Source organism: Canis lupus, chromosome 19, assembly GCF_011100685.1.
Source record: "Canis lupus familiaris isolate Mischka breed German Shepherd chromosome 19, alternate assembly UU_Cfam_GSD_1.0, whole genome shotgun sequence".
NCBI classification, from domain to species: domain Eukaryota; kingdom Metazoa; phylum Chordata; class Mammalia; order Carnivora; family Canidae; genus Canis; species Canis lupus.
The window spans coordinates 48,636,558-48,780,736 of NC_049240.1; the positions used below are offsets into that span (position 1 = coordinate 48,636,558).

Below are 144,179 nucleotides of genomic sequence, written 5' to 3' on the forward strand. Positions count from 1 at the left end.
CATGTCACAACTTATGATAGGCAAGACATAGTTAATACTCAATAAGTAATATAGCTCAATCTAGTCAAAATTCAACATTCTGAAAAAGTAAAGTGTCTGGTCAGATAAGATAAAATGATACTTACCTGCAAAGAACAGTGTCTGTTATCAGGATTCCTGTGATAAATCCAAATCACAATGAATTTCTTCCCTATATCTGAATTATATACTTAAAACTTAGACTTTGAAAAGGTAACCTAGACATTGACAAGGTAAGGCAACAAGTCATGATGATAAACCTACTATACTACAAATTGTGGTATTTTGCTACTGTTCCGGGCATTCTCGTTGACTTTGGTGTGCCAGGGAACCTCTGCAGGCCTTCCTCTTCTTCCTCTGATTTTTTTTTTTTTTTTAAGATTTTGTCCATTATTTGAGAGAGAGAGAAAGAGAGAGCGCGATAGCATAGGTAGGGTGGAGAGGGAGAAGCAGGCTCCCCACTGAGCATGGAGACTGAATGCCAGACTCGATCCCAGGATCCTGAGTCATGAGCTGAGCCAAAGGCAAATGCTTAATCAACTGAGCCACCCAGGTGCCCCTCTTCCTCTGACTGAACGAGAGAATGTATCAGCACTACTTCCAGTACGTCTTTCTGTTCAAACACTATGAATCACCTTGTTTCAGAAAATAAGTCACTCAAATTTATTTGGTAAATTCAGTTAAAATATTACTGACCTTCACATTCATGGAAGGGGGAGATGATTGTGGTTCTCCTAACAACACCCCACATTTTTATTTCTCTATCATAGCACTCATGTTAATTGATAATTGTTTTGTATGTCCTGTCCTCCATTAAATTCTGATTTCTTCCATTCCTGATGTGACAGTTCCATCATAAGAGATGACTGACCCATGATAATGATCATCTTTGATCACTTTTTTCCTTCAAACTTGAGTAACATATCACACTTTTCATTACTTACCCCCCTTATTTTTCTAATTATCAATCAACAATCACTAGTAATTTTTTCAAAATACTTCTCAATGGTACCTGACCTTGTCACTTGCATCCTACCTTGTTGGAATTAGTTCTCCGCCATTCCTAATATTGCCTGCAGGTACCTCAGCTCACAGTGAACATAAGACTTTGGTGTTTTCTGGGAACTGAGGCTTGGCCTCTTCTCCTCTTTATGCTTTTCCCCAGGCTTCTAATTGATGCATTTGAGTTCCATAACCCTCAAAGAACTTATATTTCCCAAATTATTCCCTGTAGTCAAGTCGTGGTTCCTAAAGTCTACCTGCCTTCTGGTCAAATTTCCTTAGACACTTACTGGCACTTCAGGTTCAATGTGTTCAAACCAGAACCAATGGCGTCTCTTCCCCTCCTTCCCAAATCAGAGATTTGCAAGCTTTCCAGATTCTTTTTTCTGTGTTATCTCCTGAACACAGCGTTAGGCTCTAATCTATCCTAAATTTTAGACCGTACCTTCTCAATCCTCTCCTAGTCCATTGATTTTACTTTAGTTTCAACTTTGAGCACTTCATAGTGGAGCTATTCTATTGGTGTTTTATCAGTTTTCTTTTTATTTTAAACATTTAAAAAATTTTTTTTTAATTAAAAAATTAAAAAAAAATCTGTAATCCTGAGCAGTCACCCTCAATCCCTTCATCCACCTACTCCCCAGTCCCTAGAAACCATTAGTCTACATTCTGTGTCTCTGGATTTGCCTACCTGGACAGTTCATGTAAATAAAAATAAAATCACACTCTCTGTGGCAAAAAAAAAAAAAAAAAAAAAAAAATTTAAAACGCTTTTTTAATAAAAGGCTTTATTTATTTGGGAGAGAAAGAGAAAACAAGAGGGGGTGGGGGCGGCAGACAGAGGGAGTAGAAGAAGCAGGCTCCCTACTGCACAGGGAAACCGACATGGGGCTCGATCCCAGGACCCTGGGATCATGAGCAGCTTAATGGACTGAGCCACCCAGGTATCCTCAGGTTTCTCTGTCCATCTTTTTTTTCTTTTCCATTCATTCACTACATTGCCATCATAGAAATTACTTAAAACTGCAGATACTATTATCACATATTTTACCTACTTAAAAACTTTTAATGTTTGCAATTGCCTTCCAACAAATTAGAATATCAAGGCACGAAAGACCCTTTTTGGAGGTGTCTATTTCTCAAAATTAATCTATTGGATTTCCCCCACCTCCTTTTAGAAGCTTCACTAGCATCATGTGCACTCCTTATAATTCTCTAAACGTGGCAGACTGCTTCATATCTGCCTCTCCACACTGTTTCCTTACCTGGAGTAGCCTTTCCCCATGATCAGCCTGGTAGACTCCTAGCCATCCTGCAACACCCAATTAATGAACTTTTCTATGATACTCTCCTAAGCACAATAAGTTGTTTGTGTCTTTGTGTCTTTAGTGCCCAACCCCTATACTCTGTCCAGACCTCGTTTATTTTCTCTCATTAACTGTGTTTTGTTTATATCTGAATCCCCAGTGCCTAATGCTGTTGCTGATAAATAATAGTTACTTGACATGGACAAGGTACCAAACATCTCAGAAAATAGTTGGGAAGGAGTACTAATAATGCAACAATTTTGCTAAGGGTTTTGTGACCTTTTCTTGTGGCCCTTTCCTCCCCATAAAAAGAATCTGTGAATCAAGTAATTAAAGCAGAGGATGGGTCGGTATTAAAATCCTGAAGGATAACGTGGCTGTCGGTAGGGAAAGATCAAGAGGAGGAAGCTGGAGTATTTTGGGCACTTCTGAAGGGGAGATGGAGACCATCTGGAAAGGAGGATGCTGCAGGAATGAGAGCCAGGACAGAGATAAAAGTGAATGGAAAGGAAATGGTGGCTGAACAACATCAAAGAAGCAACTCTATTGCCGTAAGTTACTTGCATCAGGCAAGTAACTGTGCGCTCACTCTGGCAGAGATACAAGTGGGTGGCATTGGGCGATGGTTAGGACAAGAACTAAGAAATGGGGACATAATTTGTTTTAAGACCACTTCCTCCAGAGTAGCTGGGCTTATGGGCTTAGGACAAAGTAACAGGAAACAACCCGGTACATTCTGATGTTTTCAATTTCTTTTTATGTGCAAATGTATCTAAGTGTGTGTTTTCCACTCTAAATAGCACCAAGTTAAACTATTAATTTAAAGAAGTCCTTATTAACCTACTTAGCTCTTTTTCCTTTTAAAAGAAATCCATCCAACTACTATGAGTACACCAAGAACATTATTTTAGGGAATGTCCCTCCTCTCTGAAAGTAATCGTTTCTGAGTTTTGCCATGGATTTTTCTCAACTGAACTCAGGTAGACCTGTCTGTGGACAGGAAATTCATGGCACTGAAAGAGGATGCTGTATTTCTTTGACTTAGGAAAAAAATCGTAAACATAAACATCCTCTTCCACCATTTGTTTACGATTAATTGCTAATGATAGATAGAAAGCTTTGAGAGTAACAGGAAGTATAAATAATATAGGAAGAAAAAAGAGAAAAGAATAGTGTTAACAATAACAGTTGCAGATGGTTAGCGTTTTCCCTGGAAAGTATTGTTTTAAATTTCTGTTAAATCTTGCCAGATTTCGGGAGATTGTTTGATCTTAAGTAGAACATGTTGCCACTATTTCAGTGATAGTAAATGCTGCTGAAACATTTGCAAAATAAAGATCAATACACTGGAAATTCATGAACTTATATGTTTAGGTAATAAATCCATAAGTGCCATAAAGAAGTTTCTTTTTGTGTGGTTACATTTCTAGAAAATCAAGTGGGATCCTTCAAAGTATTCATACAATGTCCATGATCTGAATTGTGTGATTTTTCTTAGATGGAATTAGAATTTAAACAACAAAAACAGTAACATGCACCTATGCATATGTTTTCTTTCACGTACCTGCAATGAATTCCTTCCTTGTTTTGTAAACAATGAAAACAAAACCGAATAATACTTGAATAATTAATATTGGTAGTAGTTCTAGTAGTAAGAGACTTTAACAGTATAGTTGAAAGGAAATACTTGAGTATGTTCTGTAGATACTTGGCTGACTCATAGCTCAGTGTTTCACGTAACAGTGAAATGGTGAGACATTTACTATTGTGTTATAGTCAGACTTATTTGCCTGTTTGTCTTAGGAATTATAGAAAGAGATGTGATAGCTGTGGCATCTCGGGCTTGAGGAGTCATTAATCAATGAGAATATGGAACAAAAAGCCAATTACTGTTAATGTGCAAGTAGCACAAAATAGCAAAAATGGAAAAATAAAAACACAAGATAAAGAACAACAGAACACTACCCAGTAACGGTATGGCTACTGATGGACTAATTTCCTGTTGATACCAGGATGGCGGGGGGGGGGGGGGTGTATTTTAAGTCACTTTTACATTAAGAGCAATTCCACTTTGGTCTCCTTGCAAATCCAAATAAAAACAATAGGTTAGTATTAGGTGTAACTTCAGACACTGGTTTATTAAAGAATCTGCAGAAGAATCTAAAACATCTCTAAAAACTGTTTTAGAGCATGATGTGTTATTCTAAAGAAATTCTTTAGAAGTTGTCCCTCTTGAATTTACAGTCACAAATTTATATTCCCTTTGTGATACAAGTGGAAATGATCCGTCTTCTGTTCAAATTGCTGGTCAATATGTCAGTCAGATCAAATGCCACTAATAAGATGCTAAAAAGTGCTTCAGAGGAACGGGGGATTTCTTTAACAAGACGTAAAGTGCTTTTTAATCCATTTCTTACTTGTTAAAAGCATTATGACTCTTACAGATTGTTCTATCATGATGTGGTTTTAATCCTTTATGAGAAGTGAAAATGCATTGTGGAATTCTGAAATATAAGTTAAGAATTGAGTCTGGGTAGCCTCCCCAGTAGTGGCCCAACCTAAGTCTCAGGTAATAACATAATCCTGGAAGGACCATATCCAATGAAAGGAGGACGATTTTTAAGGAAGGCTGTAAAATATTTGGGAACTTTTTCATGAATTAGGTTTCTAAAGCTTACTTTTGACTTCTAAAGAATTTGGTTTCTCATATTCTGAATCAAGTCCCCTCCAGAATACCAAACTGATGAGTAATCATGGGAAGCCTATGAAGAAACAAAAATAGTGTTGCCTTGTGGAAGAAAGGGAATGTTTCATTTTTCATGTGAAATGTACTTATCTCTGGGAGTAAGAGCAAAATTACCAACCTTTCCTTGTGTCTAGTTACCTCCTTTATAGTAACCACATCTTTGATTAAATTAAATTAGATTTCTATTGATGGCTAAATGTTCGAGGGACAACAGGGAGTAAAATCCTAAGATCAAGGGGAAAGGATAGAGACCAGGGTAGAAGGTGGTGACAAGTTCATATCAATCTGCCTGCTGCATGCAGAATGAATTGGAGAAGGGCAAGTAGATGAAATGACATATTATTGCAATCGTCTACGTATGGTGTGATGGTGATTTAGAGTATGTTGGAAGAATTGGTTATAGGATTGAGTCAGAAAAATCTCTCATGAGTAAAATTGTAAGACATGGTGATGAGGTGGATATGGGGAAGGAAGAGAGGGTGGGATCAGGAGTGCTGCTTTGTATTACTCAGTAGATGGGAGAGAACATTGGAAGTCGGCCAGGATGGGGGTGGAGAAAATGGGAATGAGAATAGTAATTTGTCTTGAGACATTTGAGACATATTACATTTTGTTCATCTTTCTATTCTAGCCTCAATTTACATAGTTTTGTCTCGGGAAAGGGTAAATCAGTTAATTAGTGAGGGTATGATCTACATATCCTTTCTACATATATATAAAATCACCCATATATATGGCATCATGATAAAAAAAAGCAAAATTTTCTATTTCTCAACATGCCAGGCCTTGTATTTTTTGTTTCATGAAGCTTTTCTCCATTAAGATTTATATAGTTGCTTTTATGACTCTCTTAACAAAGTGAAAAGAATTGAAATTCTTTTTGTTTCTTGTCTTTTTAAGAATACTGTGTTTACTGTCTTTTGATGAATAGTCCATATATGGAGCTTCTTACAGTTGCCAATAATCTAATAGATCATGACAGGCACTTAATTTTGAGTGTTTCAGAGCAAGAAGTTCCAAACATGGTTTTTCTACTCATAATTTTTTAGGATTGCCTTCTCTCTGTCAGGGAACGTGTGTTTTTGCTTCAGGAACTTTAAAAGAGCCTTCTCTGCTTTATCTCCAAGCCCAGGAACTAATCTAAGGATCAGGAAATAGGACAGACACCCCCCTCCCCTTCCAAACACACACATACACTCCTGAATTCTCTTTTAACCAAAAAATGGGTTGAAGAACTAGACCAAACCTATTTGACCAAGTTTGGAAAAGAATGTTGATTCTTTGGTTATGTCTATGCTAGCAAAATGATTGAAATTCTGTGTTAATTTTTTGAATATAACATTAAGAAAACCTGATTTGAAGATCTGAGTTCTCATTTCCTACTGAATTATGTACAAGTTCTTTGGCATAGTGTTTAAAGCGTTCCACAGCACGCCACTGAGCCACTTTTCTATCTTTATCCTCCTCTAATCCTCTCTCCCTAAGCCTGTGCTCCAGACAAACTAGACTGCTTGTCATTCCCTACTTTTCCTAATACTGTTCTCTAGACCTAAAATCTTTTGCTTTCTTACCAGATCACTTCCCTTCTTGCTTTTCATTTCCTGCCCATGTCCTATTCAGAACTCTCAAAATTTTGATTACTTCTCTTTCAACGCCTGTCTCAAATGTTAGCTGTGCCATAGCAGTGCTTGGTGATTTTTTCCTGAAGCATTTTAAATAATTTGCATGCTTCTCTTATGCTTTAACCTTGTAAAGCTCCTACTCATCCTTGTCTATCGTAGTGACTTGTGCATATCATGAAACCAATAAATATTTTCGGAATTAAGTTGAATCATCCCCACTGACAGCCACTATTTACATTAGACATTGGAAAATTATTCAAATCACGAAATCATCTTGTTTGCATAGACAAAGGTACCGTACCAGGCTCTCCCCATTATATTGCCTCATTAGGCCTCATTCACCAAACATGGGTTGAACACCTACTAATTGCAGTGTGCTGTGTTACTCTGTCCTGGAAACAGGACCAAATATAATTACATAATCATGTGTCAGGAAAAATATGTAATTATGTGCATCTCACATATTCAAAATAAATTTCTAAAATAAAATAATTAGACTAACTTGATATCAATTAAATCTTGTCCAAATAAAGACGGAACATTCAGCTTTGTTCAATCTCATGTAAATGCTGATAAAGAGAGTTAATCCTTCCACTTGAGAAAAACAATTAACACATATCTAACCCAGGCACTCATTTATTCAAGAACTTTCTCAGCCAAATTCATAAGTGAAGAACAAATTTTTCTTCTCAGTGCCTTGGTTATTTTTCAAAGGTACTTCCCAGGATTTTGTTTCAGAGTCTGATTTTAGGTATGTGTCTCAGGGTTGGTTATAAACAGAGCAGAAGAAGAGTTGAAGTCCAGCAGCGGCAAACAATTGTGGAAAATCTGTGAAGTAATGTTGTCCTTGCAACATTTTCCGGCCTACTTTTCAGGACCCATGGGCTTTAGATAAGCATTAGGTATGTGTCCAAAATAAACCACTGGGGTTTTTAAGCCACTGTCCATCCTTGGTATAATTTTCTCACAAGTCATCAACTTCATAAAATACACTCTTTTTCCATGATTAAGAAAGTTGGGGGATAGGGGAGCTACCTGGGTATGTGTGATCTGACATTGCACTGTTTTAATTTAAAATTTCTGCCCAACATTGTGTTCATAAAATGACCACACGATGACTTGTAAGCCAAAACGCATGAGAAGTGCATTATGGGTAAGCAGTTTATTTTTGTTATTCTTTTGAAATATTCAGCTGGTATTAAAAACAGATCTTTTGAGCTGGAACAACAGTGGTACAGGTAGACTTCCTACTTTTGGAAAAGATCTGGTCTTTAGCTTATGGGAACCAAGCCGAAGCAGATGTGAAAAGTTCAACTAAAGGAAGAACAGATTAAACGCACTTTTGTGGTTGAAAAACCAAAACAGATGTTATTATTAAACCACAAAAACCTGGGTACATTTAAGTAACACTAGGTGTCTGAATTTTAAATTTGGATTTGAAATAATGAAGGCATTTAAAGTTACACAGGCTGTTGTGTGCCACTAAACTCTTAATCTCAAATCAAGCAGTTTGCATATTAAAAAAAAAAAAACTTTCAAGAACATTGAGTCTCTGTCATTGTGCTTATCATCTGAAAATGAGAAAGCATCTGACGATAAAAAAACAAATCATTTTGGTGATTTTTAAATTATTTTTCCAAAGCATTTTGAAAATGTTTATTATACATATATATTATATATTATATATAATATATATATATATAAAGATATATGTATATAAGGTCTAGAGTACTATTGTTATGTAAATCTTAGAGGGAGAGATCAAGTCACAGAGGAGAATTAAGGTGATGCCAATACATGAATGCACAGACCATTGATCAACTTACTGGATTACTTCCCCATACGTGACAGCTCTACCATGGGATATTAAAATAGTGTGGAAAAGTAAATACAAATTAGAATTGTCCCACAATGCCATGACTACTTTTGGGTATTTAATTTTGGCTTTCTCAGTAACTTTTTGTTCTAATATGCTACCCCGGCAACTTCAATCCAAAGAGGTTAAAAGCCCAAGCTAGCAGGACATAGAGAGCAGGTGTTATCCAGTGAAAACTCCTGTACTAGAGAAGAGCCAGCCAAGAGAGAGGGTGGTAAAGGGAAGGTAGCAGCAATTTGCTCATAGCCTTTGATCATTAATCTAGATATGTTTTACACATTAGGCCAAAAGGGATGTATTTAGCTAAAATGGACATTAAGGATGTAGTCTTTCACCTCTATTTGGAAAAATGAATGTTGTATGATGTGGGATGATTTAGGAGAGGGCTGGGAGGATGCCAAGCTTTCACATCACATGAAATGAATGCAATGAAGAAAGTGAAAAAGTCTTTATTAATTACTTAGTCCCTTTGGAAGATTTCTCTTTTTCACTCTAGTTCTCAAAGTGGGAGAAGAAATGGGGTGATTCCTAAAATGCTTGGGGCATTTTTTCAAATCATGTATGCTTTTTTTCTCCACATGAACATTTCTAAAGATCTTTAAGATGATTCCAACTCACACCCTTCATTCCTTCACTCTGCCCTCACCATCCTAAGATCCAGTTTTGCATATTCTGCGTGGGAATGACCTGTGCTTTAGCTTAACGCCCTAAAAGATTCATGATGCAGCCAGACTGTTGTAACCTCTACATAGCTTACAAAAGCTTATATCATCATAAGGATTAAATGTTGGACTTATAACGCTCAGATATATATTTTATTAAATATACTATTCCAACTTCCTTTTTTCTTTTTAATTTTAAATGTGGTTACTAGAAAATTTAAAATAACTTAAGTGGCTTACATTTGTGGCTTGCATTTTATTCCCATTGGACAGTTCTACTCCATCTAGTAAATAAAAGAGAGAGAGAAAGAGAGCAAAAAGAGAGGAAGAGAGAGAGAGAGAGAGAGAGAGAGAAACATGTGACTACTTTGAGAAAATAATTTCTCTCTTTACTTTAGCTATACTCTGCCCTTAGCACAGTCTTAACTGTGTGTGAATTTCACTTAAAAACATTTTAGGCAGTTAGCAATTCTGAAATGGTGAGTAGTAAGGCGAGATTCCAGAGCAAGCATCTCTTGGGTGGCTAGAACAATAATGACAAAGAGGAGAGATGGCATTTCAGCTGGGATGCATGCAAGAGGATGTCCTTGCCTGGCCTGAGGACTGTGCATAAGGGGTAGTCAGCCCTGGGTGCTGCAAACCACATTCTCCATGAATGTATGTTCTGGGTAAGACCTAGATGTGGATAATCCAGTGTGTGGAATTCTTTGGAAAAACTATGAAAAAGAGAATGTAGGTGGAGAAATAAGAGCACGTGGGAGAGGTGTAGGTCTCTAACAATTGGAAATCACTTATTAAATCATTCTTCAGTTCCATAAATATCCATTGAGCTTCTATTGAGGTCAATTCGTACTTTTTTCTAGAGGGTAAAGAAGGAACCAAAGAAGCAAGCTCTATGTCTCTCTGATGTTTGCATATAACAGGGAATACAAAGATGATAAATGGTTAGTGCATCAGGTTTTCTATGAAGAAAGATAAAGTAGAGCAAGAAGATAAGGAGGGAGAGGATGTTGATTTAGAAAAGATGTTTAAGGAATCCCCTTTTGAGGAGGTGACAGTTATGCAGAGACACGGCTGAAGTGAGAGAGCAAATCAAATGAAGACTGTGGGAAGCCTGTTTCAGGCCACGGTAGTGGATGTTCAGATGTCTGAGGCAGGGCCTATGTGTATGTAGCTGAGGAATAACATGGGGCCAGTGAGGCTAGAGCGGAGTGAGGAACAGGGAGTGCTGTAGGAGGTGAGGCTCCAGGAGGCACTGGTGTCAGATTGTGCTGGATCTTGGAGGGTAAGGTAGGGATTCAAGAATTTATTTTAAGTGATATGGCCAGCTGCCTCACTTTTTGAGCATAGTACTGATGCCATCTGGTTTTATATTTTAAAGGATCCACCTGACTGTAAGTAGAACACAGATTCCAGTGGGCAACAAAGGAGAAAGACCAGTGAGGAAGCTGTTCAAATAGGCTACGTTAAAGCTGGTAATAGTTTATGCTATAAGGCTAAAATGGAGGTGGTTAGAGTGGTTGAATTTTGAATGTATTTTGAAGTTCAACCAAAGGGTTTTCCTGATGGGTTGTATTTGTGGGAGAAAGAAAGAAAAGAATCAAGGACAACTCCAAGAGTTGGGCTTGTGTGGCTATAAAAATGGAATCACCATTTATGAGGACAAGGAAATCTATAATAGACAGTCGTAAGCCAGAGATGCATGCTGTAATCTACACGGAAACCACTAAAGGGAAAGCTAGCAAATACAGAACTAACAAGCTATTAGAAGCTAAAATAAAATGATTAAAAAATAAATAAATAAATAAAATGATTAAAAATATTTGACTAATTAAAAAGAAAAATCAAGAAAAAAGTATAAAACCAGAGGATCAAATAGAAAACAAATACGGTGATGACAGACATAAACCCAAATATCAGTAATTATTTTTTTAAAAAGATTTATTTATTTATTTCAAAGAGAGAGAACGAAAGTGAGAGAGCACGAGCAAGCATGAGTGGGTGGGGCAGAAAGAGAGGGAGAGAGAAACCCAGACTCCATGCTCAGGGTTGAGCCTGCCACTGGCTCTCAGGACCTGAGTGGAAACCAAGAGACCGATGCTTGAACACCTGGGCCACTCAGGCGCCCCCAGTAATCCCTGTATGGTTAACAATATAAACTGAAAAGAAAACACTGCAATAGGAATAGATTGGAAAGAGTGAAAATTGGAATTCATTTTTGGATATGGGAAATGGAAATGGTTAGTTGACACCTGACTATTGAAGTCTGGAGCTCAAGAGACAGATCAAGACTGAATATGTCAATTTGAATTGCTAGAATTTTCGACAGAGTCCATTTTTCAAATTAAATAGTGACTTAATCAGCTACTTGAATACTTTGTGGACATATTTGGAAAGAGATGCAAATACGTTACTGATAATTGTATAAATAAGCTTGTAAGGTTTCTTTCCTTCTGGGATTCCATATACTATCAAAGAAGTATTTCACTGAGAGGGAATTCAGACCAGATGGTTGCTATAGTCCTTCCCAAATCTAAAGTTCTACCATTAGAAGATGAATCCAGGATCATTGCAGGAGAACCATTTAATTTCTCCACGATGAAATGTCCCTTGTTGTGTTTTATCTAAATCATGTGAAACAACTATGAAGGCTACTAGCTCTTAAACTTCTTTTAAGGAGTTCAAAGTCGCCCTGAGACTCACTCATTTACCTTGATAAATGCCATTGGGTAATCACTGGCACAATCTATTTTGCTAAAATTTTATTTTGTTAAAAATTAGAGATTTGGGTGTAATTGATACTGGGAGATTCAGATTTATTTTTTTATTATGCCTTTTCACTACTTTTCAAAATGTATAATTAAACATAAAATCTAAAAAAATGCTTTTCTACTCTGCAGTTGTTTTTTATTAGCCTATACATAATTATTATGTCAACAGTTAGAATTACTATAGCTCTTGATTTGGGGCTCATATTCAACAGATGGTTTTTTTCAAATAGATTTAGGTATTAGTTATACTAATGTTTAGGTATTAGTTATATTAGTATAATATTTGGAACTTAAATCCACAGGTTTATAGTTTGCTGCTAAATGTTACCTTCTTTGGCAATTCTATGGTTATAGAGATCTGTTTGCATATTGACTCTGTATTCCAAAATATTAGCTCTCCTTCAAGATTTATGTTATCATAAAATGAATACACTTCCTTCTGCATCTCCTAATCTAAGGCATTCACCAAAACTTTGAGAAGTGAAACCACAGAAGCCCATGAATACAGTATCAAATATACTTTTTCTCAGCTTGATAATTATGAAAAGCCTATATTTACATTTCATCAGAGACGAATTTAACATAAGTTAATTGCATTATATTTTCTACATGACACCAATAAGGGCAATTTTAGAGAATCGAGAGAGGTAAAGAGAGAGAGAAAACACCACACATAATGGAGGCTCTCCTTCCCTTCATTCTGCTCAAGTGATGTTTGTCTTGTGATTGCAGTTCTCATTGGATTCCAAGTGTCCATAAAGTTCTGAGTTTGATCATTTTGTCAAGCTGAGTGTGATTCTAGTTTTTAAAGATTTTTAGGGATATTCAATATGGTTTGTAAACCTGAGCCAACTACTTCATATAATGCTCAATCACAGAAAAAAATGATTAGTTCCATAGCTGCAGGAAAGACTGACTGTGTTGTTCTTGCCGAGAAAGACATATCAAAAAACAATTTCAAAGACAATTTTGACCACACGGTATTATAATCCTACAAATAAAACGTGAAACCTTCAACAAGATACAACTCCCCTTATTAACTGCACCACGATTGAACTCTAATCTCCATGTTATCACTCAAGATATGACGTATAATTTCCGATGGGAATAAAGATGAATTATTCTTTTGCTTTTCCCTAATCTCCTAAACAAGAAACATTTCTGTAAAATGAAGTTAGGCTATTGAAATGTTACTTATTACCTATGGGTGTTTGCTAACTTCTAGCTGAACTTCCCCCTTTTTTTTTTTTTTTTTTTGATGTTATCACTAATTACGTTTTCTCACACATTTAGCTTTTGATATTTTCTGGACTTTAAAAAAAATTAGGTAGATTCACACACATTCAGTTTTTCTGGCATGAACACAAAGGGCAATATTAGATAGTCAGTGGAAAGTTAGTTTCCTCACCCTGCAAAATACTTTGCACTGGCTTTTTAATCTCTGCTCACACAGTTCTTTTTCATGTACCACATTTCATACTGCCTACGATGCCCAGCAAAGATTCATCACTCTCATCAAATTTTCTCTGAACAATATGTCCTAGGCTAAAACTTTCCTGTCTTAATATATTCATCACTTCTAAAACAATCATTCACTGTTTCAAAATGTTGTCTTGTAATCATTTATATATCACCAACATTTGTAAAAATGTGCTTTGAACATTTACTCTAAATCAGGTGTCACCTTAGGTGTTATGAACACAGAAGTAGCCAATACACTCCCTTACAGTCTAATCTACTTGTAAAGATAGCACATTTAAGAATGTGTCCGCAATCAAGTAGGATATGGTTTAAGAGAAAGAAGTCCTAGATGCCATAAGAGCATGTGAATGGCTCCCTTCCCTGGTTGCACGTTGGATTCACCCAAGGATTTAAAACAAACAACAACAATATTTATGCGTGTGGTCTGATTTACCTAGTGTAGGATAAACTTGAGGCATTAGTAGTTTTAAAGTTCCCTAGGTAATTCCAATGTATAGCCAGGATTGAGAAGCACAAGTCCCCCCTGTCACTGAATGCCTGCTGAGGATCCTTACTTTAGAGATATGGACCCACGTCCCTCTGGCTAAACATTAGCACCTCACTGGGTCTTCAACTTTTCACAAAGAATGGTAATGAAGAATTTTGAAAAAAAAAAATGGGTTTGCTTTTAACATCCATTTTTGTGGTCCCAGTAGCAAACCAGAAGACTGTGGATTCTCTGTGATGCAGCTGCCAGGAATAGCAGCAACCTCTGGAATTCCTTATCTATAACTCATTTAATAAATTGAATAACAGGCATCAGTGATCTTCATCGTCATAGAAAGTGAACAGCATCCATTTTATTTCCTTCACCAGCCCCTTTCTGTGTGTTGCCTTTGCCTTTATGCTTTATCCCCAGCTTTTCTTTAATTTTAAGGATTGTTTTCTGGGCCCAGGCACTTTAATTTTTTTTTTAAGCAAAAAGGAGCAAATTCCATATCTACTATGGATTAAAAAAGACAAATGATCTTACTAGCTAACCACATCTACTTTTATCAAAGAAAGAGATAGAGAGATAGAGAGAATTAATTATTTTAAGTCAGGCTAAATAAAATATTATTTAAGGTATACAGGTAATTGAAGAAATCAGGTTTTCTCTTCACTATATATCTAGATAATTGCCTCATTCCACCCCTTCTTCATCACCCTATCCCCTTCTTTTGCTGCACAAACCACCTGGCTTTCCTTTTTGTGATATTTACTTTTTCTTTAACTAGGTACCCTTCAAAAGTTAAAGAGAAAGAGAGAGAAAGGGACTATCCAGTCTGCATCACTACTTAAAACTATTAGAAGATAGCAATTCACTAGTTGGGACGATGCAATTCAAAACACCAAAAAGATAACAGGTTTTGAGAAATTGGCATATGTTAGTGATTATGCAATCATTCATTTCCCACAGATTTCTTTTTATAGGAAACTTTGGAAAATCCCAAAAGAACTGACCGAGTCATTCAAACCACAACAGGTTTCTTTCAACATCAAAACCATGGGTAGGAGTGGGCGAGGAATCTTTTTCTTTATTTTCTCTCTTTTCTTTTCTTTCTTTTTTTCTTTTATTTTCCTTTTCATTTCCTGTCCTTTCCTGTCCTTTTTGTCTTTCTTTTTTAAGCATGGACAGCCTGGTCCGAGTGTGCAAAGCTGTGGCTTCCCCTCCTGTGGATGCCTTCTGAACAGCAGATCTGACTTCCTCCTCAAACCAAGGCATCCTGAAAACATCCAAGCAGAGGAAGCATTTTTTCACCATGACATGGGAAAGGGCCATAGAGATCCAAATGGAAACGGACATTTCATGTGAGTGACTATTTCTACCCCAGCTTGGCTTCTTGCCTAATTCAACAGACACTTAGGTGGCTGAAGAGGGAAATTTTTGTTAAAGTGAATCCAGCTCTGAGTTGGACACGGAGCCTTTTGACTGGTGGCTGAGTTCCTTGTGCTCGCTGGCAAAATTCACAAATTTTTCTTTTGGTTGTTGTTGTTGGGTTTTGAAAATACTTCATTTCCTGGCAACAGTTTTCTTTCTTTAGTAGATAAAGGGAAAGATCTTTTCCATCTACAACATATAACACTCCTATCATCTTAGAAACTGTTTTCTCAACCAGGCAGGATCCCCTGAAGACTCACTCTCGCTCTCCATGGCCTCTTGACAGCTGGCTTATAACCAAGTGATCTCAGAAAAGTCCTCCCTTCCCCTGATTGTGTATGTCAGCGGGAGTCTGTTTGCTGTCATCAGAAGGTTCATCTTACATGTATGACCACGGGGGCTCTGTGTGTGTGTGTGTGTGTGTGTGTGTAAGGGGTGGGCACAGAGCCCAGTTTTAAGCTTTCAAGAATACTCAAAAACTGTGATTGAGAAAATTAGAGATTAAGATGGCACTCCTTCCCCTATTGCTCCCCAGGAAGCAGCACAAAATCTCTTGTTATGGGCCACCTATCATATTGATACAATACACACTAGTGTGTAAACCAATAATAGACAATCTACTACAGTGGTGGCAGAGTGAATTGACACAACCTTTCTGGGTGGCATGGTAGCAGTCCAAGCCAAAAGCTTTAAAAATCATATATCTGTACTTAGGAACGGATCTTAAGGAAGTATTCATGAGTGTACACTAAGATTTGTTAGCTAGGATTTTGACTGCAAAAGAAAAAATGAAAGCAAATGTCCAACATTTGGGAAATGGTTAATCAGCTGTGATATGTTCATCTAACGGAAGATTCTATGGTTGTATTCTTAAAGAATATACGAAGATAATGAGGTAAGGTCTTTGACATCATGTGAAGTGGTGGAAAAATAAGAATAAAGAACTGACTCCACTTAATGACAGCTTTGTATAAATATGTATGCATCACTGCATAAGTAAATGACTAATAGGAAATACACCAAAAGTTGTAGCAGTGATATTCTCTGTAGCTTGGCATTCCAGCCAGATGGATGGATGGATGGATGGATGGATGGATGGATGGATGGATGGATAATTAGGTAGATACAGGTAAAACTGTTTTTGTAGGATGAAAAATGCACTTTGTTAGACACAGAAGAAGGAAAATGTTTACCTAATTTGTAAGTGATAGAAATTATGAAAATATCCATATCAAAGTAAAAAAAAACTGTATTTCTTAAGTGTACCCATCACAGAAATGGAAATAGGTTAACACAAATAAGAAATTCAAGATAGCGGGCTAAGCAACCACCTAGTTCCTCTCTCTGTTTTCCCAGGAGAGAAACAAGAAGCACAGTGATGTGATACCTCCTCTTATCAAGGTCACAGTAACTTTGTGATCAAGCTAGAACAAGTCTTAGCCCTTAGCTCATTCCAGAATGCAACAGATGGCATTTTATTGTTAATGCTCTTCTTTCTTTCTTTCTTTTTTTTTTTTTTAATGCTCTTCTTTCTTTGTTTACATGTAGGTCATTGATTTTGATGAAGTTTGGGTTATGTGGTTGGCATATTTACCTCCCAAATGGTCACCTGTTTCTTGATACTGTGGGTGGTTTGACATTCTAAATTGGAAAAGGTAGTCGCAGTATTAATCATAGCCTTACATGTTGTGTAGACAATGTCTGCTAAGTGTTGGTATGAAGCAAGAGCTTCTGTCTTTGAATCTGTTGCCATTTATGCATCTGACTTTTAACGTGGATGGCTTTGAATTTGAGACTAACCAAATATGCAAGGGAAATAAACTAAAGTAAGTGATTTCCATCCAGTAACACAAAGTTCTTATAGTAAGGTATTTTTCTTTTCTGCACTAAGTACAGCTTCAATAAATAGTTGTTGGCCAAAACAATAAACACACAATATCTTCAGAAACATTTTCCCAATGACATGGAATTACATGTAGTCAGAATTGGCAGTACTATTTAAAAAATTCACATTAAGTCTTTTCTTAAATAGTATGACAAAATAAGACTTCTCAAAGTACAAGAGTGGCTTCATTTTGGTTTAAACACCTCCCTTTTTCAATGTGTAGATCTTAGGTTGCAAATATTAACTGTGAAAACATCACATAATACCTACCTGGCATTATAACTTTCTTACAATTCAGGCAGCGAGTATTTATAATTTCTAAGCAGAGGTATTTAAGTTAATGAGTTCTGAATAATATTTATTAACTATATTTTAATGACCCATTCTTTTTATTGAAAACATTAAAATCTTTTAGAAATCACTTTATAAATGCGATTTTAATTCTTTTACTGTATTCATAGCCCACTGTTTTTGCAGGAAAAGAAATTAAATGATTCAGGTTTAAAGAAACAAATTACTGTGCTAATCTTCAGGTATTTCTCTTCCTGATATGACCACTCACGTCTAATTGTGGCAGCACAGGCCCCATTGAGGGGCTGGTTCCGCTGGTGCTCCACTGAGTTATTTGTCAGGGACTTGAGATTTGGTGTAAGAAGCACATTGACCTCCAGCTCTTTCTAAGACAGACTGGCCCCTCTAAAATAATTCATAGAGTTGGTCTAATGAAAAGATTGGTGAGTCCACCAGGTAGAAGGACTTTAAATGTAACACAGGAGCTTTTAGTAGTATTTAGACTGATGTTCAGGATTCTTAGAACTAGCCATTCAGTTGTCTATGTCATGGACCATTGAAAAGCCCAGAGCAGGGTTGCTGGAAGTGGCCTGCAGTGGTAAGGTGCTTGGTTTGACCATGGAAGTCTTTTAACAAATTGGACAGTATTACGTAAAAGCCAGGTGTCCAACTTCGTTTGATAAATTGCAGGATCTGGTGACCCTGGGTTCTCCTCCTCTCATGGCACTGATTGGTGTGTATTGGGTAGAGGCACCTGGCTGTTTAGACGAGGTGGTTGCCCTTCACTGGCTGTGCTCACACTCTGACCTAACCTGCTTTACTCAGACATTCATGCGTTTCCAGCTTCGTCAGTATGGACATTTGATTTCTTTGACCCTTGTCAAAGGACTAAAGCATTGTTGTTGCTGCCTTCTGCCCCAGGTATATTTTGGAACTTGACTCAACATTTTACCCCATATTGCATTGGAAAGTATGCTGACATTTCAGTAGGTATTTATCTTTTATAACCTTTTATGTGTAAATTATAGGCTCTCTTTATTCATTTTATATCTTTCTTTTATTTTTAAGGAAATAATACAAGGCTTCCCAACCAACTTTTCTGGGCTACTGAAGACTTTGCTTTTCTCCCCCTTCTCCGAATTCTTAGAATACATTTTGCCTCTCTAAAAATTTGATTCTTAAGATTGGCACTATAATATTGCTCTGGAATTCAATCCAAGTCAAAGTTAGACATTTTTCCCCACGAAGGGCAAGGATAATGCCTTTTACTAATATTACATATAATACTAATATTTTTTTTACCAATATTACTACTAATAAACTACTGCAAATTTACTCATACTCCTAATATTACCGAACCTAGCAGAGTGCTGAGTGCACAGCAGATCTGCAAGTGTACTCGTGGATTGAATCAGTATTTCCACTTCTTTACTATTTAACCTAAAACGTTAATTTCCTTCAGTATGAAAATTATTTATTGAACCATAGCATATCAGCCATAATATATAGTAAATCAAATAACTCTTTCATGTATTTAGGAAGAAAGAACTTCTAACAAATGCATCATACAAAAACAGAAGTTCCTTCCCTGAATTTCTATTGCCTGATACATTTCTTCTTGCCACTGCTGAGCCAATGTTTTCCTCTTTTAATTTCTCTATTAACTTTAATTAGGCTCATGAGTTTGCTGGCCAGGTGGGTTTTCCCTAAATACTCACAACTCCATTTTCCAGGCTAACAGTAGAATTAAGTTAAGCTGCAGATTTGTGGCTGAATCTAACATTATAAGCTATGGAAGTTTCCAAAGCCACCACAACTCATTTTATCCGCTGAGGATTTCGGCAGGCAGCACTTTTAATAAGCCAGGCTCGACATTTTTCAAGGAATACTTTGGGATCCATTTTTGAAAGCAATATTGCTTATGATTCCACAGCTGGAAGATTTCCGAGGAAATAATGTTTTGTCCTCTTGAACACATACTTGGTCCATACGGTGTACAGAACATAATAACTCTAAGCAACCGGTTCTCAGTTTTGCTAACACATATCTCTAATATGCAATTTTCCAATGGCATTGCAGTAGGCACATGACAGGAGAAGAGTAGGATTAGTTCCAGTTCACTCTTTTATTTTACCTCTCTTGATTTTGTCTTTTAGGAAACATAAGTTGCCTACATTATTTGTGTATTTTAGTGCATCAACATAGATTTCATTTGTAATTTTCTTACTAAAACTCTTGAAAAAAGGAACAGAACAGAGCTGAAAATCTTCCTGCGATCATACAGGGCATTAGATCGTCTCAGGTACTGGCTGCTGGTTTAATAAAAGGATAGGATTTCCATTTACTCCAGGCAGGCTTAATGTATTGTTCTCAGAGTGAGACAGTCAGAATGAGTCAGGAGCCAAAGAATACACTTTATAGACACAAATAATCGTAAATTCAGAATGTCACCTTTAGGCAGAGGCATTTTTATTATTGTTAGTGGAGCTGCTGAGTAGGTTTGATGTTTTATTCTCTTGAGGACTCAATGTTCCCGAGTCCTGGAGCCCTGTCTTTATCAGGCTCGCAAGGAGGGAGCCCAGCCAAACTTGCTTCCTATACTTCTCTATGATTGATAGCAGATGGCATGCTTTAAAATAAACCTATCCATTAGCAGTCCTCAGTGTTTTTACTCAAGGCATTTACAACTGTCTCAAGCAGAAAACACATTCACTCCATGAGCTAGTTACAGTCCACGACAGCTGTACAGGTGCAAATCTCTCATTAACTCTTAAATAGTAGTGAAATCAACAATGGCTTTTTCTCTTACTCTGTTTGAGGGAGTATACTTCAAAGCTGCTGTGGAATTACTCTCCTCCACAGCAGAGCTTCAAAGGATGGAGTTTTATTAAAACTGAGTAATCTTATGCAATGATACGCTGGCCCAAAGAATGTATATAGATCATGTGGTGGATGTTATCCTTTTAAAATTCGTTTCTATGCGCACAGATTTAGTGGTAAATTACAGTCTCATAGGAGTGTTTGTGATGAGGCAGAAAAGAAAAAAAGTACTCACAAGAGTCCTTGGCAGCACCGAGGCCCCTGATTACAGGCACCTCTAGGGGATGAGTAGTCTCCTCTCCCCTTACCATCCCCCTCCCTGGGTACAAAGGGAGTGTTCACATGAGTTTTTACCATATGATGAGTTAATGGTTTGTTTTTAGGCAGTTGATTGAATTTCATTACCTATCGGTAGTTGAAGCATTTTAATCAATCAATTAATTAATTAATTAGGAAGGGGAGGGGCAGAGGGAGAGAGAATCCTGAAGCACCACTGAGCACAGAGCCCAATGAATGTGGGGCTTCATCCCAGGACCCAAAGATCCTGGCCTAAGCCAAAATCAAGAGTTGGCTGCCTAGCCTACTGAGCCACGAGGTGCACCCCAAGCAAAGTCATCTTTAAGTTAATCTGTTACCCAATACTGATCACAGGTGAGAAGGTTCATTTGTGCTCAAGGGAAGAAAAAAAAAAAGATTTGTGGTTTAAGAGACTATTAGTATTAATATTGGCAAACGCCTAACAGAACTTACCTTGTGCCAAGGATTGGTCTATAATCTTGCCAAAAATAACTTGTTAAATCTTATCAACAACTCTTGAGAAAACTATCAATATCCCTAATTTTACATGTAAGGAAAGTTACTGTGCTATGTATGTGTTTGTTGTAGTTAACAATAAGACCCTAGACAGAGTACTCCCTGGAAGGAGGACCTGAAAGAGGATGGATTCTAAGGCCACAGTGCCTGGGTTCAAGTGCTTGCTTCAGCCCTTATTGTCTGTATGACTGTAGTCATGTCCTTTTGATGGTCCCCGTGTGTTTGCTCACTTCTGACTTTATAGCCCTACTGTGGGCTAATAATTGTTCCTTTCTGATATGGTCCTTGTGATGATTGAATGGATTAGTGTATGGATAATACTTAGAAGAGTGCCTCAGACTTAGTAAATGCCATGAAAGTTTTAGCTATGACCTTGCAATCCTCATCATTATGAAACATATTAGACTGACCTTAAGCCCTTAATGTAAATTAGTCTTCTCTGATTACCTTCTATGTCTAAGACTCTGTGTTTTGAAATATTTTAATGTTTAAACAAAATAATTTGTTTTTATTTCACATTTTATTAATAAACACATGCACAGTTGCCAATCAGAGACTCTGATCAGCATGAGGTAGTAAGAGTTTTCATATGAAATTGATAAGATTTTACCCCAAGGCAAAGTAATTTGACACTCTAGCTTTAGCAGCCTTATTATTGGTGAGTGTGTTATTCCCTTGGGCCTTCTGAAATAATGAGACTGGTTGATGGAGCCCCTCATTACAACCTTCCATGGGTCCCAATGGGCCCATGCTGCCATGATAGGTAAATCTGAGCCAAAATATCTCTTCAGTGGGCGGTTGGAGAGGCAAAGCAGTAACAGTCATAAAGTATGCTCTATGCCTATCCTATCCCCTGCTATAGTTTCTGTAGTTTCTAAAGGGGTGCCTGGGTTAAAGGATTTTTCACAGGAAGGCCCACATACCAGAGACTTGCCATTAACTTTCCAATGATCACCTAATACAGATAGTTTGGAGAAATATGCTGAAAAAAATCCAAGTGGGCCTAAGGCACTTCCATTACAAGCCATCTTCATGGAGTCTGTGTGTTTTCTCATCAGGAGCCTTTTGTAGAAACATTTGCTTTCTTGTCTTTGCAAGTGCACTCAAGTTTTAGAATAAGTACTATACACAGGTGAAAAAAAAAAAAAAACAAATGATGCAGGGAAATTTAAGTGATGAATAACACCTATTAGTGCTAGGTTATTTTATGTTGGTATAGATATTAGATATCCTATTATTACAATTGTAATAATGATTTGGTTACCCATAACATTTCATTCGGATTTCTGAAAAGTAATTCTATATTGGGTGTGGTTACAGAAGGTAAATGCTGGGCCAATGGATATTCCATACTTCTTGCTGTAAGCTTCAAGGGAATGTGGCTAGTAATTTGAGATTACTCAAGGGTACCTTGGTGTGCATTTTAGAGGAAGTTGGTATATTAATGGTTCCTCTACACTTCATTACTAGTTTTAGTATCACACTGAATGGGATTAAGTCAGTTAGATTTATAAACTCTCTACACAGACAGAAAGAAAAAAAAAGGAAAAAGGAATGGGGCCTAGGAAAATCAGTACATTTATTGGACTAAATGTCCTAGAGAGAGAAAGTAAGTTTTAGTAAGAAGGTTTTTTTTTTTTTTTTTTTTTTTCCAGAAAGGTACATATTAATTAGGGACTTGAAAAAATAAGAGTATAAATATTAAGATTTTAATGGTAGAAAAAACTAAGATTATATTATTGAAGAAGTGTAACTATGTATGAGTTATATCTTCTGTAGAATTCTAAATAATCAGTATTTATAATGCAATGGAAGAAAGGAAAGGTGGGAACTTGACATCAGTGTCGAGTTATATGTCAAGAATAACAACCTAATATCTGTCTGCCTTTCAGCCAATTATTGCAGCTCTTTGTTCTTAAATGTAAGTTGCCTATGCCTCAGTTTCCTCAACTCTAAGTTAAGAGGGTCGGACGGGATCAGAAAATCAAACAAATGGCAGGTGGGTTTGGATTCCCCACTCCCATGGCCATGACAGGCAGCAATAATTGATTACAGACTGTTCCCGCTGAGCCTCATGGCCTTTGAATTCTCAATGCAGTGACCTGAGCAGCCGTTCTGTGGTCCTCTTTACTCAAAGTGAACTGAAATGAGACTCATTAGGTATCTCTGTTAGCCCCTTGATGGTCCGTAAAATGCAAAACTTCTGGATTAATGGTTTCCCACCTTGAGGCGTTGTCTAGGTTTAAATGGGCAGATGTGTTACATGGAGAAATAGTTAAAATAATTCATATTTTGGTGGATGTGGTATAAATGCTGATGTTTTAGTACTACCTTCCATGGCTCAATTCCTGTGAGGAATGCTTCCTTTTAGAGAAATCTTGATATCCTTTCACACTGGTTCATTTATTTATTGTTATGGTTTTAAAACTGCTGAACCTATTGTTTTCTTTTTGTTGCTCACTGGGCCCCTTTTTCAATATAACCTTAAAGTACTTCCTGCTAGTTTATACCCAGTCTACATTCTTCTACACTGATCCAAAAATTATGTTCCCAATGTTTTCTTTTATAGCTCTTTATCCTTGAGCCCCCCCCCCCATTTTCTGTGTATTCTTTTGAAGACTGTTCCACTTTGTTCAAAATTTGAAATTTCCGAGTAGTGTATATCTGTCTCTTTCTCTCTCTGAACTCTGTTCAATTGGAATGTGTTAGACATTGAGGTTCATTCCCAACTATGGGTCACAATTGACTTTCTCTGCATCGTTAGTTATGTGTCAGAATAGACAGCAGTTATCCAGAGCTTTCCAACGTGAATGGCAGTATTTATAAAATCAGGAAATTATCTTTAGCTTATGAAACTTCTTTAAGTATGTAACTTACTTTATTATCTAAAATAATAGTAGTTTTTAAAGAATATATTGAGTTTAACACCATTCCTTGTAATAATTCTTCTTTTTAATATACTTTCAGATGAAGGAAACAAACCGCTCCAGTTCAGAATTTTATTACTATTATATCTTTGAGTAGCTCTTTACATTTTGTAGAGTACTTTGTTGTTTCCATTTCTGGTTATTTTCAAGAAAATCTGGTCTTTTGGATATAATTATGGGTTAGGACTTAGGAGACAGATTTTAGCCCTTCCCTGTCTCTGTCACTATGATTTAGATTACAATGACCAGTGACTCTATTTTTCCACAATCCAGTTTTCATCTCTGTAAAATGGGTACATTATTGCTAATTTTGTTTGTGCATGTGCCAAAAAAGAAACATTTTCTTAGACTATTTGCCTTCAGCTCTTCAAGAGGAGAAAGCCATAAGTAGCAAAGTACTACTACTATGCAAAGTACTACTTACTGTGTCATCTCAGACTTCATTTCCCACCCTTACGTTCCCTTCCTAACAAAGAAATAATTAAATTGTCCCTGAGATAGAAGAATGGTTGGATGGTAGCCAAGGATTTGGGTTGCATCCCCAGTAGTGTTTGACATTTGTGTTAATCAGTTGACTTTCTTGTAACCTAAAGTTGAGTTTGTATATTCAGCACAATGAAACAGATTTTTAAAATATTGAATGTTCAGCAAATTAACAGTTATAAGCCTTCATACCCAAAGCCAACAAAATAGTGTTACACAATTAAAATTAAACTGAATTTACATTGACAGTAAATAAATATATACTTTAAGTTGAGGAAAATGTGAGCAAATATATTAGCGAAAATTAACATGTAGTGCTTTAAATAATATTCTAATTGTTTACAAAACTAATTTTTCTATTGTTCTCAGCAAGGCAATCAGGGCATTAATCAGCAGAGGTTTGACAAAAACCAGGTCAAAGACTTGCTGGTATAATTTTTTTCTTTGAGAAATCTTGTGACTATTCCCAGCAAGATAAGCCAAAGACACACACACACACACACACACACACACACACACACACACACACCTTTATAACAAAGAAAATAGCATATCAGTTTATATGGAACTTTTATTTTCAAAGGATCCCAGAATGCTTACAAACGGTTACTCAAACCATATACAGGAACCACTGAAGCACAGCCTTATTTTGGAGCCAGAAGAGGAGCTGAAATGTCAGTTGAAGAGGATGTTCTTGTTCTGGAAGGGGTGTGGCTTGCGTGACCTAATACGAGTTTTCTGGCTCTAATTTCTGTAGTGCTGTGTGGGTGGATTCCTCTGCTTTGGAGCTGCTTCTATTTTGTGAGGCTGTATTGCTTCAGAAGGTAGGAAGTCAAGCATCCAGTAGTGGAAAGAGGAGACATGGGGAATTGATTGTGTTCCTGTCACCAAGTGGCAGGAAGTGGCTATAGTCACAGGTTGCTGGGCTCCCTGCCCCTGGGGTAGAAAAACTGTCCCAGGTGTTAATTGAACCAGGTTATTTGAGTTGCCAAAAGAAAAACTCACCTCCTGTGGGAATTTTTAAGGAAGAAATATAATCATAAGTTCAAGTGACTCACATATAGAATCATAGACTGTTGGAATAGGATGGATATTAGTGATTATGTAGTCAAAAATCTTTATTTTATCTTTGAGAAAACTAGGACCCAAATAGGAACACTCTTCAGAATATTTATTCTTTCATTTCTTTAATACACCTTTATTAAGTGCCAATTATGTGCCAGGCATTAAGCTAGGCTTTGGAACATAAAGGAAGGTAATACAAAACAACAGCACCTGATATTTATTGGGACCACACTACAGGTTAGTTACCATGTGCTTTAGGCGTATTAACTCATTTATTCCTCATAACAAGCCTGTGAAGTAGGAGCTGTAATTTTCCCCATTTACAAGTAAGGAAGAGAGTATAACTTGCAAAAAAGATTCAGCTAACAATTGGCAGAGCAGGGATTTAAGCTAGATATGATGGTTTTAGAGCCTATGCTCTTCACCCCAACACCATGCCACTGTTTAAGACACCAGCTAAACAAAGAGACAACACAGTAACTGATTCTTATTAGAGCTACAAAGCAAATGAGCAGAATTCTGAAAAAGGCTTAATGAGCCCCATTAGCCACAGTGGTCAGGGAGGAGGGTGGGAGTATTCCAAGGAACCAGCCATCAGAAGAGCTTTGTCCAGAAAAGAACAAGTGCAAAGACTTCCCCAAAAAGAATGGGGAAAATCTAATGGGATCCCAAACTTTCTTCTTCTAAAGTTCTCTGGTTTAATTCTATTCTTGAAACTACAAAAAGTAGATTGAATCCCTCTATCATGTACATTTTTGGTGGAATAAGTGAGGCTCTTTTTCTTGAGGAGTGCTATATAAACAATCAACTGCTGATTTTAGAAACAGAGCTTTGCCTTTTAATAAAGGCCTTTGTAGAAACTAGGTTTGTCCTTAACCTCTGCTCCTTTTATTTTGTTGTTTCTATCACCTCACTTACTGCTCCTACCTTTATAATAATCACAAGTTCTAAAAATGACCTCCATTGATCCTTGGCACTTTGCTTATTTTTTTATTTTTAAATCTTTTATTTATTTATTTATTTATTTATTTATTTATTTATTTATTTGAGAGAGAGAGAGAGAGAGAGAGAGAGTGCACAAGCAGGGGGAGTGGAAGGCAGAGGGAGAAACAGGCTCCCTGCTGAGCAAGAAGCCTGACATGGGGCTTGCTCTCAGGACCCTGAGATCATGACCTGAGCCAAAGGCAGATGCTTAACCAACTGAGCTACCCAGGCATGCCTGATCCTTGGCACTTTAATGGGAAAAAACCTAAAATGTATTTAGTGTTTACTATGTATCAAGCTTCAGGGGAAGACCCTCGTATATTTTATTTCATTTAAACCTCACACTTCAATAAGTTGTATCATTGAATAAATTAACACATTGAAGGTCAGGGAGATAAAAGTTGCCTGAGACCACTTTACTGGTTAATAGAGAGCCCTGAAATTTTTTTAATTGTTTGCATGATTCCAAAAAATGTTCAACTCTTTTATTTCCATAACTCTCTCTGTTAATTTGCTGGATATTCTGATGTTTACAAAGTTTGTTTTCTTGTTATGTTGTGCTATTCAACTTAACATTACTCCACGTGACAAGAAAGTCAACTGATTAATGTCAAACACCACTGGAGATGCAACCCAAGTCTTTGGTTACCATCGAGGCACTCCTCTGTCTCAAGAACAATTTCATTATTTCTTTGTAGAGCCTTATTTATGACAGGAGCTTCCTAGGACAGCATAGGAACCCTCATTAGGGTTAGGGCCTCCTTTTTTGTTGTTGTTACATCTACATCTCTGATCTCAGGATGGGTCTTGTAATTCTTAGCATTTTATAAGCCAGTCATGACATAGTTTTCATTGTTTGTTATGAATGTGTTTGGTCATACATAATCATATTATATTACATCAGTTGAGTTATATATGGATTGTTACAACTACATATGTTGAGTTTAATTGCTTCTTATGTTTTTTTATTGAAGTATAATTGACATACATCATATTAGTTTCAGGTGTATATCATACTGATTTGATATTTTTATACACTACAAAATGGTCACCATGATAAGTCTAATTACCATCTGTCACCATTCAAAGTTACTGCAATATTGTTGACTCTCTTCCTTACACTGTACATTATATCCCGGTGACTCATTTATTTTATAACTGGAAGTTTGTAACCTCTTAATCCCTTTTTTTCTATTTCATCCATTCCCCTGTAATTGCTTTCTGAAATGTTTTCCTGATTATTATCTCAAAACTTGCTGTTAACTCCTTGTGATCAGATCAAAAAACATAAAATCAGAATTTGCAGAATAATTTCAAGTGATTTGGGAGAAATATTAGAGACAATAGTATAACACTCTTCAAGAAATGTTTCAGCATCAGTATTCTGCTGGCATGTGTCATGCTACTGTGTTAAAAAATTCTGTGCATCATGTCATTTAATTAGCATTACTTTTATTTTCTTAATCACACATAAAATAATCATCAGTGTTAAAGTCCATGATGTCATAGAGTCAATAAAATATGACGAACAAGATGACCAAATTCACATAGAAAGTAAGTGGTAGTGCCCATAATCATAAAATTTGTAAAGGGTCTATACTCCAGACTCTTGTCTGCCAAACTATCCCACCTTTTAGTAGAACAGTGAGATATTTTTTTTTCTGTTCCACATATCAAAGATGGGCCAACTTATTATATGCATTGAAAATTAAAATGTATCATGCATTATGCCTCGAAAGTACCATATAACTTAGAATATGACATAATAAAAATACATATCTTATCAATGTTGATTATAATCTTTGCATAAGGTGGAATACTTTCAAATACTAACATGGGATTGATCTCCTACAGTTAGCCTTCAAGGACAGGTATTGAGATGGCATCCATTCAAGAACACACACTGTGTTCATTCTTCCTTCTAGGTTTCCTTCATATTGTACTTCTTCTTCCTATTGTATGGGACTGGTAGTCTAATAATGTAAGGATACTGGGGCTTGGCATATAAAAAGGTCCTGAAAAACTCCATTGTCTCAGGATAAGAAAGAAGAAGAACAAAACAAAACTACTTAAAGAAGAGTTTAAGAAGTATCTTCTTAAAGATGGCGGAGTATCCTTGAAATTAAATATTTCTCTGTACAAGTTGACATTTAAAATGTGTGACTTAAGAGAGATAAGAAGAAAATTGTGAGAAACATAACCTTAAATATTTTGGATCACATTTTCGTGAATTATGCAGCATTTGGCACAAAGTTTAGGAAACAGAAACACTCTGGGGTAATGAAGAGTGTTTGTATTCACTTCATGTGAACATACATGCACAGTCACACAGTGTGTTTGGGGCATGATGCTCTTGATAGGTAGAATGTGTCTACGGCAAAATTATTTTTTTATGTAACAGTTCCATTCCTGGGACTGAATGTTGGCTCTTTAAAATTTGTCTTTATGGATACTTCTAGGCTGAACTTACGGCACATAGTTGTTGGATAGCACAAATGTTGTTTTAATTCTTCATGGCCAGTCAAATGTCCTCTGAGAAGTCACCCTGGAGCCATTCTTAGAGATGGCATGTTGTAGACGGGATGGAACAAAGCAGTAAAAGAAATAAAATGAAACTATGTTATCATTGGCTACCCTTTAAACATATTAAAAACTCTCAGAAGAGATAATCTACAGTAGGGAATAGTGCTGTGTTGGCTCTGGGTGTACAGGATGACCTAATGGGTCTTTTCCATCTCTAATTCCTGTGATATTGCAGATCTAAGAGATGGAGCCAGTAATTGTTTACAACATAACAGATTTCTGCCTCCCCAAACCCCTCCTCCTCTTTTTTCCCCCCTGTCCCTGGAGTTCAACAGAGAATCTCTTAAAATAAACAAAAACTGTGAGAAACTAAGAGAAGTCAGGGACTGGCCCACTTTTCTGTGGCAGAGTATGGAAAGTATGAAGTGCTGATCTGACTGTACGGACTGGAAAGCACAGGGGCCTGAGCCATTTACACTACAGGCAGTAGTTAAAAAAGGAAGAAAAAAAACCAACTTGAAAAAATGGGTGTAACCCTGGGCTTTGATACAACTGGCCTTTCAGCCCCCACTTGAGATTTGAACATCCCCAAGGGAAGCTGTGGTTTGGAATAAGATCGTGCATTTAATTTCACTCAGAGAACTTATTGGACTTGGCACCAAAAGAAAGAATTTGCAGTATATTTTTTGTCATGATTAGTGGCCCCCTCACCACAACATTTGATTATTTTGGAAAGGGAAAAGTTAAATCCTTGTAAAGTTGTGATTTACAATTTGCGAGCATCCAGGTAGGGAGCATGACTTTTGCCAGCTTGATCATGGGATCCACATTTTATTCTAGCTCATTGATGTGAGAAAACAAAACAGTTCTGTGGGGGGAAATAGACTTGGAAATATATCCCTTGATTATCCTGGGAGATTTTCTCTCTACACTACATCTTCCCTCCGTCACGTTGATTTTGGTCTCGGCTGGAACTTGTAGCAAGAAACTGGCATGTGGCTGGTTTACTTTTCATTGCTAATCTGTAGTAGCTGGTATTTTTATCATTTGATTTCTTTGCCATCACAGTTATGCAAATCTTGAGGCAAAGGAGTTAAAAGGAGCTTCTAATTTTATACCTGAAAATAACTTTCCCTGGACATTTTTTTTTCCCCTCAAGCTTTATAATTAAGATGGGAGATCTCATGGATATTTTGATACAGACTAAAATATGCCCAGATAGCCAAAGAGAAAGGGACTGACCAACTGGGTAGGCTGATGAATATTTTCCTGGTAGATGCATGACTTTCCCCACCACTGTGATGCTTTATCCTCTGGCATTAAGAATGCTGTTTGCAGAAGTAACATTCCTTTGAACACTCAGCTTTCTGAAATGGTGTCCTGCCGCAAGGACTGAAGGAGGGTAAGTTCGAGCATCGGTGCTGAGTAAGAGCCAAGCAAATTAGATTCTGTGCTGGTGTCCAACAGTTAGTCAGGTCTTGAGGAAAATCTAAGTGGAATTAATACCAATTACATGTCACCTCTTTTACTACGTTTGCATTTTGGGGTCTCTTTCTAGTTGGATTTGTGCTTGCGGGAAAACAGTCTGTAATGGTCAGGCAAAGAGTTCTCACCATGATTGCTAAGTGAAAGCTATTTGCTGAATAATGTCAATGTAGCAATGTTAGTGGTATTGTTGGCAGAGGGAAAACACTTTTTTTTCCCTCTCATTCTGGACTTGGACGGGAGATCAAGATAAATACAAGAATTTCATTGGTATTTGGGAAGTATTCCATTTGGTATTCTTGTCCCAAGTTGGGCATGGTGGTTAAGGGAGTAGATGGGCAAGGGCAATGAGCCTGGGTTCCAGTCCTCGCTGGCTGTGTGACCTTGGGCAAACTGTCTATCATCTCTAAGTCTGTTTTCTCGTCTGTACAATGGAGCAAGTAAAAGTAATTCGGTTGTTGCAGGGATGGGAAGGTGAATATAAACATATCATTAATGTTGTACGATGATTGGCACATAATAAGAATTCAATAAGTGTCAGTTATTATGGCTGTTTGATGTTGACCTCACGAGCAGGATAGTTCCTGGTTGTGTCTCTTGGCAAATGTAGATTCCGTTTCCCTGTGGAAGTAAGATACACAATCTGCTTCCTCTTTCTACTCTCACTGACTTCATGACAGGGAGTCAATAAGAGTTTGCCTATTTTGACCCCACCTTTGGAAAGCTATTATGAAATTTGAATCAAAAGCCAATTCATTCTGTATTAATGAGGCCTCTTTCAATGGACTCTGACAGGAAACCAACTCCATCTTTTTCTTATATTCTCTCACATTTCTAGGAAGTCTGATCTGTAGGTTCCCCTTATCTCCTCTTTCCTCCACTTCCTTTTTAGTCTCTCCCTTCCTTCTCCAGCATTTACTCTCTTCTGTGATGGGTTCATTTTGGGCAGGTTGTCTGGACATGACGGCAAGTGTGCCCTCCAGCAAACGTGATTCTCACGCTGAAGGCTGGATGTTCTCCCAAATATCTCTAATGGATATACACTTACCAGTTACCACTTGTAGCCCATTTTTCTCTCCATATTCTCTTTTTTATATGTGACAATTTTGTAATGCCCTTGCCTAAAATAACACAACCCTCCTCTACACCATAAACACATTCACCCCTTTCGAAAGAGATACAAACCCATATCTCACTTTGTTACTGCATCCCAAATGCAAGTTCAGGGTCTTTGATGGATGCGTGTTTGCCTTCGGTCTGATGCGGATGTGGCAATTTCATAAGCTACTCGCCAGATGCTGCATGGCATTTTCATTTACCACCTTCATGGATAGTGGAGGAGGAATGAGGGGATAAATTCATTAAGATTATCATTTAGAAAAGGGGAGAAGGATAAACAACTTGTAGTGGCCAAGAGTTTGGGGCATAAAGCTCACTCTGTTGGACTAGAGTAGCAGGATCTCTTCCTTCTGGTTGTGGAAAGTGTTCCACAGTCACCAATCTGGCTGCTCTGAGATATGCTTCCTGCCCATTGTCTTTCATAACCTTGTCTGAGAGAGCAAAGGGTCTCCTGCTGTGACAAAGTGACTTTAAGCGACTCCTGTCATCCTGACATGGTATCAGTGCCCTGGGGAATGACTTGGGAATGAACCACTCCCCACCTCTATGTGTCAGTCTTTGAGTTTCTTTGATGAACATCTTTAAAACCTTAGGAGGCCTCCTATCTGTTTTACTTTAAGAGTTCTACATAGTATTGATTCTAAGATGTACTTTCTTTTTCACCTTTTAACATTCTGAAATGTTCCTAAAGCCAGTGAACGCGTGAAGTCAAGGGCTGCCAGGGCTGGATTCTAGACCCTGTTCTGGGTTTTTTGTTTTGTTATCCTTTAGTAAGAGCCTCGATGTATTACCCACGCCTCCTCTACTGTCTATGATGCTAACAAGGACTTTAAAGAAGGCAAACAATTCTAAAATATTCACTGTTTAGGGTGTTTAGAAATGTGGAGGGACAAAATGGACAAAGCCAAACACATCAACATACCTATATATTACCTTTATGATGTGTAGAATTTGACTATTTACTATTATAAAAACCTTTGATGTTTACCAATGTCACTTACATTAGTATTGACATCATCTAGGATGTCTACCCACCATCTTACAAAATACCTCTTGATGGGGCACCTGGGTGGTTCAGTGATTGAGCATCTGCCTTCAGCTCAGGTCATGATCCTGGGGTCCTGGATCCCACAGGGAGCCTGCTTCTCCCTCTGCCTAGTGTCTCTGCCTCTCTCTCTCTCTGTGTTTCTCATGAATAAATAAATAGAATTTTAAATTTAAAAAAACTCAGAAAACAAAATGCCTCTTGATACCACTTGCAGAGTCTAGGTTGGATTTCATTCACATGATAATGATCAAATCTGGAATTTAAAAGTTTTTCTATGTGCTAGTAAATTCACCATCATGGTCTCTATTCATAATTTCTATGGAAGTATTAAGTTGTCATTTGCATTTAAAAAATACCATCCACAAAATCCACATAATCTTTTGCTGGTTAAGTCTATTCTCAGACAACTGTTGGATTTAGTTTATTTGCAAGGAGTAGAGCTCAGACTCATTTATGGTGTGATTGACTGAGTTTCATCTCCATGCAGCCCCCTGGGTTCTGAGTCCCATTTTTTGGTGCCCACTTCCTTTTCTGCACTTGAGTAACTCATATCTTCCTGTTTCTTAACACACACCTCTGTCAATACCTTCTATAAGGAGTAGATCTGATATCAATTTGTTTTACTTTGGTATGACTTAGAGTCAATCCTAGCTGTGCTTTCTTTTTATGCTGACACAGTTAGGCAGGATATTTCTCAGTGAGCATGCTGGAGAGTAGACTTTACCTTTTCCCCCTAAGTACAACTAGTGAAAATTCTGCTCATATTGATTAAAAATAAAACTGAGTTTAGAGGATAGGTTAAATGAAGGTCTAGAACTGTACTTACTAAACTTAATTATAAAAACTATCTGGAGCACTAAAAAAAAAAAAAAAAAAAAAATAGTTTCCTGGGCCCTGTTCCAGACTCATCGGGTCAGACTTTCTGAAATAAGGTCTTGAGAATTGTTCTTTAATGAACTCCCCAGGCAGTTCTTATGACCAGGCAAGTTGGTCTAAAATAAGCCAATAATGGGAGAGGGTATAAACATAAGAAAGCACAGTGGATGCCACAAAATTCTACATGACATGCAAAAGGGTAAAACTTTGATCTACCTTCTTCAAATACATTTATAGATGGTATAATCTTATTGAAATTTTATTGTTCCTCTTACAGTTTATCTTTCCTATATTGCAAACTTTAATATAAGATGTAGAAAGTTGTATTCAGTTTGAAACCAGAGAGAATAAACGACTAAATCCCACAGGATCTGACTGTGAGGATGCTTTGAAAGTGAGATAAACTGCTGCATCCATAAACATAAACAATCACTTAGTTTCATCTCATTTATCTCCTGAAGAGTAACTTTGCTCCAAATCTAGCATTTCTTTTTTTTTAATTTTTAAAATTTTATTTATTTATTTTTGCAAGACAAAGAGAGAGCAAGGACAGGGATGGGATGGGTAAAGGGAGAAGCAGACTCCCTGCTGAGCAGTGAGCTGGATGTGGGGCTCCATCCCAGGCCCATGGAATCATGACCTGAGCAGAAGGCAGATGCTTAACTGATTGAGCCACCCAGGTGTCCCTAAATCTAACATTTCTTTGCTCTTATTTCTTCATAATTTCATCTTTCTTTAAAAAAAAAAGATTATTTATATATTTTCTAACTTTACTGAGGAATAATTGACAAACATAACTATATATTTAAAGTGTACAGCGTGACTGTGTATATGATTATAATACATAAATTGTGTTTAATATATACATACACACATACAGTGGAATGATTACCAGGATGGTGATTATTAACCTAACTTCATCTCACACATTTAACTCTTTGTGTGTGTAGTGAGAGAACACTTAAGATCCACTCTCAGCAGCTTTCAAGTATATGATACCATGTTATTAACTATGATCTCCAACTGTACGTTAGATCCTCAGAATTTATTCTTCTTATAACTGAAAGTTTGTACCCTTTGACCTACATCTTCCCATTTTCCCCTCATTGCAGCCCCTGGCAACCATCATTCTGAGAGCATTATGGTAGGTGAAATAAGCCAGACAGAGAAAGACAAGTACTGTATGGTATCATTTACATATGGAACAAACAAACAAACAAGGAAAAAATAATTTTATAGAAACAGAGAATTGAATGGTGAGTACTTTAATCTTGCTAATATGAGGCAATTTTGCAAGTATTTTATTTCTGTGGAGAAGGATAATTTCATAAGCAAAAATGATGAATATAATGATGTACATGATCTTTTATAATTTTTACATTTAATATTTCTATATTAAGGAATCCAATTAGAAGTATTCTAACATCAACTTCTGAATTAAATCACCATCTATGTAGATGATATTGAAGTGGTTAAAATATAGTCCTTTACATAATTTAAAAAGTGCTGTGTTGCAAATATCTTGGCAGAGGGATAGAACTATGAAGATCAAAGGTTTGAAAAAAGATATATTCTAAAATACGATATATTCTGAAAGTGCCTTATTTAACTAGACCTTTCTACAACAAATATTTAAAACACTCATGCTTCGTTCAAAATTTCTAATGTTAATTATTTAATTCATGTCTTCTAGACAGGCTGCAACTGACTTAGGTACACACATTTTATATTCAATTTAGTCTCTACTTTGTAAATCTGTGGCCAGTTAAACTAGTGGCATTTCTGTTAGTTTTAAAACAGAGACCAAACTGCCCCAGATCTGAGATCATCTGTCCTCTTGCTTTCCAGATCTTTTCCTGTAAGGATTTGAGAACCCAGCAAAGAGAAAGAGTTAAGCCTGTTCTCCTAGTTGGCAGAAACTTTGTAGTTTAAAATTACATACTGACTCTGGTGTAGAGACACAAGAAATTATAGAGCAGACACTGTCCAGGACAACGTATAATTTACAATGTACTAAAGAATGTATACCGCATGGCAAAGTAAGTGAAGTGCTTCTTCAAATATAAGTGTTTTGCATAGAAAGGCAGTAATTATCCACTCCTAGGGAAATGTTTGCATTCATTCTAAATCAATATTTACTATTCATTTCTTGTGTTCAACAAAACAGGGATTTAACTTTTTTTTTTAATTTTAATGAAGCACTAAGACTATAATAATTCTACAATGTAATTGTCTTGATATGAAATATTGCTAAATGGTGTTGCTATTTCGAGAAAGAGCAGTGTGAAATGGAAGGGTATCCCTGTTTGTGAAATGTTACTTTGGGAACATTCAATTCAAACTCAGCCAAGCAGGGCGACTCACCAGTTTTCAAAGATAACTTCAGCTGTCTCTTTGGTAAGACCCTTAACTAGGGTCATTCAGATGAGTCTTTGCCTTTGTATCTTTTTCTCTTTCTAACACAGGCTTTCTGATAACGATTCTGTTGCAACTTAGGTATTGCTTTTTTTTTGGGGGGGGGGGATGGTGGTATGTGTGTGCATGCGTGTAAGAAATTCTTCTATACTATTATTCTTTTCTACAAGAGGAAAAGATATTTTCCCTTTTACCTTCCCAATTCCCCCTGATTATTTTGTTCAAAGGAACTTCAAGAAAAATGCTGGAGGAAAACAAGGAAATAGGATGTGTGAATCCTGTACACTGAGACAAGACTGAGGGTCTCTGGCATATGTTTATTTATAGAGCTTATGATCTGATCATTCTAGGACTTTTCTTTGGGAAATGACTACAATTTTTTATTATAGAGGCTAAAAAAGACCTGGACAATATAACAATGTTATATTACAACAAGAATACTCTTTTTTTTTTTTTTTTCCCCAGCAACAGAAACAATAATGGTTTTGCCACCCCAGTTTCTGGTTGAAGCAGGATCCCTCAGTGCACACTATTACATTACCAAAGGCTTCATAAATGCCCCGGTTTTCTGCATGCTTATATTTCTGTCTTCCACATCTGTGTATAGTTTGGAACCCAAGGTTTCTCTTGTCCTTCTCTAGCTGTTTTTGTTTTTGTTTTTATTTCAGGGGTGGGTAGGGCCAAGCGGATTAGCCCTCTTTGTCTTAGTCTCTTCCACTAAAGAGCCTTAGTCTCTTTGAAAGTCCCACCACTCCCAAGAGGTTTTTCAGATTCTACATGGATTAGCGTATTTGTTTTTAAAATTTAATCGGTGTTGTACCTTCAGATTCACAGCTTCTATAGTGTCCTTATATTATTCAAAATGAGATTTAGAGCAGGAAAGGAATCAAGAGTAAATTATATACCTTTGCGGTCTCATTATATAGTTTGTGTAGCTTGTCTGGATTTAAAATGCTCATGTAACAGCCGTGTGGAGTGGGTCTGGACTGAGGTTCCCTCTCTGTGCTTTCCTGCCATTTATAATTCATGCAAGCTCTTTGAGTGAATTACTACTTGGTATGTACTCTGGGGACGAATAATATCATTTATGTATTGTGATTGCTACTCTATTCTATCTTCCTTTTTATTGACAAGAAACAAGGGTGTTGCTTGTAGTTTTGAAAGTAAATGGGGTGCAGAAATTGTCCTCCTTCTGAGAAAGGCACCTTCTTTCTGCAGGAAATGCTATTGTAAACTGTACTGTTATAAATGGTGTGTTGGTTTTCAAGATATTCCTGTCTCGGTGTATGAAGTAACAAAGTGTTCCTTTAGCATTCAGTAGAGAGAGCCAATGGAAAAGCAGGCAGTTAAGGACACGTTCCTAAAGTCTGGAAAATCAATGGGACACTAAAAAGGGAACTGAAGTGGACCGGAAGGAACCTCTTGAGGGTCATTTAAAAAACCAGAAACTGATTATGAACAGAGCTTTTACCCAAGGAACTGGAGGGGGCCAGAAAACCCATTCTACTGCACTCAGTTAAATGTCTAATAGTTGAGATGTTTTCTGCACAGCCCATAAAGGATAATGAGGAAGGCTTTGATAGCTTTAAGAAAGTCACTCTGTGGCCTCTCACAAAAACATGATCTGAGCATAAGTGGCAAATGTTTGCAGACCCCAAAATGAAAAGGGGTAATGCCAGCTAGGTAAGGCAGTTACCTTGCTAATTGCACAGGAAAGAGGTCCTGATGTGAGTTTGCACCTGAGGGAAAAATAAAAGCAAGGGATGTCAGAGTGTAAAATCTAAGATCTCATTTACTTAAGCTGAAGCCTTCTGGAGTCCTTGAAATTATCTATGAGTTTACCTCTACATCATAATTATTTAATGTAGGTCAAATTAAGGACTAACTTGCAGTTTTATTGTATTGTATTTTGGGGGATTATGAATCATCCTTATATGAGTTGGGGTTCAAAAATATTATATTACTGCTTTCCTATTGCAATCATTCCTGAGATTATTCTTATATATCACCACCCCCCAACGTAAGCAAAGACTTCATGAATAATTTAAAAAAGAAAAAAAAGAAGAACATTCATGGTGAAGTATTTATATTAAGTTTGGTAATGAAGAAAACAAGTTTCGTTAACTGTTCTTTTTATGATGCCTTTGCTACTCTTAGCAAAAGTCTATTAAAAAGAGCAACCCTAAAATCCTCTCCCAAGGCACTGAGGACACTTACACTGACCTTGTATTCATTCTTTCAGAATATGAGACAGTTACATTGAATAAGAGAGTAGTTGAATACTTCTATTCATAGAAGTAATTTGCCACATGGTTAATAGACTAGCCTGCCAAGAATGAAGTAATGCTTTCTGCAGGTCTTTAGGCAAGATAATCGATCAATCAGTCGGTAACTTTATAAACATTGATCACACACCTGCTTGACATGACACCCAAACAACTGTTGAGAGTTAGATGAAGCAGGATACCTGCAAACAGGCTGGAGAAAGAGGAGTGCTCAAAGACTTTCCTCATTTTTGTCATATTTCAACCAAAATTTACTGCACTATAGAGATATGTTCAATAATGTGGCTTTTCTTAGGAATCAAATGATGATGCTCCTCGAATCAATGATCTGAGAAAGAAAAGGGGAACAGAATGTCCTGCAAGGCATCTCCTCAACCACTCAAAGAAACCCTATTGCTGATATTTACATGCATGTACTAGTTATGAATCTCCCCTTATCTTAGTACTATGGTCCTAGAAGACTGGCTGACACATAGCAGAATGGGGCCCTAAACCACACTGGATCATACACCCCTGGACTTGCTTTATCTCCAGTCATGTTCAGGTCCATATTACTGATTGACAGATGCCTCCTCTTTTATTTCACTATTTATGTCAGCAATTCTCAAACTTTTGGTCCCAGAACCATGTTCCACACAAAAATTATTGAGGACATTCAATAGTTGGGTATTAGATCTATCCATATTTACCTTACCAAAAATTAAAAGTGAAATTAAAAAGTATTCACCAGTTTATATTTCAAAACAATAATAAATCTACTACTTTACCATAAATAAGGTTTTCATGAAAGATAGCTATATTTTCCAAAACAAAATATTTAGTGAGAAGAGTGGCACTGTTTTACATTTTAGCAAGTCTCTTCAATATCTAGATTTTCTGATCTGCTTCTTCATTCAGTTTAGTTGTAATGTCAAATATTATGTAGCCTTTGGAAAACCCCATTGTAGGCTCATGAGAGAATAAGAGTAAAAAAAGGCAAAAAAAAAAAAATCCTTATGCAAACACTTTTGATCCTGCAGACCCCTGAAAGGGTCTCAGGAACTCTCAAGGAGGTCATATACCACAATATTGGACTATACTGTGCTGAATTAATATGTGTATCTACCTTCCCCCAAATGATGAGTTTAGTGGGCCATCTGACACATACTAGATACTCAATATAATTTCTTGGTCAATTATTATTTTCTAACTCAAAGAAAATTTTTCAGATTTGTGCCTCAGAGTTTAGATAGCTACAGATTCTGAGGATCTTTACTTTTTAAAGATTTTATTTATTTGTTTGTTTGTTTTAGAGCGAGAGAGAGTGTGTGTGTGTAGGAGTAGAGGGAGGGGTGGAGGGATAGAGAAAAAGTGGGAGAGACAGAGAATTTGAAGCAGACTCTGCACTGAGTGAGGAGCCCACGTGGGGCTCTATCTCATAACCCTGAGACCATGACCTGAGCAGAAATCAGGAGTCCAACACTTAATTGACTGAGCCACCCAAGTGGTCCCAAAGATCTTTTATGTATTGCTGAATGAGCACAAAGAACATTATCTCATTCTGGGTATCCGATGAGGTCACTTCTGATTACCTTTGAAGAGGTTCAGGAAGAAAAGGAGAAGAAAATAGGAATAGGGGAAATATAGCATCTTAGGATCCATATGAGGAACAGAATCACATACCTGAGATTCTGGATTTCTGTTTCATCTCTGATAACTGAAGCCATAAAACACAGCTTATAAACAAGTTCCATAATTATCAGATAGATATAACTATCAGTCAACTATCAAACCAATCTACCCAACATATTTAAAGCCTAGAGAAAAGCAACACAAGTATTTTTACAGTTTGATATTTGAGTTTTTGATAATGCAAAAGCTAAAATTCATTTATTTTATCCTATGTTTACTGATCTGCTGTGTGCTACAGATAAAGCAATGTGGAAAGGCATGTGATTTCAGTTTTCAAATGTCTTATTAATAAAATCTACTTATACAACATGGCAATTAATGATACAGAGTAATGGATGTTAGAATGTGGAGAAACAAGATGTTTGAAGAACTCATAAAAGAGGACATAACCCAGTCTTGTTGACAGAGTAAGGCTTCCTAGGGAAAATGAAGTGATCTAAAGAATGAGTAGAGCTGGGCTGCTTGGCATTCATATGAAATTGAGAGGATATGCCAAATAGAAGGAGATTTAGGAGAGACCACAATTCATTTGCTGACTCACTTATATAAATAATTCTGAGATTATTATAGAGCTTAAAGGGTTTTGATCAAAATATAACCACAAATAGACTTGAATTTTATCAAGATCATTCTGGCAGCAATCTGGACACAAAGGGTGAGACTAGGGTTGTGTTGATTCTAGAGAAGGAGGATGGAACCTATGTCGATAGGACAGCACAGAAGTGGTAACAGTGAGCACATTTTAGAGTTAGTGAGAAACTTGCTCAACTAGGCTTTAATGATTGGTGCAGAGATGGGGGTGGAGTGAAGAGGAAAAGTTTGTTTTAGACTCAGGTTCCTGGCATAAGCAACTGAATATTTTCATTGAAACAGGGAATCCAGTAGGAGGAATATACAAGTGCAGATGTTAGGGGAACATAAAGAATTCACTCTTTTTTGAGATATCCAGGTGAAGATATTGAATATTACTTGGCACCTATGAGATCCACCAGACTATGACATCCATTAGATTAAAGTTTTATGGGATTATGGAGTTCAAGGGATTATGGAACCCACTAGACTAACCACCACGAAATAGAAAAACTCATGCATTGTTTCTTACTGTTGCTCCATTGTTTATCATATATGCCGCATAGTTGAAGTTCACTCAATATTTGTAAAATAAACAAAAGCACAAGTGGCCCGAATAAAGAACTATGAGGATCAGAGGAGAGATTTGGAATGGCTGGATGGATTTTGAGGTCATTAGCATGCAGGTGACAGTTGAGGTCAAGGAAGTAGTTGAAATAATCCAGGTAGATAGTTTAGGGCGAAATGAAAAGGAATAATAACAAGTATCTGGAAGACATGCAATGTGTAAGGAATAGACAGAGGAAAATGAATCTCCAAAAGCCGTAAAAAAGAGGAGCCAGAGAATTGGAAATTACAGCAATCTACATTCTTTTTATAGGCAACAGAAGACTATCTTAAGGAAGATTTAAATTTATCAAAAACTTTCTGGAGAGAACAGAAATTAAGAAAACATGGAGAACCATATTTGAAAAATGGGCATTAATAAAGAGAGATCTGGAGAGTGGGATAGCATAAGTAGAGCAAGCTGGACGCAGTGGCGGTGGCGGATATGACTTTTAATTATCCCTATACCCTGATTTGATCAAGGTTTAAAATCCCAGAAAGAAGTGTCTGATTGGCTGAGCCCAGCTTACAGCACTACTCTCTGTGCTGGGGAAAAGAGAAGAAGGTTATACGCCTTCAGCTTCCATGATAGGAAGCAACAATGACCTTCCACTCAAACTCCACACCTATGGAGCTTTCTCCAAAAGGGAAATAGAGATGCCAATAGGAAGGAGGGGGGAGTAGCTTGGGTAGACTGAAAAATGACAAAGATCATCATAAGACAAAAGCTAGAAGATTGTGGTAATCTCATAAATAGAGATAAATTTGGACAAAAGAGAAAAGCAAAGGCTTCTTCGTTGGTAGTAGCAGCAGCAGCAGCAGCAGCAGCAAGGAGGTCATTGTGACTCTGGCAAGAGCAGTAGGAGCAGTACAGTGGTGCAGGAAACCAGACTGGAAGAGATGGAGGCGTGAGAGCTGAGTGATGGAGTGAAAACAGCTAGCGTAGACGACCATTTTGAGAAGTTTAACTTAGATTAATACAGGGGGAAATTTGCTTTTATCATTTGGAAACATTGAGAATGACAGAGAAAACAATTTTGAAAAATTGAAATCCCTTAGGCAGGGATTTTCAAATTCTGATGATCAGGGAAAGAGAGTTCTAAATATTGCATGACCCTACATGGGTAAATTTCCACATCTGGGCAATTGCCCATGCATTGGAATCTCTCACTCTTTTTGCAGGACGCCAGTGAGTTGCACAACTCTGTAAGTGGCTTTGCCTCTGCCTCTGAAAGTCTTAGCCACATGATTATCACTCTCATGCTTCAACGTATGTTGCCATTATGCTTAATATTGCTGTCTTTGTATTTTTCTCTAACTAGAATTTCAAGCACATTGGGACAGGAAGCCCTTTTATTCCTCAAAGTACCTGCCACAATAGTAGCATGAAATAGTGCCCGTGCTGAGGGAGTATTAATTGATTAATGTATTGGTTTTTAAGGATTTTGACTAATGACATCTGCCCATAAGTCGTCAGAAGAAAAAATATTTTTAATTGTTTTCCTCCTTGAAGTTTCATTTGATATCTCCCCTGCCCTCCTTTTACCATCTTCCCTATGAATAGCTATTATGTAAATACATGAAAAAAAAAGCATTGTTGCATTTTAAGATAGAATAAACTTTTAGATTGGAAACTTCCAAAACAAACTGTAACAAATGGAAGAGTGCATTTTACTGCTTTATATCTAAAAATGGCACTGCCCAATTTAAACTATTTTTAAAACCTGTATACTCATGCAGCTTGCATACCAAAATGAAAATTGGTGAGTTATAAACCTTTGAAAAACAGGGTTTATAATGGAAACAGTAATTGACCCTTAAGTACAACATCAAAAATACAATACTATATAATACAAAGCTTAGGGCTTGGGATTTCATCTGTGCTCTAACCTCAGACTGGCACACTAACCCAACACCACAAAGCCAACTAATAGTTATATTCCAAGATGTTTTCTTCTTACATGGCAGGGCAGTGGATATGTGATCCAGTGGCTACATGCAGCTAAGCTTCACGGAGCCAGTACTCCAAATATCTTTAATGAACTCACAACTACAGAGCTACAACACACCATTAAATCATTAGACATGCTTGGAGAAACCATTTAATTAAAAAAAAAAAAAGTAAGACGACTACTACTACTACTACTACCCTTGAACTTGTGCTGTGTTGCATCATGGACTCTGGGTATGTAACATTACACCACAGGATGCAGTGAGGGTAGAGTGACCAACTGTCAGGAAGGCTCATGGAATTACCGAAAATACTCTCGAAATATTTAGTTGTCTTCAACTTTGCTCCAGTTCATAGTTGATCCAGTTTCCCATTTTCTAAGCCACAGCTATCCATTTTTATCATGAGAAAATGAAATCTAAATGAAAGAGGAAAATAAAAGCATTAAATTTGACTAATGAGATATGAAGGGTAAATGCTCTAGGTGATACCTTGCTCTAGGAAAAGAGGTGGATGTGTGTGTGTGTGTGTGTGCATGTTGTGTGTGAATACACACACACCAAGGATCTTAAACTGTTTGTTTTTTGTGGGTTTTAGTTTGGTTTGGTTTTGTTTATGGAAGGGAGGGAAGGAGTTAAGGGAGTTTGTTGCTAAAGAAGGAAAGTTCAGAGATTCCTTTCATTTTAAAGTTGAAATGTGAGAGCATTGCCAGCTTATTCCTTTAAGAAGCTTCCAAAGAATTTGTCAGCTAAGAATAGTTAAGATTTTGCCTTTTAAAATGTCATCTATTCACACAAGTTTTCAGTGACTTATGTTTATCAAGGGACAATTAGCAGGACTCTTGGTGTTTTCTTGCTGGGCCTTGCATCTCTCTTACTACCTTAACAACTCGTGAACTTAGTAAGATGAAATGAGTGACACATTATTGACTCGGTGTATAGTATCTCTTCGTCTACACCCTGTGACCAGGACACTAAGTAAGGTTTGGAGAAAGAACCAAAGAAGGAAGAAGGAAGAACAACCAAAGGAGCAAGGTTAACATTGGGACGGAGGGGTATTTTTCTTAGTGGAAGATTGTAGAAGTGACAGTGTCTATTTTTCTAATTGCAATTAAAATGTTGTCTTTATATAGTTATGTGAAAATCTGATGTACACCATAAAATTTTGGTGCTTAAAAATAAACAAAATCATTCTGAGTTCACAATAGGGCACTTCTTTGACATTTCAGATACTGAGGTCTATCTCAGATAACTTTATGGTGTATGCTACCAACTATGTTTACTCAGCATCACACCAAAGCATATAGATCTCTTCCACGCGCATATTTGAACACAGATACACACTTTCTTCTTTCTTTTCTTTTTTTTTGTTCCTTCTTTATTTCCTTATGATTCTTTCATATACTGAGTTTATTTCACCTTTGTTTATACCCCCCTGTAAATTCTGTAATTATATTCATGGCTTTTTACATTGCACATAAGTAATGATGTGGTGGGTTAAAGTTTTGAACTATGAACTGATGCTTCGCCTTTTCCTTATACCCACCCTTGGCCCTTTCCAGAAAAGTCAGGGAAGAGATAACACATCAAAATGCAAAGGAAAAATGAGTAAAATTTTAGCCTCTGAGTTCCATGAGCCTACTTCTTGGGAGAAGCAGAGACAACTTAGGGCATAAGAAAAATATTTGAAAAACTACCTGATAAGTAAAGAGCCAAGTTGCTCTGTTAGCCATTAGATATAACTCTGCTGGGCTGGGGGCCTGAAGAAAGTTGGAAAATAAACATTAAGAGATTAGGATAGAAGGGTCCTCAAGAAAGGAAAAATACTGGGGTCTCAGTCACTTTGGCCGACTCTAGATGGGTGGGAAGAAGGATGTGTGAGGGGGCGGAATGTGGGACAACAACTGAAGCAGGGTGGAGTCTAAGTATGAAGAAGCTTACACAGATCCAAGGCTTCAGACAGGGCTCTGAGGATCAGAGTCACGTCAAGGAGGGGAACCTCTGAGAGGTCCAGTATCTCACCTTTAGCCCCCAAGTTCACAGAGGTTGCTTGAGTCTTGCCTGCCAAGCCCATTTAGAATTGGTAACTTTGTCTTTCTAACTTCTTTCCAGCCCTTTCTCAGACTCCTGAGCAAAATCCTGCTGGTCCCATGGCCCACTGGGGTCATGGGACTCTCTGAGAGGCCTTTTGCTATAGCTTTGGCTATCCTTAAACACATGAGAATTATTCTACTGTCATGAGATGCAAAAATCTCTCGCAGCCGGTCTGGGTCCACCTGCTTTGCCCCACCTTTCAGCCTGTGGTCCGCAACATCTCAGATTCCACCTGGAGGGGGCACTGGTTTCCCCACACTCAATTCCTAGTTTCCATTCTTCTGTTACTAGGAAACTGACCACATAGAAGAGGAAACAGGGAGCTGGAAATCTTTCTTAGGGACCCAGTCATATCTTCACTTTCAAAGTATACTTAGTGTAAACCTCTAGGGAATTTTGTCTTTCAACGTCAAGTATAATACCTTGGTTCTAACTCATTAATTAATACATTTGTTTTCTATTTTCTGGGGTTTATTTACATACTTCCTCTTGAGAAACAATGTAAGAAATCATGTAAAATGCAACTTTGGAAAAATGCTTATTGAACACACATTATGTAAAACGGTAGCTAGTCAACATGTATTAATGACTTAGTGTCATATGTCCACTTTCCTTTTTGAGAGTTCCTTGATGTAGTTGAAAGCTCATGTTTAGAAAAATATCAGGTGCAATATTGAGCACTCAGCAAATACATTTAATTCATAGAGGAAGTCAGTCAACACGATTTGGTATTTCTTTTTTTTTATGTTTTATTTATTTATTTAGAAAGACAGATTGATTGATTCATTCATTCATTTATTCATTCATTAGAGACACACAGAGAGAGACAGAGACACAGGCAGAGGGAGAAGCAGGCTTCATGCAGGCAACCCGATGCGGGACTCGATCCTGGGATTCTGGGATCACGACCTGAGCCGAAGGCAGACGCTCAACAGCTGAGCCATCCAGGCATCCCTCATTTATTTATTTGACTGAGAGAATGAACACAAGTAGGCGAGTGGCAGGCAAAGGGAGAGGGAGAGGGAGAAGCAGGCCCTCCCCCAAGGAGAGAACCTGATGCAGGGCTTGATCCCAGGACCCTGAGATCATGACCTGAGCCAAAGGCAGATGCTTAACCAACTGAGCCACCCAGGCGCCCCTGGTTTGGTATTTCTAAAATAATTGCCTAATAGCTTTACTTTAACTTCAGTAGGTACAAAGGAGTAACTTCCCTAGATGTTTTTATTGATGTTTATATGTTAAGTCCAGAGGCTTCTTCTCAGTGTTGGGAAAATACCACTTTGTTTTAAATTCCTGCATATCTTTTTTACATCGGTCACTCAAAAGGGAAAAGTATACTAATTATTCACTCATTTTTGGAATTCTTTAAATTGTAGAAGCAATCAGTTTATTAAAAGAAATAAAAACAGTTATATGAATGCCACATCAGTCTTGGGCAATAGATCAAATTTTAAGAGTTTGAGACTGTTGTGGCATTGACATTTCTAAAGCAGTCACCATGAAGTATAACTCAAAATGCAGGTTTTAGAAAAGACCACAAAATACATATTTATATTATAGTTTCCTAACTGTTCCCTATTGTTATGGGCATTTGTCCTGCCTTTCAAATCTTGAAAGAGAAAAGCCAAAAAGAAAGCTGTGTTTTTTGAGGCATATATTTTAGGTGTATGTGGATTTTTTTTTTTAATAAAGCATGTTCTGTATTTCTTTCTTTTGTTTTCATGCCTATAAGAGAATGATAATTTCAGGAACACAACTGCAACCCTTATCATGAGCTGATAGTAAGAATCACTTTGTGGGCTGACCCTGTAAAAATTTTTTTAAAAAATCAATGAATTGGGTGTTCTCGTATTCTTTCTCTTCCAAGGGAAGGAGGCCTTAATCTTTGGAGTGTAGCCTTGTCAAATGTTATCATCAAGATCGGGTGAATCACATGCTGCTAGTGTATTGAAATCTCTAGCTGTTTGCTCATTACCTTTCTTTTCCTTTTTAAGAGTTTCCCTTCTTCTGTCTCTTTACCTCTCTCTCCTCACACTTCTACTCCACTTCTATAAGTGTGCAACAACTACAATGTTAGTCTTCAATACTCATGGCTCCAGGAATCTGTAATCATTCTAGGGTATATTTAACTAGAATTTAAATAATGTCAGTCGACCTCCTACATGTGGCACTTCTGTTTTCTTGCTATTAAGAGATGGGGAAAAGATTGAAATCAGAAGCTATAAGATACACTTGACCTTTTCCCAAAGATATAAAATTCAGTTATTCATACTGATGATTATGACAAGATCACTAAGATCCATGCAGTATGTCTTCTATGGGGGTCATAGTAGAGAACGTATGTTTTAGCTAGAATATAACCAAATCCCATTAAACAAAGTTGACTATATTCTTAGCCTTGATAGATGGTGCTGGAAATGCCTGCATTTATGATAAAATTATTTTAATTTAACTTTAAAAATTTTGATTAAGACTGTGATCAGAAAGATTCATAAATGATTTATGTCAGAAAATATTCATTCACTTTTGGGGCCAAATTGAATGTATATATGTCTTCCACTTATAAGCACTGTCTGCATATACTGTGAAGAAAATCTAATTCACTTAGGCTCATGTAATGTTGAGGAGAACAAACTGATACCAAATTCATGTTTGAATTCAGCCTAGGCATTGTTCATTAATCCAATTAGGTATCTAAGGGCCTATTCTGTACCTATACTCTTCTAGGACTGGAAAGCCTGAAGGTAAGAAGAGACCCTTGTGTGTATGTGTGTGTTGTGTGCATGTGTGAGTACGTGCAAATGCATGCGTGTATGCAAGTGAAAGAGACCTCCTGCCTGGGACACCTGGGTGGCTCAGTTGGTTAAGCATCTGCCTTCAGCTCAGATCATGGTCCTGGAATCCAGGATGGAGCCCTGAATCTGGCTCTCTGCTCAGCAGCTCTTCTCCCTCTTTCTCTACAGCTCCCCCTGTTTGTGCTCTCTCTTTCTAGTTCTCGCTCTTGCTTGCTCACTCTCAAATAAATAATTTTTTTTTAAAGAGCCCCTTGCCTTTAGAGCCTGTATTCTAGAAAGCCCACAGCATAATTCAAAGGATTACAAAGATCTATATGAAAATGAAACTATGCTGGTGTAAGTGCTTTAAATGAGAAGAAGAAAGTATTATGAGAGTATTGCCTAATGAAAGAGGTCAGGAATTACCCCTCAGAGGAAATCAGAACTGAACTGAGACTGAAATGAATAGTAGGAGTTCTTGCATCAAGGAGGATGAGGAACAGGAAGAAGGAGCAGTGACACAGCCCTGGGGATGAGGAAATGTGAGCCCTGGGGATGAGGAAATGTATGAAGCAGGCAGGGGCCAGGCTATGGATTTTAGCCTTCACACTAAATGCAATGGGCAGCCACTGACATTTTAATCAGAAGAGAGGGGAAAGGACCAAGGGATGAATACAGCATTTTGCATTTGCCTTTTGGAAAGAATATTCTGGCTGTGGTATGGGAAACCACATTGGCTGTAAATGAGTCCTTTTGATAGGAGGTTGCTATAGTACAAGAAAGAGGGGATGAGTGTTTGTCCTGGGATGATGATGCAGAAAGAGAAGACAGCAGAAAGGAGTCAATATATATTTATTTATGATGCAATAATACTAGTTTATTAAAATAACAAATGTATATTTAGTATTTATAAGTATAAACAGTATCTGTATTATTAACATAAATATTCATATATATTCAAAGGAGTTTGCTTTGGATAGAGAGGAGTTTAGGAGAGGACTTTTTTTTTTGAGAACTGTTTTTTTTTCAATAATAAATTTATTTTTTATTGGTGTTCAATTTGCCAACATACAGAATAACACCCAGTGCTCATCCCATCAAGTGCCCCCCTCCGTGCCCGTCACCCATTCACGCCCACCCCCCGCCTTCCTCCCCTTCCACCACCCCTAGTTCGTTTCCCAGAGTTAGGAGTCTTTATGTTCTGTCTCCCTTTCTGATATTTCCTACCCATTTCTTCTCCCTTCCCTTCTATTCCCTTTCACTATTATTTATATTCCCCAAATAAATGAGAACATATAATGTTTGTCCTTCTCCGACTGACTTACTTCACTCAGCATCATACCCTCCAGTTCCATCCACGTTGAAGCAAATGGTGGGTATTTGTCATTTCTAATGGCTGAGGAATATTCCATTGTATACGTAAACCACATCTTCTTTATCCATCATCTTTCGATGGACACCGAGGCTCCTTCCACAGTTTGGCTATCGTGGCCATTGCTGCTAGAAACATCGGGGTGCAGGTGTCCCGGCGTTTCATTGCATCTGTATCTTTGGGGTAAATCCCCAACAGTGCAATTGCTGGGTCGTAGGGCAGGTCTATTTTTAACTCTTTGAGGAACCTCCACACAGTTTTCCAGTTTTCCAGTTTCCTGGCTGCACCAGGTCACATTCCCACCAACAGTGTAAGAGGGTTCCCTTTTCTCCACATCCTCTCCAACATTTGTGGTTTCCTGCCTTGTTAATTTTCCCCATTCTCACTGGTGTGAGGTGGTATCTCATTGTGGTTTTGATTTGTATTTCCCTGATGGCAAGTGATGCGGAGCATTTTCTCATGTGCATGTTGGCCATGTCTGTGTCTTCCTCTGTGAGATTTCTGTTCATGTCTTTTGCCCATTTCATGATGAGAACTGTTTTTTTTTGTTTGTTTGTTTTTCCAAGAGAGAGAGAGAGAGAAAGCAAGTGTGTGTGAGCAGGGGAGACCGGAAGAAGGAGAGGGAAATAGAGAAAGAGAGAATCTCAAGCAGGCTCAACCTCACAACACTGAGATCATGACCCAAGCTGAAATCAAGAGTTGGACACTTGACCAACTAAGCCACCCAGGTGCCCCTGGGAGACTACAAGTTATAAGATGCCACTGAGTCACTGATTGTACAATTGGTACCCTGTGATGCTCTCCAATGGAGAAGGAGAGAGGTGCTGAGGACGAGGGCCAGGATTGAAAGAAAACCATATGTTTGGTTTGGCCTATAGCATTGGAAATACCCATGTGAAAATATCCAGAGAGCAGTGGGAACAAGACCTGGAGCTCAGAGGAGAGAGCTAGACCACAGATAAACATGTGTGCTGCTTCTGTGTAGAAAGCCATGGAGAGTGGATAAGGTTGTCTAAGGAGACAATAGAGGGCAAGGAAGAGGGAGATGCAAGTTGCCCAGGAAAATGATATACTGAATTTTTAATGAAGAGGTAAAGGCTAAAAAATCAAACCAATGATCAGGAAGGTAGGAAGAAAAGAAAAGAAGTATTATGGTATGAAAACTAGGCAGGATAATGTTTCAAGGTGGAGAAAATAAAAATATAAGGTAATAAATAGCTCCCTATATATCCCGAGGCAAATTAAATTCATATTTCCTTATGGGTTCTGTTAGTATTATTATTATTAGTAGTAATAATAGTAGTATTAGTAATATTGGTAGTAGATGCTCAAAAAAAATAATGACACCATTCTTTTTTTTTTTTTTTTTTTTAATGACACCATTCTAACTTGAGACAGACAAGCAGAAACAGATCTGCCGTGTGTGGAAGATTGTATTCAGTATTATTGATGAGCAAATGAATGCATCTCAAATAGAAATAAAAACTGGAAAGCTCTAAATTAGAAAAAAAAAAAAAAGACTTAGGTCTTATCCTGATCTGAGTCATATGGTATTAATACATCTAGGAGCTTCTTTTTTCATAATACAGAAGAGCTTATGCCTTGGCAGAAAGTCTTCCAAGATCTTTTCATCTAAAATTCCGTGGATCTATTTTACCTAACTCTGCTGAAAACATTGGAGCAGATCTCTCAGGGCTGGGGTTGGGGGGAGCCTTTTCTAAATCCTATTGCCATTCAGGTTGACTTTAAATCTTGTCAGTAATATTTGAAGAAGGGAAACCTCTCGCAGACAGCGTGCCCTATCTCCTGTCCCTCTGGCAGCCTACGTCCTTGCCATTGTGGGACACCCAGCCAGCGCAGATGCACCTGGTAATGTCTAGCCTCAACTGAATCCAACATCTTGTTTTCTGCCCTAGAACTTCTCTACAACCTCAGGGTAAAAGGCTGCGCTTGTAAACATCTGGAAGGGTAGGCAAGTTACATCCTCAAGGGAACTTTGACTAATAGGGAGCAGGAACCATCAAGAAATACTTGCCTCTACCCTGGTCTCAGGCAAGCAAGCCCATGGTGAACTCATTCTACATGATTTCTCTTAGAGTCCCCCCAAACACTGAGCCCTAATATCCACAGTGGTGATCAGTTGGGTCCTACTTTCCTTCCCCCTCTTCTGTTTTGCTTTCTTCAATACCCACTCCTAGTTGTTTTTTTCTTTTTTGGGAGGGGGGATTTCCCCCAAATAAAGAATCTTCCCTCAAGCCCTTCTCAGGAGGCTTCTTTTTGGAAGAACGCAAGCTGAGGAAGATTTCTGCGATCATTATAGGTACACAGAGTTTGCTTTACCCAACTAAGATATTTCTGAAATTTTATGAGTTGTTCAAATTATTCTAAACAATGTTTTCCTCATTGGTTTACATTTTGATTTAAGGAATGATATATCATTATTTTGTTATAAAACTTTAGTTGGCATAGTCTTCTAACTCTTTAGTATCTCACCTGGGATGGCTTCCAGCTTTTATGCCAAACAAAGAATCATCTGTAAATAAATATTCAAATGTATTAGACTGTGGTTATTTAAAGGAACTGTTTATTAAGAAATAATTTCTTTGCTGGTCAAAGCACAATTACTTGCTAGCATGCATATTTTCATAAATATTATCTTGGATTATCATTTTGTTATGTCAGGTTTATATAGATTTTAATCCTTATTGCTAGTGCCCTTCATTTGGGCTTGGAAATTGTGTTCTCATTTTCATAGTAATGATAATGCTTTTTCCTCATCCACAAATTTGTTAAAGTAAGTAGTATATACACATAGATATTTCTCTTTTTATTGGGAAAAAAAAAGAAAGGATTTTTCTTCTGCTCTTCCCTCAACCCATTAATCACAATACTATATATGCTATTAATTATGCTTAAATGCAGTTTGCTTATATAATTTGTGAACATCCAATAACTCAAGACTTTCAAATTATTTGTCTTCCATGTAGACATTTTGATTACTAAAACATTCCTAAAGCTAGAAGAAGGAATAATAACATAGGATTAAAACTATGAATCACCTTTTGATTAAATACTCGGCAGTCTTTGTTGCTAAATCTTCACTCAGAGAATAACTCTAAGTCTCATTTGAACTTGTAGATTTTAATTCCATATTGATCACCGTAACCTAGTAAAAGCAATACATATTCACTCCTCACGGTTTGCCTTTCAACAGGATATTGATGCTTTATTATAGGCCCAGTGGTCTCTAAGTGAGCAGCTCCAATGGATGAGACTGAGGGAACCAAACAGGCAATATAAGCGGATGGCGGTGTTCGGCGACAGTCTCCATTCAATGTTAAATTTGCTATTATTTCTTAAGTTCATATGTTCACTCGGCTCCATCTCTATTGGAGTGACATAGACCTTAGCTCATAAAGTTTTCATAGTGGCAATAATAGAAATAATAGACTTGTCTATATAGAGATGTATATATTCTAAAGTCTTTCACATACATTATCTCATTTGACTTGAAAAATGATCTTTCCATGCAGGTGAAGGAGATATAAATATTTCCATTCAGGTTCAGGGAAACAGTGTTGCATGTGACCCAAATAAAACAACCCCTCAATGCAAAGTTGGGAGCCAGGTGTTCTGGTTCTTAGCTCAGTGAGCGTCCTGGTAGGTGCCTATGTCCTGCTTTGTACTTTAAGTAGGCCATTGTCTTCTCAATTAATGTCTGGTTCTGTGTCTCACTCTTACCTTCTTCCCCCTCTACCTTTCTAAACAAATGGTGAGATACATACTGGGAGCTACTTTGGACCAGCTCTAGTCTTGCTTTCTTATTCAGGCTGAACTTTGCATATAATCTTTCTGTGATTGGTTAATTAATTTTATATCTCACTTGGTGAGATGATGGTACCATTAGCCAAAACCAAATCTAGATATTCCTAGATTGTGATTAACATCTATAGTCAGTTGACTGTGAGTAAAGCAGATTACCCTTGATAATGTGGATGAGCCTCATCTAATAAGTTGAAGGCCGTAAAAGCAAAAATTGAGATTTCTTGAAGAGATTTGGTCTCAAAACTGTTGCATCAATTCCTGCCTGAGTTTCTAGCCATCTGGCCTGCCCTGTGGCTTTAGGACTTGCCAGTCCTTACAATCATGTGACCAACTCCTTAAAATAAATTTCTTGATATAGGGTAAGATATATTTCTGTATATTCTACATAGAAATATCTGTATACCCTATCCTAGAAATATATTTCTATTTCAATGTATATATACAGAAATATAAATATATATTAAAATATAAATATAGAAATACACAAATGGAAACATAAGAATGTTTCTCTGGAGAACCTTGACTGATACACCTGCCTTATATTTGTCCTAGAATAACAATATCATAAAATTTCTCTCCATCAATTTTCTTCATTCCTTAAAGGACCTCTATATATTTGCTCTATCCCTATTTTCCCTCCTCCTTGGCAACATTTTAATTTTCACTTGTGTTCCTGGATTCCATAATTCTCTTCATTACAGGACCTATTTCACCAATCTTTTCTGTCAATACTACTAGTCTTTCCATTTCTTAATGAACATAATCCTAATGCACAGGACAAAATGGTTGTCATTAGCCAGCTCCTTTTAATCTTACTATCAGTAAAATGAGGGGCACTTCAAATCATTACTCCAAATATCTGTTAGCCAGATAAACACACATACACACAGTAAGTTCTAAAGAATATATTTTATTTTATTTTTCATTTCAATCCTGTCCAACCTATTTATATTTTTGCAGTAGAAGGCTGAAAAGCAAGAAATCAACTATGAACTCAATCACAAATATGGGCTTTCATCATGAGGTATTGAATACTTTGATCCTTATGGCTTTGCATATTGGCAATTCTTAGAGAGCTAGGAATTTTCAGTTGCCTACTCAAAATCACATGCAGTTCAAATTAAACCTTATCAAAATTTAACTCCCAGCTCCACCCGCCCAACTTTCTTTCTCTTTTCCTGTGTTACCTATTTGGCTGTTGGCAATATCATTCATATTTCTCAATGACTTTTGAGTGTACATTTTCCTGTGTGTATCCAGTTTGGCCCTAATCCTGCCAATTACTTTTCATTACTAAATGCACTATACTCTCTTCAGCTTTATGCTTTTTTTTTCAACACTGATTCATTCACTTAATAAATATCTGTTGACTGTATAAGCTGCATCAGACATGGTTGTATGTGCTCACGATACACCAAGGAATAAAGCAAAGTCATGGACCTTACTATATTCCAGAAGGTTGAGCTATATAATTAACAATTAATATAATTAATAAGTAAACTATATGTAAGAAGATGACTTTTTCCCTTGAGAAAGAAAAAGGAAAGAAAGAAAGAAAGAAGAAAGAAAGAAAGAAAGAAAGAAAGAAAGAAAGAAAGAAAGAAAGAAAGAAAAGAAGGAAGGAAAGAAGGAAGGAAAGAAGGAAGGAAGGAAGGAAGGAAGGAAGGAAGGAAGGAAGGAAGGAAGGAAGGAAGGAAACACAACAAGCCCCTCTGGGAGCTAAAGCCCCTCGGGTAGCTAAATATGTATTTAGGAAACATTTATTACATCAGTGGTTGATTGAATGAATAGTACTTTAATTTGTCTGATGTTCAATGTCCTGGAAGAAATGAGTTATACATAAAGAGGGCTTAGTTCATCTGTTTGCTTGCTTTGGTCATGTGAAGACTTGTTTTGTTTTGTTGTCTGTTTGCCTCTCTGTCTTTGGTAGAATAAATGGGTGAGGGCTCAGAAGATGCTGACAGTTTAACAGAACAAGTGAGTTGTTAAAAAAAAAAAAATTCCTCTAATCTATTAATCTAATCTAATCTAATCTATTCCTCTATCTCCCTCTGTTTTGTTCCTTCTTTCATTCCTTTCATTTACTTTAGTAAGAAACTATGTAATTCCTGCTATGATGCAGAAACTATGCCCGGCACTGGAGATGCAAGTCTTACCAGTAAAGAACCACTGAACTTACGGAGAGCCCAGTCAGATGGGGGGGGGGGGGGGGACACATGTAGACAGAGGTTGGGGGAGCCAGGGTTCTGGAGCTATGCTCTGGATGCATTCCTGTCTCTGGGCCTCAGTCTTCTTTTGTGAGGAATAGGGGAAAAGAATAGGAGCTACACAGGAGGTTGTGTTAGGATTCAATGAGTTTCTATTTGTGAGCTGCATAGAAAAGCAGTTGGTATATAATAATTACTCAGTAAGTTTTCACTCATTTTACTTCGTCTTTTATTATAAGGACAATATGCTGTAGTAAATTGCCGAGTAGTAAATTGCTGTAGTAAAATGCCAAGAGTTTATGGAAGGTTACACGTGGTAGAGCTAGAAGTGGAGGGATGATTGTTTGTTGTCTGTAAATTAAGAAGTGAAATGAGGTTCCTAGAGACAGTCTGGGGATCAGGTTAGTCGTGAGGCTCAACGAGACAGTGAATTTGGGAATAGCCTTCGGTGAAGAATGAAAGCAAGCCCTGCTGAAGAGCAAGAACTATGTTTGAAATTTCCAGACAAAACATATTGGAGAATATTGGTAGCACGGTATGGAAAATATTTGGCGAGGAAACGGGCCGTCTGTAAAGTCGTGAATGAAGTAGTGGAGTTTTTACTTGAGTGGTTGGTCTAGGACATGATCGTTAATGGATTATTCATTGCAAAATGTCATTGTTAGCACTTTAAATTATAATCAGTAACTTTAAAGTGCTAGTTGTTTGGGATTTGACAGACTTGGAGTTTATAATTTAAGAACTATGCCAATGTTGTGAATTTTAGGAGATTTTTATGTTTATTCTAGAAACTGTTTTCCTACCTGTAAAATGTTTCTGATACTATTAAATCAAGTATATTCTCACGTCAGTCTTGTTTCTAGTTAAATTTCCAAGCTGTGGAAGTTCATGTGTTATAATTGCTGCTTGGTAGCTTTCTTCAGGGGATAGAGTTGAGTTCATGCACACTTTTATATAATGTGCAGTTATTAACAGCAATTTCAATAATTTAGAAAAATACGTTGCATTGCTCTATTTTATTTGTTAACCTAGGACTGGAAAATATTTTTTTCCCCTAAAAATAAAGGGAACAGTGATTTGCTTCCTGACATAAAGTAGCCTTAACATAAACACACACACACACACACACACACACACACACATCCATGAAAGCATATATTTGTCTTCAAAGAGCAAAAAAAAAGATTTAGAAAAGAGGGCAAACTTGCTAGGATTTTAAATCAATATTTGTATGACACCTTTTTATCTACTGCCTGGAAGAAATAAAAACACATTAAACTTTTTAATAAAAGTAAGTTAGAGTAACTGAGAATTTTTTCAATCACATAATAAAGATTTGTTTCAGACATAAACAATGACTTTCTGTGAGCTCAGCCCTGACATCTAAAGAATTCAGAATGACATTCGCTATCCAACAGGGTTTTTCCTTCCGAAAACACAGCCCACTAAGAATCCCTAAACTACTCTGCCTCTTTGGTTCCTGTGTTAAACACCAGGCAGGCATGAGAAACAGAAACAGGCTGGCTGAGGCTTGGTAAAGAAGACAGTGCAATGGGGAGGCTTAAGGCAGAATTTTCCTAGAAGCCAAACCAGGCCTTCAGATCCTCCTGTCCCTTTCCTGGCCAGGAACAAGTGGGATCTGGGTAGGGATAAAGAAATAAGACCGTGGGAGATCACAGGAGAGCCAACAGAACACATCCCCCAGCTCTACTAGTATAGTAGAGAGCAATAGTAGATACTAATTATTGACATTCCATTTATTCAGTCATTCATTCATTCGTTCATTCATCCATTCAACAAATCTTTGCCCGCCAGGCATTGTTCTTGGTGATAAGATAAAATACTGAATAAATCAAAGTCCTTGCCCTCAGTCTAATTCAAGAGACAGACGAGAAACAAAGATGTGGTAAATCAAGTGGTTGTGTATACTATGGAGAAAACTAAAATGAAAGAAGTCATGGTATGGACTTAGACTTGCTAGGGCATTAAGCTAAAATTTTATTTCAGATAAACACCAAATAATTTTTTAGTATAAGCATGTCCCGTGCAATATTGGGGATTTTTTTTAAGCATAAAATATATCTTCTGTAATACTTGGGATATATTTATACTAAAAGATGAAATATTTGTTGTTCATCTGAAATATAAATATAACTATCTCGGTGCTCTTCCATCCCCAATCTGGCAACCTTGTTAGAATTAGAAGCAGGAGAGGGATTCTATTTTTATATTGAGCAGTCAAGGAAGTCCTCTGATGAAATGACAGAAAAGCAGAGACCTAAAGGAAGTGAGTTATTTGATGGAGGAGTTTCCCCCAGAGAGGCAGTCTGTGAGTGAAAAGGCCCTGAGGTTAGAGGTGTTCTACGAGGCCAGTGTAGACACTGAGGGCTGGGAAATGAAGTTGGAAAATGCAAGGGGATGAGCTCAGATAGTTGGATGGAGAGCCACATCCTGTAGGTTTTATAGGATAGCAGAAGAGCTTTGGCATTTACTCCAAATAGGATGAGAAGTCATTGGAAAAGTTAGGTCAGGAAATGCCATAATCTACTTTGAATTTTATTTTATTTTTTATTTTTTTTATTTTTTAAATTTTTTAATTTTTTTTTTACTTTGAATTTTAAACGGGTACACCAGCTCCGAAGACTGGGACTAAGAAGAAAGGTAGAAGCAGGAAGACCAGGAAGGAGAGTTAATTGCAAAAAGTCCAAAAAAGACATGACTGTGGTTTTGTGTGAATGTGGTAGCAATGGAGGAAGAGAAAGGTAGACATTTTCTGAAGAAATGTTGAAGGTAGAACCCATAGGATTCGTTGACAAACTGGATGTTTGTGAGATCTGTGGTAAAGAAGGCCAGGCTACTCATCTGGTGTTTGGCCAGAGCAATTAGAATTAGAGAATGGAGTGGCTGTAGCCTTCGGAGCAGGCTGAGGAAGCCATGGTGTTAGACGGCAGTCCCAGGTGTGTTTTTAAGGAGCTGGGTTTGCAGTGGTTTTGTTATTCATGTGGAGGTGGCTAACAGGCCAGTACACGTCCATCTGGTGTTTAGGGAGAGGTCAGGCTTGTAGACATATTTGTGAGTTGTCAACAAAGAGATGTTATATGAAGTCATGAAACTAGTTGGAATTACCTAACTAAAGAGGGGATCCAAGGATTGAACTCCGGACATGACTGTGGGTAGAAGCACAGTAAAGAAACATTGGAGAAGGAGTATTTAGAGACATAAAAGGGAAACTGAGCAAGCGAAATGTCAAAGAAAGCAAGGGGAAAATAGTGTGAAGGAAGAAAGATAGTCATGTTAGATGCTGATATATTTTTAAGATTATTTATTTATTATGGAGAGAGTGCGAGGGGCACCTGGGTACCTTAGTGGTTGAGCATCTGCCTTTGGCTCAGGTCTTGATTCCAGGGTCCTGGGATCCAGTTCTGCATCAAGCTCCCCACAGACAGCCTGCTCCTCCCTCTGCCTATGTCTCTGCCTCTCTCTCTGTGTCTCTCATGAATAAATAAATAAAATCTTTAAAAGAGAAAGAGAGAGAGAGTGTGTGTGTGTGTGTGTGTGTGTGTGTGTGTGTGAGTGGTGGGAAGGGCAGAGAGGGAGGGAGAGGATTTCAAGCAGACTTCTACTGAGCATGGAGCCTGACATGGGGCTCGATCCCATGATCCTGAGATTCTGACCTGAGTTGAAACCAAGAGTCAGATACTCAACAGATTGAGCCACGCAGATTCCCCAGATGCTATTGATATTTTGAATAAGAACAGTTACAACCTTAAGGTTTTTTAACTATGTTAGTTTCACTGAAAATACAACAAAAGATGAAACACATGATATCTATGATGGGGCTTCTAATCCCTTATTGATTTCTTTAGCTCCATCTTTCTAGATTGGAAGTATTTTGATAAAAAATTCAGTAATATAAGAGGACAGATATGAGTCAATATTGGTAATTTCAAGCTCTTAATTCACTGTACTTATATTTGTTTTGTATTCAATTAACTTCCACTATGTCCTAGACTCTCTGGGTCTTTTGATAATACATCCATTTTTAAAATCTATATCACTATTTTGAACCTACCTATCTTTTATTTGATTTTTTTTCCTAAAAAAAAAAAAGACGTTTACATTCTTAAATAAATACATGAATTCAGGGCCAACCTAAAGGTTGCCTTCCCTGGCCATGCTTCCACTTATTACAGCTAATAACCCACCTTGATCTAAAAAGCATCTGAGCCATAATCCCCATAAATAAAAACCTCATCTATCCTGTGATCCACTCCCACGGTGTTCTGCAACTAATCTGAAAAACAAGTCCAAATCAAAGTGTTGAACAACGAGTAGCCTAATAGCCTCCCTTTCAAAATATTACATTTTATTCCTTTCTAAAAAGATATTTTACTTATTTATTTGACACAGAAAGAGAAAGAGAGAGAGCACAAGCAGGGGGAGCAGGAGGCAGAGGCAGAGGGAGAAGCAGGCTCCCCACTGAGCAGAAGGCAGACATGGCGTTCCATCCCAGGACCCCAGGATCATGACTCCAGCGGAAGGCAGAGGCTCAACCAACTGAGCCACCCAAGCACCCCAAAGTATTATATTTTTAAAGGAAGTTCTTATAACACATAGTAGCTACTGGAAAAAAAAATAAGTTGAATGATTTCTCTTGGAGAAGTTAGGTATGAGGACAAAGTGGATGGGGAGATAGTTTGGAGTACGTCTCTAAAAAATCATCCCCAATTCATCGAATGTAGTCATCCATCTTTCCACATTGTTTTTCTTTTTATATATGAAAGGATTGCCTCATTCTTTTCATCAGTTCAGGCTAAACAGATAATTGGTGAGATGTTTGGGGAATGTTTTTTGGTTTTATTTTAAAAGAATCAGTGAAATATTTTCTCTACAAACTCCTAGAGTTCCTGATTATTTTGTTGCTTTGTGTCATGCTAACAAGAAGTTGCTTCTTTAATGAAAAGTTGCAGTTAAAAATTAAGTCATCTTCACAGATGTGTTCCCAAACAAAGCAAGCATAGAGCGGGATTGTCAAACATCTGATGTGGAGTTTACATGTGACCAGAGAATCCTTTACTAGACTCATTGAGCCACCAGGAAATCCTCTTCTGGCTCTGTGGTGTGTCTGTGCCTAGTGTGGGGAATCTGCGCTGCTTGCAAGTTCACCTCTGACTGGTCAATGGAGTCAGACAGTCAGACCATACGAGCTACAAAAATGTCACCTTTGTTGAACCCAGAGACCCTTAGTGTCTGGGTTCTATTTAAATAAAATCTGATGCTGAGTTGCTTATCTGTTTCCTTCCAAATGCTCAGAACCTCACAAGTTAGTCCACAAAGTAGGGTTGAAAATTTGGCCACGTTTCTAGAACATCCACCCGTGGTGTTCGCCAAAAATATCAAAACAGCGGACTTTTTTTGTGGTACTCTGGCTCTTCTGATTTCAGGCCCAGCTAAATACCAGGCACTTTCTTCTTCCTTTTTGGGTGGGAAAGTAGAGTAGAGAAAACTAGGACGAAGATGGGATATCTAGACATTTTAAAAGTAATCTTTTCATATTTTCAGATCCTTGATTGGAAGTAATGTAAACTAATGAGTTTGAATGTTTTTTGTGTGAAGTAAAAAGAGCAGCATAGAAAAAAAAAAATGGAGGCAATGTCTGTGCCAAGACCAAAGGGTAATTTTGTGTCCTGGCAGTTCAGGTTGTGGGTTGCTTTTCCACAACTATGCTTCCCCTGCTATTACTTAGTCTGCTCAGAGTTCTACCCTGACTAGTACCCACATAATCTAATAATGAGCAGATGCTCCTGCTGTGGACATTGCTTTTATATGATGATTTGGGAGGCGATTTAACTGTTTCATGATCCCAGGAGACAAAGGAATGGAAAGGGAGAGAAAAGAAGAAGAGTAACCCAACTTCATAAAATAATTAATAGAGCTTGCAAACTTACCTAGTGTACAGAAAGGGACCTGAAGCAAACAATAAACACACCAGAGATAGTGTTTTAAAAAGCTTTCTCTTTTGTTTTCTTTAATGTTTAATGGTCTTGGTGATATTATTGCAAGTACCTGGGTTTTCTTAGGCATCATTAAGTAAAGGCCCCACCCAGCTTGTCACAGGTAAGATATTTCCATGTCGTATGTAGTTGAGTGATACGCGTTCAAATTTCAATGTCTAGTAGGAAATGTTACCTGGCTAAGTGATGGTTCTAGGAGAAAGAAGCAAGGTTTTGATTTTGGGGGAAGCAAAAATACATGTAAAATGATATGTAGCTAGAAAAGTTTCTCTTTAGACATCTGGAGATACCTCAGGAACAATAGGTATTTCGAAAATCTAGAGAATAAATTGTGCTTCAGAAATTTACTCCCGAAATGTCTCCTTAGGGTATAAATTGTCAATTTTGATTGTGCTAGCTCTATCATCACCCTTTCTGGAATGTACTCCATAACTGTAGGAGACAGAGTAGAGAGCTTCAGCCTGCAGAAGATAGCAGATCCATAGTTTAACAATTTAGTTATTTGATAATTTTAAATAGTTTTTTATAATTTCAATGTAATGAATGAATAATATAGGAGGGATCCCGAAAATATATAGAATAAAATAAACATTTATTCTTATTACCCATAGTTAAACATTATTGAATATATATGGGTATATGTGTGAGTATATATGTATGTATACACATATATATATATATTCATTTGTGTTTTGTTTTACTATAAAATGGTGTTATTTCCTATAAAATGGCATTCTATAGTTTTTCCTGCTGTTTTGCATTTAGCATTACATTTTGGGTGGATTCCATGTTATTAAATATTCTCAAAAACATGCTTTTCAGTGGTTGCATATTATTCTGTTACATTATGGGCCCCAATTTTTAAAATCACTTCACATTTGAAGCAGTAATGATGTCTCCAAACTTCTACCATCATAAATGATCATTCAATAAATACATTAAAATTTTATAAACATTTCCCATGATATATTTTTTTTCTAGTATAACTACCAGATCAAAAAATATATTACAAATTTTAAGATTTGATACATATTGACAAATTGCTGTCCAATGGCATATGTTCATTGCAAAATCACAGTGTGTATGTGTATGTGCATTTTTAACCTTTTATGGTGTGGTCTCTTTTCTTTGCTTTTTTTCTTACCAGGGCTTTGATGTTTCACAAGGTTTGTATTTGTGTTCCACTGGTTACCTTTGTAATTACACCTCATTATAAGACCCTTAGTTCCCTCTTGTTTTAGAAAGCCTAATATTTTCTACTGTGGGTATTTTGATTATCTATCATTGCCTAACAAAGCATCCTAAAGCTTAATGGTGTAAAAGAGTATTTTATTATATCTCACAATTTTGTGGGGAGAAATTTGTGTAGGGGGGACCTGAGTGGCTCAGTGGTTGAGTGCCTTCAGCTCAGGTCATGACCTGGGGCCCTGGGATCAAGTCCTGCATCAGGCTCCCCATAGGGAGCCTGCTTCCCCCTCTGCCTGTGTCTCTGCCTCTCTCTGTGTGTCTGTCATGAATAAATAAATAAAAGCTTAAAAAAAAAGAAATTCAAAAAAAAAAAAAAAGAAATTCATGTAGGGATCAGGTGGGTGATTCTTCTACTTCATATTTTGTCAACTGATTTCACTTGTTGATATTCACCTGATAACTTGGCTGTCAGAGGTTTCAAAAAGGTTTAACTTACATGTTGGTGGTTTGATGGAGATGACCAGGAGGCTGGGCTCAGTTGGGATCCTCTCCTTGCCCATGTCGTCTCAGGGCCTTTCCAATGGTATCTCCAGTGAGGTAGTCAAATATATGGCAACTCATGGTGCAAATATTAAGTATGACATGAGCCTGGGTAGAAGCTGAAAGGCTTCTTACGACCTAACTTAAGCCTCAGAAGTATATTTCAACTTCCTTCTATTGAGCAGGGAAATTACTAAAGTCAGGACAATTTAAGGGGAGGGAAATTATACTCAAACTTTCAATGAAAAAAAGTAGAAAATAATTCATGGTATCTTCAATTTACACCATTTATACTTGGGCCACAAATTATTTACTTTCTACAACATATGAAATACTTTCTTCTCCTCTCAAGATTTGCAAAATTATCATCCCTTTATCACATCAGTGTGTAGTCCAGGATTTTGTCCTCTAAATTAGGTCCATGTGCTCTCTGCCCCTCATCCCCACACACACTGTTGGAGTAGAGATAGAATCAATAGACGCTTGAATTAGAAAAGGGGAACAGGAGGTACTTCGTGGTTCACAGTAATTCTGGGAATCTAGCAGTTTTCATAGTCTAATTCAGCTCCCTAAAAATGATTCTTTGGAGTCTTGGTTATACCCTCTGGGTTCCTGGTTCTCACATTCAAGTCATCCTTCTTTTTTCATTAGAAATTACCAATATTAGTATCTATGTAGCTTTCTTTTTTTAAATTTTTATTTATTTATGATAGTCACAGAGAGAGAGAGGCAAAGACACAGGCAGAGGGAGAAGCAGGCTCCATGCACCGGGAGCCCGATGTGGGATTCGATCCCGGGTCTCCAGGATCGCGCCCTGGGCCAAAGGCAGGCGCTAAACCGCTCGCCACCCAGGGATCCCTCTATGTAGCTTTCTTAATGTGCTTTGTAGCTATAGAATTTTTGAAATTCAGAGATCTTTTTATTTTGTAGTTTTTGTACATTACAGTTTCAGTCTAATGTAATATAACTACTTTAAAAAAACTTTTTTTTTTAATTTATCAATTAATCATCTATTCCATTAGATAAAAGCCATATTCACAAATCTCTTTGAGATCAATTCCTTCTTTATCTTTGGCTTCCTGTGACATTGCTGAGGGACAATACCTTTAAAAATCTCAGAAATATTGTCTATGGATGAGAGTTTTCTTAATATGTACCCATTCTGTGATCTGTGGCCCCTTTACCTCTTAAAACCCAATCGATTCCCTCACTGCTTTTGCAGTCTTTCTTTAATGTCTTCTTGGCCACCCTCATGGATACAGTACATAGATAGAGGGATTTCCTTTTTCTGGCACTTCCGGAGATCTGCCATCACTAGATATTGTGGCCCCCATTTGTCATTCTTTGCTACCCCTTGTGTTGCCTCTTTCTGTAATAATTACCAAATACCAAAAGACTTTGTCGGGATCCCTGGGTGGCGCAGCGGTTTGGCGCCTGCCTTTGGCCCAGGGCGCGATCCTGGAGACCCGGGATCGAATCCCACGTCAGGCTCCCAGTGCATGGAGCCTGCTTCTCCCTCTGCCTCTCTCTCTCTCTCTCTCTCTCTCTCTCTCTCTCTCTGTGTGTGTGACTATCATAAATAAATAAAAAAAAATTAAAAAAAAAAAACCTTCAAAAGACTTTGTCAATCTCAGTTGCCTTAATCAGTCCATGTACCATTTGAAATCTGTCTTCAATTTCCCTAGAAATGCAGTACATAGATTTTGTTCTTGTTTTTCTTCTGTAGTTTCTAAGAGAGGAGGGAAGTTTCATATTTAACTTCCTGCCATATTTCTACTAAACTTAGAATTGATTTATTTTTATATTCTTATATTTAAAAAGAAATCACCTTTAGAGTAAATGCTAGCCTGATAAGGGAAAAAATAGAACAATTTGAAATAGACAATTTGAAATTACCTTAATATGTACAGACACAATTTATTGAGGCCATTTGGGTACCACAAATTGTAATAATATCTTGATGAAGCACCCTGTCCTTCATTTCAGTAATGAGTTCAGATGGAGGTGATAGTCAGAGATAAGATGAAAAAGAAAGAAGATGAGATAGTATAAGAGAAGGAGGACAAAATCTAACTTTTGAGTCAAAGCGAACTGAAGTCAAAGCAACTAAATTGAGAAGGCAAAGTCCAAATTGACTTCTTCATTAGTATCACATTAATATTGGAAGAAAAAAACCCAGAATATTTACATTAAAAGAAGCACATTTATATTAAAAAATCCAGTATAAAAAGTTAACTAGTTTTAAGTTAAAACAGGAGATTCTTTCTGGAATTCTCTGCAACCTGACTTTCACATATCTGGCCCTGGTCATTCAGGTCTCAAATTAAATGTCATGTACTGAAGAATGCCTTCTCTGAACTCCCAACCTATAGTAGCCCGTGAATCTCCAGCTTATCAGTCTATATTATTCCTTATAGCACTGTTTATTCTCAGATGCTTCCTTGTGTATTTATTTTTTATTATCTCTTGCTCTGCTCACCCCAATAAATTATAAGCTCCTTACAAATGGAAACCCGTGGGTCTTCTCCCACAGGAGAAGTGTTGTTTTCTCTCCAGTGTTGTTTTCTCTGTATCTGGACAGACCTTAGTACCTAGTTGGATCACAAAAACATTTTACTTATGAATGATAGGACACAGAAATTTCAGACTGGCCGTGGTATCCCATGGGGGTTCCACTTCTGGGTATCTAGTCACTCTTTCCTATTTTTAAGCATACTTCCATGCAGATGGAACTTTGTTCCAATTAGCTACTTGTAGTATCTAAGAAGCTAAAGATTTTATTTTTCTGTTGCATTTGATCATCTTCTCAGCATTCATTAATTTTAAGAGTTTTTAAATGGTATGTTTTGTTTTCGGTGTGGTCTAGTCATAAAGCTAACTTTGGTCCTTTCCAAAGGTTTTCTGGTACATTTGTGTAGACTGTTTTACTAGCTCTTTAATTAGCCAGGACCTTCCCGACATTATTGTGTAATAATGATAATGGTGCATAGTCCTCTCTTGTTCCTCAGTTTCATGGGAGTATCTCTAGTAATTTAAAATAAGGGACAGCTGATTAATGATTTAAAAGCTATTCTATACTATGCTTAATGAGTAAGAGGATTACATTTTATTCAATTGTATGTCTTTATAATGGTGAGATTGATTGGTACTCGTGTTTGGTATTTTCACATCTATATAACTGACATAAATGCCCAATTTCCTTATTGTTACTCTTATCAGATTTTGACATTAGGTATTTCACTTTTAAAATTAAAAGACTACTTTTTACCCTTTAGAGGCTCTAGAATAAATGACACAGAGCTGGTTTTGTTCTCTGAAAAAAATCTAAAAAGGAATGATCATTAGTTAAAATAAAATATTACGTTGGCCTGGAGCTATCTTCAGAGATTTTTTAGAGGGAGGTAACATTTCCAATTTATTCAGTAGTTACTTGCATATATAGATTACCTATTTAAAGTTGATACGATTGGAAAATGTGTATTGTACCAGAAAATTGCCCGGTTCTTCTAATTTATCAAATTGATTGGAAATTATGCATTCTTACCTTTTATAGCCATGTTTTCAAATGATTTTGTTAGAAATAATATAGCTACTAGGAGCCAGGTCTTGGCAAAGTCAAGGAAAGGAAGTGATTCATTAAAATCCATCTTTGATACGTAGAAGCTTTGTGATAATAGTAAATTAATTTCCCAGCTTCAATGACTGCTTTTGTAAAAAAGGAAAATGAATAAACACTTCAGGGTTTTGCTCTAAGGATTAACTGAAATCATATACGAAACTCTAAGGGTAGCATCTGCTACAGTGAAAGTATGCACTACATCCTAGCTATTTAGCATTATAGTTATCATCATGCCCATTTCCCTCTCCACTTTATTTTCAGGAAGTCTTTCTGTTCTTTTATACTTCTTGAATTTTTAAAAATATTTCTATTATCTTCCTCCTTTATAATAAATTAATTTCTGTCTTTATTTTCACTCTTTTCTTTCTCCTATTTTCCTTACGTGTGTTTTCTTTTTCTAATTTCTTTAATTAAATGCTTGATTTATTTTCATTTTTTTCTTGTATAATTATAGAAATATTCCAAGGCTGTGATTTTGTCTCTGAATACCACTTTGGCTGCATCTCATATGAGTTAAAAATTAATATACTGATTTATTTTCTAAATAATTTAAAATTGTTCATTTTTATTTCTTCTTGGTCTAAATGTTTTTAGAAAAAAATATTTCAAATTTCCTAATAGAATTTTTACTGTTTTTTGTTCGTTTGTTGGTTGGTTTAGCTTCTTCTTATTATTTCTTATATTATTGCATGGTCATCAGAGAATGTGTCCTGCATTATTTATGCTTTGTAAAATATATTGAAATATTTTGTGACATTATAGATGACTATTTTTTCTACATGTTACATAAATATTACATATTTTATATTTTTGTAGAATTTATAGTTAAAATATGTTTATTAATTGAATCATATTACTTTCTGGCATAATTTATATATTTTTTCTTGACCTACTAGAAACAACAAAGTCAGAGAACTGTGTTAAAGTCGTTTATTAATTTGAAGATCTAATTGGTTTTATTAAGTGATTCATGAATCAGGGGTTATCCCATCTGGCACGTAGAGGGACAACTCTTGGAAGTTGTACAAAATAGAAAGTTTTCATAGGAAGGAGTTGGGGGCAGGAAGTTATTAGCAAAATAAAAGATTGTTTCAGGCTAGGACACTTTTCCTGGGGAGAAGGGATGAGGAGAGTTTTTATCATGTAGCTTACCCCACTGGTGCTCATCAGGAAATTTCAGATTGACTGTTAAAAAGTCACATTCCTGGAAAAGATTGAAACTCTAAGTCTTGATTTGTTGTCTTAGAGGGGAATGACTCCATTTGGGGCTTGCTTTTTCTTTTTTGACAAAGGCCTCTATAGAAGTTCTATTTTTACCCATTTTTTACATATTTTTTAATGCTATTAATACATAAGATTTGTAACATTTCTACAACTTTATTGTAAAGTGCACTTTTTCTGTATAAATGGCCTCTTGTCATCTGATTACCTTTACTTTAAATGCGTGTTGGTTTTGCACTCATATTTTCATCCCTACAATTGAACTTATGGACAATTTTCCTTGGTAAAAATAAAAGTTATATGAAAAGAACTGAAAGATCAAAGTCCCTCGTGATATATTTAGAACAAGGTAACTGCCCTTGTTTTTTTCTTCTGGAGGGAGAAATCTTTGCCTGAAGAATTTTCTCCTGACATGCAGGTGATAGCATGCAACATTGGCATGAAAAAGTATGAGAAAGAAGGATTTGCTCTTGACTAGTTAAGAAATAGGCTTAACAATTCACAAATTTCTTATGGGATTAGACTTTAATACCTAATAATCACCTTTGTCAAGGAAAATGTATTTGACACTGTGGGAAGTAATTGCAATTTATGGAAATGTTTGGAACCAAAGGAAAATCAAAATATTGCTACCAAAAATGGTAATATAAAGTTGGCTCAACTGTGCTAGAAAGGAGATGCGTCTTAACCAGGGCATCCTCTGGTCTTCCTCTCAGATAACACGCATGTCTGAAAAAGAAAAGAAAAAAAAAAAAAAAAAAAAGGACACCTGCAGAAAATCTGCAGAAAATAAAGCTTAACTTACATCTTTAAGAAAAAAATAAAAAAAATGAACTCCCCAGGTTTTGTTCATTACATTCATACTTCATCATCCCAATTAAGACCCCTTTTCCACAACACTCTGGAAGAGAAATTGCGATTGACTCCCCTGGTAGCTTTTCCCTTTAACACTCTATTTCACATAACTGTCTCTCCCTCTTTTTTAAAATATCTAATTACTTATAGACATCCTTGCTTAATGCCTTCTCATTTGTTTTTGTTTTTTAAATATTTATTTATTTATTATGAGGAGAGAGGCAGAAGGAGGGGCAGAGGGACAGGGAGAGAGAGAGAGAGAGAGACTCTATGGCAGACTCTGTCCTGAGCATGGAGCCTCATGACCCTGAGATCATGACTTGATCTCAGGTCTGAAATCAAGAGTCAGAGCTTAACTGACTGAGCCACTCAGGTGCCCTTTTTCATTTGTTTACTCTTCCTTCTCCAGTGACAGATGGTAAGCTTCTAGAAGGCAGGAATCTTCTTGAGCTTAGTTTGCTCTGTCCTAGGCAGAGGACAAACACATGCTTCAAACTCTCATGATGTGCCAGCCATTTCCTTTTACTACCATTATCCTCCATCCATTCCTCTGCCAACCTTTTTTTTTTTTTTTTCCAAATAAGAGTTTAGTAACAGATGCTAGTCTAACTATTGGGTAAAGAAGTAAGGTATAAAATTGAAAGAAGTTTTAATTTTCTTTTAATATCTTCAATTTTTGCCCACCATCATTCAAAAGCTATATTTGACAAGGCCTGTAATATAAATTTAGTTTGAAATGTTTTTATAAATTTGCAGTTGCATAGTTAATTGGGTGAGAGGGAGTAGCACTTAGGTTAGATGTAAGTTGCTGTATCATCTCATCAAAGGAAACTAAGTAGCCTCTTGTCTCAGTTCTATCCATTAATTTTCATTTATGTTTCAACCACTTCATAATCTACTGATTACTGAATGAGCTATTATCATGCAGTCTGATATTTGGGGGCCTGAGAAAGAAAATTATCTGGGACATGCAGTACCTGGTGGAGGTTGGAAGAAAACAGTGGCCCAATACACCAGCTCCATCTCAGGACACCTAGGATCCCTGAATAGTCTGTAATTAAGGAGGAGTTGTGTAGGAATTGTGCCTATATTATGTAAAGCAGGATCCCTAATTGAATTAAGCAGTGAGGGGAGGGGAAGAAAACAAAGCTCAAATAACATCAGGTCCTCTTCTTGGCGATGACATTAATGATGAAAAGATTTCTTGGTTCTTTTGTCTATTATACCCCACTTAAAATGAACACATTATTGCAAATTGCTCAGAAATCCCATTTTGAATGTTAAAGGAAAACTTGAACAGGTTGAGTTTTCAGAGTTTCAGAAATCTCCTCCTAATACTTCCTACGTGGAAATTTAAGGCTGTACATGAAAGCAGCTGACAATGTTAAGAGAATGAAAACCCTTAAGAGTGAGCACCGTTATTGGTGTCCTACACATAAACTGCCGTTAGGAATAGCCTCGGGGGGCCATTTCCAGGGAAAGCCTCACCTGGTGAGGTCAGAACCTCAGGAGTTTAAAAGCAAGGGTCATGCTTCATTACAATGTGGACTGGAGGTGAGCAAACAGATCCCATCACTCTTTAGAGAAGCTATTTCAAGTCTTGCCCAAGTGCTGAAGCATAAATACACTAGCAGGAGGCCCTTTAGAAGGGGTTCAGACAAGTTATAGTACTATCTGAACGTGAGCCAGGCCAAACTGCTAGGGCCTGAATTAAAAGGAAACAGTTTATAGGCTGTGGGACCTCTTACCAATCCATCTTTTTCACTGGGGAGAAAAAACGTCTCTTTTGCAGAGGTGATGAAAACCTGTATTAAAAGGTGACACAGCAGAAAAAAAAAAAAAAAAAAAGAGGCTAAGCCAATTGGTGGAGTATTTCAAAAAACAAGAAAAACAACAACAACAACATGCTTTTGAGAGTTATTTAAGTAGAGAAGAGAGAAAAAAGAAAAAATCATGGTATATCCTATGATTAACAGTTCCAGGACAAACGATCATGACAGTAAAGAACATTTAGAAAACTCACGAATTTATGTTATATTTAAGTTAACTTCTGCTTTTTTATAGCAACATATGTGAGTATGTTAATGAACCCTTTACTATGGTGTGAGATGTGAGATTTGTAAAATTTAAACGCAGCCAATTAAGTAGGACCGTGGCTAAAGCCAGTGTCCTTGATAAGTCTAGAAAGGAGCAGTCCAGCCAAAGCACAGCTTATGTATCTGATAATTGTTCTTCTATACTATAAATATTAGCATATAGGTTTTTTGTGTACTTCAAGCTCTTTTTCTTATCCCCACAAGCCCATGGGCACTTGCACATACATCTATACTTCAATATAGATCACAAAGGTGTAGTGTTGCCCGTGGCAGGTTGAAATATGTCTGGATAGGATATATCTTATTCTTTGCTGTTAATATAAATGGTATAAGAGGATTTGCTAGATGGTACTATGAGTGGAAAAAATGGAAATGTATCACCCAGATCCCTCTATAAAAAGGGACTTATTGCCCTAACTTCCAGTAGATAGTCTCCACTTGTCATCTCCTTTAGGGTCTGCCAAACGTTCTGTGGGCTGCTTCCTCCTAGACATGCTTTTCCTGCCCCCCACTCCAGCCTTACCTGATACTGACTTACACGAGTATAAATATCCAGCCATTCCTGCCCAAGACAGAGCAGCTCGGAAAGGCTATATTTTCCCCAGAGCTCCCCTGAGATTTTGACTAATGGTTTATTGGGCTTCTATGGCTGTTCAAATTCTCCCTCTGCCCAACCTTGCTTCCTCTCCTGACATATTCTAATTGTCAAATTCACCCTCAGTTCCTACCTCCAGAGAAACTAACCTGTGCATATGACCGTATTAAGAGAATTTCTAAAAAGTGCTCTGTGCATGGGCCTTATTTTACAGATTAAGCAATTAAAATACAAAATGAAGAGAACCTGCTTAGAACAAATATTGAATTACATATTAGGTATCATGGCTGTGATTTTCTAATCACCAAATTAGCCTCTCATTCATCTGATTGTAAGACTTCCCAGGGATATTCAACAAGAAGGACAATTTTATAAGTTGTAGTTCAGTTGGTTAATGTGAATCTTGACTGTCAAGTGATGTTAATTGAACAGTAAAATTATGTATAGGGTAGCTGATGAACTAAAACAAGCAGAGATATTGAATAATAGAGAATCACCATTAAGTTTCCATCTTTTTTCTAAAAGATTTCTATCTTTTAGAGTTTCAGTACAATTATGTAACTAGAAGAGATCTTGGAGATTATGTTCGTTCTCCCTTTTCAATTGATATACAAGTAGAACTTGAAACTACGAACATAGAGTTAAACAGGAAAAGTAGACAAGATGTTTTGACTGGGCCACAGGTAGATCAACCCAAGGACAGCCAATGCATTATGTGGTACTGGAGGTCAGTATGAACCAGGAGAGTTGTAGACAATCAAGGTGTAACCATCTTCATGCTAATTAGCCAGTTTTTGTTAACTAGTATTGATACACATTTACTTCCTTTAACATATAAAATGGATAATGAAACTATATGATATATCCTGCCATTTATCTATTTTCATATGTTTCAAACTTTCAAATTGAGTAAAAAATATCCATTTAGATTATGAATGTTTATTTCGTATCTGCTATGTGCTAGGCAATATTTTAGACACTGGGGATATAGTGGTAAGCAAACACACACTCTGACCTCCTGGAACTTATATATCTGATAGAAGAAATAATAATAATGAAGAAAGTAATTAATTAAATAAGTAAATATAATTCATAAGGATATATGGATATATTATAATGTCAAGTAAGTTTGTAAGCATTAAGATGCAGTAGGATAAGAGGATAATGACAACATAGGCTGTTCTACACAGGATTATAAAGGTTAAGCTCTGGGAAGTGAACTGTGAACAGAGAGGGAATAAAATAAGAGAATGGGCCATGCAACTATCTAGCACACAAGTATTCCAAGCAGAGTGTAAAAGCCCTGAGATGGGGAGGCAAGTGCTGTTGGAGTGCAACGAGTAAGCTGAAGTATGTAGGAAATTAACTCAGTGGTTCCAGAAGATGGCTCTGGTGTGGATTTAGATGCCACGGTAGGGATTTTGAATCTTATTCTAAGTATAATGAGAAGGGGTTGGAAGATTGAGGTCAAGGACATTATACAATCTGATTTTTCTTTTAAAAGGATCATCAAAAAATAAAAATAAAAAATAAAAGGATCATCAACAACTGTGTGGAGGTGAAACTGTAGGGAGCAACAGTAGAACCAAGCAGCATGAGGACCATTGCTTACTGTAGCTCACTGCTCTTTACTACTGTGGTGGTATAGACGAATGATTATGATGACTGGGTAACAGCCCCAGAGATGAGAAGTTGTTGGATTTGTTAATGATCTGGATGTGGGGTGTGACAGAAAGAAAGCAGTCAATCATGACTCTCAGGGGTTGATGGTACCATTTACTGAGATGGAGGCCACCATGGTAAGAAATAAAACAGTGCCGTAACTGATCTATTGCCAACGGCTCATGCCTGAGATCCTGGAGCCTCCAAATTTTTCTTACCTAGTTATGGCTCTGCTTTTGGTGCTTAGTCCTTCATCCTTCAGTTGGGGTCAAAACAAGCATAAAATCAGAATGTGACATGCAGAATGCCAAAGGAGGAGAAACGACAGGAAGCATGAGGTTGTCAGATGGTAGGGAGCAATGCTTGTGGGAGAACATGTGTGTGTGTGCGTGTGTGTGTGTGCGTGCGTTTGTGTGTGTGTTTCTTCCCTGAAAGGTTACAACAAAGCAAAAGTGATGTTTTCCGATGCCCCTCTATCGGGAATATAAAAAACACAACACAAAGGTTCTTCAAAATTCTATAATATCCCCATTTTTAATTGATATTTTGTTCTAAAACGAAATAGGACAGAATTAGGGAAATGACTTTTCTGATTGCAATTTTCAGTTCTGTTTCTTAAATCACAATGTCTCACTCACGGCTATGTAGTCTGGCACAAAATAGGCAAATGCCAGTCACTCTCCCAATAATCCTCTTTTCCTTCAGCATTTCCTTGCTGCCTTTGGGGGAAGACTGCTTTCCCTGTGGCCTCATGTGTATTAGTGAAAAGGAACTTTGGTTGCAAGTATCTGAAAGATTGCATTCACATTTGAGTCACCTTTCAAATTTTGGTCATAGTGCTTAAAGTCTGTTTGTTTCAAGAAACACTCATAAGGTCACAGTTATGGTTCCAGCTGGGATCCCCTGAGAATTTGAAGCCACACTGAACCTCCATGCCAAGAGATTAATGCTTGAGATGTTGAAGTTGACTAATCCTACCACCTCCCATACCGACCTTCATCCAACCAGCAACAAACACCTAAAGAATACATTCTTTGTTAGTTCTACTGAGACAAACTATGCCTTTTCCTTGGAAAGGTTTTGCCAAAAACAGAACATGGTGGTGAGAAGCCCTTAGCGGATCATCTGATCATCACAGACTTTGTCCATGATCATCATTATCCCGGGGTGGGAGGTAAAACACATTTGTGGTGAAGTGATAGATTTCTTGGGCACAGGGAAGATTTCTAATCTCTTTTCCACATACCCCATAGACTCTTGTGCCTTGAGATTTTTAATATGCCTGTTCAGAGACTAGTAGTGGTAATAATAAAGCTAAACTTAATTGATGTCCTGCAGTAATATGTAGCTCCGACTAACTCTTGTAAAGTGGCAACCAACCTATAGAGAAAAATTCCAATCCTTAATTATTATGATGTAGCTACCTTGTGATTTATCTCTGAAGACATTTCAATGGGCATTGAATTTTCAGTATAGGTCAATTAATGTCATATTAATTGCCGTTATTATGTTGCCCCAATTGACCTGTTTCATATTTGCAGGACTCCAGTGAGAGGGAGGAAAAGACAACAGAATAAGCCTTTCCTTTAATGCTGCTGAAATGTCCCATCTTTCTGGAATTGCATTCAGAGTAAGGATTTTGCATGAAAGAGCTTCAGGAAGTTACAAAACTCCTTTACATGGGCTGTTGGATCTGTGTACAATTTCCAGCATTACCCAGAATAAATACCAGGAGACTGGTGTGGTTTATACAAGAGTTTATAGAGAAAAAAATCCACCCACTAGCTCCCATGCTGAGGATTACAACCAGGTCCCTGCTGCCAAGTTTTGTGTTTAGGTAAAGCATGAGAAAATCTGCCATTTTTTTAAAGTCACAAAAGAGTTTCTATAGTAAGGAGTGGTAAGAAGCTGACAGCTTTTTATGCATAAAAGGCAGCTGTTCCTTCTCAGGTAATATTATTAATAAACCCTAAGGTAATGTTTGCTCTGAAATATGTCTAATTGAAATAATTTACTCTGACCCTTGGAGAATTATGAAACTGTTTTCATCATGTTCACACACAGCAAAATAATTATGAGATGCCATATGGAAAAGCCATCATGTGGTAGATGTCTTTCTGAATCTATATTTTTGAAATGTTTCCCACAGATAAATCATATAGCTAATTTACAAAGTAGAGGTGAGCAGTCTCTTTTCCACGTGGAGATTTGATGTGAAATGTTTGCAGTTCCAGAATATTAACAGGGGTGTTGACATCAGTAATTACTACAGTTATGAGACATTTTTCACAAAGTATTATGAGAGTGATACTTGGTCATACAGGGAGAAAAAAAGGTATGGGGCTTCATACACCGCATTTGAAGTACCTAGGAACCTTTAGTCTCAGAAAGCTGTGGGCATGTTGGTGACTGAGGTACTTTTTGCCTGTAGCATAAAATCTGTCTGGAAAGTTCCAGCAGTTTCCACTGAGATAGCACATTTGGCAAGATGAGGCTGAGCGTGGTATGTAAGGACTTTCGGGAAAACTTGTCAGCTTTCACAGGGAAAGGTCCAAGTGTTTATGGGAACTATGAAGTGGTGTTGGGTGGCTCTCAAAGGGATTTGTGGGGTCATTTGGGACAGGGATTTGAAAGCTTTTTGATTGAAGCTCTTCTGAACTTATCAAAATGGTTAAAATTCTGGCTGTGAGTCTCATGAGAGCAGACTTTCTTGTGAAATTTCTGGTATGGTACTTTCCTACTGGGGTGAGAAAAATCGTAGTAGGACTGACTTTCTCACCGTAGTTTAATTCTTGAGATCCTCGTCCCTGTTAAACCCAGGAAATGGAGAGTCACAGGAAACCGAGCTTTACTTTAACTCTCTGGTAAGTTAAGATTCAGATTTCTCTAGAGTTTCAATTGTTGAAATCAACTTGTCCAATTTCCTGGCCGTGCCCCTCCCACCCCACCCTCCACGCCCTACCAAAAAAAAAAAAAAAGTGGGGTGCAAGAAAAAAAACACATAAAAAGAAGATTATTTAAAAGTGCCATTCACTTTTTTCCATAACTCTGCCATTTGTCCAGATTGCTGTTGAAGAAAAAAAAAAAGAAACATTGATAAGTGAAGTACAGCCTGTTAACCCTGTGCATCTCCTACCGGGAGCGGTGTCAGAGGCTCTTTGACCCTCAGCACTGTCGGTCATTAGAGGGATCTCCATTTCCAGGGCCCACGACTGGATTTCAGAGCACTTGGGCACGGCTGAAACAAATGAGCCTTTTCTCCTCATAACAGCTCTTTTGAGGCAGGCGCTGGGATGCAGATTGTAAGGCTGGCCAGGCAGTGTCATCCTCACAATTAGCTAATATTTGGCACATTGAGATCCCAGTTCCATCCCCTTGGGTCCTTGCGGGAGCCTCCCATTTGTTGACAGCCTCATCTCACTTCAGTCCTCAGCATTCAGTTATCCTAGAAGTTTCAAAAGAAAAAAAAAAACAGATTTACAGAAAAGCTCGCATCTGTATATGTGACTTACAAATATTTATGAGATTTTTAGGGAAACGCACCAGAGACCTTTGTTCCCTTCTCCAAAGCTGCACTTCTACCTTCAACAACAGAACACAGGGTTTTAAAAAAAAAGAGAGAGAGAGAGTGAAATGCAAAACTGGAAACCTGACAAAACGATGAAACTGCTGTTGTTTTCGATATATTTTAGGTCAGATTCTCGTACTTCCCATTTTTAAACAACTGCCAAGCATTTGTTTTTATATCTCCTAGACATCTGTGCTATTGGTGAGCACTATTTCTAGCTATCGACTGTCCTAAAAGAAAGGTACCATTTCTGTGTGATTTATAGTCTATCATTATTATAGTGCGGCCCCTGAATGCATGAGCTAGAGATTTACTGCACACTTGTGTCTTAGCCCCGACTCATGTAATAGAGGAAAGGTAAAATGTCTTGGCTGGGTGAGGGCTCCCTTCTTCAAGCAGCTGTCTTTTTTGGTGTGGTGCTTGCAGCTCGGTGAAACTACCTCGAGAAGGTCAGTGACCAAAGTTTGCCTTTCACAGTTTCCCATAACACATGGTCCTCCCCGGGAGCAGTGCTCAGCCCAGGTTATTTCCAGCGATGCTCTCAAACTGAAAGAATGGTCTTTGCAGTAAACCAACACATTCCCACTTTCTGTCCTTTATCTCACATGTCAGCAGTGACAGCATTTGTATTTCTTCCGCTGACTGGGCCAAGAACAACTGGATTAGGGCTGTCTCTTTTTCATAAGTGTATTATACTCTTTCTTTGACCTTTCGAGACATGGGAATCTTCAGTTTTATAAGACCTCTCAGGAGGGGAAGTGCCCTCCCCATGCACCTCTATTTCTCACCACTGTTCCCCCTACACGGCCAGATGTCAGTGGGAATAATGCACTCAGCACACACACACACACACACACACACACATTACCCAATCTCAAACACATTTACTGGAAATTTAAAGTATATAAAGGAAATAGAAAAAAAAAAAAAAACAAGCTTTGCTATAGGACTGGACTTCCACCTTATGTCACGCTTCACAAATGTTTTTGGAAGACATGATCACTAAAAGGTCAGTAACCAGTAACTTGTACAAAGTTTTAAGAAAACGTAGTAGCTGACCCTACAAGAGTGAAACTTCAGAATGACATTTTGACACCCAATTTCCTTTTATAAAATATAGCAGCGATACTTCCATGTTTTCTTACCCACCCTTGTTTAATAATAGCTCCTGATTTCAGATTATTTTTTATATGTGAATGGCTGAGGACTATTTAGGAATAGAAATATGAGCGTATCACTAAATTGACAAAGCCAATTCCCAAGGAGTGCTTCTCTTACATCCTTCAGTCGGGTACCAAAGCGCTACTAAATTTTTATTTTAGATTCCATAATTTCTTTCCGGTGTTCATGGGACTGCCTATTTTTTCTCCTTCTTTTCCATCTGAAGAAATTTAGTTGAGACCAAGGCAGCAGACTGATTATGTCTCAAAAGAGAATATTGACGGAGGGCAATTTCTCATGGTGTTGGTAAGTGCAGTTGGCCATTGCGTAACTCCACCTCCCGTTGGTCTCAGGGTGTTAGAACAAGCACTTACTTTTGTCATCTCAGAATAAGGTAAAATGCTCTTTAGTAAACTGAAACTGAAAATGCTCTTTAGTAAACTGATTTAGTCAGTCAAATCATTTGTCATATGTCAGTATAGTTTAAATGAATATATTCCTAGAAACTCCATTCACCCGCCCCCACTGCCGAGTTAAGGGCCACAAAAAGAGGTGGACTCTGACCATTCAGATATCAACTGCAAGAGAAAAAGAGGGCTTAGAACTAAAAGATGACATTTGGGAGGCAAGGTCTTTGGATTCTAGTAACCATCTGCCAATTAAATCCCCTTGGCAATCCTGCAGGGATCTCATGATGAGCCCATCTAAAGGAATGTCTAATTTTTACCTCCCCGTTGTCCCTCCATCTATCTAGTGCATCTTAATAAATGATGCTATTGATAATGTAGTTGCTCAAAACAGAAACCAGGCATGCCCCATGATGCCTCCTTTTCTCAACACCTACAATTTCTGCATCAGCACGTCTTCTCTTCTGTCCAAATCTCTTGGTCCCTATTACCAGCACCCTCATAGCCTAATTTAAGCCACCATCATCTTTCATCTGAGCCACTGAGATGACCTCAGGCAAGGTCAAATGAGGAAAACAATGTGGTAGGCTTCATTTTGCCCTTTCTTGGGCCTCAAACTCCTGTCTTCCCATTTACCCTACCTAGCTAGAGGGCAATTGACAAAAGGAGCCTTGAAGTTGTTGTTTGCAACAAACCAATTCCTGAGGAGCCACATAAAGGCAGGAATGAATGTGTGAGCAAAAGTGCGAATACATGTCACAGTCCACCTTTTGTTATGCAACGTGTGTTCTCCCCAAACATATTTATCTTCACACAACAGCTTCATGCTTCCACCTAATATAATCCAAATACAAATGGAAATGCTCCCACACTTCCCCACAAAAGGAGCACATGAAGTCTTATTATTCACTCTTAACTCTCAGAATTAAAGGTCTCCAGGTAATGAGATACCCTTTTCATCAGGTCTGGAGTTCCTCAAAGTATGGTGACTAATAAATTAAAATGCAGGTTTAAGTATCACCAACACTCTTCATATAGATACTCAAAGAAATCCTCTTTTTGAAGGAATACATACAAATAATTTGTTAATATAGAGAGTATATAAAGAGTATATAATATATATATATATATATATATATATATATATATATATATATATATATAACAGAGTTGGCATAGCCCTTATTTCTGTCTCTAACCAGAAGAATGATTCTTTCTTCCAATCTTGTATGTTCCTCTTGCCCTCAACCAGAACCTCAATTGATCAGGGTTCTATATTCTGGTCGGTGACCCAAGACTTCTTTCCCAAAGAGCCTGAACACTGAGTGGTTCTGGCTTTATTGGGTAGTTGTTGTGGATTTTATAACTGGTATTGGGATTACTAAGGTTGGAATGGTGTCCCAGTGGATTCTATCATGTTTCAGCAAACTGATGTCTTAATGGTAAGCAGGGTCAATATTCCATCCCTTTTCTTTGGCTGATGATTAATGGCAGGAGAAACCCAAGCTATCCAGGTAGAGCTCTCAACTTGTAATTCAATGGGACAATTATTGGGTGATTAATTAAAGTATTCCTATTTTGGGAACTAACCTTCTAAACTCGCAGAACATGAAGTTATAGGTACAGGGAGCAAAAATGATGCAAGTATACATAATTTGGTGTAATAGTGAAAACAATAATGCCTACTTCTACTTCTTTGTTCCCACACTCTAATGTACTGGTCATGGGAGAAATAGCATCTAATACTATCCCTTGTTCCAAGTACCTGACACTCCCAGGATGTGATCTCCCAGATAATGTCACCAGTGAATCATCAGTAGGCCGTTCACTATTTTGTGAGGTCAGTTTCCTTTGGGCTTTGCAATACAGATGAATTTCATGGCTGTAAACCCATTGGTGCACATTTGCTGTAAAATGAGCTCAAATGTGCTTTGCAATTCTGTGATGATTAACAAAGTATTTCTAAAGTTCATGGATCATAATACTGGCAGATGTATAGATAATCCATTTACAGAATAGGTATGTGTTCTAGAAGGGATAAACACCTCTTCAGAATTATAGAGGCTCACTATCTTTAATCTGCTATTGGGAAGCTGTTGATCTCTTTGGGAACGATGCTATGTCAGATGTTAAGGTTTGGCCATTGCTATGCTGTGGTGATAAAGTAGAAGTAAAACGATGCCACTGCGCCCTCACGACTCCTTTATTTCTGGCATGATGGTACCTATGTACATGGACCCATTGAGTAAGCACTGTGATGTCTAGGGAAGGATGCTGCCTGAAATCTATTGAATGAATTATTTTACCCCCTTGATATGACAGTCTCTTCAACAGTGGATTTTTTTTTAAGATTTTATTTATTTATTCCTGAGAGACACAGAAAGAGAGAATGGCAGAGACACAGGCAGAGGGAGAAGCAGGGTCCATGCAGGGAGCCAAATGTGGGACTCAATCCCAGGACCTCAGGATCGTGACCTGAGCCGAAGGCAGACACTCAACCACTGAGCCACCCAGGTGCCCCAACAGTGGATGTCTTTCACTGAGCATTTTATTTATTTTTATTTTTATTTTTATTTTTATTTTTATTTTTTAAGAGACTCTTTTTTTTTTTCATTTATTTATGATAGTCACAGAGAGAGAGAGAGGCAGAGACACAGGCAGAGGGAGAAGCAGGCTCCATGCACCGTGAGCCCGACGTGGGACTCGATCCCGGGTCTCCAGGATCGCGCCCTGGGCCAAAGGCAGGCACCAAACCGCTACGCCACCCAGGGATCCCTCACTGAGTATTTTAAATGGGATACAAACATCCTCATGCTTTGTGTCCATACTCGGTACCTTCATCTAATTTAGCTTCAGACAATGTGCACCAGTTTTCAAGTGCTGTGCTTCTAATTCTGAGCCAGCTAGCCTAATGACCAGTGACTGCCTATGAGCCAGTCTGTTCCTTAGGCCATTTATCTTCCCAAGCAAACTAGGTAACCAGATTTGTTACCTCAAATCGTGCCCATAAGAAAGAATATCCCTTTATCATATACTTTAAGTGGGGATTCATAGTCTTTGAGCCACTTATGAGTGGGTCTGCAGTGACTGGTACCAGCATATCATGCAGCCCATCTGTAACCAGGTCTGGGTTTTTCTTCCTCAGTCAAATGGTCATAGGAAGTTCCTAATAGGGGTGTTATTGTGAATGGGTTGGGTGGATTGAGAGAGGCAGAGATAGTGTGGGGTATTGGATATAAAAATAAAATTAGTTTTATTTGACTTCTTGAATGGCTGTCTCTTCAATTTGCTCTTTATAATTATCTACTTATCTACTCTTCTGAGTCATCACATCATTGGGGTGTTGGGACATTTTGGGGTAGAAATAGCTTTAACACTTCATATCGATGCTCCTTACAGGGCCTGGGGAATTGGATCAATATATCCTCTCTGAAACTCTCAGTAGTTACCCATCCTCTTGACTGAATAGACCTATATCTTGTAAAGTGTTCTTTCTTTCTTTTTTAAAGATTTATTAAGTTATTTGAGAGAGAGAGAGAGAGAGAGAGAGAGAGAGGGAGAGAATCTCAAGCAGACTCTGTGCTGAGTGGGACTCAATCTCACAAATCCTGAGATCATGACCTGAGCCAAAACCAAGAGTTGGACTTTTAACTGACTGAGCCACTCAGGTGCCCCATGGCCCCATGAAGTGTTTCTTGAATCTGGATCTTAACCTTGAAATTGCATTACTCTGAAGAATTCTTTCAGTAGAGAGAATTGTTGCCTCTACTAGTCAAAGTATACACTGGGTAGGATCTAAGGACCAATTTCTAGCAGTTCCCTTATTTTTCCATAGCTCCAATTTATCTCAGTAATTTTCCAGGGTCTCTGCAATTACTCAAAAATTTTATCTTGGGCTGGAGAATTTGCATATTATAATTCCAAAATAACTTTATTACTCCATTGGAATAATTTATTCTGGTCATTTTAAAATGATGACCTGGGCTTCTTCCCTGTACGCTTCTAAAAATCTGGCTTGAGCAAAACTTTACTTTAACTTTACTGAAGGCTCTAAAGAGGGTCTGTATCTGTCAGGATCCTTAGTGCAAGCCACAGAAATAAGCTCTGGACATTTCAAGCAGAAAATGAAGTTACTAAAAGACATTGTGGAGTTTGCTGATGGCCAGGGAACCAGGCTCCTTCTTAGAACAACATCCAGACACACACCAGAGTTCTGTCTATGAGGACATTGTGTTGCTGCCTTTCCCCTTCACTACTGATGCCTTTGGTGCTGACTGAACACAGCCGAGAGAAATGCTGCACGTTACTATTTTGATGTGTTTTTCTTTCCCTGGGACCTTTTCAAAATGTACATATATTTTTGTTTCTATACAAACTAGGATACACTTTTTAAAGTTAGCAATACATGCTGAATATATTCTTGGAATGCTCAGAAACTTTTTTCCTATAAAACAATTTACCATGGAGCATAGCAAATTATTATGTAGGTCTACCATAGCTTATTTAACAAACCTCATGTTTTTGTGCTGTTTAGAATCCCTTTTTAACTTACGTAATGTTTTAGTGGACATCTTTGCATTCATATTTTATTCCAATTTCAGGATATTTCTTTAGGTTAAAATTCATAGAGATGGAGTTGCTGGCTCAAAAAACATGGTGGTTTTCAAGCTTTCAGACTGATATTGCCAGAATGAAACTGTGAGAATCACCTTGAGAAATGAGGGCAGACCCAAGGTCATTTTGGGGGAAACAATTAGTTATGGAAAACAGAATAAGCTAAAAGATTCTTTACTCTTTCAGTCCCAGTGTCATTCTATAGTGTTTCACTTATCTGGATTCCAATTCCAACTCTGCCCTTCTTCTCTTTTTATAAGATTGTTAGGATAATTACAGTAGATACTGCGTAAATTGCTACTTACCACATGCCTTGCACAAACTAAAAACTTTTTTGGAAGTTAACTATTATTATAGTTTTTTCATCCTTCTCATCGTTGATAGCCAACTCTCATTAGTACAATGTTATTTCTCTGCCTCTCAAAGACTCTTGATGTTCACATACATGTGTAAGAAATTCTGCCCTTTGAAGACAGCAAGGTATAAATTCAAAATGATTGTTGTTAAAGTGAAGCAATTATAGGTATAAAAACATTCTTTTGGAACTAGATTCACATCACCCCTAAAGCCTCTATAGAAACAAAGAAAGCTGCCTCTCATAAATTGAAAAAAATGTCATTTGCATAGATATTTCTAGAAATATTTAGGAGAAAAATGTATTTTGGATTTATCTTGACAGACGTAATTTGTTGCAATTACATCACCAACACATATAGATATTATATATATGTCGCCTTGGCTTAATAGTGACCTGAGAAGGAAATTTGTAGGTTTAGCAAATCCCTTCTAGTAACACCCACAGAACTGAAAACTTATCCCACTTCTTGGTGGTCTTTTGCCCATCCAAAGCTCTGGAGGACCATAAAAAATATTGGTTCCTCTCCTAAACTGCTGTGAAATATATCCTGTGAGACCCAGGGGAAAATCTTTCTGAGACTGAGCGTTCCATAGAGACTCAATATTCCATATTTTGAAATGTAGCTAGAAGTGGAAGTGGATTTACTTCTCATGATCTCTTTGTTCATAATTAGGGTTATAGAAAGTAGAGTTCAGAATGTGAATGAAATATGATTGAAAAGAAAAGTCTTGATTTTACATATAAAATTTCTTTACCAGATGGGTGCACCGAGGTAACTTAAGATAGTCCTTAAAATTGAATAGCAAAATTAATTGAAACTATGGAATATAAAACTTCTGACACCCATGAGCTTGAAGGGTTATCGTATATTGTTAATGTGTTCACACATTTAACACATATGAATGTGTTCATTATATATAAGGCGTAAGAGTTATAAGACCTTGAAATTATACATCATTCAGTGATGATAATAATAATTCAGTAATCATTAATGACAGTAATGGTGTTAGTAACCACAAGGCAGGTTATTTAGTTTGGGTTTTTTTTTTTTCTTCCCTGTTCTTTCCTATTTCTCTTGAATTTCTTTAATTTGATGTTAGCCTCTCACTTAAATATAACCTCTTTTGTTTCAAAGATTACTTATGACAAATATATTTGCATTTGTTATCTAGAATTCGTTAATGATTTGAACATTGTCCTGGTAATCTTGTGTTCCATTTTTCACTCTATTAGTTGGGACTAATTGCTGTGATTTCTCTTTCACTTCTTTAAAGCCTTCATGTATACAACAGTCTCCCTTGTGGGTTCAATTCAATGTTGACATGGAATCCAGAATCTTTGATGACACTGAGTTTGTGCTTGAGTCACAGTGATACAGACTTAGTCAACACATTGACACTGGGTCAATTAGAGCATTCTTCGTGGTCGAGAAAACTGGTCATTTGGGTTCTGGGGACTGCTGTGGCAGAGAAAGCCCCTCCTTTTGTTATGAGCTCCAGAAATCATATTCTTTAACTGTATTCTGGAGGAAAGGGAAGGCACTAAGTTTTTGAGCATCTACTGTGTCAATTCTTCTCTTTTCTCAGTAATTTTCATGGAAGGCTTTTCTTTTATTACTTTTCCCGTCTTAAAGATGGGTGAAAAAAAGTGTTATTAGTGCTAAATAGTGAATCAGAACTAAAATCCAGGTTTGCCTTCATTTATTCAAACAACAAACATGTAGCACGTACCTCACTGTTTTAGGCATTGAAGTAATGGAAATTGTTGGAAGGTCTAGAAGAGCTAGCATGGTGGGAGTTATCCCAAAGTTGCTTTATAATCTACCATAGTTGCTGAAAACATTTTAGGTGCATCCTTGGTATTCCCTGAAGATTAAAATCCTAATGTAGTAAGTCAAATTTAAGTTACAATCAAGTCATGCACAAACTAAGAAGCGGCAGTCAAATACACTGATTGTGTCTCTGCTGGCGTTATCATCAATCGTGACAAGGTCTTGATGGAATCTTCTTGTTCAGTCTGCAAATGTGGAGGATCTGGAATATTCAGTGTGAACATAAGGTAAATACTGAGGTGGTATGCTCCAGTGTGATCATAGCCAGAGGTGGATTTTCATAAAACTAATCATGTTTAAGCTTCCAAGGTCCCGGGAGAGGCCCTGGTAATGATCGTTTTATTTTCTTTTTTCTCATATTTATTTGAGAAAGCAAGGCAATATGTATTCACTTTCTTCATGAGTATATTCCAAATTATATGAATTCTAGCCAGAACAAATTCTTTAACCACCTCTAGTTTTACCAAATTTTAAAATATTGTCCTACTCATATAACTGATTATTTACTAGCTGCAACCTAGGTCCTTAGGGGTCACGCCTCCCACTCAAGCTATAGGGGTTTCTCCTTGGAAATCACCTGGCTGTCTGTATGATCCAGCATTGAGAGGTTTTGCCAGTGCAGGAGGGAGGCTGGAGAACCCTACTCCAGAGTGGGGGCCTGTTTGGATCAGTTGTCTTGCTATTTTGGTCGTTAAATACTGTGAATATCATCCCATACAAACCTGAAGATCCAGATGAATTTCAAAAGTCCCATAATTGGGCACCAGGTGAGCCACCTGGGTGGCTCAGTGGTTGAGCATCTGCCTTTGGCTCAGATCGTGGTCCCAAGGTCCTGGGATCAAGGGGAACCTACTTCTCCCTCTGTCTATGTCTCTGCCTCTCTCTGTGTCTCTCATGAATAGAAAAAAAAAAGTCCCATAACTATTGAAGGATAGTTGTAAAGCAATGTCAGCTAATTTGTCAGGTTCCAATTACTCTGGCTTAATAAATAGATAGAACTTGAACCTGTTTGAATGCCCAGAGTTTCCTAAGTAATTAGCCTAACCTCAATTAGGTATAAAATCAAACAATTATTTCATTCATTGCATTTGTTGTATTGTGATCCTTGACTCTCAGGATCTTGGGGGAGAAGGAGAAGAAGTAGGACTGGATGATGGCTAAATCTTTTCCCTTTCACCTCCTTTTCTAAATTAGACTTTATTTTAAGAAATGGTTGTTCTCTTCCATCCTTCTCATTCATACCCCCAAGGATTAATTTTAAGACCCATTCCACTAAATAATTAACATTTTTAATTTGACAAAGCATTATTTATATTTGGACCTCAGATGGTTCCTGAATTGAATCAATCATAAATCCTTGGTTCATGACACATTAAAATCATTGGTTATGAATATTCCTTTTCAATTTATATCAATCAATCAATTAATTAATTAAAAAGGAAGAAATGCCCATTAACTCACCAGTCAACCTAAGCACTGGTTATCAATAACTAGGGTGACACCGTGTCCAGGTTTGCCTTGGGACAGTCGCTGTTTACTAGTACTTCCTGCTTTAATTATCAATAGTGCCCCCTTTTTGCTCTCAAAATCATCCTGGTCTCAATGATATATTGCACTATAACTCACCCCTCCCTCACCTAAAAGGCAAACAACTATTCTTAATGTTATGTTTTTTTTTAATTTTTATTTGCTTGTCTGTTTCTCTCACACAGTCATATATGCTTAAATATTATTATGTTCATTTTAAAACATTATGAAAGGGCTATCATACACTTCTACTCTTCTGAAATTTGCTTTTTCCAAGTGAACAGTATGTTTCTAATATTTATGTTTTCTAAGTTGTATCTCTGTTGTTGTGCTTAGGGGCAGTTCATTCATTTTAATTTTCTCTGCTGTGTTATATTCCATTGTGTGAATATACTACAAGTTATTATTTCCAGGTGATTGTTATGTGGGTTTTTTGCAATTTTGTTTTTTGCAGTTTTGTTCTTTTTTAAAAAGAATATTTATTTATTTATTAGAGAAAAAGAGAGAGCAGGGGAGTGGTCAGAGGAAAAGGGAGAGAGAGAATCTCAAGCAGGCTCTCCACTGACCATGGAGCCTGATGTGGGGCTCAATCCCATTTCCCTGAGGTCATGACCTGAGCTGAAACCAAGGGTCAGACACTCGACTGACCCAGGCACCCAGGTACCCCTAATCAGTTTTATTCTGAACATTCTGGTACAATTTTGGGAGTTGCATGTAAGAGTACACATTTATCAGAAAATTTGCTAATAAAATATTCTTGTTTTTAATCCCTTAGACATTTTTGGTAATTTTTAAAAAGTATCTTTTTTTGTGATAAGCAGGTGGCATGAGGGCTAGTTAGATAAATAATAGCTCATTTAACATCTGTGTGCAAAAAATCTTTGTTAATGGAATAGTAAATTAGCATTTATCTTATTTGTTAACTATATCATATGCTAGATACATTTACACCAAAATTGGAGTCTAGGTTTAAGATGGTCTGACCTCAAAGTGTAGTTTACCTGGCATTTTTCAAGAATACCTGGATTTTTCAAGAATCCCTTTTGAAAGCCATGAAGTTTCAGAAAGAGAAATATAAGTGTTTACCAGAACAGCTCATGTGATGTCAATTGGGAGAAAATGGTGTATAAATGGAGACATTAGTGACAGAGAAAGCAATCATGTTTTTACCACAAACTCCCAACTGAAGTGACTGAAGGCAGACACCTGAATGGAAGGTAGTGATCGGTGACTGTGCAGCTTCTCTTGAGGGTAGTCAGCAGGTGGGGGTCTCCTGGCTTCGCTTCCCGAGCTACTTCACAGTCCTCTCCTGCTCTCCTTCTGTTCCCTCTGCTGATCTCTTCTCTGTGTCTCCTTGTCCTTTTTGGAATTCTTCTGGCTTCTGCCCTGGGCCCTCTGCTCCTCGCGCTGCCTTCTCTCTCCCTAAGTGATATGTTCCAGTCCTGTTTGCAAATGCTCTCTGTAGGCTGATGACTCCCAAACTGTCTTCTCCAAAAATATCTCTCTTCTAAGCTCCAGATCTGTCCAGCTGCTTGTGCAACACTTTCACTTTGATGCCTTAGTTGAAAAGTTTTGAAACTTTCTAATGGAAGCTGACCATTATTGATTCCCATCTCCCCCTGAGTCTAGTCCCACACTCCCTTTTATTTCCCCATCTTGGTAAATGGTATTATCACCACTTAGTTGTTCAAGCCAGAAGCCTGCCTATTATTTTGGATTCCTTTTGCTCTTGAACTCCATATCAAATCCATCATCAAGTCTTAAAGATGTGACTTTCCAAATATACCTCAAGTCTGTCCATATCCTTCCATGTCCAATGCTGTCATCTGTCCTGGTGCAAGTCTGTGTCCTTTTCACCTGGACTAATGAACTATTTTTCTCTCTGGTCTCCCTGCCTCCACAGTTGTTCTTTCTAATTAAATTTTACCTCTCTGGTAACGCTATCATTATTTTCCGGGCAGACAGGATTATCTTAAAAGGTCAGTCTTATCATGCCACTTTCTGGCTGGGGGCCCTAAATGTCTTCACAGAAGTTCAAAATCCTCACCATAGACCAGAAGGATCAACATGGCTGCTGCTGATCTTTCTAAGATCTTGTATTTCCCCAATATTTGTTATTCTCCCATTACACTGGTCATATTTCAGTTCTTCAACCTAGCCTGCACTTTCCCCTTCTGAAGATGTTTCTATTTCTGTTTCCTTCATAATTTCTACTTACCTTTGGTCTTAAAATAAAGTATCAGTTGCTCAGAAAACTTTGCCTCCTCCCCATGCCCCCTAGACGTCAGATCCCCAAATAGACTCTCTCATCAAGTGGTGTTCTTACTTCACAACTTGTATCACTGGCTGTACTTTTTACTTGTGTTTCTGGGATTCTTGGCTTCACGTCTCGTCCTCTACCAGAAATATGTATGCTACCTGAGGGCAAGGGACCGTAGCATTTTTAAAATCTGGCCCATAGTAGGTGCTTGATAAAATTTACTGGATCAATGAATTGATTTAAATATTTATCAAGTATCTTCTGGTCACCAGAGTAGTCATCTTGAAGGAGGGAGAATGCAAATCAATTCAAAATAAGTAAAAGAAAAAAAATCTCTTAAACCACTAACCCTCTAAACAATTAGAGAAGAAAGGAAGAGAGCATGCAATTAAATGTGAAAATGTGTGATACAGCATGAAACTGCTAAAGGAATGCAAGCAAAGAAGAGATACCCTGGGGCTCCAACCACCAGGTGACTCTTCTTTGGATTAGGTAGGACATCCGTGAACATAGGCTTGGTCACTTCAACCAACATATATAAATTTTTACTCTCCCATACCCAAGTCTCAGTTTTAACAATTATTGATTTTTTTACAGCCCTTCTTTTGCTGTTGTAAAGGGCCTCATAAATATGTTATTATTTAAAATTCCTTTTTTCATCTTGACATAGTCATATGTTTCTCTGCTGCTTACCACCCGTTTGAGTGACATCAAGCAATGCAGCGTTTGCTCTACAGGGGCTGTCCCAAATCAGAGCCTTCAGAAAGAATGGTGTTCATGGCACCAAAGTGACACTTCCCCCACCCCCAGCAGCAGATGAAATATTTCAAAGAGGACATCTGCCACCACCACTGAGATTTTATGGAGTACCCACACATGTAGACTCACTAAAGTGGGCATGACAGCTGAAAAATATTAAAAGTGTGTGTGTGTTTTTAAAAACAACTTATGGTTAGGAATTAAGAAATGACTTTTAAATAAGAACAGAATTTTTTTTGCAAGTGTGTACTTTTTTCTTTTTCCTTTTTTTTTTTTTTTTGAAGACCCCACACTTGCAAAATCTTTTAGGTCATGTGTTTGCTTTACGAAACATTTGGCAAGTAATAGGTGCCATGGGAATATATCCACTCCATCTGGAATCAGCAGATCCTCCTGGTTTCCCTGTACCTGTGTTACCACCAGTTCCCATAGCTCACAAATGTTTTTGTTTTCTTTCTTTAATAAATTTTGGATGCAATAATTAAATGGAGAAACCCTAGTGAAGGGAGTTCTTCCTTAAATTTTGTAAAGCAAATCTTGGGAAAGAAAGTAAATGTATATTTGCCAACTTGATGTTTATAAAAATGAAACCTGTGTAGAATGTCCTTACTTCTTTCCTTGGTCGAGCATTTTCCTTTCACAAAACAAGGCCCAGTAAACACATTATTTCTGACCTAGTTTGTTTTCTCCCCTCATCCCTACAGTGGAAAACTTTTTAAAGGCATTTAATTTTATTTAGATAATAACAAGTTATGGGTCATGTTGTCCTAACTTCTGTGTTCCTTTTAAAATTGAACAAATATTGAAACTGGAAAATGATTTGGTTATCTGATCTATTCACTGTCAGGGTAAGATTGTTTCTTGCTATATCCTTTTTTATTTTCAATTTCTGTCATCAACTGAGGATGGTTATATCATTTCACAAAAAGCCTTCTGGGTTTCCACTCCTCCAATTATTTTATTTTGTTTTATTTTATTTTAAAGGGGAGGTCATGTAGAAAATCAGGCTTATAATCTCACAAATACAGCATCCCCTTGTTTGATATTTGGATCTTTCTTCTTTCATTTTGGCAAGAAATACTGTGGGAATAAGTGTTTCTGCCAAGTATCAGTTATTTAAATATTTCATTACCTCACAAAATAAAAAAGAAGACAGAAAAAAATAGCTTCTCTAAGACAATTGGACAAAGACAAATTCCTGATTTATCTGAAGATGAAGTTTCTGCCCTTTCTTTAGAACAATACACTAATTTTTAAAAATTCCTCTAAAAAATGTCTGGAGTTATTCATACTATTAAATTAATTCAAATGTTGACAATCAAAGACATAGTTTTCTGAAAAGGAAACAATTTGGTATAAAAAAAAAGATGTTTTCCCACAAAAGCAAAACCAAAACAAACACAGAATAACAAGCAAAAAATATAATAATAAAGTATCACTCTAAATACCCTATTAGGAAAAAGACATACATCCGCATGTGTAGAACGGCCTTTCATTGATCTTAGTGTTTTGGACCATTTTCTTATTATACATATATTTCTAAATAAAAAATAATTGAGGGAATATTAGTCACAAGAAGAAATTAGTGGTGGTGGTGTATGTGTGCATGTGTGTGTGTGTGTGTGTGTGTCTATGCAAGCAAAGACTAAGCAAAACCAGAAATACTACGTAGAAATGAATTGTTTTGCATGTGCTAAAATTTTTTGTTTGCTCAATTGCTACAAAATACAATTTTTGGTGGAGAGCCATAAACCTAAATTTAGTAGCAATCCAAGTAGATCTTAGTGGCTCTAACTTTTCTATCAAAAATATATTATCTGATTTATTTGGCAAGAAACAGTCAAATCGATTTTAATAAAACACATTTCTCATTTCATATTTATTTCACCCATCACTTTATAAATGCGTCCTCAATGTTGTTATTGACTAACTTGCCAAAACATGAATTTAAAAGACAAGAGAACAGAAAAGGACTAATATATTTTTCAGAGAGAATCTTATTAGTACATTTCCGATAATGGTGGGGCATTTGACTCAAGATTATTTCTGTTGGACCTCAATCCAGGGTCTTTATTATTGTTAGCTTCAGATTGTCCTCACTTTTAATGCATGTCAGCCAACTGACAAAACCCATAACATGGGTCTCTGTAAGAGAAGTGTATTGACAAGTTTTGGTATATTATTATTTAATCATATTTTAATGTCCTAATGACAGAAGGAATCTCCTATATGCCAACCTGTTGCTCTATGCCTGGTTTTAAATTTCCATATTAAAATAAAGTGAATTCCTCCATTTCTATCTAGAACAATTGATTTCTGAATGAAAAGTACCAAAACTCTGAGAAGCTAAAGATGGTCAAAACTCTAGGACACACTTCTCTGCGTGCAGTTAGATATAATTTGAACACCAATAGCTTACACATTTGTTACATGTCACATATAAAGCTCAGATCTTAATGAATGGAAAGGTAATATTTCCAGACATTATTATCTAAAAGTAAAACTTTTCAACATATTATGACCTAAAATTTTTTGATGATACTGTAAAGATGAATAAATGATTATATTACAGAATATACAACAGACCCAATACTGATGACACGTGTAACTTTAGCTGATACTCCTCGGATTTCTTCTTTAATACTTATTTTTGTGGACAATCCTCTGAAACCTAGTTATAGCAAATCTCCAAACATTTCTATACACTAGGGGATCAGGAGAAATTTGAGTCAGATTATGCCTCTGAAGTCATATGTGACATAGAGTATTACATGACAGAGAGAATATATATCAGTGCTGCTGATTTTATTCATAAAAATCAGGTTTTGATGGAACTTTAATTTATTTTTAAATATTTGAAAATAATTTACCTCTGGAATAATGACTCAGAAGCTATTCCATGAAATAAGCAATCTCTGAAAGTTCCCGTTGTATGAAATATGGGTTCAGTAATCATTGAGTTATCTCCTTCCCTTGAATGGCTTGGCCTAGTCTCTTTCTCCCTCTGTTTCTCTCTCTCTCTCTCTCTCTCTCTCTCTCTCTCTCTCACACACACACACACACACACACTCAAAGCACCTTATGTATTTCCCATTTTGTTCCCTTGACTGATAAATTTGGCCAAGGTATTTAAGTTTGGGGATATGAGCAGAAGCGGATATGGGTTTTTGAGGCCCTGAAATATATAGAGTTTGGGAGACCCTCCTTGAGAAAAAGAATACACAATTACAAATATAAAAATAGGTACAAGGATCTTGGAAGGAACCCTTACTAGTGAGTTACCAGAATCTTACGCTTCATTAGCATCTGGGAAGTGACTATAGGATTAGAGACTGAGGCCTCTGTGTGAAGCTTCAGACCCCCTCTCTAATTTCTTTGTCCTGTTCTGCATGTGATTCCCAAGGGGGAAGTGTTATTGTTGACAAAGTCATTTGGGACACTAACCTGTTTATGTCCTAGTCTCTCTGTCTCTGTCTCTCTTATTCTCTCACTCTGTGGTTGGTCATTCCAGAAACTTTGATCATCACTTCTTCCTTCTTCTTCCCAGTTTTTATTTATTTTTTTTAAAAGATTTTATTTATTTATTCATGAGAGAGGCAGAGACACAGGTAGAGGGAGAAGCAGGCTCCATGCAGGGAGCCGGACATGGGACTCGATCCTAGGTCTCCAGGATCAGGCCCTGGGCTGATGGTGGCACTAAACCTCTGAGCCACCCGGGCTGCCCATTCTTCCCAGTTTTTAGATTGGGGCATGTCTTAAGAAAGCCTGGAGGGAAGAAGGACATTGTGCTTACTGAGTAAGAACATGAAACATATGTTTTCCCTCTTTCTCTTGAAGTATTTTTCTCTGCGCCTTGCCATCGACGTTTTCAGATGTAGAGGGCTAAGACTCAGGTGGAGAATTTAGATCAAATGTCTCAAATGGAAAGCCAGGCAGGTAACGGAAGTGAACAAAGCAGATCTGGCCTAAGGGCTGCACAGTGAGTGGCAGAGACTGTAAGTTTTGTTTCATGGACAGAACAACCAAGTGTCAGCTCTGGAGAAACAGTCGCAGGTAGGCAAATGTTCCCAGTGGTGCAGATCTTTTTTGTTTTTTTGTTTTTGTTTTCCCCAGAAAAACAGAAGTCTTGCTTTTTAAAATATGAAATCTGATTTTTAGATGTTTGTAAGGAATTTCCTGTTTTCAAGAATGCAGTGAGGGCCAAAACACATAGGAGCGTGTTCCAGCTATTGGGCCCTGATTTGTAATCTCAGGTCTAAGGGAAGGGACAGAGTGGAGACGTCAATCCATCAGGCCATAAGCTACAGATGTCTGCCTCTAGTTTATGGAGGAGGAGTCTGTTAGTCCAATCTAGGTTTTCAAGGTTTTTCCTACTCCATCGGAGGAGGAATGAAGAGCATGTATCTCCTTAGCCATATAACTGTGCATATACCTTTCCTCCAGTGATCTTGTGTGGGATGAAGATGGAGACTGGAACTGTGAGATAGTGGCTAGTGGCAGGACAAGCCAGGAGTCCACGATCCTGGACCTCTAATAAAGTACATTCAATCCCTAAATGTTATGAACACGCACGCACTTTCCTTTCAGGGAATTCCTGTAACTTTTCCTTGGGCTTTAGTCTATGGAAGCTTTCCCTTAACTCCGTAGCTCTGGCATTTTGTGGTTTCAAATCCATCCAGGAATGCTGTGCTGTTGAGGATATTCCTACTCCCACATTAAACATGAGAGCAGCATGATTCTACCAAATGCATTTCCTGTCACTTGGCCTCTTGACATTTCCAGTATTCTCTATAGCTGAGCCTGGAAGGGGTTTTGTATGTAGTTTAAATCACTCATGGGGAAAAAAAAAAGCAGGTCTGGAATCTCATTTCTTTTTTCTCTAGGGAACATCCATGCGCTAAATTGACATCAACACATGATAGAAATTGGTCACTCCCTGATACAGTCATTCAGGAATTTTTGCTATTTTAAGGCCTATTATTATTTCCAGCAGTTGCTACTTCATCATTCAGCAAAATACAGTCATCCAGGACTTCCTGACATATCAGTAGTCCTGTTCCAGTCCTTAACTCCCCAGTAGCCGGCGCTGCCACTTCCAGACATGGCAGGGCGAGCACTCATGGGTGTGGCTCTAAGAGGACTGGGAGCACCAGGCCCCTGTCCCTTCTCCCCCCACTTCCCTGGGCCTCTTATCAGAATGAAATCAAGCTGATCTTGAGACTGCATCCTGCCTGTGCTAATCCCAATCGCATCTGCGACTTCTTTTCATGCAAAATGAGGGATGTGAACAATGAAGGAAGTGAAAAGAGAGCAGAAAAGTAAAGCATGTATGGTTTGTTGCATAAACTCAGGTGCAAAGAACAGAAAAGACGGAGAAGAGAAAACTGTGAGACCATAGGAATGAATAAACAGGAGGGAATTGGGGAAAATATATGCTCAATTACAATTTACTCCTCTTTCTCGTTTTCCGTGTTTGAGTGTTTTACAGAATTTTTCAACTTTACATGAGGGAACTCAAGAGGATATTTGTTTCCTTCCTTTCTCCTCATCTCTCCCCTCCCCTCCCTTCCCCTTCCCTGTCCTGTTCATTATGCTGGTTCACTATAGAATTTACAACTATCTAGTTGCTAAATTAATTCTTCATATGACATGATGTGTGCCCATAGCCTGATTTTACATTTTTCCTTCAAATGCGTTTTTTTTTTTTTTTTTTTTTTAGGCTTTGATTGCCAAGATTTCCAAGCATGGATAACTGAAGAAGTTTGCTTGACTTGACTTCAGCACAAATGAATTCTTTAAAAAATGGTTTGGATAGATATAGCCTCACATACAGAAAAATTTAACCAATTTCAGAGAATAAATCAATAGAGCATGGCAGGAAAAGCCTATGAGGTCTCTGCAACTATGAGAACTTTTTATAAAAAATATTGAAGTCATTTTAAACCATAGTTTACTTCATTATTGGTTTAGAGTAGGTAATATGGACTGATTCTGTGCTATTGTTTGCCTAGATGACTAGATTGTCAGTTTTAATTAGCTTTTGTTTTTCTTAAAGGCTAATTGCTTTTACAAAACTCAAGGTTTCTTGATTGCTAATGACAGGAGTAATAAGTAATATGGTTACATACTTTTAAAAGAAAATTCACAAGCCTATCTAATTGTACAGAACTAGATTTCCTTTGAATTTTTTTATAATAAAGTACATATTTTTAAAACCAGAAAAATACATATTTACTAATAATATTAGTAAAATAAAATGTCTTGTTTTTGGCAAGTGGATCGCTGCTAACATATTTCATAAAACATAAACAAACATTTCTGGTTCTATTTGGCTTTGAAATATACTTTATATCTCCATTTCCTTATGACTATCATCTCTTTCTGGACTAATGCACTATACTATCCAAATGAAAATGCTATATATAAAAGTGTTTTGGGGGCGCCTGAATGGCTTAGTCAGTTAAGTGGCTTCCCTTGGCTCTGGTCATGATCCCAGGGTCCTGGTATCCAGCCCCGCCTCAGGCTCCCTGCTCAGTGGAGAGCCTGCTTTTCCTTCTCCCTCTGCCCCTCACCCCTGTTTGTGCTCTCTCTCTCTCTTAAATAAATAAAAAAAATGTTTTTTAAAAAAACATTTTTTATGGATACTCCCTATAGGTAGGTATATGCTGTAAGAATCTTTCCTTGTTCAGATCATGTCCTGAGCTGCATGATGTCATCAATATTTTCTTATTGTTGTGACTTTCTGTATACAGTGTATAGGTGGAGGGGTAATACTAGGGTGTTTTTACTGTGGAATGCAGATTTTCTTTCTGCAGGGCTAATTGGTTCACAGATGAAACAGGTGATTAACCTTCTTCATATTCTCAGAAGCCATTGGCTAAATTCAACACCTCGGGTCCGCCATCGGATTTTGTGGACTACTTGCAGGGTGAGAATGTTTGAAACGCCTGTTCCATTCACAGGTGAACAAGACAGACAAAATGCCCCATCCACCGGGCTTCTTTTCTCATGGGAGAAAACAGATCATAAATAAGATGAATAAGCAAATTAAGTGGAATATTAGTAAGTACTGTGGGGAAGCAGGGAGGGAGAGTTGCCCTTTCAAATAGGCCAGAGATGACTTTCCTAAGAAGGTGATATTTCAACAAAGATATCAAGGAAGTGAGCCCTAGGATCTGGGAGGACGAGCCCTGCAGGTGAAGACAGGAGCCGGTGGAAAGGCCCAGGGCTGGGAGTGTGCCTGGCGTCTTCCTGGAGGAGCAGGGCCTATGGGAGAGCGGAGCCAGGGAAAGAACACAAGAAGCTAGGTTAGGGTATTAAGGTGGAATGGATCTTACAGGGAGGGCCTCCTGGGCCCCCAGAAAGATTTTGGATTTTACTTGCAAGAGATGGGAAGGAGGCAGTGCTAGCAGGGAAGGTCAGGATCTCCCTTAGGGTCTAACAAGAGCCTTCTGCTGAAGGAGGAACTGAGGGAGGAGGGCGTAGCTGGAGGCCAAGGAATCATTCACGGGGCGAGTGTGACCATCCGCATGCGAAGAACATTGTCAACTATCCTTAATGTGTCTCCAGGTAGCACAGGTGAGAACCTTAGTCCACCACCCTCATGGAGAGGATTATGGTCAAGCATTGAGAAGTCACCCCGAGCTCTCCCCGTGACTCCCTCCTTCACGTGGTCCCCTAGCACAGAAATAGACACAGGGGAAGCTTCTATCAACTCTGTGACAGTTTGGTAAATACGTAATCATACATGTGGCATCTTCTATATGTTCTTTTCAGCAACCAATTAATATAAACCAGATGTGTGGTGAGCCGGAATACGTTCTGGAGCTTGTCCTGAGAAAGTAAAGACACATTGATTGAGCGTGCACACCTGCAGTTCTTGCTGCTGTGTGCTGCTTGTGCCACGGCTTTGACGTCAGCTGCTGAAGGGAAGCCTCTGCTTCCAAAACCCTCTCTTGTTGATTAAGTAGAGGAACTCTGGGTCAGCAGGATCATCTAATCACCTCGTTGCAAAGCACAGAGCATCAGGAAATGGCATCTTCCTAGAAGAGGTCACTACACCCCACCTGGTGTTTAACATGATCTGCTTGCTTTATAGGGAGCTTGAAGCAATCACTTCTGGTTATTTGTGAAAGTAAAGGCTCGGAAAATGTAAGACCAGGTAGAAGTATTTGAAAGGTTGTGAGAAAAATGTAACCTCACTCTATTCTCTCGGTAAGGCAAGAAATAGGAGTTTTCACTTGAAGCAAGATCTTGTGCAAAAGACATCTAAAAGAGAGACAAATGAAAATGGCATCGTTAAGTCAACAAATAGTCAAAAAAAAGAAAGGATGGAAATCTTGGGATTTAAATTATTTATGAGAATAATCCAGAACCATAGCCAAACAAAGCACTAAACATGGCTTAGATCAAAAGTGTTTTTTTTTTTTAATTTCCCTGTTTTGTACTTAAGTACCGAGTGGAAATTTACTTTACAATTGGCGAAATATGCATAGTTAGAACATTCTTCTTAAAGATTAAAAGTTCAATAATTATTGAGGATATTGGCAATAATTCCATTCACCGGAAGGCTTGATTTTTTTTCAGATTTTAGTTATGAGCACACAAATCATTACAACCAGATTATACTATGAAATCTTTACTTCTATTATTATTTTATTTTATTCATAAAGATTTTGTTAACTCATCACCTATATTTCATTATCACTGGTTCTTCTCTCGTATAAAGAAATCCAATCCTGATTTTGTAGAAATCATACAATATCTAAGGTGGAATAGTTTATGCACCTAGTAAGGCAGACAATTTGGGTTGTTTTTCTCTTGGTCGGGCTAAACCTGGACTTCCTCCTTTAATTAACAGACCAAGAATAGTTAGTTAATGGAACTTTGACAGGTCCACGAGAGACCTAAGCCAATGGAGAAAACACATCCATATAGAGAAAGGTTGTAAATGGTGACTGACCTTCTCTCAGGATAGGAAAGTTAGAGTTCGCTTTAGTGCTGGCTGCTTCTCTTCTTGATGTAGCCCTGGATCCTGAGAATACTCAGCTCTGCTGAATTTCTCTACTTCCCTGAGCAAAAATCACTTGGATCCTGTGTTCCTCCATTTCCTCTTCTAATAAAATAGAATAATAGCATTTTCTTCCACAAATATGAAGGGTGATATAAATGATACTGTTTTATTTTTTTAATCTCCAGACAAGATAAATGGCTTGAGGGTGAGGAAACACCTATTTCTTTCTTTCTTTCTTTTTTAAGAAAAATAAAAAAGAATTAATTTCATTTGAAGAAAGCCAGATGTCCTCAAGATAGGTCCTGTCTGCCAAAAGAGTTCTTTAGAAATTCTCTGATGAGTCAAAATTCCAAGGTTCTTTCCCATGTTGGCTGTGTGGTTCTTTGAGTTAGGTCACAGCGATAAGGCGTTTCTCCCTAAAATGTTTCTATAATACTCTCAATTGTCAGTTGATTCCTTGAATCTAAAATCTTTTCCCAAGAAGTCACTTTATTTCCCACAGATTCCTGAGCAGAGCCATTAACTAAGCAATGGGGGAAGGGAACTATATTTGTATGATCGCTGATTGATTCAAATACTAATTGGTAATATCTGTGTGCAGTAGTTTCCTTCAATACATGTTCTATTATACTTAACCAGTCTCCTGTCTAGGATATCAGATATTATGCATCTGGACAATATTTGTTATACTTTGTTTAATTGTCTTTTATAGATTATCAATAGAGCATTTTAAAGAGATGAATGAGAAATATGTGCAGAGTGCTGCTCCATAACTGAATGGGTGTGTATTATGTTCTCTTTGGTCAAATTTCCCAGAGACCCTGCTCTGAAGTAGTCATTTAAATGATAGTGATCTTTGGATGATGCTGTTAGGATTAGATAATAAGAGTATGACTCATAAACATGTCATTTAAACATGGGAACAAGTAACTAGAGCCACTCTTTTTAGCCAAAAACCTCTCATTTTTATGGGTTTTCCACCCCCACACGAATGGCATACACCTCTAGTCTTTAAACTGGCAGGTTTTCTTAGAAAAATGACCCATTCTATGATGAAGAATACCTAAATCCCACAAGTAAAAGAAGCACCCTGTTATTACTCTTCCTGTTCGGCGCATGAAAAGCAGAAGTATGTGAGAACCAGACCCAACCTGTAATTTGGTAGCCAAACAACAGATCTGTGCTGTCACAGGAAAAATAAAAATATAGTTCTACTTTGGTATTCTTGGCCGGTCTGCCCTGGAGGAGTGAAACTTTTGCTCGGTTTTTCTCTCTTCTAGAACAATGTTCTTGTCTGCCACTAGATTCCCAATAAAGACGCTTGTGCACATAGGGAGTTTGATGTTTGCTTCCATTCTAAGGACTGAGATTGAGGAGTATATGGTTTGTGTTTTCTCTGTTATACGGAAGGCTTTCTTCTCCTAATGCGCGCGCTTTCTCCTAAGTACATTTTAGGGTCAAACTATTTTAGGCTCTATGTATATTTTTTCTCTATATTCCAGGGATAAAAGATAAACTTAGGCTCTATGTATATTTTTTCTCTATATTCCAGTGATAAAAGATAAACTGAGGCACATTAAGATTTTTTTTTTTTCCAGAAGTTTCTTTGAGCATATATCAATTCAAATTTGATGGTGCCAAACAGAGGGTGGTCGGGGAGCTCCACATTGGGGGCTGGGAGAGAGATTTTTACAGACAAGGTAGAAAGCAAGGTGAAGGAATTATTTGACTGGCTGTAGCTTAAACAGGTGCCTTATTTGGGAAAACCTTTCTGGCTATTTGTGATTGGTTGTTCTTAACTGTCATTTTTGTGGATTCAAGTGTATGGTTCTGGCTTGGATTTTGGTTTCTTTTCTTTGGCAGCCAAGGCATTACTATAACGGCCTCCCTGTTTAATTACTTTAACACAAGAGACATAGTTCTCTCACTACTGAAGTGATCGGGGTTCGTCGCATCCACAACTGACTACAACTTGCTTAGTGACAGAAAGGGAAGATCTTCCCAATGCAGTCCACAATATAATAAAAAGGAGATTGAGGTCAGTCCTTGTTTTATCAATACCGCTGGCACATGTCGACCCTTTTGGTAAGATAATCTATTTAGAGCTATAATTTTCACAATGGGAAACTACATGTGTCTGAGTGTGTCTATGTGTCTATGTATATATTCTCACACATATACACACATACATACTTACACATGCATATATATATACGCACAGAAATATGCACATATATGTGTGTGTATAAATTAACAGAGAATATCCAAATTTGTCTTGAGCCCTATAACAATAGCAACAAAAATAACGAAGACAGTGTTATCTTATAGCTGTCATCAAAGACAAGATTTTTGTCATAGATCAGCGAGGAAAGGGAAATTTGATACAGTTGTAAGATAAATAAACTTTCAATCCACACAGATTCCCCAAAGCACAAATCATTCCACCAAAATGCTGGGAATCTGTAGCTCAAATATATGCTAGGTACCTTGACAATAGGTGTTTTGCCTTCTTTATCTAGTACATGACCTGAGGTCAAGTTGGTGATTTGATTTTCAGGCCAGTGAGTTTCCCTTATTCCAGGTTGCCTTGTAACTTGAGGTGTTCAGATCCCAGGTGTTACTAGTTTCTTACTTCCTTAGTGTTTAATCCCATTGCCTTTTTAAAAAAAAAATTTTAAAGATTTTATTTATTTATTCATGAGAGAGAGAGAGAGAGAGAGAGAGAGAGAGACAGGCAGAAGGAGAAGCAGGCTCCATGCAGGGAGCCCAACATGGGACTCGAACCCAGGATCTGGGATCACGCCCTGAGCCAAAGGCAGACGCTCAACCGCTGAGCCACCCAGACGTCCCAATCCCATTGCCTTTTTATTGAGTAGTGCGTATGTAGTAATAGAACTTGACACTCTGAAAAATGTGCAAAACTGCTTCCATCATTAAGTGGAATCCAATCAACATCATGATAAAATGTTGTGTGCAATTGGCATTTATAAGGCTGTATCACGAGATAGATATTATTTTCCTGGTAGATGAAAAATCTAAAGAGTGGGTTTGGTGGGTTCATTTGTTATGGGAAGAAATAAAATGTTACTAATTGCTGTGAGCCTCTGTATTTAAAATGTGTGGCAAGATGACCCAAAAAGTAGCTTTTTCTATTCTTTTCCCAGCCTCACTCTAAATTGGTGGAGTTAACCTCTGTGTTTCTGAAGGGCTAAATTGCCATTATTGCCCTGTTCACGTCTAGGTCAGGGAAGGGGGAGGATGAGGAGAAGGAAAAGATTTTTGTGTTCTGGGGCCATTGAAGGGGATTATTGAGAGTGCCAGAGCTGAGCTAGTGCTCCGAGTTGATGAGGCTGTGTTAGAAGGGCATTTGGAAAAGAGGAGTGCTTTCAGGGTGTTGAAAGGCTTTCTGAGCTGGGGAGTTGACTTCATACCTCCTCAGCCCCTGCACTGGTAGATAGTCTTTATCCGAAGACATGCCAATTTCACTCTTGAGGTGGTTTAGGGCTCTGAAGGTGGGGGCAAAGCATTAGTAGCTGTGGCCGTGAGGGTCACAGTGCAAGGTACCTGAGCCCAGTAGAGAAGGCTCCTCATGGTCTCAACTGGTGTACATAACAGCCAAGTCCAGTGTACACTGATGGCCAGAGTGCCCTGCTCCAAATGTTCTGGAATGGCCCAAGAGGAAATCGTGACTAAATCATAACTTCCTTTCCAAAAGACAGGAGGGAATTCTGAGCACATTGTTTGATGAGTAAGAGAAATGTTAAAAAAAAAAAAAAAAAAGAAAGAAAGAAAGAAAGAAAGAAAGAAAGAAAGAAAGAAAGAAAGAAAGAAAGAAAGAAAAGAAAGAAAGAATGAAAGAAAGAAATACGGACCAAATTTCATTCACATGACAGAAAACCTAGCCCACTCAGATGGGTTTTTGCCCTTTTTTGTCTATGTGCATATCCTTCATTCAAACTTTGAGGTGAGAAAGATGAGTTAAAAAAAAAAAAAATAGAAGAAAAACCATGAAAGTTATTTCCTGGCATCTCACCCAGGAATGAGTGATGAATAGAGCCTGGAAACAACTTTAAAAGCCATTTTCTTTGCTCATGTGAGGTCACGAGGTTGCTCCCTGCAACTCTCTGGGCACTAGAATGAATGAAAATGGCACAAAACACACCCAAGGTCTATCATTGATTTAAAGTGATTGATGGCTGGTCTTGTCTGATTGTGCTATATTGTCAAACCATCCATCATTCCAAACAAACCCTACACTCCATAGTCTAATATACAGTTACATGTGGCCAAAGAGTTGAGGATTTATTTATTTATTTTTCCCAGAGAGCAGTTGGTGGTGAGGTGGGGGCGGGGGAAGGAAAGAAAACATGCTGCTTCCTATTACAAAACTATAAAATTGTTGTCTGTTAAGAAGAAAGTGCTCTGATGACACATGCTGAATTCTTGCTAAGTTTATGTAGGAGTGTGTTCATTTCCATTGAGCAAACCATATTTTCCACATTTCCCACTCTTTCCTCAAGCTGTGTCTTCCCAAGCTTTTTCACAAGACCTGGTATTTGTCCTACTTAGGAAATCAGCTGTTCCTAATTCCTAGACCAATCCTGGTTTGAGACAGGAAGTTCATTTTTTTAGGACACCTAAAAAATGATTATAAAAATATTTCCTACTCCTTATTCCAAACATGGAAGATAAAGAAAAGTACAAAGAAAGAAATAAAAATAAACATAATCCCCTGTCATCCCACATCTTAAAGCATAGCTCCACTCTCCCCTTCCATGAGGTTTCCTAGATGTTGAGATTTACATCCAGTTAGCTATGATTACATTTTTCTCCCCTTCAGTACAAAAGTAAGATCTCACTATATATGCAGTTTTGTGTACTTTTATTCCCATCCCATGGTATGTCTTGGGTGTTTTAGCCAGGTCATTGCAAAAACTTCCAATGCATGATTCTTGGGGCAGACAGGGAGTATTAACCTCTCCTGACTCACTCTATGGGGTTAGTAGGATTGTGTAGGGGTGCGCTGCTACAGCACTAGGGGTGATCCCGCCCAGTCTGAATCACCACTGCAGCTTATCTCACCCATGACATGGTGTCTCCTGCTTACCTCTGGGCTCCAAGGTTGAGTCCAGAATCTAGCTTGCCCCTTAAACCCTGAAGAGTCTTCAGTCATATAAAATCTCAGATCAAATTCTTCTCCAGATGCCAGAGTTCCTAGATCTTGGCTTTTCCTTAGTCACCATTCAGGCCCTATCTTTACGCAGCAACGAGGACCAGACTTTGCTTTTGTGTGAACCTGTACTTCTCACACCTAGAGAGGAATGATGTTCTGGCTCAGAATCTGAGAACCACTAGCTTAGATCCCACCTCATCCATCCCTGCTTCCCTGATGCTACATTATGACGATCTCTTGGCAGGTTCCACCGCACCTTGGACCCCAGGGCCAAGCCTATATCATGAATATGTGTAGCTGTACTCTACGGGCAAACTTGTTTTTCCTACCATTAACCTCAGCCAGGATTTCTATTATCGTGAGCTCCTAAGTCCTGCAGAAACAATCTTGTGGCTAGTTGGGTGAAGGAATTGCTCTGGGCTTCACTTCCTACCATTCTCTTCAAGACTTTACCCCCAACCGGTTGTTTTTTTTTTGTTTGTTTCTTTGTTTGCTTTGTTTTGTTTCAGTACCTGGATTTTCCTTCTTTGGGAAACTCCTTCAAAGTAACATTTCTTCTGGGTGGTTTATATGAATTTGGGAGTTCAGATCTCCCAAGATGGCTTGTCTTGGCTCATTGCGTTAAGCGAGCGGTTCTCAACTGGGTGTGATTTCTGGCCCACCAGGAATGGAATCTGTCGGCAATGTCTGGGGATATTTTTGATTGTCATAACTAGAGGAAAGCTACCAGCGTCTAATAAGTAAAGGCCAAGGATGCTGCTAAATATCCTACAAAGTACAGGACTGGTCCACATGACAAAGAATTAACTTGAATGTAAATAGTACCAAAGTTTGAGAAACGCTGCCTAAAGCTGTTCCCATCATGGCCCATAAGATTTTGAGGCCATACTCAACTCTGGTCAAGACATGCTATGCCTCCCCTTTTTTGGACATATACTCAATGCCCTTCCCCCTGCCTAACTTACCACTAGTAGGTAAATGTAAACTAGGCTCTGAATCTTCTACGTTGAAGACACAGTATCAATGAATTCTGAACCCTGTGTAAATATATTTAAGACACTAAGTTAGACACTTTGAATAAGAGATTTTATTCTCCATGCTCTAGTACTTTTTAGGCTAACATGGAAATAAAATGTATTTACACTTGACGACATAAATCCATATCAGTATATTATGACATGACTCTATTCAAATAATTAATTACATGGAATATGACTATTGCTGGCCACTTCCCTCCCTCATAATTCCCAGGGATATCTTCAATTCTGGATAGGCACTCTCACAAAAAATATCTGAATAAAACCAAATTAACATTCAGAAATAATGTATGAAACACACCAGGTCAGTAATTTCATATGGAAGCCAAATATTTTATGTTGCCAAAATTCTTATCTGACAATATTCTTCACCTCACCTAATAATTTCTACTTCTAAAGAATGCAAAAATGAAAAAAATGTTTCCTCCTTCAGTGCAATGGATTTCTCCTCTCCATTACCACTTTTCTCCTCATTGCTCTTGATTTTTCCCATACTTGTCTACTTTAGGTGAGCCCAGTGAGGCTTATCTGCTCAGCTAGTTCTACGCTTTTCTGTCAAACTTGCTTCCCTTGATATACTCTCAATGTCCCCTCTCTCTGGCATTTATTCTCTTTTCTTTTTTGTGTCCTCAACATTTTAGTATAAAAATTTTCAGACATAAAAATAAATTGCAAGGACTATGCAGTGAACATCTGTAGATTCAGATTCTACAATGATGCTCTGACTGCTTTATCACATATCTGTTTATCCATCTATCCACCTTTCTTTTTTTTAAGTTATTTATTTATTTATTTATTTATTTATTTATTTATTTATTTATTTATTTATTTATTTATTTATTTATTTATTTATGAGAGACACAGAGAGAGAGGGAGGGAGAGAGAGGCAGAGACACAGGCAGAGGGAGAAGCAGGCTCCACGCAGGGAGCCCAATGCGGGACTCGATCCTGGGACCGCAGGATCACCCTGGGCCGAAGGCAGGTGCTAAACCACTGAGCCACCCAGGGATCCATAGCCACCTTCCTTTTTGATGAGTTTCAGAGTACATCCTAGTCAACTGTCAACAGTACACTACACCTTTAGACTTCAGCATGCATAGCATTTCTAGAATTCATACCTAAAAGTCTAGTTACCTGTCCACATATTTTTATGAAAAAAGTTACATACAATGAAATGCACACATCTTAAGTGTACCATTTCATGAGTTTGACAAATGCATCCACCAGTGTTACCCAAACCACAGAGATTTTTTTTTAAGAACAAAGCTGATCTCATTACCCATTAAATCTGAACTCAGTTCCATGTGTGAGCAAATGTAACTCAACATATTCTACTACATTGAGTCGCATATCTAGAACCATCTGAGGAGCTGTTTTGGAAACACAGATTCCTCTATTTAGACCCTAATTCACAAAGTCCATATGAAGGCCCAGAAATCTGTGAGTCTTAAAAACCCTCCAGGTGATTCTGGTAATGAGCTAATTTTGGAAATCTCTGTCCTAAGGTAGCATGACCCAAGGTAGTATGACCCAAACTTGCCTGGTAACACTCACCCAGAAAGTGCTTGTTAAATGCACGGATTACTGAGCCTGATTCAGCAGGTGTGGTTAGTACTCATGTATGGTTATTTTATTGTTTTGTTATTTTAGCTTTTCTCCTTTTCTTTCTTCTTTTCTTTCTTTCTTTCTTTCTTTTTTTCTTTCTTTCTTTCTTTTTCTTTCTTTCTTTCTTCTTTCTTCTTTCTTTCTTTCTTCTTTCTTTCTTCTTTCTTTTTTCTTTTCTTTTCTTTCTTCTTCTTTTCTTCTTCTCTTTCTTTCTTCTTTCCTTCTTCTTTCTCTTCTTTCTTCTTTCTTCTTCTTTCTTCTTTCTTCTTTTCTTTCTTTTCTTCTTTCTTCTTCTTTTCTTTCTTTCTTCTCTTTCTTCTCTTTTCTTTCTTTTTTCTTCTTCTTCTTTCTTTCCTTCTTTTCTTTCTTTCTTCTTTCTTCTTCTTTCTTTTCTTTCTTCTTTCTTTCTTCTTCTTCTTCTTCTTCTTCTTCTTCTTCTTTCCTTCCTTCCTTCCTTCCTTCCTTCCTTCCTTCCTTCCTTCCTTCCTTCCTTCCTTCCTGTGTATTGAGCGCCTATTATATGTCAGGTACCTGCACATTTTTAGGCTTTGGGCAAGTGCTGAAATCACTCTATCAAACATCAGAATAATGTCAAAGTTGAAGATAGAACAATACTTGGAAAATTAGGGTGGGGACTTTAATCATCACTTCTCCTAGCCCCTCTCTCCCTTTCATGACTGCTGCAGTCAGGTGTAGGCGGTGCATCCAAGAAGTGAATCTAATCCTGAGTCACCCACTATTCAGCCATTAGCTGGGGGATTGAGTTAGGAGAAAGGAAATCTACAGTCAAGTTACAGAAGCATAATCCTGGAGCCTTTTGGCCACATCCATGGTCTCATATTTGCAGACTTTTTGATCAAAAAAGTGTCTTGTGTCCAAAATAAATTCATGGGCCATATAACCTCTTAGACCCCTGAAAAAGATTGTAGTGGTTTTGTAATCACTTGGCCATGCAGTTCACATTAATATAGCGATTTCCATGATCTATTTAAAGCCCTTGCCTCCCATCATCATAATATAAGCCCATGAAATGAGCAAGATTGACCTAAAGCCCTATGTGGCTATACTGGTGGTATCCAGGAATAGGTGTTCTCCCTCCGACTTACTGAAATGATGGATTATTGGGAAGAAAAGTAGCAAGAGACCTCTTTATCATTATGGGCACCTTGTCAGAGCTACCTTCTTGTGTGGGTAATACAGAAGGGCACGTGGATCCTCCCAAAACCTCTAAGTATTCACCAAGCTAGAAGCACTGGCATTTATTTTACATTTAGCAGAATGAGGTGAACTACTGTGGGAGAACAGAGCAGGGGATTTTATATCTATCTGAGATTCAAAGCACTTATGGTAGAGGTGGCACTGGATAGAACATTCTAGTAGAAGGGACACAAGACATGTGTAAAGGCATCCTTGCAGGGAAGTATATGACATACTTGCAAATGAAAAGTTATATGTTTTGATTGGAGTGTAGTGGGTGTGAGAAGGATCAATGAGGAGAGAGGCTGGAAATGGAGATTTGGGCTAGATTATAGCAGGCTTTGAATTTTAAAGCTAAGAGTTTAGGCTTTATTTTATGGGCAATAAGGACCCATTGAGCTGAGTGTGTTATAATCAAAGCCGCACTATAGCAAAATTACTTTGGCAGAAGCTTGAAGGATAAGCAGCAGCATGGACTAAAGACTCAGACTAAATCTGTGTGCTAGACCTACCATGTATTAGCTGAGTGAACTGGAGTGAGGGATCATCCAATCTTTCTTCACCCATTTCCTCATTTGTAAAATGGGTGTCATTATTTACCCTGCAGGTTCTGACAGGGATTTGACATACTGGATTTAAAAGATCAGTACCAAGCCTGGCATATTCAGGCACAGAATTTAGTTCTTCAGCAAGTAATTTTTGATAATAAAAACAATTTTATTTGTAGATAAGGAATAAATGACAACTGTCATATGACTCTTCATGGCCGGTACTACATTAAGTATTATATATTATCTCTATTTTAAAAACTAAGAAACTGAGATACAAAAAAAAAAAAAAAAAAAAAAGAAGAAGAAGAAAAGAAAAGAAACTGAAATACAGAGAGATTAAGCAAATTGCCTGAGTTCCCATAACTACTAAGTAGCTAAGCCAGGCATTAATTACAGGCACTCTGGCTCCAGAATAGGGAGCATTATCTCTATATTAGACTGAAAGGGTTTAACACCCTAGAAGAATTTCTAGATAGTTCAGCTTTGCTGAAGGACCAGTCAGGCATGGCTGGTCTACTGTGGAGAACTATGAAGATATAGAATGTCAATGACTTCCTACAAAATTTAGTCAGCAAACTAAGATGTTTATTTCCTTTAAATAAATTCAAATCCAATGAAGCTGCTGTTCTATCATGGGTTCTAGGTAAAGTTAAAATGTTGGGGAATTCTTTCAGGCAGTAGTCAGAAGTTCATATTATGTATTACTGAGACTCCGTTTGTATTAGCTTGTATTGGGGTCTGTAGGTCTAGTGACTCTACAGCTCCCAGGGCCTCTAGAGGCAGGAGAAAGTTGGAGATTCTGGAAATCCAAAATCCATGTCCAGTATCTTTAGTTGGTCACATCCCTGCTATATAATGTGTTGGCCCCTCTACAAACTGAGTCCAGTACACCTATTCTCTCCCCAGCCAAGGGGAGTCTTCCTTACTTACTGCTGCATTTGGAGAAATTTTTTTTTTTTTTAAGATTTTATTTATTCATGAGACACACAGAGAGAGAGAGAGAGAGAGAGAGAAGCAGAGACACAGGCAGAGGGAGAAGCAGGCTCCATGCAGGGAGCCCGACGTGGGACTTGATTCCGGTCTCCAGGATCACACCCTGGGCCGAAGGCGGGCGCTAAACCGCTGAGCCATCCAGGCTGCCCGAGAAATTTTCTTTATTCTCCTCCCTTATCATGACACCAAAGATAATTTTTTGGTGAGTTTTGGCTTTTACAAATGAGAAAAAAATGTCTCCACTTTTAGAATTGCAAACATACTCAGGGCAACATATAATAAGAGACCAACTCAAAAACTGAAAACCCTCCTACAAAGAAAAACTCAAACCCAGATGACTTTACTAATGAATTCTACCATTTATAAGAATTAGTGCCGATTTTTGATGAACTCTTCAATAGGAGAGAATACTTCCCAACTCATTCTCAAAGGCCAGTATTACCTTGGTATGAAAGCCAGACAAAGACATCACAAGTAACTACAGAACAAACACAATGTTTCTTATAGAAGCAAAACTCCTCAATAAAATTCTAGCAAGCCATATCCAGCGACATATAGAAAGGATTATATACTACAAACAAGTGAGATTTATCCCAGTAATACAAGGATGGTTTAACTTCTGAAAAATCAACTAATAGAATACATAATGCCAATAGACTAAAGGACAAAACTACATGATCATCTCAACAGATGCAGAAAAAAGCATTTGACAAAACTCAACATATTGCCATGATAAAATAAACTGGGGATTGAAGGGATTTTCCTCAACATCTATGAAAAAACCCATTAGTCACCATCATACTTAAGGATGAAAGACTGAATGTTCTCCTCCTAAGATAATGACAAAGATGTTACTCTTGCCATGTACATTGAACACTTTCCTGGAGGTTCTAACCAGGGTAATTAGGCAAGAAAAAGAAATAAAGGACATCCTGAATGAAGATGAAAACTTAAAACTTTCTGTATTTGCAGCAGTCATGGTCTTATATATAGAAAATCTTGAAGAATCCACTAAAATAATTTAGAGGCAATTAATGAGTTCAGCAAGGGGACAAAGTACAAGATCAAAATACAAAATTCAATTATAGCTATATACATTAGCAATGAACAATCTGAAAACAAAATTAAGAAAACAGTTCCATGAAAAATAATTAAATATTTAGGTATAAATTTAGCAAACAAAGTGCAAAATTTATACTCTTAAAACTAAAAAAAAAAAAAAAAAACTTATTGAAAGAAATTAAAATGATTTAAATTAATGGGAAGATGTCTGATGTTTACAGGTCAAAATATTTAATATTGTTAAAATGACAGTATTTCCCAAGTTGATCTATACGTTCTACACAATCTTTATCAAAATTTGAGTTGTTTTTTCTGCAGAACTTGACAAGCTGTCCTAACATTCATTTAGTCAAAATGTTCAAAATAGTCAAAATAATAGTCAAAATAATCTTGGAAAAGAAGAACAAAGTTGAAGGACTCACAATCCCTGTTTTAAAAACTTATTATAAAGCTGCAATAATCAAGCTAGTTTGGTGCTGCCATAAGGACAAACATACAGATAAATGGAATAATTGAAATTCCATAAATAAACCTTCAAGAAAAAGGGAGAGAGAGAAACACAGAGCAAAACCCAAATTTCTATCTTAAGAGAAGTAATTCCATATATGATCTATGTGTCTATCCCGTTACTAGTATTTATTTTCATGATTCCCTATGAAATCATTTTGGAATGAATATAATCAATTGGAATGAATATTTTTTTAATTGAAGCTTGGCAGTGGAATTTTTTTGTTACCACAGAGAAAACAATCAGTATTTCTCTCTTCCACTCCATTACATTATTCCCTATCCACCTCCCTCACCCGCAGCCCTATGGCCAGCCACCTGGAGAACTCTCTGGAAAGGACAAACACTAGCTAATTTAAATACACACTGAGGTATAAACTATTCATATCCCAAATTTTCCTGAGGCTCTAAGGTCCCCGGAGGGTTAGTGAGCCAGAGTATTTCAAAAGCATTTCGTGACCTCTGAAGACAGGCCCAGCCAAGTTACCATGTCACCCAGGATCAGGATTTAGAGCAAGGAGGCCAACTTGGTGAGAGAGACAGCCTAAGCTCCAGTAACAAAACTATGGTTCAGTTTTGAGAGTTACTCTAAAGAAGAGACCATTTTGAAAATTGTGTTAAATTAGGAGAGTTGAGAGGATTCAGTTAAGATTTAGAAAGATGCGAGGAACATCCAGAGGTATCACACTGGAGAGAGTATTCAAAAAGGAGAAATATTCTTTGTGAGAAATTTTAAGTAGGGAGCGAGGCAGATTGCTGCTGTTTCAGAAGGGCCAGGAAGGAGACAGCACAAAACCAATAATTAATCTTACAATACAGGAGACTGAAGGAAATTAAAGTCAAATGAATACTAGTTCTTTTGAGTTTGGTTTGGAATAGAGAAACCTATTTAATAATGAGGCAACTGCCCAGACTGAAAAGAAATGCTTGGGGAGGGATGAAGAAAAGTTTATAAAGGCCAAATTTATTGAGCTCTTAAAATATGATCATGTTGGAGTCAATTTCAGAAGTTGTGATTATTAAAACTACTTACTACTTCTCTTCATTTTTATCCTGCCAAATCCTGCCAGTTAAAGGGCATGCAGCTCACCCTATTGTAATGAAGTTTAGGGAATCCACAAACCTTCATTAATCATCACAAGAAGTCCACTGAATCTAACAAAACTCAGTTTTGCCTGCCTTTCAAATGTTGGTTTCATTCGAAGAGTCCTTAAACCATATATGGAGTGGAAATGACAAGCAAAACTGATAAGTTGCAAATGTTCTGAAGACCTAGTGATATTCGTCTCCAATAAAGATGTATTTTTAGTTGTGCCTCCCCCTCCACCCCCCCACAACCCCAGTATTCTGGTACATTCAGGTGGTATGTGCCACAGAACTAGAAAATCTCAATGAAATCATAATCTAAACATCTCACCGTGATCCTTTAAAAACAAAACAAAACAAAACCAAACCCAAACAGATAAGTTTTTCCTCTAAATTAAAAAATATAAGCAGATGAATCTGGATTTGGGATATTAACCTAAAGTAGACTAACGAGCTTGGTCGTAAGAGACGGGGTGGGAGGGACAGGCAGGACAGGGAAGCAGCACCCCTGGAAATACACCGATAGAGAAACAATTAAAAAATTAAATAGAAGGAAATTGCCTCCACATTTTTGCAGGAGAAGGTTAATCTGAACTGACACCAGTCCTGAAGAGGTTGGCCGCCTCCTCCAGCGGCCCCGGCCACATACAGTGTTCACCGGCTACCTGAGGGAAGACGTTGGCCAATTTCTCCAGGTCACACGCCTTCTGGAAAGATCAGCTCTCCCGTGTCTTTGGCTGGCCTGCATTAGGAAGGCTTCCCCATTCTGTGGAAGGTTTTGTTAACCTAGCTAGCAGCAGGTCCTGATTGGTCATGGGAGGATCTGGCCTAAATGGTATACATTTCCGATGATGTAAAAGTAAATTAGAGAACAGGGCAAGTTATTACACCAGAGAACGGGGGGCAACGGGGAATAATAAAAATCAGGCTACTCTAATTTCCTTTGAACAACTAAATATATACAGGTCATTATTTCCTGTAATCCGCAGGCCTCCCAGTGTAAGTCCTGGCCCTGTGTTAAAGCCTCTGAGACAAAAACAACAAAATGCGGTGTGGAGAGAAATGAAAAAGGCTGTAATGCTATTTAAAGAATGGATTAAGTACAGTTCTCAGTCGCCGGATTTCTTCTCAGATTGGAATGTTCAATTAGACAACCAAGAGGAAAATTCACCTTGTTTGAAAAATTCAGATGTTTCCCTACCAGCAATTTCCATCCTTATTTTCTGTAGGCTGTTCCGGCCCATTGCTGAGGTGGCTGGGCCACATTTTGACTTCTGCTTGCCAAGGCGGGATCGTAAAGGGAGTCGCAGTTTCTCCTTGATTGGGGTGTAGGCTGTAGTTACCCTTATTTCTCTGGAGATTGATCTCAGTCCTTAATTTCAAGTCTGTGCCAAAAGTGGTCTGTGTTCCCAGGACACACACCATACCACTGTTAGAGGCATGAGAAGTCCCTTTTCCAGTCACAGGTAGGTCCGCACGTCCCTCCTAATGCATGAGGACTTGTGGGCATCCAGAAGCTTCCTAGAGGACCCCAGCATCCTGTGTGTTGGCCAGAGGACTACTGACAAAAATGAAGCCTTTTTCCCAGTGTTTTTGGCTGCATGGACCCAAATCACCTGATGGGCTGGTTATACACACTTCCTGATCTAATCACATTTGCGGAACGATGGACCCTGGGAACCATTTCAGATGATCCCAGGCGATTCTTAGAAACACTAAAGTTTGAAAATCACTGCTAGCCATTCTTTACATTTTCACCAAACTTATCCAAAGGAACTGCTAAGGATTTTTTTTTTAACCCTTTTTGTACCTGGAGACAGCTACAACTAAATTCATCATGATCCTGCCAGGTCTTTTTTTTTTTTTTCTCTTCTCTGCACTATAATATTACAGTGAATATGACTTCTTCCCGTGGTACTACGTTTTTGCACTACTAAGTCAGCTCATGATAGAGTCCTACTGCATTTGACACATCCTAGGTATTTCACCCGTGGAACCACGTGTATGTGATCCATGAAGTTTTTCTAGAATGTGGACTCTTGGCCGCCAGGCAGCTGGCCTGGGACAGAGGGTCTGCATGATGGCAGAGAGCTCTCACTCCAGGACGCTGGCCTGGAGATACCAGAGTCTCACCTGACTGCAGCAAATCAATCTAGAAGGACTGGACGCTATCTGGAGATGGCAACGGTTGAGTTGAGACCCTAGGAAGCTACAGAATTGGTCCAGGGGTTCAGCTTAAGAGATGGGGCAGTAAGTGAAAGAAAAAAAGAGGGGTGGTCTGGTTAGGAGACTGAGAGGATCCCGCCATCTCATGTACATCTAAACAGGAGTTTCTTTACAATCAGTATCTAGATAAATATGTAAGGGGTCCCATTTACCCGGGAAAGTTCTGGCTTAGGCTTCTTGTCCCAGAGCAATCATTAATTGGTGGAGTGTTCAGTTTGGCTAAAAATGGTAGGTCCACAATCCTATCTAGTGCACCCATGACCTTTGCTGGTCTTCAAAAGAGGCCACGTATCCAAGTTCTATAATGAAAAGATCGCCAAGCCCCTTTAAGACTTCATCATTTTTTAATAGGTTTTAGGACAGGTGTTAATAAGGTGAGAGAAATAACAGATTCCGTTGGTCCTAGGAATGCACTGGGGAGAGGGCGGCATCCCAGAGAATGGTGTAGACTACGAAGATTGAGGACAAGTCTATTTAAGCCCATATCCGGTACTACGAGAAAACCTGTTGCTTCTGATACTATTTTTTCTTTAAAAGAAAAGTTCTAGGGATGCCTGGGTGGCTCAGTGGTTGAGCATCTGCCCTCGGCTCAGGGGGTGATCCTGGGACCCAGGATTGAGTCCCGCGTCGGGCTCCCTGCATGGAGCCTGCTTCTCCCTCTGCCTGTGTCTCTGCCTCTCTCTCTCTCTCTCTCTCTCTCTGTGTTTCTCTCACAAATAAAAAAACAAATCTTAAAAAAAAAAAGAAAGAAAGAAAAGTTCTATTTGTACTTTGGAGCACACAAAATGTTTAGACTTCATCTTTTTATCAAGCCATTGAATATACTTCTTTTTATAACTTTTCTTGGTTAGTAATACTCTTGAATATTAAATGCTACCATATTTGAAAAATCACACATTTACTCTGCTTTACCTAGAAATAACATTTCTAGCAAATCTTTTCCAGCTATTTCCCCCCCTCATCTTTGGTAATAGTTTAAATACCATTGACATATTAGAAAAAATAAATCCCTACCTTTCCAGGAAATGTTATTCTGGAGTCATAGAAAATTGGACATCTCTACTTAAAATAATTGTCATAGTTTCACTTAGGTCTGGGAGGCAAAGGGAAGCGGAACAAAATAGAGGACTGTTATGTAGTCTTTTAGAATTGGGGGGAAAAGAAGATACTTTCCTAGAACTGCATTGTGTTGTTGCTGCCAGAAAGCGTCTCTGAGAAAATAAACATATACACTCCCTTCCAGAAAAAAAAAAAAAAAAAAAAGAAGTGAGAACAGGATTTTTCCCCCCCCCTCTTAATTTGCTGTTTGTTTCTAAAAAAATTCCACCCCCACATAGGTCACTTGGAATTCGTTTTGTCTACATCCTGGACTGCACGTAGGGAGACAAAAAAAAAAAAAAAAAAAAGCCTGGGATCTGAAAAGAGGAATGTGGCAGGGCATGGGAATTGCAATGTCCTGGTGGTCACCCGAGCATATTTTGGCTTGTCTTTAAACAAGCGAGCACCGTTGGGCCTTTGGAGCACTTGCAAGTGGGTCCTGCTATCACCCTACCTATCAGGGCCTGGCTGCCTGAGAAAAAGTGTGTGGGTTGGAGGCTGCGGCCCAAGGCCTTGGCCGCCTCTGCGACCGCCCCTGCCCCACTTCTGACTCCCAGAACAGCTCGGTGACCTCTGCCCCCACCCGGTGTCCTGTTACAGTTCATTTCAATAATTAAACAGTTCGGGGATGGCAAGACTTTTGTGCTGTCAAGGGAAAAAATCAGGGCAGTGGCTTTTTCTTCATACTGAAATTGGGAGCGTTTGGGCTTAATTCTATCAGCCAGTGACTGTTCACGAATTTTCCCAATCATAGGGAGGCACGCTTGCCGGCGAGATTGGCAATGGGTTAAAGCGGTCACTGAGGCAGGGCATGTCAAAGGGAAGGGATCCGAACTCTGACAAAATCAGATGTCTGAAATTTCAATCAAGTGCCCTGAGTTCCAGTGGCAGCTTTAACTCCTTGAAATAAGACAGCTCCTCTCCCATCTGGAATCCCATGTCGCTCAGGGAGTGGGCCTGAAGCCATTGGATGCCAGCTCCAGACATGCTGATTTCTTAATGCCAGAAAAATAAAACTGCTCCCTTCAAACTCCTGGTAATTGGTTGATGTACCACTTTTGAAGAGTCCCTCACATCCTCACTCTTGCTCAGCGAAGGTTTACCACCTCCCCATTTCAAGGCGGGGGGCGGAAGAGGGGGTTGGGAAGAAGGCAATATAATATACTGAGTGAAACCAGCAAATTTGTCATTTTTGCTACTTTAGCAAAAAATGTTAATACTTCGACTTTTTGTTAGGGATGTCTTGGAAATTTTGCTTATTTTTTTTTCCCCCTTTGGAGAGTTTAATGTGTACCTTAATGCCCCCTTTCATTATTGGCCTGGCCTCCTTCCCAGCTCTTCCCTGCTGACTCCAGACCTATCCTGGTTATTTTGTGGCGGTGGCTGGCGCTTGGTCATTCAGACATGTTTGTGGCTTATAAGTGTATCAAATTAGATGCCTCAGTCTTCTAGGTCTCCTCCCTATACCCTGACAAAATTTGTCTTGTTCACAAATCTTCACTGGCCTCCCTAACCTTTTTTTTTTTTTTTTTCCCAAATCATCTATCTTTTGTGAGCTTAAGAAATGCCCAAATGCCTATCTCTACTCACAGTGAAAATGGCCAAATCATAACAGCTCGAAGGTGTCCTACTCACCCCTTCCTAATCCTGGAGGATACAGTTTGCCAGTGAATAACCTTGGTGTTTAGGCTTGCAACCAGTCATGTTTATCCTGAGGCTCTAGGGACGAAGCAATAACTATAATAACCATATATTCTTCCCAATTTCAGCTGAAGAACTGTATTTCCTTGCTGACTAGCTAAAAATTCAAGGAGAGAAGAACATTAGAATCTGTGTAGTATTTTTCATATTTAGTTCTGCAAGATTTTATTTGGTCTTGTTTGGACCCCTGTGGACCCCTGAGAGCTATACAGCAGAGAGTTAAGAAATGGGTTTTGCAGTTCGATAATGGGGGCTCAAATCCTAACTCTGTTCTAACTGATTTGTAGGATTTGGATGAGTTACTTAAGGTCTATCACCATTTTCTCATCTGTAAAATGGACTTGGTGATAGTGTCCACCCGAGAGCTTTGGTGGAAGGAGTAAATGAATAATTCATTGCTAGAATGGTGTCTGTCACAAGATAACAAATGTCAGTTCATCGGCTGACAGCTATGACAGCATCTAAGACTCTGACCTATAAATTTTACCTAGATGCTCTTATTTCTTTTTAAGTTTTTTAAGAGTAAAGACTTAAGACTCTTCATTTCTGTGTCTTAATATGGCATCAAAGTACTTCATTCAAAGTTACTCTGCATTTATTAAATAGATGGATGGATGGATGGATGGATGGATGGATGGATGGATAGGTAGATGGACAGGTGGAAGTATGGGTGTATAGCATCGGGGTCCTAAGCAATCACTTTAAAATCATGGGATTTGTGTCTGGGGATATCTCCTTTCTATCATCTCCTTCAACTGTTTAGAGAGGGTTGCCATTCCAAGTTTGGACATGCTCCAAGTCTTGTTTTTCCTCCTCTTTCTTATCACAGTTTTCTTCTGTTAAGTCCTTTTAAGTGACTAATTATCTAGTTTAATCAGTAAGTAAAAGGGGCTTTATGTGCCATGGCTTTAAGACAGATTGTATATTTTATCAGATAACTTTTTTTCCTCACTGCTTCATTCCACAGAAGTGACTAACATGGGAATTTCATATTAGAGCTATTAGAAAAAAAATATTTTCTGTAGGAGGCTTTTGGACTTGAAAAAAAAAAAATCAAACCCTATAAACATCTGCCTTCTTTACCTGGGGCTAAAGCTGACCCTGAACAGTATTTTGTTCCAATATATGAACAGCTAAATAAACTCATTTTGCATGAAAAGGTAGGGGGTAAATATCCAAAGACTGAGAGGCCACCAGGAAGCCCCTGTGGCATGTGCTGAGTTACAGTCCAGCGACAGGATTAACACATGCAGTTCAGCCTCTCTCCCCACCCCCAGGGGAAGAGAAGCCGGAGTGTCAACATGAAATATTCGAGTCTCATATTTTCCAGGTGTACACAAGCCAAATCTTGCAATGATGTTGGCGACTTCTTAGAATTGCAAAATAATGGAGAAATGTTCAAGTGAATGATTCTCTGGCTCTCTTAAGAATATTCTTTATTTCTACTTGTTCTTTCAAACTTGCCATTTCAACACTGGTGGAAGGTCAAAGTGGAATTCAGACAAGTGTCACGTATTTTGCTGAGGCAACAGGTATGTCGTGAAGGCTTCCTAAAACTGAGCATACAGTGGATGAAACAAGAATTGAATAAAAACTCTGAAATTTAATATTCACACTGTTGAGGCATTTATTAGAGGATGGGACGATGTCATTAGCAGTTTTTCCAATGCCTGGATAATGGCTACCGGTCACTAACAGAATATTGGGAGCACTGTTGAGAGGGTAATGCGAGGGAGATGGGTACTGCCGGCATCACTTTTCACTGCAAGCAATCCCCACTCACTGTGGATGCCCTGAAAGGAGCTTGTAAAGGAAGTTGTGGAGGAGGAAGGGAAGGGGGTCTTGGGCTCCCTCATGGTGAGACAGTAGGTCTGAAAGGGAAAACTAGCATTGGGGGTGAAAAAAAGGCAGTCATGGTGGCAAAAAGGAAGATCCAAGAACTTAATTCTACAGATACAAGGGAAAGAAATATTGATTAGTGAAAAATATTACTAGAAGAAAGATTGAACAGTGTGAGAAATAAGGAATGGAGAGAAGATATGTTTATTATTTTCCTACTCTATTCTGGGAAGAGTTAGCCATTTTCTTTCACACCATGGGTCCTCGAATGTAGGTATTTTTGGTCCCTATTCCATAAAAGATTAAGTCGGGGCTCACTGAGGTCATGCCACATGCTTCAGGTCAGTGTTAAGTAAATAAGGCTCAGGACTCAAATGCATATTGTCTGGTCCCATCTAAATTTTTTCTGTACCTTCTGCACTTTTCTCTTGGACTTTCTGCCTCACAATGAGGGCCTTTGATTTAGCTCTAACATGTTAGCTTCCTAGGTAAAGGTGCGAACTCCAGAGGGAGTGACATGGCGTGGTAAAGAGAAGGCTGTCATGGGAGTGGTGGGTCCCCTAGATCTAGTACGAGCTGTGTCATAGGTAGCTATGTGATTTAAACCACTAGTCTAGGCTCCTTTCTTCCTCATCTGTGAAATGAGGGAGTGGGGACTCAATGTTGCCTTAAGGTAGCTTCGGGCTTCAATATTCTGTGGCTCAACTGAGTTAAATGGAAGTGAACGTAACAAGATGAAGACTGGGCTTCTAGAAAGAATATGTTCATGTACTCCCTAGCAAGTAGGGTTATTAGGGTCACTGAGAGAAATGCTTTAAGTTTATATTCCATTTAGAATATCATGTTAGTAGATGCAAAAGAAATTACATGAGAATACTGAACAAACACGAAATTCAGAAGACAGATATTTCAAAACTTTTTGGAAAGCAATTGAAGGGAAGTCGGTAGGAGAAAGGTTGAATCAAAGTTTTCCCTCCCTTTGGGGAAACAGCTGCACTGCTAAGGTCCCTCTCCTCATACCAGAATTGTGTACTTGTTTCAGAATATGGAACCACTTGTAGCATTTTTCTTCATTCTTACCGGTTCCAAAGTGGATCATATCCCTAGCTGGGTCATTCCATATTCTTTCTTATTTTACGACTTACTTTACGTTTCGGAAGTATTAACAATTAATCGAACCTAACTTTGTATTCAATTCAGAGACTGCTAAACTAAAATAATACAAGTTATAATCACGCTGCCTAAACTAGACTTTAAATCTCTACTTTATAGATTTCTAAATTATTTTTATATACCAAACTGTCTCTAGATTCTTGATGCAATGAGGTAGGTATGAATAATTAGATTACATTGTCAATACATTGTGAAATTGGATTTTCACACAATCTTATGAAGAAGTTAAAGCAGATTATATCATTTTCACGAATGAATCTGAGACACAGAAAGATTAATAAGCTTGCTCCATTTTCTTATTCTGTTTTTTTTTTAATTGAGGAACCATATTCTTTTATTGAAAGGAATGGTAAAATTGGAAGAAAGAAAATCTTAAGCCAATGTTTTGCAAGGACAATATTGCAAAATGCATGCCCAGCATGGTGATGGGGGGGAGTCACCCAGTGGCCATGTGGAGGGTAGACAGCTGAGTTCTTACAGCCACGGACCATGCTGGGTGTGTCATTGGTACTCTGCCTCTCTGGCTTCTAGGGCCCCCATCCAACACAAGTTGGTGAGATAGCCGCCCACTCTTAGAAGGACTTGACCAGCTAATGGAGGGAGTGACTCTCTAGGAACCTGCGCAGTGGAGGTGGCTCCATCAGTGGCCAGCTGATGCCCATCAGGGAGGCTGACCTCTGGCTTCCCCAGGTGAAAGGCGCATGACAGGGCTTTCCCAGAGCAAGCAGCCCCTGACAGGTCTGCCTCTGATGCTGGGAGGTGATGGGCCGCCTGGGCTTCTCCTGGAGCTTCCTCGCCTGCCTCTCCAACAGGAGCTGGTGCAGTGCTTCAAGGCCATGTTGCTGTGAATATTCAGGTAGGAGGCATAGAGCACCAGGTTGGTCTGCCTTTTGATGGTGTCTTTGCAGTTGGGTGGTAGTTAATTAGTAGAAAAAGGAATCTAGAACCCAAGTGTTCTAATTCCAGTCAAGTCCTACTCCCTTGATTATGGCCTGCTTACTGTTCTGTTTTGTCCTCTAAGTGGTCAGAGGACACATCACGAAACTGAAATATCAGACAGTAGATGGGGATGTGGGATGGGTGACAGGGAGTAGAATTAAAACAGTTAATCTGAGTGCTAATGTGAACTTCCTGAGTTAGGAGCTGTTTGGCTTTAGGACACTTAGAACAATCTTCCTGTACTTTTTCTTCACTTGTAAGTGAAGCTTGAAAGGTTGTCCAAAATAAGTAAGATTATCTCTGAAAATAATTAAAATATGCACTGTACAATCGTACATATATTATTGTGACTACAGAGCCAAATCTCCAATTATCTATATTTTTGTCATATAGCAACAGCCTACATAATATAAATAATTCCGAATCCATTCATTGCTTCCTTTAGTTTTAATAGTGTATTAGTAATTAAAAAAATTCAATATGGCCATAATATCATAAGGAAATAAATATTGAAAATTGAATCTTGTTTCTCTATTTTGCCCTATTTTTTCTGTGCTTATAGAGAATATATAGGCACTTCTTTGATTCGTGGTTCTTAAAGCGTGATCCCCAACTTGCATCCATCGCCATTACCCAAAAATTTGACAGAAATGTAGGTTCTAGAGTCACTCCCCAGACCTACTGAATCGGAAACTCTGGCATTGGGGTTAGGTAATTTGTAATTTGACAAGTTCTCCAGGTGATTCTGACTCACACTAATGCTGGAGAACCAGTGCCTCAGTTTAAAGCACTATCTTAAAATGAGTCCTGTCAAACCCATGCATATTCATTGAATGGCTATTAAATGTAAGATCCTAACCACATTGAGTAGAATCAAAGAATAAAGCAGATTTCATGTTTCCTATTCTTGCATCCCATAGTCTTTAAACAGAAATAGGGAAGAACAAAAAGCTATATCAAGTAATACAAACATTAAGTTTGAAATCCAGCTCCTTTGGGTTACAAATGGCAAGTAATTCAGGACACCTGGGTGGCTCAGTGGTGGCGCATTTGCCTTTGGCTCAGGGTGAGCTCCTGGAGTCCTGAGATCGAGTTGGGCTCCCTGCATGGAGCCTGCTTCTCTCTCTGTCTGTATCTCTGCCTCTGTCTCTCATGAATAAATAAAAAATAATAAAATCTTTAAAAAAAAAAAAAAGACATGGCAAGTAATTCAATTCAGGATATAAGGATTCCCCCTGTTATGTAACATTTGAGACTTACCTCACATGTCCAAGAATAGGATCTTGACAGGACGTGTCAAGATGTTTAATAGAGGATTTGTCTTTCCTATTAATATCACAGATCAGGACCATACCTCAAACCATTCAGTTTCTCTCAATGAGAGCAGGAGAAGGAGAGGGAACACTATCCTGTCACAAGATCTCTCTTTGTTCTGCTCAGGTCCTTGAACAAAGACAAATTGATGAAGGGATGGTGGAAAAGTTGGTACTGTATACAAAGTTGGTTAAGTGAAAATGAAAAAATAAAAAACAGACCAAAAACACCTCTCAGAAGCCCCTCCCACTCCCACCCCTACTCTACCTGGAGCATTATGGCTAGTGAGGTTTTAATAGGGAAGAGGCTGTCATTCTGCTGAGCACATTCTCCAAATGCATATGATCAGAAAGTGATTCAGGAATTGAGACTGCCAACTATTCTGAAGCCATAAAAATATTGGGGTCATGCCCTCATAATTAATACTTATTTGGGTATTCATTTTTCTATGACATTCATAAATATGCAACTCAGACAATCAATTTAGAGGAAAAATAGACAAGCAAAAAGAATTGCTAATATTTTCTTCACACTACCATTGGTCCACCTTGCTCACCTTAATGTGAAGTTCCTATTGTAGTTACTAAGGTAAAAAGACATTAGCAGTTACAGCGGGAAAGGAAAGATGGGTCTGTTTACTGGGTCCTCATGCAGGAGTGATCCAGGTAGACATGGGAAGACTGAAGTTCTGATGGTTATCACATATTTGAATATGCTATATCCTCTAAAAACTGAAATAAGTTCTGTTCTTCCTCCATTATGGTATTTTCTAGATACACTGAAAGCCGTTTCCAGTAGTAGGATGGTTGCCATGGCCTGTAAGGGGAGTGATGTCCAAACTTCTTTGGCTGATGCAATACCCCCTGCTTCATGACTCACAAGTTCACAGTTTTGTAGACAAAGCCAAGTTAGCAATGTGTTTGTGGGTGCTTTGGAAAGGTGGAGAGTTAAGAGGAAAGGAGGTTTTTTTTTTTTTTTTTTAAGATTTTATTTATTCATGAGAGACACAGAAGGAGAGGCAGAGAAGCAGGCTCCCTGTGGGGAGCCCAATGTGGGACTCAATCCGGGGACTCCAGGATCACACCCTGGGCTGAAGGCAGGTGCTCAAATGCTGAGCCACCCAGGCGTCCCAAGAGGAAAGGATTTTGAGGAACCCAAGCCGGGTTTAAAGGCATAGCTTTCAATAGCAATATAATGAGTGAGAATTCAGGGAATACCAAGAATTGGAGGCAAGTATGACTCTTCATTTGGACAAAAACTTGGGGTTTTGGGGTTAATTTTTGTTTCTGTTAAATGAGGTTTCCATTTCTTGTGTGTGTCTGTGTGTTCAGCATTGGCTGCAGATATTGAGGAGGTGATTTTGTTGGAGGGAAAACAATCTGATAAAAATTCAGTTTCACCTGGAAACAACTGCCGGCAGCTTCTGTAGGCTGGGAACTGAACCTATTACAGAGAGAGTATAGCATACTGTATTTGTAATCATGAGACCCAAGCCGGCAAGTCAAGATCTTCCCCAGGTATCTGTTTCTCAGATGGTATATCCTCTTCAAATAATGGAATCCCCTAAGTTCACTGCCTGAATCAAGACCTTCAAATCCTTCTCTTCCATGCCATCCCACATATACCTTGTATGTTTGCACCATAATTAGACAAACATTGCCATATTTGTTGTGACTGCAGCCCTACCTTGTTTTATTGTGCTTTGCCTTATTGGATTTCACAGATAGCTGCTGTTTTTCAAATTGAAGGTTTGTGGCAAGACTGTGTCGAGCATGTCTGTCTGTGCCCTTTTCCTAATAGCATTTACTCACTTCATATCTCTGTGTCATGGTTTAGTAATTCTCACAATATTTCAAACTTTTTCATTATAATTATGTTTGTCATGGTGATCGGTGATCAGTGGTCTTTAATGTTACTATTGTAATGGTACCAAACCCATACAAGAGGGAAAACTCAGTAAATGTGTGTGTTCTAACTATTCCATTGACTGGCCATTCTCCATCTTTCTCTCTCTTCCTTCCTCTCTCGAATCCTCCCTACTCCCTGAGACACAACAATATTGACATTAGGGCAATTAGCAATCCTACAATGGCCACTAAGAGTCCAGGTAAAAGGAAGAATTGCACATCTCTTACTTTAAGTAAAAAACAAGAAATGGTTAGTTTAGTGAGGAAGGCATGTGGAAAGCCAAAGTAGGCCCAAATCTAGACCTCTGGTACCAGTTAGCCAAGTTATGAATGCAAAGACAAAGTTCTTGAAGGAAGTGAAAAGTGCTACTGTAGTGAACACATGAATGATAAGAAAGTGAACCATCTTTACTGCTGATATGGAGAAAGTTTTAGCATCTGAATAAAAGATCAAACCAGCCACAACATTCCTTTAAAGCTTAATCCAGAGCAAGGTCTAGCTCTCTTCAATTCTAGGAAGACTGAGAGAGGTGGGGTAGCTTTGGAAGAAAAATTTGAAGCTAGCAGAGACTGCTTCATGAGGTTTAAGGAGAGAAGCCATCTCAGTAAGATAAAAATACATGATGGTGCACGAAATGTTGATGGAGAAGCCCTAGCCAATTATTCCAAATGATCTAGTTAAGATAATTAATGCTAAGATAACTAGTTAAGATAATAAATGAAGGAAGCTACATTAGATAGCATATATATATTTTTAAGATTTATTTATTTATTTTAGGGAGAGACAGAGAGATCAAGCATGAGTGGGAGGGGCAGAGGGAGAGAGAGAGAATCTCAAGCAGATTCCACACTGAACACCAGAGGGTGACATGGGCTCGATCCCATGACCCTGAGATCATGACCTGAGGTAAAGGCAAGAGTCAGATGCTTAATGGACTATGATACTCAGGTGCCCCTAAAAAGTGTATTTTTAATGTAAATCAAATAGCCTTTTATTGAAAGAAGCAGCCATCTAGGATTTTCATAGCTAAAGAGGAGAAGTCAATGCCTGGCTTCAAAGCTTCAAAGAACAAGCTGACTGTAAATCCCCTTCTTTGTTAGGGGCTAATGCAGCTGGTGACTTTAAGTTGAAGCCAATGCTCATTTACGATTCTCTAAATTCTAGGGCTTTTAATAATTATGTTGAATATATTCTATAGATGGAACTACAAAGCCTGAATGACAGCACATCTGTTTACAACATGTTTCATTGAATATTTTAAGCCCACTCTTGAGACCTACTGCTCAGAAATAAAGATTTCTTTCAAAATACTACTGTTCTCAGACAGTGCACCTGGTCACCCAAGAGCTCTGATGGGGATATACAATGAGATTAATGTTGTTTACATAGCTGCTAATACAATATCCATTCTGTAGCCCATAGATCAAAGTAATTTAGACTTTCAAGTCTTATTATTTAAGAAATATATTTTATAAGGCTATAGCTCCCATACATAGTAATTCTTCTGATCAATCTGGAAAAAGTTCTTTGAGAACCTAGAAGGACTCACCGTTCTAGAGTCCATTAAGAATACTTTTGATTCATGGGAAGAGGCCAAAATATCAACACCAACAGGAGTTTGGAAGAAGTTGATTCCAACCGTCTTGGATGACTTTGAGGGGTTCGGGACTTCAGTGGAGGAGGTAATTCAGATGCGGTGGAAACAGCAAGAGAACTAGAATTAGAAGTGAAGTCTGAGATGTGACTGAATTGGTACAATCTCATGATAAAATCTGAATAGATGAGGAGTTGCTTCTTATGTCATCTCATGATGGAAACTTCTGGTGAAAATACTGTAAAAACTCTAAAAACGACAACAAAGGGCTTATAATATTATATAATTTAAGTGATAAAGCAGCAGAAGGTTTGAAACAATCGACTCTAGGTTTAAACCCTGTAAAATTAAATAGCATCACATACTTCAGAGAAATTGTTCACAAAAGGAAGAGTCGATTGATGTGGCAAACTTCATTGTTGTCCTATTTTAAGAAAAGGCCGAGAGAGAGAGAGAGAGAGAGAAGAAATGGCCACAACTACCCCAAGCTACAGCAACCATCACCCTGATTAGTCAGCAGCCATCAATATCCAGGGAAGACCCTCCACCAGCAAAAGGAAAGCTCCCTGAAAGCTCAGATGATCATTAGCATTTTTAAGCAATAAGTTATTTTTAAATGAAACAATAATTTTTAAACAATAGTTTTTAGATGTAATGTTATTACACACGTAATAGGCTATAGTATAGCATAAACACAACTTTTATATGTACTGGGAAACCAAAAAATCCATTTGACTTGCTATATTATGATATTCACTTTATTGAAATGGTCTGGAACTAAACCTGCAGTATCTCTGAAGTATACCCATATGTGGACAAGATTAGGATCACTAAATCAATGAATACAGCCGCCCACATCCACTGCATGATTTCTAGGAGTATATGTAAGGAAGAGAACACGCTAGATAAATACACTCTATTAGTAATTTCGGATAGGAACCACTGCCCTATGTAGTCTATTCATCATGAACGAAATGAACAAAAATTGACCGTGTGTGAGCCTCAAGGATTCTTTGTGATTATTAAATTAGAAGGAAGAAGACCCCAGGAGGGAAGGAAGAGTGAGATGGCATATGATCCAACAGACCAGTCACCCAAAAGAGAACTTTCCAAATAGAAATAACAGCTTCCAAGTACCTCCCTTTCACAGGTGAATCCAAAGCCTCCTGCTAACAGTAGTACAGATCTTGAGGATGAGATGTAGGTAGGGGGAAGAAGAAGCAAGTGAAGAGACTATATTTCTTTCTGTAGTTTACAACACTTAAAAAATTGTCTGAAATTTTTTCAAAAATCAATGGGAATCTTCAAGTGCTGAATCCATATATAGTTGAGGATTAAACAATGAGCCAAACTGACAATAAAATATTTCTAAAATACTTCTACAATGATCTTGAATTGAGAATCAATTTTGCTGTCCTTATTGACCAACTATAAAGTTATGTGTTCTTCACAAAACTTCACATCACAGAAGCATTTTGAGAGCCTTCTAGTTTCATGAGTTTTCATATTCCTGATCCAGGATATGAACATGTTTTATCTCATTTTTCAACCCTGCTCTCTTAGTGGTGACTTGATGTTATATACTTTGAAAATAATTCATGTACCATAAGATTTCTATCATTAACTTTCAGTGGCTGCCATCAGTATGGAGACAGAGGGTGGAAGTATGTATTCATGTATTTGACATTCAAAAACAAAACAAAACAAAACAAAACCGGAATAGGAAGTGAAAAGAGAGGAAGAGAATGAGAAAGGCTGGTAGATGTTTGTGCTTTATATAGAAAGTAAGATGAAGCAAAAATATCATATGAAAAAAAAAATCAAAGATACCCAAGGACAGGACAAGGCTTATGCTTCAAGATCACATGGCAAGAAAGTACCAGCTACTTAGCTTAAAATGATTTTAACATTTTGGTATAACATTTCCCCCCCCAAATTATGTACACTTTAAAGGTACTAAAAACAAGCTCAAGCGAGAGCAAGCTTGTGGCTCTTTGATGTAGGACAAATTCAGGAAAGAGCCGTTGGAGCCCTATGAGCAAGTTTTCCCAAAGGATTATAAAAGGATGCAGTGCTGAGCCAGTGCACATTCCTTCTCACGGTCTCCTTTACCTTTTCCCTGCTTCCTTTCTGATGTCTCTTGTTGTTTATGGCTGAACATTTAGGGCTTCTTCCTTTTAACGAATTCTTTAGCCTTTGACTTGCCTGTCACCACTGAGTTTTATGCTTTTGTTGTAAGGCAGTGAGCTTGCTCCACACACAGTCCAAATTGAGCAAAAACCCCTTCAAAAGCCCCCCAAATGATGGCATTGTCCTTTTTAATGTACGCTTAAAGAATGAAACAATCTGTTTCATTCCTTGTGTTAGAACAGCTGGAATGAAATGAATAGAGGGGGCTGAGCAGTTCTGCAAAATCTTTGATAATAGAGAAGTACAAGTGTTCCCCATCAGCAGTAGGATGATAATTTCTCTGGTATGAATGATGTAACCAAGAGGTTGTATATTACTGCCCCATTCTTTCTTGTCCCAAGACACCCTTGGAAACGCGATGCTACATCTCAATGGGATTTTCCAGTACAAAGATTCTTTTCAAATAATATAATTGTGGATACACACCACTCCTACAGAGGTAAGTATACTGAAGATGTGCCAAAACATTAGGGCAGAAATTCAGTTCCCATGGCACACAAGCAGGAATCCAACCATTTGCAGCAATAAATAATTTTTTTGTGGACTCCAAGATTATAAAGTATACACTCTCTATAAGACTCAAATTGCTTGTTTATTTGTTTTGAAGTAAAACAACCTGATAAATGAAACAAGAGGAGTAAAGTACACAAGAATGCAGAATATATTTGTTTCACAGCTTAAATTGGCATATTTCTATTGCTTCCCAACATAGGAAACCTAAAGGCAATGAGAAATGATATGAAGAGATATCAATTCTTTACTATTGGGTGAACTTTTACTTATTTGACTTTCAGAGACTATGTAAACAAAACAGACAAGCAAAATCAAAACAACAGAAGCACTGAAAAATCTTCCAATCGAAGATTCAACCAAAATAAAGTCCGGTAGAAAAAGAATAATATAACACTGGAGATGAAATGGGCATAAATAAACAAATACTTGCATGCCAAATTTCTGGAAATCGTGTCATATGCACAGCAGTTGAATAAACCTGCCTTTAGACATGTGAAAATCTACTATGTAGAACACATAAAAGACATAATTCAGATGGCTCCATGGGGAGAAATTAATGGATAAAACATAGAGGGGTAGGTACTCAACTCAAGAGAAGAAAGAAAATTTTAATCACATATACTCAACAGTAATAATGGCCACCATTACTGGAAGTTCTTAAGCAGAGATTTTAGTAAGGAATACCAAAGTATTCCCTGCCTTAATTTCCCAGGTTATCACATTGAAGCCATGATGGTACAGTTTGTACGTGAAGATTCATTTGCCTAGAAGCACCAAGAACAGTGAAATGGGACACTCTCTTCTGGTGAGGAAGAGTCTGAATCCTAGATCACTGTCTAGAACTATAGGCTTTAGTGGGTACTTGTTTTGATCTAGTATTTATTTCCCCTCTTTTTTTCTTTTGGCTAAGGTCACCCTGGTTTTCCAGGGAAAACCAACTCTCTCCCACTCTTCACTCAGGGTTCATATCCCCCAGTCGTAGGAGAAATCTTGGCATAGATTTGCTCAGTAAAATCATTACACGCCCGGACACGATAATTTGCCAAACAATGAGTATATGATTCACAACAATCTAGCTCATGAGGAGTCTCTGGGCTGGTGTTGTTGAGCAAAAGCTGGAGCTTCTGGAAGTTGTTTTGTCATAACGATGAAAGAGCTCAAGTGAAAATAAAGTCACCTCAGAGTAAAGCAGAGCTTAGATGGGGAGGAGTAACAAAGGAGTAAAAATTCACGTAAGCTCTTAAAATCAATCATGCCTAAATCTAACTCTACTCCTAGACTGCTTATTCTTTGAGCCTCCCTGCCTCTAAACAACTGTTACTTCAGCTTATTTGAGTTGTTTTTTTTTTTTTTCCGTCACATACAATCAAAGTATTCTGATTACTACATGGGTGTTCAGTGAGAACAATAGGGTGAAAACCCTGCATGGTCAATAGCCATCAAGGGCCAGGAGAAGAGCAGTGGCATATTTGGCTGCCTGATGATTTTGTCCAGGAGCTGACCTTGAATATCATACACTATTGACCTTAACCAGATTCTCTCTTTAAACCACTGATTGAATCTTAATTTTTTTTTTTTCTCTTAGCCTCTGCTAAATGATTTTGTTTTCTCATAGCCTTTCCAAGCCAATCACATTGATTTCGGTTATTCTAGACTTCAGTCTGTCTTTTTATTTTATTTTTTAATTTTTTTAAAGATTTTATTTATTCATGAGAGACACAGAGAGAGAGGCAGAGACAGAGGCAGAGGGAGAAGGAGGCTCTCTGTGGGGAGCCTGCTTTGGGACTCGATCCTGGGACCTTGGGATCATGACCTGAGCCAAAGGCAGATGCTCAACCTCTAAGCCACCCAGGCTCCCCCAGGCTTTATAAAGATCCAAATACATGGGTTAAAAACTGGTGTAATGGAAAAAATTTGATAAACTGTTTGAAAGTACTTATCTATTGGGGCACTTGTGTGGCTCAGTTGGTTAAATGTCTGGCTCTTGATTTTGGGTCAGGTTATGATCTCAGGATCCTGGGATCAAGCCCCTCCTCAGGTCCATGCTCAGTATGAAGTCTGTTTGAGAATTCTCTCCCTCTCCCGCTGCCTTTCTCCCTGCTTATGCGCACACTCTCTGTTTCAAATAAATAAATAAATCTTTTAACAAAAAGTACTTACCTGTTATTGTCTTACTGTATCCTACCCTTCTTCATTTATTTATTTTTGGTATTGAGTTTTTATTATTGAGTTATATATTATCTTTGTGTTAAATTTTAATACTCTAGAAAGAGAGAAAATGAAGTCACAAATACTCAAAGTGGTGTAGTATCTATATAGCCATTTTGCTTCCATTATTATTATTATTAGTAGTATAGTAGTAGTAGTAGTAGTAGTAGTAGTAGTAGTAGTAACTGTTAAATTCTCCTTAAAATACTTTAGTCAAGGCCTTGATATTGAAAAGAAATTTAATTCAATTTGATTAGACACAATTTCTAGTGCACAATGAATCCTTAAACAGCCATTTTTCTGTTTTGTTTCATATAGAGTGTGTTTCACAATGACAGAAGACGGGATGATAAAGTTAGGTAAGTAATTAAATTAAAATTTTGGGTGCCAACAACTTAAGGTAGGGAAATACTTAAGGTAGAGGAATACATTTTTATATTTCTCACTATTGGTTCTTGAGAAAAAAAGCCAAGGAATTCTATTCTTGTGAAATAGTGAAGAAAACCATTATTTTTTTGTTTCTGATCGCAGTGCTTCTTGATTTTTTAAGTAGTATAGAAAATAATAGTACTTATTCTGAATATTGAGGTTAAAATCCAAAATTGCTGCATGGTATAAGAAAGTGGTCTATTTACATTGTTTTGAATGTAGCTGTCTGGTCTTTATAGAACCATTTGAAGAGACTTTTTCCCATTGGGTATTCTTGCTTTCTGTGTCATAGATTAATTGATCATAAACACGTAAGTTTATTTCTCAACTCTCTATTCTTTTCCATTGATCTATATGTCTATTTTTGTGCCACTACCATACTGTTTTGATTACTATAGTTTTGTAGCATATCTTAAAATCTGAGATTGTGATACCTCTGGTTTTATTCTTCTTTATGAATATTGCTCTGGCTATTCAAGGTCTTTTGTGATTCTAAAAATAAACTCAAAGAGGGTTAAAGACCAACATTTAAGACCTGAAACCAGAAAATTCCTAGAGGGAAACATAGGCAGTAATTTCTTTGACATTAAGTACAGAAACAAGTTTCTAGATATGTCTGGCAAAGGGATTAAAAGAAAAGGAAAACATTGGGACTATACCAAAAAACAACCAAAAAGAACTTTGTACAGTGAAGAAAACCATCAATAAAACAAAAAGGCAACCTATGGAATCAGAGAGGATATTTGCAAATGATATATCTGACAAAGAATTAATATCCAAAATCTATAAAGAACTTCCACAACTCAACAGCAAAAAAAAAAAAAAAAAAAAAAAAACACAAATAATCAAATTAAAAATGACCAGAGAATCTGAATAGACATTTTACCAAAGAAGGCATGCAGATGGCCAACAGACATATATGAAAAGATGCTCAACATTACTGATCACCAGTGAAATGCAAATCAAAACACGATGAGATGTCACCTCATACCTTTTAGAATTGCTAAAATAAAAAAGACAAATAACAAGTGTTGGTGAGGTTGTGGAGAAAACGGAATCCTCATGCACTGTTGGTGGGAATGCAAACTGGTGCAGCCACTGTGGAAAACAATACAAAGCTTCCTCAAAAAATTAAAAGTAGGATTACCATATGATTCAGTAATCCCACTACTGGGTATTTCCCAAAGGAAATGAAAACACAGTTTTAAAAGGTAGATGCATCCCTGTGTTTATTGCAACATAATCTGGAAGATAATAGAAGCAAGGTATGGAAGATATGGAAGCAACCGAGTGTCCATCAGATCAATAAAGATGTGGTATATACATACAATGTAATATTCTATCATATTTTTAAACTAGTAAAATATGTATAGAAAACAGTAGTACCTACTCTGAATAATGAGGTTAAAAGTAAAGATTTCTAGAATGGTCTGGGTTAGAATTCAGGGGCTATGGGATTTAGTCCTGGATCTGCCTCGTACTCTGTTCTCTGCCAAGGCAGTCTAGATTTGGACTTTCTAGATTTGAGTGATTGTTGGAATCATTCATTGAGCTTGTTAAAAATAGAGGTTCCCAGGTGGAACCTATACATAACATATTCTGATTCAGCAGGTCTGGGGTAGGGGCCATGCATTTGTATTCCTAGAGGCTGATGTGCTGATCCTTAAAAAAAAAAAAAAAAAAAAATCACTGGTCTACATCTTGTTTTTTTTTTTTCTCATCTTTATAATGTAGGGATGTAATTAGGCCTATCTATACTATAGCCCTAAGAAATAAGAAGCAACAATTTCCACTTTTTAAGGGGACAAAAATTTCAGTTTAGAAGTTCCATACTTTAAAATAGTAATGAAAGTTTAACTCTTATAAGCATCACATAAGAATATAGGCTGAACATTAGCACCATCACCCCGATGTGGGAATAGAAGCATTGGATGTTTACATGTCTAAAGTCATCCAGGTGGGGAAGCTTGGGTGGTTTAGTCAGTGAAGTGTCCAACTCTTGATTTCTACTCAAGTCATGAACCAGGATTGTGAGATCAAGCCCTACATGGAGCCTGCTTAAAATTCTCTCTCTCCCTCTCCTCCTCCCTACTTTTCTCTCTCTCTTAAATACATACTTATATACATACATACCTACATAAAGTAAGTTATCCAGCTGGATAGTAAGAAAGTTATGACTAATCTTGTCTCTCAACACAGAGCCCTGTTTTCTGTTGTTTATATAGAGCAGTTTTTATAAGTGAACAATAACCACTCTGTAATCATTCATGGTGTTTAGAAGGGATACCTTTCTACTGCATGGGTCATACAAGCCTCTTGAATATAGCTTTGTGGTAGAGGCAGGTAATAGTGTAAAAGAAGAATAACAATAAGAAATAAAAATGATAGTGATAATAGTAAAACAAAAAGAAGCAGCTGCAAAGCACAAGAGAATTAGCATTTTCTGGAACAAGCCACTTGTCATCTTTGAACGTATCGAGACTGCTAACAAGGGGACCCCGGTCTGGACTCTTTTGCAAAAACCCTCAACCCTCTACACTCTTGGGGTATAATATATGTTTTTTTTGTTGTTGTTGTTGTTAATTGAGATGAGACACCACCTATAAATAGATTTAGCTAACACTGCAGTTCTGTACCTTCTGTCTGGACTTAATTACTGTCCCCCACCAACAAATGTTTGCTCTTACCTCACCTTCAGTATCTCAGCTGTTGAAAAGTAAATCCCCAAACATTCCTTGATTAAGTTCTTGTTTCATGCTTGTAAGTTAATATTGAGATGCTGAGCCAGAAGGTGGAGGCATTGTTAGTGACAACTAAAATGAAAAACAAAGTGAGAATTAATTTGTTCCTATAGCTGTCAATGGGGGCTCCTCTGAGGCAATGCCAGTATAATGCCAGTTGCTATATTGTGCTAAGCAGAATTGCATCAGGTTGTGCATAGCCAGCAGACACCAGCCGTTTGGCATATAATACAGTTTCAGGCCATCCGACAGGTTGGGCCTCATGATGCATTTATTTTATTTTTTGTTTCAGACATAGATGTTTTATAGATGTTTTTACATAACAGATTTTCTAAAACATTAAAACAACATGCAAATCATATTATTTGATTTCCATTATTTTTGTTGTTGCATTTTTAAATTTAATTTAATTTTTTATTTTAATTTTTTAATTTTATTTTATTTTTGTTTTGTTATTTTTGTTGTTGCATTTTTTAGCCCATTATTTATTTTTATTTTTATTTTTTATTTATTTATGATAGTCACACAGAGAGAGAGAGAGAGGCAGAGACACAGGCAGAGGGAGAAGCAGGCTCCATGCACCGGGAGCCCGACATGGGATTCGATCCCGGGTCTCCAGGACTGTGCCGTGGGCCAAAGGCAGGCACCAAACCGCTGCACAACCCAGGGTTCCCTAGCTCATTATTTTTAATCTCGAGTTAGGAAAGTTAATTTTGTAATATATTAATGAAAGTTATAAAAGACTAAATGTTCATTTTGTAAAGTGGCTCTCTGACGTGTACTCTATAGACCAATAAAACTAAATAAAAATAACAGATATAGAGTTAGCATATTTCTATTTAATCAAAATACCATTGAAAATAAAATCTCTCCTATTATAATTCTCTCATTTATCAATAGCATGAACTTTTAAAAAATAAGTAGAAGAAATATAATGTCAATTAAAAAAAATAGCCCACGAAACATAATACGATGTCTTTAGTGGGTTTTGTTTAAGATGCACCCCTGAAAACTTTGTTAACAACCTAGAAATACCAAGAACCACTGTTTGAAGAAGATAGGGTCAATGATCTGTTTACTTGAGGAGAGGGACACATGATGGGCATGCTGAAGGGGTAATTTTGTAATGAGGTAAACAATATTTCAGAGCATGTGGAAATAGGTGATCTGCTCCATGATTAAGGATAATAGAAATCCCCATACTTTCCTTAATATCGGCTGGCTAGTGTGGGTGGATCTGGCCAATAGCCCTGTCTTTTTTCTCACCAAAGGTTGAAAGGCTTGTATTTCATCACTGAGGATTTTGAGGAACATGCCCCATGTTATCACCATAATTTTTCAGTAGGAAAACAAGATTTATTTTTAAAAATGTTACTTTCCCTTAAATGTTTTCTCATGTTTCTGTCACATGAGGTTAGTGTTCTATCATGTCAGGAGCGATGGCATTTTTCAGACTGTGTATGGATTTGGCACATGAAGTTACATAATCTGGTGGAAACCCATGTGCACAGTGCAGCACAGTTTTGGGGGGGCTCTGTCTGGTCAGGACCAGAACAACTAGACTTCCTGGCCTATTGCCCCCAGGCTGTTATATTTTTGGCCTGAAGCAGTCATGTCAAGTTGGTCTGATAGTGAAAGCCTACAGATGTTGAGCAGGATGGGTAACGTCCAATATTTGCTACTTGGCTATGATGCTCTAGACTCAACAGTAAAGGTCTAGATAAGTCCTTCATTGACCAGCTGTAGAACTCATTGTGTCCATTTTGAATCAAGGTCTTTTGAACTTTCTGGAGTCCTTTTTTAGATTTTCAAAAAGAAAGCTATATAGTCTGAATTGTGTCTGGGATGAGAACTCAGTGGGTTGAATGGTAGAGGTAGAGGTAGAGACTCTTAGTAGACAGAGCTGAGGGCAGAGGCTCTACATTATTATTTTGCATATATTGAATTCATCTATCTTATTGTGGATCATTTGTATTTTTTTAATGATGTCCATACTAGTTGCGTGGTAGCTACTCTAGTAATATGTATGTTTATAAATTGGATCTTAATGAGAAAACATTCTGATGGATTCAAAATTATTGAAGGAAATTTCAGCATTATATTTATCAATGAATGAAGGGCTTTTGGATTTGATCTATAACTTTAACTGTATTAAGTTTTTGAATGGTCATAAGAGTTGATTTGAAAATTGTTTTACTTTTTTTGTGACATTTTTCATTAATGATGACCGTTAATGATTTGGAATGTGCTTGTATCATTTTAATTAAAGATCTGATATAAAAAGTTATAGAAAGTTCTCCCTAGTACTCTTGGGCACAGGTGGGAGTTCTGCTATCCACTGGTACTCCACTGATATCACCGAGGCACCATGTCATTTCAATCCCTACCCCTATCCCCCAGCCATGAACAGAGACTGAGAGGGGAATCTGGACCAATGGCCCAAACTGTCTGTGATGCAATGGTGCCTCATATTTCCCTATTGGTGTGGCATAAGAGAAGAAATAGCAAAAAATAAAGATTTATAGAAGATCCAGAATTTCATAACTTGTTATCCAAAAAAGTCCAGGTTCAATAAAAATTAACTAGTGTTACCAACGAGCAGACAAATCTCAAGTAGAATGAAAAAAGACAATTAATAGATGCCAATATCAAGAAGACAGAAATGTTACTTGGCAAAAGTTTTGAAGCAGCTATCGTAAAAACGCTTCGGTGTCCAATGACAAACACAACTGAAGCAAACAAAAAGTCTCAGCAAATAAATGGAATATTTCCAGCATATCAATAGAACATAAAAGAAAAACAAAATGGAAGTTTAGAAACGAAAAATAATATTAAATTAAAAACTCAGTTAATGGGCTCAGCAGCAGAATGGAGTGGATGCAGGAAACAATCAGTGAACTTAAATGGAGACAATAAATTTTTTTCAATCTGAATAACGTAGAGAAAAAAGACTGGCAGGAAAAAAAAATAGATCTCTGGGATTACACCTGAAGATCTAATATTCATGTCATCAGAGTCCTGGGAGATAGGGAAAATAGCTCAAGGCTGAAAGGTACACTATGTTCTGGGCCATAAAACAAACCTCAGCAAAGTTAAAAGAATTGAAGTCATCAAAGTGAGTTCCCTGATCAAAATGAACTCAAATTGGAAGACAAGAACAAGAAAATAATAGAAAAATCATCAAATATTCAACTAAAAACAGACTTCTAAATAAATTATGGGTCAAAGATAAAGTCTGAAGGAAAATAGATGGGATAAGCATTGGATATTCTACTTTATGTTGGCAAACTGAATTTTTAAAAAAGTCTGAAGGAAAATTTTAAAAAATATATTGAATGAAAATGAAAATAAAACATACCAAAATTTGTGTGACGTAACTAAATAAGTATCAAGGAGGAAATTTGTAGCATTAAATACGTGAGAAAAAGAGAGTGCACCTCAAAACAATAATTTTAACTCCTACCTTAAGGACGTAAAAGAAGAAGAGCAAAAATAAACATAAATCAAGCAGATAAAGGGATACAACAACAGAAATTAAATGGAAAGGAGAAAAACAATAAAACAAAAATTATTTTTGGAAAGGACCAATAAAATTTACCCATTGATTAGAAAAAAAAAAGGCAAGGCATAAAAAATCAATATACATAGTCAACTGGGGATATCACTTTAGATCCTGCAGACATAAAAAGGGAAATAGTCAAACACTGTAAATTACTCAGATAAATTTGAAATGGATAAAATGGATCCATTTCTTGAAAAATACTGCCACAAATGTCTAAATATGAAATAGATAATTTAAATAATTGCAGCCAACCTCCGCCTCACCCCCACCAGGTGGTTGGCTTTGGAGGTGGGAGTAGGTGGTCAGGAGCTCTTGGTCCAGCCAGCCCCTTCCTCTTCACCATCACAGGCTTCTGGCTTCACAGGATGGCCCTGGCTCTGTGAATGGCAACCATGCCCAAATCTGGGCAGTACTTGTTTTTGCAGATCTTATGACTGCTGCTGCTGCTGAGGGTGACTGGTGCATTCTTGCTGATGCTTCTAGTCCCTACATGGGAAGTGGTGGGTTTTCACTGGCCCCAACTCCACTTTATGACCACCACTACAGTCTGCTGTGGACCACTGACTGCATGACCACAGTGGTGAATCAGCCTGTTGTAGCGGAATGAGTTGTGAGCCTTCAGGTTACTGGGTTCCACGCTGTCTGTCTGCTTGTTCCTCTTGATCAGGAAGCTGGAGCAGTTCTGTGCAGCCATCCTTCGGAGATGGGAAGACTTGACAGCAGCTCCTTTCACTCCTATAGCCAGAGAGGGAAAGAATCCCATAGTCCTGCGACTATTAAGAAAATTGAATTTACAATTTAAAAACTCATGAAAAAGGAGTCACCAAGCCCAAACCATTTTACTGGCAAATCCCATTGAATTTTTAAGAAGGAATTAAAACAAATTATGTACAGTCTCTTCCAGGAGAGAGAAGGCAAGGGACTACATCCTAATTCATTTTATGGAGCTAGTATCACACTGATACTAAAACTATACAAAGAAAATAAAGAAAAAGAAAACTACATTCTGATATCCTTCATTAGACACAAAAATTAGATGCAAAAATCTGTAACATATTAGCAAATGGAATTAGGTAATATATATGAAGAATTAGATGCCACAGTCAAGTGGGGTTTATTACAGTGATGCAAGATTGGTTCAGTCTTCAAAAGCTATTAGATGATCCACCATATTAGCAGGCTAAAGAAAAACCATATGATATCAATTGATATGGAAAATGGGTTTGACCAAAATTCAACACTATTCGTAACAAAAACGCTCAGAAAAAATGGAGAAGAGGGAACTTGCCTCAACTTGGTAAAGACCATCTATAAAAAAATCTACAACCAATACTTAATGGTGGAGAATTTGAATGCTTTCCTCCTACGATTAGGAAGAAAGCAAAGATATCTGCTCTTATATAGTCAACATGGTTCTGGAAGTCCTAGTCAATGCAATAAGGTTAGCAAAGGAAATAAATATACAGATTGTAAAAGAAGCAATACAGTGCTTCCTATTTGCAGATGATGTGATTGTCTATACAAACATCTCAAAGATTCTACTAAAAATTCCTAGAAAATAAGTTAATTCATCAAGCTTTCAGGATATAAGATAATCATCCAAAAGAGTATTTGTCTCTCTATATGTTAATGATAAACACAGAAAAAAAATTAATATTTAATCCTACTTAAAATTGTTTAAAGAGAAATAATTAGATGTAAACCTAAAACAATATGTGTAGGACTTACATGCTGAAAAATACAATATGCTGATGAAATAAATCAAAGATCTAAACAAATATATATATATATATATATATATATATATATATATATATATATATATATATATTCTGTTCAAGGTTTGGAAGACTTAACATAGTGAAGATTTCAATTGTCCTTAAACTGACATCTAGGTTACATGCATTTCTTATTAAAATCAAACAAAATTGTTTTGTAGACATAGAGATTATTTATTGTAAAAGTTATATAAAAAGGCAAAGAAACTATAGTAGTTAACATAATTTTTAAGAAGAAGAATAAAAAGGGAGGAATCAGCCTACCTAATTTCAAAACTTATATAGCCACAGTACTGAAGACTGTGTAGATATATACAGGTCAATGGGACACAATTAAGAGCCCATAAGTAGATCACATAAATTGTTCAACTGACTTTTTGCAAAAATGCAAAAGCAATTCAATGGAGGAAGGACAGCCTTTTAAACTAAAGATGCTAGACTAATTGGACATCTATAGACAAAAATATAGCCTTTACCTAAATCTCAGATCTTAGATAAAAATTATTTCAAAATACATCATGGACTTAAATATGAAACATAAAATTATAAAACTTTTAGAAAAAATATAGGAGAAAATAGTTGGAAACTAAAAACATGTTTTATAGAAGGGAAAATGAATTACATTTGAGCAAAATAAAAACTTTTGCTCTGCAAAAGATACTCTTGAAAAGTTAAAAAAGACAAGTTACAGACTTGGAAAAAATACTTGCAAACCACATATCTTACAAAAAAATAATGCCTATACATGTAAAGAATTCTCAAAATTCAATAGTAAAAAAAATAAGTAGTCCAATTAGAAAATAGGCAAAAGATCAAACATTTCACTGAAAAAAGATATGTAGACAGCAAATTAATGTGTTCAATAATATTCAGCATAATCAACCACTAGAGAATTGCAAATTAAAAACAAAAGATATCACCTCCAGAATGACTATAATTTTAAAAAAATAGTGATAAAACAGGGCACCTGGGTGGCTCAGTTGTTGAGCATCTGCCTTCAGCTCAGGTCATGATCCAGGGTCCTGGGATCAAGTCCTGCATCAGGCTCCCTGCAGTGAACCTGCCTCTCTTTCTGCCTACGTCTCTGCCTCTCTCTGCATGTCTCTCATGAATAAATAAATAAAATCTTAAAAAAATAGTGATAAAACTAAATATTTATGAAGATGAGGATACATTGTTGGTGGGAACGTAAAATGGTATAGCTGCTCCATAAAAGAGTTTGGCAGTTTCTTAAGGAAATTTAACATGCAAGTACCATACAACCCAGTAATTGCACTTATGGGCATTTATCACAGAGAAATAACAATTTATATTCATATGAAACCCTGTATATAAATGTTCACAACATCTTTATTCATAACAGCCATGTACTAGAAACAACCAGGTTGTCTTTCGGTGAATGACTGAACAATCTGATGTGCATGGCGGTAGTGAATACTACTTAGCAGTTAAAAATGAATGAACTATTGACCCACGGAACAACTTGGATGAATCTCAGAGAATTATGCTGAGTGAAAAAAAGATGTTTCCAAGCGGTTACATACTGAATTATTCCCTTTATATAACATTATTGAAATGACAAAATTGTGTAACTGGAGAACATATTAGTGGTTTCCATAGCGTAAGAATGAGGGGATGGAAACTATGAAGAGAAATAGGAGAAATTCTTGTAATGATAGAAATTTTCTGTGTCTTGGCTGTATCAGTGTCAATATCCTGGTTGTGATACGGTCCTATAGATTTGCAAGATGATACCATTGGGGAAAACTGAGTAAAAGGAACATGAGACCTCTAAATAGTATTTCTTACAGCTTTATGTGTATCTACAGTTTTTTTCAACTCAAAAAAATTTTAATTAAAGTTATAGGAGCAAGTTCAACTTTCTCAGAAATGTAAGATTTTACCCAAAAGTTTAAAAAATTCAGTATTTAATACATCCCCAAATATCTTGAATTTGTTCTTATCATCAGTGTATAACATAAAGAAAAATATAAATGTAAATAAAAAATATAAATTAAATGTTTTTACTAAACTCAATATGGATGTGCATCAGGTTTATTCCAGTTTGCCCCAAATGTGTTTCAAAGAAACCAAGATTTGTATCATAAGAGGAAAAAAATCCACAAGGAAAGAATTTTAAAAAATTAAATAAAAATTTTAAAAAAGGAAATAAAGAGTTTTTTTAAATCACTTTTTGCAACCTCACTAAGCAAAAACCAAATAACAGTACAAACAGATATTGTACAAATGGATACCCCTGGATATTAAGTGGAACCTGATGTGGTACAACAGGGAACACACAGCACCATCCATTAGCTGTTTTTGCCTCACAAATACCACCCAAACTATTACTATGACCCTATTTAAAAGTCTGTCTCTATCCATCTGTTTATGGGAAACCTGGAGATAAAGAAGAGGTTATGTGACAATGTAGGGAAATAATCACACACCTCAAGAATAAGAGAAATTCAACACACACACACACACACACACACACACACACACAAAAAAAAAAAAAACCCAACTCAATTTCTTTGACCGTATTCTGATTTGAACACACAATCTAAGAAAAAGTGCAGGGAAAATTAAGTGTGGACTAGATAATGATGATATTAAGAAATAATTATTTAATTGTTTAGATGTTTGATGACATTGTGGTTGTTTAAAATGGTCTCTATCTTTTAGAAATGTATATTGAACCTATGGGTAAAATTATGCAATATCTGGAATTTGTTTTAAAATACTCCAGATATGTAACACTACCAATGACAACAAGGAAAATGGGAGAAGGGTGACATATTGAGACTATTGGCCAATAGTTGGTAGTTGTTGAGTTTGGAGGATGGATATACAAATGATCATCACATCATCCTTTATGCTTTAGCACGTATTTGAAAACTCTTCCATTAGAAATAATACATACTTATAACACCCATTGCCCATCACAGGTGCCCTCCATCACTGTATTCTACTCCTGAAACTAATATTACACTATAGGTTAACTAATTAGAATTCAAATTAAAAAATGGAAACAACAGCAACATGATACACACATAATATACAATTTATGCCATACCAAAGCAGATAGAGATATCAGAAATGATTGTCAGCTTTTCATTGAATATTTTATTTTATTTTATTCTCTTGATTATTTTTTAAATTGATATTAAGACTTTTTTAAAAAAGATTTTATCTATTTATTCATGAGAGACACAGAGAGAGAGAGAGAGACAGAGACAGAGACAGAGACAGAGACACAGGCAGAGGGAGAAGCAGCTCCATGCAGGGAGCCCGACATGGGACTCAGTCCCTGGGTCTCCAGGATCATGCCCTGGGCCGAAGGCGGTGCTAAACCGCTGAGCCTTCATTGAATATTTTAAAACAGCTGAAGTGATCTATTTCTGGATCTAGCTCAGATTGTGTCAGTCACACAAATTGAACACCCTTCTACTTTTCCTGATAGCCTTTTACAATATCGTTGGTCATCTAGAGGCTGAGACTTTAATATAACCTGACTTTTCTCACCATATCAGCCTTTAGACAAATCTATTGTATATCAATCCTCTCAGGGATCCTGATTTCAATTGATTTCTGAAGCTTAGTGGTGACATTGTTGAAGGTATTCCTGTGAAGGTTTTTATGGTCAAAAATGGTACGTAAACACAAATGAGAAGGGACATTATTTGTTTTGACCCTCCCCTACCACCCTCCCCCTTCTTCCCTTCCTCTCCACCTTTCTTCCTTCCTTTCTTTTCCTACCTTAAGCCTAGGGATTCCCTTGCCTTTAGTTGTGTAATATGTAATAATAATAACAAAGAGATAGTTACCCAGGGCAAATATCTTTTGCACTCGATCAGGGAAGAAACAAAATAAAACAGAACATATTTTGTACAGTATGTTATCCTGCTGAGTTGTCATATGAGACCAGAAAACTATACTCTTGTTCAAACTTATGAAGTTAGGGAAAAAAAAAACATGCAAATTAAGTGTGAAACATAAATTATTCTGAAAACAAACAAGAACAGCAACATTAAAGGAACAGGGTCATCCAGGGAAATTCAAATCCAGGACACAGCTGTGCCAAACCTTAGACAGTGAAGAGTAACAACACTCGTGGAAAGAAGGAAAGGATTACATTCAAAGAGAATGCTCAATGAAAAAGAAATGGGCTGAATCTATTTTTACTTAGAGGAGACCATTGTAAGATATTTTAATTACTGTTTAAAATATCTTTAAGAAACAGCTTCCGTTTACATTAAAGAAGACAGAATGGAATTCCGCTTCATTTGTTGAGTGTCTTTATAGCTATAAGGATGTATAAAGTGAATGTACTGTTATCTAATGGGGTCAAAGAAGAGATTACTCATTCATTCGTTTAGTAATTCCACAGTCTTTTCTTGTTTTCCTTCTAGGTGATGAGCATTAGTAGTTCAAAATTAAGAAGGTATAGTCCTCGACTTTCATGTTCTTAAAATCCTGTAACAGTTGTTACAGTGAAATGTATTTATTGTTGGAGGTATGCCTCGAGTTCAAGAACACAGAAAGGCCCCTAAGTCATACCAGGGGCGTAAAGATTATGGAAGTCTCGAAGGATTATAAAAGTTATTCTGATGGGGAAAAAAAAAAGCCATAGTGGTAGCTATGTTGGTGATGGTTTGGGAGAGGCTACTGGCATCTCAAGCATCCCAAAATCATGTCTGCAAAAGCTGGAAATATTCTAAAATTGCAAGTGGTTAGTTTCAGTTGGGCCAGGAGGTATATTGTGGTGGCCAGAAGGAGGTGCTAGAGGTGAAAGGGGCACAAAGCACAAAGGTCTGTGTGATAAACTCTATAATCCAAGATTTATACTATAAAGCATGAGAAGGAATTGAAGGGTGTTAAAATGAGAGGTGTGATAAAATCCAATATGCATTTCAGGAAGATATCGCCATGCTCAAGCTGAGCACTGAAGAAGTGGTAGGAAAACCCAAGAGGCCTTGATTTCAGTAATATT

General features: G+C 37.6%; 1 long non-coding RNA gene and 1 pseudogene across 1 annotated transcript; one reads left to right on the plus strand and one right to left on the minus strand.

Annotated features, from left to right (window-relative positions):
• The first annotated feature begins 34,908 nt into the window (after positions 1 to 34,908).
• Positions 34,909 to 95,907, plus strand: LOC111091192. Its single transcript, XR_005374294.1, has 3 exons — positions 34,909 to 34,961; positions 35,554 to 35,744; positions 95,469 to 95,907. It is a non-coding gene; the product is annotated as an uncharacterized LOC111091192 (long non-coding RNA).
• A 41,760-nt stretch (positions 95,908 to 137,667) lies between these two features.
• Positions 137,668 to 138,171, minus strand: LOC100685842 (annotated as a pseudogene).
• Between the last annotated feature and the right edge of the window lie 6,008 nt (positions 138,172 to 144,179).